Source organism: Carassius auratus, chromosome 14 (assembly GCF_003368295.1).
Source record: "Carassius auratus strain Wakin chromosome 14, ASM336829v1, whole genome shotgun sequence".
Taxonomy (NCBI): Eukaryota; Metazoa; Chordata; class Actinopteri; order Cypriniformes; family Cyprinidae; genus Carassius; species Carassius auratus.
In genome coordinates, this window is record NC_039256.1 from 598671 (window position 1) to 714832 (window position 116162).

At 38.4% G+C, this 116162-nt stretch overlaps 4 protein-coding genes across 8 annotated transcripts in view; 3 read left to right on the forward strand and 1 right to left on the reverse strand.

The window, feature by feature from the left end:
• Positions 1-6350, forward strand: part of LOC113113374 (nuclear factor 7, ovary-like) — a 12573-nt gene extending 6223 nt beyond the window's left edge. For both annotated transcript variants that reach the window (XM_026279516.1, XM_026279514.1), the window contains 3 exons: positions 2339-2358; positions 2666-2772; positions 5317-6350. In XM_026279516.1, the coding sequence (XP_026135301.1) occupies positions 2339-2358; positions 2666-2772; positions 5317-5879 (690 nt within the window). In that variant the 3' untranslated portion in view covers positions 5880-6350. The remainder of the gene's footprint in view (positions 1-2338; positions 2359-2665; positions 2773-5316) is intronic.
• An 11950-nt stretch (positions 6351-18300) lies between these two features.
• LOC113113375 (vascular endothelial growth factor receptor 3-like) lies at positions 18301-90820 on the forward strand. 4 transcript variants are annotated; one of them, XM_026279517.1, is made up of 30 exons: positions 18301-18667; positions 61196-61292; positions 62371-62645; positions 68770-68901; positions 69647-69817; positions 71492-71634; positions 72699-72870; positions 72987-73104; positions 73273-73448; positions 74086-74251; positions 76106-76232; positions 78171-78279; positions 78779-79120; positions 79562-79708; positions 81799-81930; positions 82481-82587; positions 82873-83008; positions 84036-84140; positions 84238-84351; positions 84687-84775; positions 84875-84992; positions 85543-85643; positions 85927-86049; positions 86774-86885; positions 88056-88155; positions 88270-88375; positions 88521-88633; positions 90060-90180; positions 90272-90357; positions 90463-90820. In XM_026279517.1, the coding sequence occupies exons 1-30, from the start codon at positions 18610-18612 to the stop codon at positions 90677-90679; spliced, it is 4113 nt and encodes a 1370-aa protein (XP_026135302.1). In that variant the 5' UTR covers positions 18301-18609; the 3' UTR covers positions 90680-90820. The 4 variants fall into 4 exon arrangements, with proteins under 4 accessions (XP_026135302.1, XP_026135304.1, XP_026135303.1 ...); XM_026279519.1 differs by having other exon boundaries at positions 84875-84989; XM_026279518.1 differs by having other exon boundaries at positions 68770-68897; positions 69643-69817.
• Positions 90821-91297: 477 nt separating this feature from the next.
• On the reverse strand, positions 91298-108436 carry LOC113113376 (endoplasmic reticulum-Golgi intermediate compartment protein 1). The gene is made up of 10 exons (XM_026279521.1): positions 108264-108436; positions 102722-102783; positions 100136-100208; positions 99379-99473; positions 96589-96713; positions 96261-96365; positions 96119-96179; positions 94759-94859; positions 93209-93331; positions 91298-93112 (listed from the first exon to the last, which is right to left on the reverse strand). The coding sequence occupies exons 1-10, from the start codon at positions 108281-108283 to the stop codon at positions 93005-93007; spliced, it is 873 nt and encodes a 290-aa protein (XP_026135306.1). The 5' UTR covers positions 108284-108436; the 3' UTR covers positions 91298-93004.
• Positions 108437-111399: 2963 nt separating this feature from the next.
• LOC113113377 (dual specificity protein phosphatase 1-like) lies at positions 111400-114417 on the forward strand. The gene is made up of 4 exons (XM_026279522.1): positions 111400-111982; positions 112171-112319; positions 112426-112645; positions 113251-114417. The coding sequence occupies exons 1-4, from the start codon at positions 111586-111588 to the stop codon at positions 113592-113594; spliced, it is 1110 nt and encodes a 369-aa protein (XP_026135307.1). The 5' UTR covers positions 111400-111585; the 3' UTR covers positions 113595-114417.
• Positions 114418-116162: the final 1745 nt, after the last annotated feature.

Sequence of the window (116162 nt, forward strand, 5' to 3'; positions counted from 1 at the left end):
TCAAACACAACTATTTAAAAAGATTCAAACATTCACTGATGCTCCAGAAGGAAACACGATGCATTAAAGGGACACTAAGCAGGAATTACTCCCATCTAGTGGTGAAATTGTATTTTGCATTCAAACTAATTTTGCTCTCCAGCGCCTCGCTTTTTCAAATGCGCATTGCATCTACGGTAGGCGATATGTACCAAAAAGCTTTGACAGGATGTCTTCTAATAGCACTTCGTCGAGTTTTCCTTCAGGTGAACGAGTGTGTTATTTCAAACAAACTGCAACATGACAACTAACAAACGAATATTACAGTATGAATTACTGACTGTGGAAAACATGAAATATTGTAATTAGTAGTTATGTCTAATTTATTCGTTATATTTTCTTAATTATATGCATTGTTAGATATAAAAAAATATATTATAATATAGACTTACCTGTCGAGAAGAAAACTGGCCACTTCAGCGTCTCTTTTGAAATCTTTATCCAGCATTAGCTCTTTCCACCTAGAAAAAGCTTCCCCGACATTAACTCTTGTTTTCTGTAATCTATGGTCACGTTTCCTTTTGTTCTATTTTTGACTGTTTTGGCGACGATGTTTTCTTCTCCTGTGGCGCGGCATATGTATGGTCCATAATAAGAATGCAATCCAGACTTTTAAACTTGTCGGTGCAGTTTCAAGCGCCTCTCACTGCTCTGCACCTGTGTTTCTGGCTCTGACCGAAAACGCGCTGTGGAAACGCGTTGGCTTAGTACTTTTTGTCCCTCTCTGCTATTATAGTTTTGCAAGATGGCGGAACTACATGGAAGCCTCCGTGGACCTACCCGTCCCATGTATATAAATATAATAAATTCTTCATTTACAAGGATTAGTTTAAACATTGGCATAGGTATTTGTACACCATTGAGGGCATATTTATGAATAAAAATATTGATTTTAGATAATAAAATACCTAAAAAGTTACTTATTGTCCCTTTAAGAGCCGGGGGTGAAAACTTTTGGAATTTGAAGATCAAGGTAAATTGTACTTAATTTGTGTACCGGGAAACATAAAAAGTATCTTCTGTTGCTTACGAAGGGCAGAACTAAATGGAAAAAAAAAAAAATTTCAACAAAATAAGAAAAATTTGGCCATCTTCATCGTGTTCAAACAAGGGACTCATGCACAACCATCACAAAACAGAAAGACAGTCGAGGATCATCAGGTAACAGAACACAGTATTAAGAACCAAGGGTTCCCAAACTTTTGAGTGGGGTTATTTTAATAATTTCAGCAATTTTTTTGTCTTGTGGACTAAATGTTAAAATCTTTTATGTACAATATCTTACTCAGGAGACTACTAAATAAAAAATAACATGCATTTAGTATGATCTCTCTTATTTTTTGAAAGTTACTCATATTTTCACAGATTCTGCAAGGGGTGCCCAAACTTTTGATCCCCACTGTACATGTTTTTATTTTATTATAATTTTTTCCATGATTCCCAATTATTTAGATTCACAATTTATAATAGTTTTGCAGTCTTTACATTTTTATTTCAATGTAGAAATTATCTTTTATTTCATTTTATATTTGGACAGATTTGTTACGTGACAGCATTAATGAAAGTTTCTAAAGGGTCAATATCATGATATCTGCATCTCCTGCACTCCATCAAGCCACTCTTATAATAGCAGTCATCACTCAAAATAATGCATGACTCTATTATCTGTATAGCATGTGTGTAAGACTCTAATACAATTATGAAGTAATAATATATTTCAGTGAGTAAAACTGGCTGTGTCTGTAGTAGGCTGTTATGGACTACACAGCATTTTTATATTATTTTTCAATAATTTTTTAAATGATTATTATTTTAAATTATTGTCCCTGGATCAGTACGATACTCTTGTAATAAAGTAGCGGTGGTAGCAGACCTATTTTGAGTATCAGTTCTGGTTGAAAAGAAGCGATCTAATCCTGTTTACATCAAATAAGCTGCTCCCGAGCAGGTTTAAGCTTACGGACCTGTTGCTATGACAGCAGCTCCGGGATGAGCTTCGAAGAACCAAATGATCCAAGATCACGCCAAATCGTCAACAATCAAATCCAGCTAACTGAGTTAGCGACGTACGAAGAATGGACCCCTGGTTGTCAGAATGAGTTATTAGTGATGTGTAGCTACAGCCAGAGCCTCATATATATTTCACACAACAGCCAAACTGAAGAAAAATCAATTCTACAGTGATTTGAACATGTGCTGTTAATTATCAGACAGATGGTTTGCTTCCGCTGTGTTCTTTCTAGCTTCTGTGGTTGAGTCAGCAAAATAACCTTTTCTATTCCATTTCCTTCCTCCGCAGCTTCCAGAATTGAATTCCAAGTAAGTAGCAATTAAAAAGCTATCGTTATTATTATTATTTACCACTGTATATATATCTAATAATGTTCCTTGTACGACTCTTTAACTGTAGTCTGTACCACTAAAGTTTCACAGTTTTTGGTACCAGTTTCGGTACCATAGTACAGACTATTGGAACTATTTAACTATTATACTCCAATATCTGATAATAAAAAATGCTAAACTCAGTGTGTTAGTTATTAATGATAAATAAAAGACCATTTGTACTTATCTCTATGAAACATTTAATATCTTTATTATTAAAACCTTGACGTCTTCATGATTCCAGATCTCCTCTGCAAAAGCTGAATATCAACTTGAATACTCTCAGAAGCAAACACATTGCTCCTCTTCAATACACTATATGGCGAAAAATGTTTCACCAGCTGAACCCAGGTAATTTGTCCGTTACACTTTGCCTTGGTACTTCATCTACTACACACCATATATTTAATTAGTGGTCACTATATGATTTTTAATATTTGTATTTTTAATTTTTGTTTAAAAAAAGCAATATAGTCAATAAAAAAAAGGCAATATAGGAGGTATTGAAGTAGAGAAATAGCTAAAAGTATTCTTTTTCCGTTGTAACAGATGGTTGTCTCTGCCTGTATGAATAGCCCCCCTTGGGGCAGCAAAGAATTCAGTGATTTGTCGAATGGCAGAGCAGGCTCATGTTAGACCGTGATTCGGATGTCAGTTTTAGCAGCCTTTACAAATTGTAGTTTACATAAAAATGTAGCGTTACACCCTTATCAGGAAATGGCGAAAAAACTGCAGTCGTCTGTTCTACTGATTTCATTGTATTTCACTTCCATGTTACTCTGTCCGTCAGAGTTTTAAAACTTGCACATCAACACATCAATAAAAACAGTGTTACTGTTGTGTTTCATACTGTCTAGCACATGTCTTAATAGCACACATATCTGTTTTCCAGTTCCACTGGTTCATTTCATTAAAGTTGGATTTGAGGCTTTTAGTCATTATCTGTTAGGTTTTAAGACATATCACAAAAATGAAAGGTTATTGGCTATTAAAAAATCCAAAAGTTCTTTGATATGTCCCCATACAGGTGCTGGTCATATAATTAGAATATAATCAAAAAGTTGGTTTATTTCACAAATTCCATTCAAGAAGTGAAACTTGTATATTATATTCATTCATTACACAAAGGCTGATGTATTTTAAATGTTTATTTCTTTTAATTTTGATGATTATAACTGACAACAAAGGAAAATCCCAAATTCAGTATCTCAGAAAATACGAATATTACTTAAGACCAATACAAAGAAAGGATTTTTTAGAAATCTTGGGCAACTGAAAAGTATGAACATGAAAAGTATGAGCATGTACAGCACTCAATACTTAGTTGGGGCTCATTTTGCCTGAATTACTGCAGCAGTGCGGCGTGGCATGGAGTCGATCAGTCTGTGGCACTGCTCAGGTGTTATGAGAGCCCAGGTTGCTCTGATAGTGGCCTTCAGCTCTTCTGCATTGCTGGGTCTGGCATATCACATCTTCCTCTTCACAATACCCCATAGATTTTCTAGTAGCTTTGGCACTGTGTGCAGGGGCCAAGTCCTGTTGGAAAATGAAATCTGCATCTCCATAAAGTTGGTCAGCAGCAGGAAGCATAAAGTGCTCTAAAACTTCCTGGTATACAGCTGCGTTGACCTTGACCTCAGAAAATACAGTGGACCAACACCGGCAGATGACATGACACCCCAAACCATCACTGACTGTGGAAACTTTACACTGGACCTCAAGCAACGTGGATTGTGTGTCTCTCCTCTCTTCCTCCAGACTCTGGGACCCTGATTTTCAAAGGAAATGCAAAATTTACTTTCATTAGAGAACATAACTTTGGATCACTCAGCAGCAGTCCAGTCCTTTTTGTCTTTATACGCTTCTGACACTGTCTGTTGTTCAAGAGTGGCTTGACACAAGGAATGCGAAGCTGAAACCCATTTCTTGCATACGTCTGTGCTGCAGCTGCAGTCCACTCTTTGTAAGTTTCACCCACATTTTTGAATGGGTTTTGTTTCACAATCCTCTCCAGGGTGTGGTAATCCTTATTGCTTGTACACCATATCTTTTGCTTCCCTTCGCCTTTCTGTTAATGTGCTTGGACACGGAGCTCTGTGAACAGCCAGCATGTTTGCAATGACCTTTTGTGTCTTGCCCTCCTTGTGCAAGGTGTCAATGGTCGTCTTTTGGACAACTGTCAGGTCAGCAGTCTTCCCCATGATTGTGTAGCCTACAGAACTAGACTGAGAGACCATTTAAAGGCCTTTGCAGATGTTTTGAGTTAATTAGCTGATTAGAGCGTGGCACCAGGTGTCTTCAATATTGAACCTTTTCACAATATTCTAATTTTCTGAGATACTGAATTTGGGATTTTCCTTAGTTGTCAGTTATAATAATCAAATTAAAATAAATAAACATTTGAAATATATCAGTCTGTGTGTAATGAATGAATATAATATACAAGTTTCACTTTTTGAATGGAATTAAATAAATCAACTTTTTGATGATATTCTAATTATATGTCCAGCACCTGTATAATATGATGCTCAAATTTCAGTAAGAATTATGTCTTCAGTTATTCCATGCATAAAAAAGTTGGAGTTCATCGAGCTGGGCATGATAACTATTGACTTGTGGTTCAGTTAAAAAAATGAAGAATCCCTACAGTCAATTCAGTGAGTGAGTGGTCAGACAGATTTTAAAAAACAATAAATCAGTACAAGACTGAGTTGTGAGTTCTTTTGACTGGTTCATTAAAAAGATTGGGCTCTAAACTAAACTAAATTGCTGTCACACATTGATTTCTCGCACAAGCAGAACAAAGCAGAATAATGTATCTGAAAATCATGGAAAAACCCTTCCATCGATTCCAGTCAATTCAGTTTATGATATTTATGAATCTTTTATTCCCAGGCCCAGCACCACTGATATTTGATGAGGACACTGCTCATCCCAGTCTACAGCTTTCCAGGAACAAAACCCAAGTCATTGAGAGTGAAAAAATGACCAGTTACACGTGTCATGCCAAACGCTTTCTTCAGTGTGTCAACATTCTTGCAACAGAAGGCTTCCAGTCAGGCAGGCATTACTGGGAGGTGGATGTAAGTAACAATCCTAGATGGGACCTGGGTGTTGCTCTGGAATCTGTCAATCGCCAGGTCCGAGTCAAACTGTGCCCTGAGAATGGATACTGGACCCTCCGGCTGCGCAATGGCAGCCAGTACTCGGCCGGCACGCAGCCCTGGACGCCCCTGACTGTGATGACCCCACCTAGCAGGATTGGGGTTTTCCTGGATTTTGAGGAAAGGAAAGTGTCTTTTTATAATGCAGATACAATGGTGCTGCTGTGTTCCTTCTCCAATGGCCCAAGAGGAAAAGTGTTCCCCTTTTTCAGCACATGCCTCAGAGAACGCGGCCAGAAAGCCCAAGCCATCCGCATCCTCCACTTCCCCTTCGAACGTCCATCAGCGATGTAAAACCAAACTTGTTGAGACTCTAGGAACTTAAACTATGTTCTTGAGTGTTCAAGTTGTAAACAGCCCATGATTTTCAGAGGTTTTCCATATTTAACATTTGCCATCACTTTTGGTGTGTTAGAGCCGTGCAGCTCGCATGACGCTAATCAATCATGAAGTTAATTTATTTTGTTTATTTTTCATCAAACAGACCACAGACCACATAAAATGTTTAATAGATTTTTATACCAGATGTGTGATGATCACAGAGATCTTTTTATTTTACAAAGGATAATCAATATTCATGTCAGCAAGACAGTGTTATGTTACGCTCCGCTAAACTTTTTTTTTTTTCTTCATGTGATTCTGACAAAATTACAACAGCATTCTTTGATATTTATATTGCACACTATTCTTATCTTCATTGCCTTCATACATATGTAAAGTAATTGTAGATATTACTTGGAAATAAATAAAATACTTTTCAGTGGGTTGTCTTGGTTGTTTTCACATTCATCATTGAAAAAATGAGCATGCCTCTAATTCCTGCAACATTGGTAGTCAGCTTTCGTTTTCTCTATAGTCAATAAATGTGATTGTGCATTAGTATGTGCCAGGGCAGGAAGATGTTTAGTTTTAATTTACGTCTAGCTCTTCCTTCCTCTCAAATGGACAACAACAAGCACCCTGTTCTTTTATATATGTGAAATTTTACTTTGAGATGAATGCATATGACTTACACAGCATTTAAAATGTGTATACCACAAAACAGCATATATGCTTAATTACAACTCATATTTCAGTTTAAAGGGTAAACAAAATTCTGTTAGTTTATAAAGTTCAACTTTCCAGGGGGTAGGCATCCCGAATGCTGAAGACAGCAAGGTTGGGGCTGCCATTATCTGTCTGAGCAGGCAAGTGCATCAGCATCCTCTTTCCTCCTGCCTCCTGCAAGGGGTCACACAAACAGAATAAGAGTCCGGGTGCCCTCAGACTACATTATTGCAACCTTGGGACTAGGGTTTAGGAGTGTTTTGGCTGCTGGAAATAAGAGTCGATGCTCAGCCCTCCTCCACAAGGTCAGGTTGCCTTTAAACACACAGAACATCCATGATTTAAACAGCCTATTAACATTCCAGCCTCTCGACCTTTGTCCAGTGTGTTTGACACAGGGCTGCTGCTTCAGCCTTCATTGCCTTCATTTCTAAAGTTGTTTGTCCTAATGTTTTGAAAATATCTGAGTGTATAATAAAATATAGCAAGTTTTAAACCAGGATAAATGTTGCAATATTTAACATACTAATGGCTTAGGTTCAAATACAACCTCTATCCTCACAACATTATCATGGGTTACTGAAAGTTTAATTTTCATTAGTCCAGAAAGTGTGTCTCACAAAAGAAGAAAAGTGCAAAGAAAGCATTTAGCATTAAAAGAATTGTCAAGAATTTACTTGTTTTCTAAAATACTACACTTGAACATTTTACTCATAATTGTTGCAAAATCTGCAAATGCAAGCCATTCATTTAGTTTTATCTTGTTCTTGGCAGTGTTATTAATTCCTGGTGATGAGTGACATGGTCTCCTTTCCTTCTGATGAGCGGGAGAGCGGAGTAATGTGTTTCCTGACCCCAGGATGTGAAAAAAGAAATCATGGCATTTCAAGGTCTAATCCTTGAGCTGGACTCTCGAGAACACAGCAAGAGGAAGTGCTGCACCTTTCATGCTGCGTACCGGAAAAGATCAATAATAATAATAATAATAATTATAATAATAATAACAATATGACAGTACTTTTTATAGTTCGGTTTGGTAGTTTAATCTGTACAAACTACTACTTGTATATAATAATAATGTTCAGACTTTCAGTTATTGGACTGCTACTATTATTATATATAATGTATGTTTATATATTGATAACACTCTCAGGGACACATACGTACAAATGAACAGTCTTACCTATTTATATAAACAGATAAAGATAGAGTCAGTGGTTCAGTCAACTGGTTGTACTTCAGCATACAGATTTTTATTGGACATCAGGTACCAATCTAACACTAACAAACCTGTAACCTATATTTAATGTAGTCTGCATCATTATATTATATACTGTACATCTTGTTCATTGTTTTTAAGCAGCCTAATCAACATCAGCATTTACATATAGCTTCTATGCAGTGACAGATGGATTCATGACAAAACACTGTAGAGTTTAATGGGACACACAGATTTCTATGTCAGTAACAAACAGTTCTGCTGATGGGATTATCAATAATGGAATACAATCTTTATAATATGACATTTTTCACTTTTCAGTAACTATAATTACTGGCATTAGACTTGACAGATTAAGCGAAATCGAGACACCCAGCTGCCAGACATGAATGCTTTCATTTGATTGTTTATTTTATGGCTGTTAAAAATTCAGTGAGTTCATTAGCAAGTGGCGTAGTGTTTGTACATGTGCCAGGTAACATTATGACTTCAGAATCCCACACCCCTTCATAACATTCATACTAATGAATGCTTCAAGAGCCAAATCAAACAAGAAGCATGCCTGGGAAAACACACATGCACACAATGGCAAGCCATTTGAACATTTAATCTTTAAAACATACTAGTAGCTATTTTTTAGATAGTAGAATCTATTCCATTAATTACTAGTACTCATTCATTAGATGATATTGATTAATCTTGCCAGTGCCTTAACTTCTATGAGGATCTGTAATTCAGATATCAGTTATTCAGTTTTCACATGTTGTCACGGTTGGTAAACCGTGATCTCAGGGTTTTGCACTATGTGGGAGAAGTCGTCTCCGGTTACTATCGTAACCTCGGTTCCCTGAGAGGCGGGAACGAGACATTACGTCAGCTAAGATGTATATGGGAACTCTTCCCTTCTCCACTTTCACTGAAATCTTATTGGCTAACGCCAGCTGGGGACAGCTGGCCAATTGACGCGAAGCATGCAAATACTGGCGGGTAAGCGTGCAGTATAAAATGCATGGGCGCGAAAATTACGTCAGAATCACGACTGAACGCTAGCACAGCTGATCAAACAGCGACCACGGCGGCTAACGTAATGTCTCGTTCCCGCCTCTCAGGGAACCGAGGTTACGATAGTAACCGGAGACGTTCCCTCTCGAGGCGGTAACTCAACATTACGTCAGCTAAGACGTATATGGGAACTGTATAAAATCCCGCCGTGAGAGCAGTGAAGATAAGCCCTGAACGGAGTCAATCACCCTCACACAAGCAGTACAGTTCTAGCCAATGGCCGTGTCGCTAAGAGTGCTTGCATCTGATAGGCGGAACTAGGCCAATGAGACATCTGCTCCGACCCTAACAAAATATGCATAACTTCAAGCAATATATCGAAATCTGCACTAACCAGGGCAGACACAATGCAATAAGCACTCAAGCATGAGAGTTAAACAGAGTCGACGGCGTTTGCGGTGACTGCTGCATAAACCATTTAAACCATAACACAGAGTTAGCAGCCATGGTAACTACTGTATAGCTGGTTATAACAGCTTTGATGAATAAAAATTTAACTCACCGAAAAACATGTGACGCTACAGAGGGTACATCCAGCTTGTAAAACCTGGCGATTGTGTTCTGGGAAGACCAGCCAGCAGCAAAACATAAATACTGGACAGACATACCTCTAGACCAGGCCCATCAGGAAGCATTTATAATGTCCTCGCAGAATGAGCTCTGATGTTGAGGGGGTAATCCTTCCCCTGGCATTTGATAGCGTCCACGATCCAGTGAGAAAGTCTCTGTTTAGAAACAGCACGTCCCTTATTACATCCACCAAACACACGAACAGCTGGTCCGACTGACGAAAGGCGGCCGAGCAATTCATATACATCCGTAAAACCCTAACAGGGTCCTGGCGCTCTGAGCATCAGCGTCACGCGAGGCTGACGGCTCAACAGATAAGGCGGGCAGGGAAACAAAACGGTGTATTGAGTGACTTCGAAACGAAACCCGGTCTCGGCCGGAGAGTGACATTACAGTCGCCAGGCCCGAAACCAATGCAATATCGTTCACCAAACACTCACGAAATTCTCCAAGGCACTTCGCTGAGGCGAGAGCAAGAGGCAAGGCAGTCTTCAGGGAAGCTCCTTAACCGCAATCGAAGCTAATGGCTCGAACGGTAATAAGAGATAGAGCCCTCAAAACTAGAGCGAAATCCCACGGCGGCACGGAGGGCGGCCATGAAGTACACAATCGACTTGCTCCCCTGAGAAAACTGAATACCAGAGCGTGCTTACCGATTGTTTACCCGTAACCGGGGAATGAAAGCGGCAATAGCGGTCACATTCACCTTCAGCGTGGAAGGTTTCAAACTCCCGCCATCCAACTGTGCTGTAGAAAGCGCAAAACATCCGACACGGAACAGGTCCCCGGGTCAATATAAATGTTCTCGCACCATTTTGTGAAAACTCACCACTTCTGCGCGTAGCAGCGAATGTTTGATGATGCTCGCGTCTCAGTAAGTATGTTTAGCACTGGTCAGTGCAGAGAGTCCCGCTCATTAGGGTCCCCGCAGCGGCCACACATGAAGGTTCCACAGCTCGGGGCTGGGGTGCTATATTGTGCCATTCGCCTGAGACAGCAGGTCCTGCCTGAGGGGGATTCGCCATGGGGGAGCCATCAGTAACTCTCTCAGGTCCGCGAACCAGGGCTGATTCGGCCAGTTCGGGGCCACGAGTATAACTGATGCTTTGTCCTCCCTGATTTTGCACAACACAGGCAGAATCTTCACAGGAGGGAATGTGTAAGCTTGGCTTCTGGCCAGCGCGATGTCAGAGCATCTCCCAGCAGGGGGAGTGAGATAGCAAACGTGTTCTCGCTCGTGCCAAACAAATCCTCTTCCTCCCTCCCAAATCATTAGATCTGATCTTGGGTGAAGCCAACATCTCCTTGAGGAATCCCGTTCCTCAAAAGCATGCTCACTCCACGGTTCAAAGTACCGGGGATGTGCGACGCTCCTATGGAGATTAAGTGTCGGTCCGCCCACAACAGGAAACTCGCTGCCTGTTTGAATAGAGCTCTGGAGCGCACGCCGTCCTGGCGATTTATGTACGAGACCACAGACGTGTTGTCGGTTTGAATCAGTACATGTTTCCGCTCCAATCTCGACCGAAAGGCTTGCAGGGATATTAGGACACCGCTTCCATTATTCCAAACGGTTTATGTGTCACCTTCTCTGTGACTCCGACCACAGGCCCAGACGCACTGTTCCCCAGCCTAGATCGCGTTCGCAGAGAAAAGAACTCCTGGGCTGAACATATCCGGGCTGTTCCACGGTCTCAGAGTGCTGACGCAACTGTGAATGACCGTAAGTGCTTGTGGACCGAAGACCACGCCCTCGGCGGAACTCGAGTTACAGCCAAAACTGTAGTGGCCGCAATGTAGCAGACCCAGATGGCACACTGAAGAAGCCGCCGCCATCAGTCCCAGAAGCCTCTGAAATTCCCTCAGTGCAAACGACCTGCCCAGTCAGAAACAGCGCAGAGTCGATGAAATGCTCTAGAGAGAGATGGGCTAGTATCGCCATCGAGTCCAAACATATTCACAGATATGTTACAGTCCGACTCGTAAAAACACGCTCTTCTGCATATTCACACGCAGTCCCAGCGTATCCAAACGGCGAAGCATTGTTTCCACGTGACTGATAGCACATCTCTTGAGTGGGCTAAAATCAGCTAATCGTCCAGATAATTCAACATGCGCATTCCGCTCGATCTGAGGGGAAATTTCGCTCTATCGCTCTCTCTCGAGCAGACTGAGAACTTCCTGTCGCAGAACAGGACGGTTTTGGGGCAAAGTCAGTGACGGGACCACGCCATTGAAGCGGGGAGGTCTGCGTTTGAATTGGAGAGAATATCCGTAGTGAATTATTCCCAGTATCCACGGTGAAACGCCCGGGATAGCCCTCTTACCGTCCATGAGATGACACGGCGGACGCGTTACCTCTACAGCCACTGATGGCTTCTTTTAATCAGGGCCCCGCCCCCGCGAGGCTGGAAGCACTGGCGGGAGGGCGGGCCAAGGTGTGACACTCTTGCGCCATCGTGAGGCCATTATAAACATGGACTGTGGCTCTGCGCTGTTTGAGACAGGGCGAGTGACAACAACGTAGGGTGCAAGAATTTGTATAAAAGCTTCTTTAGTACAATTTTTACTCACAAAAACATCATTTAAGCACATATAGCAATCGTCACCCATAGTGATGTGGGGGACATGATGCATGTGTCTTTGTGGTGTTGGCACTCTCGCTCCTTCGCGAGGCCATTATAATAATAGGTTGTGGCTCTGCACTGTTCTGAGACAGGGCGAGTGACACAGAGATGAGTGTAAGAGGAAGTAAAGCTCTTTTGTTGATTGTAACATGCTTTTATTGTGGAACTCACACAAACAGCATTCAAACAGACATATAGCAATCGTCGCCCGAAGAAACATGGGGGACATGATGCATCTGAACATTGAGGGTGACACCGTGTTTATGTGGTGTTGGCACTCTCGCGAGGCCAGTATAATCATGGGTTGTGGCTCTGCACTGTTCTGAGACAGGGCGAGTGACACAGAGATGAGTGTAAGAGGCAGTAAAGCTCTTTCGCTGATTGTATACCTGCTTTTATTGTGGAACTCACACAAACAGCATTCAAACAGACATAGCAATCGTCGCCCGAAGGAAATGGGGGACATGATGCATATGAACATGGCGCTTGGGGGCGGGGCCTCCCGCTCACTCACTCTTTCACCGTCAGGGAGACGGCTCGTATGGCGCGCTGGCTCTCTCGCGGCGCGGGATCCTCAACTGACCCTGACGTTACCTTCCAGGCTCTTACCACTGCTGGTTTTGGCAGGAACGAGCGTCCGATTCAGAGCGGGGTGCCACTGCGGGTTATTTTAGCTGGTTTTAGAGCCTGGCCCGGTGCATAAGAATCTCGCAGAAGAAGACTGGGGTGAGCGACGGGGTATCACATGGCTCATACTTTGGCGCGCTTTCTGCGTCTCTGAGAATAACTCCATGACGTCACCAAAGAGGCCGGAGGGAGGAACTGGAACGTTTAGGAGCGGTCTGCGTCTTTCAGGACAGCTAGGGTAAGCCATAGGTGCTTGTAAAGATGACCATGAGCTCCGTGAAACAGCTGAGCAGAGCGCTTAGTAGCAATCAGCGCGAGATCAGTTGCCGCGTGCAGATCCTGATGACGTCAGCGCTACTGTGCCGCTGTTTGCCTGAAATACCTTGAGTATTGCCCTGGCATGAAGAGCAGAAGCTGCACTCGCTCTTTCTAGACTGTGGTCCGGACCAAAAGCAGAGGGAGACGAGCACAGGTGTGTGGTAACAGTCTCCTAGACGGGGGGAGGGTTTCCGTCCCGTCCCATCCACGTGCGTGATATGGCCTTCGTAGCAGAGTGGGTGCGCGCCGATTGGGGTGCAGCCCACGATTTCACCACGAGCTCTTGCATGCCTAAATGCCATCTGGTAGCAGCTCGACTGGAGGAGCCACGAGTCTAGTTACCTATCACAGGCTCGTCATGTGCGTTGCAAGCGAGACTCAGCTCCGTGACGACCTTTCCGAAGACCCTGACGAGCTCCTCCTGGAGGTCTCAGGGCCCTCTTGGTCGGGGCGGTCCCACTGAGAGGCCCAAACCTTTTTCGACGTCGAAGCGACATGGAGTCGTTCTCCTCGCCAGCTCCGAAGAGGACGAAGTTCGCGGAAGCTATAGTCCACCACGCCGACGTCAAACTCGTCTTCGGGCGGGGGAGGGCCCACCAGCGGCTCGCTGGCGGCAGTGGGCCTCATTCCCGCCGTCCTCCGAGCCACTCTGGCTCTGAGGGCGCGCACTGGCAGCTCGGTACAGTGGGCGCAAGTGTGGTCCGTCTGAGAATCCCAGGCAGGTCACACAGAACTGGTGAAGGTCCGAATCTAGCATTAGCAGCCATCGGATGCGGAGAGGAAAAACAGGGTGAGTAGTCCTCTATTGCAACTTCCACGATGACTTAGATAAGACTTCTAGCGTGAAGAAAGAGATTCTGACGTAATTTTCGCGCCCATGCATTTTATACTGCACGCTTACCCGCCAGTATTTGCATGCTTCGCGTCAATTGGCCAGCTGTCCCCAGCTGGCGTTAGCCAATAAGATTTCAGTGAAAGTGGAGAAGGGAAGAGTTCCCATATACGTCTTAGCTGACGTAATGTTGAGTTACCGCCTCGAGAGGGAACTGTGTGTTACGCGTCAGCACTGATTGGTTTTTTGGGCGTCTCCACTAATTGTCATCAGCAACAGCTGTCGCTCATTACTCATCCCTATATATTGGCCTTTCTAGCGTCTTGTGTTTGTGAGAGAATTGTTTTATGTACTTCGTCTGATGTTTGCTTTCTTGTGTGTTTCTGCATTGGATGTCCGTGTCTCCCCGGAACCCCGTCCACTCTTCACATATCACCAACAGCATCATCACTTACTTTCGGCTCGCTTCCCCGCAGTTCCTGTGTCACCCTCTCCTGCTGCCAACTCATCTTCGCCATTCGGATCCTTCACTCACCTGCATCTTCCTGGACTGGGTATTCTCTTCAGCGTCATCCTTGTCTCCTCTTTATCATCGATTTCATTCAATATTGTTAACTCGCACTTGCTTCATGCCACTCCTTTCACCCAGTCGTTACAGAACGCTCTCACCAAGACATGGAAGCATCGAGCACCACTTCACTCTCAGAATTCATCAGCAGCAGGAGAGCAACGATGTTCACAATAACGACTGGGTGAAAGGAGTGGCAGGAAGCAAGTGCGAGTTAACAATATTTAATGAAATCAGTGATACAGTACATAAAGAGGAGACAAGGATGAAGCTGAAGGGAATACACAGTCCAGGAAGATGCAGGTGAGTGAAGGATCCAAATGGCGCTGGTGACACAGGTGTCCGAGCTCACCCAGCAGATCCATCAACTCACTTCTCCCGCTACGCCCACTGCACCGCCTGCAATGCCCGTCCCCCGGGAGGTCTCCCAGGATGACTTCCGGCCAGAGCCGCGACTTCCGGCACCAGAGAGTTACTCCGGTGAGGCTAACTTTTACAAGACTTTCCTTAACAAATGTTCCATGTATTTTGCATTGCAGCCCCGCACCTTCGCGATGGAGGAGTCCAAGGTTGCATTTGCTCTTACTCTACTCTCTGGCAGGGCCACCTTATGGGGGATGGCGGTGTGGGAGAATCAACATCCATGTTGCACATCGTTCCACGCCCTCTCTGAAGAGATGAAAAGAGTATTTGATCGAGCTGCGGCTGGCAGGGAGGCCGCTCACCAACTCTCGGACCTCCGACAAGGGATATCGCCGGTGGCGGATTACTCCATCCAATTTCGCACCCTGGCGGCCGCATGCCAGTGGAACGAGGTGGCGCAGTGGGATCGATTCCTGCATGGGCTGGCCGACCGTGTTCATAAGGAGATCTACCTCCTCGAGTTGCCCCCAACACGGGTGGACGCCCGGATTAATCGCCTTGGTAAACAAACCAGTCCATCACGCCTCCACGTCTCTCCGGAACGGGGCCACTCGAGTCAAGAGAACATAGTCGGTCCCATCTACGATCACGAACCCATGCAGGTGGGTAGAGCTAGACTTTCCTGGAAGGAGAAAGAGAGGCGGAGGTCCCAAGGACTATGTTTGTATTGCGGTGGCTTGGATCATTCCCTCCATTCATGCCAAGTAAAAGAGCCAGCCCGGTAGTAAGTTTGAGGCTACTATCGGGTGGGATCTCCGCCGGGAAGTCCTCCACTACATCTTCCAATCTCCTACCGGTAAAACTACGGTGGGAGAACCAAACTCACGACTGTCCTGCCTTTCTGGACTCTGGGGCCGAAGGTAATTTCATTGACTCTCTTCTTGCACGTCACCTGAACCTTCCTGTCCTTCCCATGTCTCATCCCATCCATGTCAACCACATCGAAACCATATCCTTTTACCTCATGGACTCTCCTGTCGCTCCCATTGTTTTAGGTCAACCCTGGTTGGTCAAACATAATCCACGAGTGGATTGGGGTTCCAACACAGTCACTTTGTGGAGTGAAAGTTGTCATTGTCGTTGAAAGAGTCTTGTCTGGTTTCTGTGTGTCCTGTTGTCAAGTCAAGTCACCTTTATTTATATAGCGCATTAAACAAAATACATTGCGTCAAAGCAACTGAACAACATTCATTAGGAAAACAGTGTGTCAATAATGCAAAATGATAGTTAAAGGCAGTCATCATTGAATTCAGTGATGTCATCTCTGTTCAGTTAAATAGTGTCTGTGCATTTATTTGCAATCAAGTCAACGATATCACTGTAGATGTCAGCTGTGGGGCCAGTTCTCCTCTGACCAAACAAAACCAGTAATTCCAGGCTGCAGCAAAGTTAGATTGTGCAGAAGAATCATCTGTTTCCTGTGGTCTTGTCCTGGTGGTCCTCTGAGACAAGGTCTTTACAGGGAATCTGTATCTGGGGCACTAGATGTCCTGGTCTCCGCTGTCTTTCAGGGCAGTAGAGGTCCTTTCTAGGTGCTGATCCACCATCTGGTCTGGATACGTACTGGATCCGGGTGACTGCAGTGACCCTCTGATCTGGATACAGACTGGATCTGGTGGCTACGGTGACCTCAGACTAATAGAGAAAGAGACAAATATTAGCATAGATGCCATTCTTCTAATGATGTAGCAAGTACATAGGGTGTTAATGGAAGTGTTTCCGGTTCCGGTTTACCTAATTAATGCAGCCTAAAAATCCTTTAACGGATTTGGATATTAAAAGCATATTAGTATGTTATGTGTAAGCCAGGTTAAAGACATGGGTATTTAATCTAGATTTAAACTGCAAGAGTGTGTCTGCCTCCCGAACAATGTTAGGTAGGTTATTCCAGAGTTTAGGTGCCAAATAGGAAAAGGATCTGCCACCCGCAGTTGATTTTGATAGGTATTATCAAATTGCCTGAGTTTTGAGAATGTAGAGGACGTAGAGGATTATAATGTTAAAGGAGTTCATTCAAATACTGAGGTGCTAAACCATTTAGGGCTTTATAATTAATAAGCAATATTTTAAAATCTATACGATGTTTGATAGGTAGCCAGTGCAGTGTTGACAGGACCGGGCTAATATGGTCATACTTCCTGGTTCTAGTACGAACTCTTGCTGCTGCATTTTGGACTAGCTGTAGTTTGTTTACTAAGTGTGCAGAACAACCACTATCAGAGTGCCTGCTGCATGTAGTAAAATGAAAATCCCAACAACTACATGCATTCGGTTTGTTTCTACCATTTATTAGTAATGATTTACACAGTTTTTTTACAACTTACTATTTACCTGAGCATTCAGCATTGTGCAATATAGCACACAGAAGGTGAGGGACATTTTTTGGGGGAAAGAAGTGCTGCATTTTATTATTTAAACATGTGACTTTTCATGAAATGACGTCATAATATGCAAATTAGATGGGAAAATTAAATCCCTACATAAACATTGGTTCATCCTTAATATTTGTATAATTGACAGAAAGTCTCTATCTTTTATACATTTTAAGATATAGCCTTTTGAAATTAAGATATCAAAATTGAAGGTTTTAGGAAAAAACCTCTGGCGCCTAAAGGGTTAAAAAGACTTTTAAAAAGTATTAGTTTGCCTACCTAAAGAATAAGGAATAGTAGCACATGAATAAGAACTATAGATACTAGTCTTATCTAAAAATAGACTATATTGTCTAAAAATAAGCACTAGTGGCATGAAAATAGTACATTTGACAGATTATATGTTAAAATGGCTTTCCATATGCGCACACAAATACTGACTGCATTTCTCACTTTCTGGAATTTTAGTCCATGCTGTAGGTCTGATTGCTGCCCGTGCCTGGTTATGTTTTACCACACGCCTGCTGCTTCATTTCGTTATTGTTTCAGATGGTGCCTTACTTGTCAAAAAGCTGTAATGTTTTCAAAAGAAATTTAAAACAATCCAGGCGATGCATAATTACACTGTGTAATGCCATGGGGAAAACTGGAAATTATCAGAGTAGGTTTAAATAGTCAGAAGGGATGTAAAGTCCTGTTGGACAATGTCTCATTTATTGTGATAATAACAGCTTTGTCATCATGGTCTGAATGTCTGACAAAGGACGTTATATTACAACTTAGCGTATAGAAGCAATTCACATTTGAGATGTTACCTATTCAGATCACTGCAGATATCCTACTCATGAGACCAACCATTTATATTTAGACACCCTCAATCAATGTCACAAAAAAAAAAAAAACAGTATTTTAAGACTTAGCAGTGGTATAATGCTGTCAGCACATGTCCACTATAGAGTACACAAATGTACTGCTGGTCCTTTGATATGTGCCATGTGCAAATGTATTGTCAGTTTTAAACTTTAAAGCACAGGCTCCAGACACTTTATGTGACACTTCAGACTGGGGGAGCAATAGTATTATCACTGAGGAGGACACGGGCGTTTGGGAACGTAAAGCAGCAGATGAGTGAGTCAGAGGAAAAGGAAATGATTGTAAATCCATTCAGAACTTCAGGATTCTCATTTCAACAGGAAAAGAGCGTTTTATTCCCGTCGTCCTGTGGCACATCCTCTTTCAGAGACGCTTCTTTGGGTTTCACCTGAATCTGAGGTGCTTCTGTTCGCTTTATTAAATTACATCAGAAAACACGCGGGTTTGCTAGAATATCTAAAACCCCGGAGGACTGGAAATCTGGAAATGAAGAGAGATTTTACGTTTTTCTGTAGGATTTGGATTGGGATTGCCTTCTTCTCAGGTGAGAACGCATTTTTGTAAACACTTCGAGCAATTCGAAATCTGTCGTTTTAACAGAACGCAGAAATATGTGAACGCTCGCATTTATAAAAACGCAGGGAATGTAGAACGTTCACATTATGATTAACGAAGCTGTCAAACTTATAGCGCGCGAAAAGTTCCTTTTAAAGTGACGGTTTCAATTTTGTGGCGTTCTAATCGGTACAAACTGTAAGTTTACAAACAGGTTTGTCTAAGTACTTGTTAACATATGTTCATGAGCTCTTTTTTATTATAGTCCATTATCTTTATTAAAATATTCTCTTTATTTAAAACTCTTATTAATGCCAATTATAATCAAATGACACAAATACAAATGTAGGCTACTCAGTAATTTGTATAATTCAAGCATTGACAATTCAATCAATCACATTTTTAATGGTTATACATTGTTACTTTAGTGCAATCTTTATTTCTTAATTGAGCATAAATAGTAGGCTATGCATATTTCATTACAGTTCCAATGCAATTGCTTCTCATGTTCACTTAGACAATCTTTGCAGTGTCTGCAGTTTTTATACATTTTTTATTGTTGAAAGTATATGATATATATATATATATATAAATAGAGGGAGTTTTCTTTATTCTTGCCTGTTCAATTGAGGTTCTTAATTGGTCTTGATGAGTTTATTCCATTAGTTTAAAGCTGCAGGCTGCTCTGTTGGTAGAAGACAACTTTAAAGGAACTTTAAAGGAGCCATACCATCAGATATTTTTTGAACTGTTACTTTTGAGCAATCATTTCTTTCTTTCTTTCTTTCTTTCTTTCTTTCTTTCTTTCTTTCTTTCTTTCTTTCTTTTTTGTGCCTTTTTGCAGATACAAGGTCATGTTTTTATTTTGAGTTTTAATCTTCATTGGCATTTCCTGGTTATGGATATCCTCTATATTATTATTTTTTGCTGTGGTATTTCTTATGTACACAGTTTTATTCCAGCAGAACACCTCTGAAACCAGACCCTCCAGTCAGGGGGTAAGGTATCAGCCAATCATAATAGTGAGCTGTTTGAGACAACAAAAACTGGCTATTCTTTGCACAGGTCCCAAAGATCTGTGTTTCATGGCAGTGGTACATGAGAAGTTACTTTGCTGTGAATCCCCAATAAAGCAATAAGAAGCCTCAGTGAGTGCTGGTGTCATGTAGTCAGGGATGGGCTGTATTTGAAATACATGTATTTGAAATACTATTTTGTATTTATTATTTAAATACCTTTGGAAAAAGTCAAATATATTTTAAATTTAAATACATTTAATACATGTTTTTAGTATTTTTGTATACTTGTTAATACAGGAAATCAGCAGTCTAATAAAGAGGTTGATTGGCATAAAGTATTTTATTTATTTTGAAATTACAAAAATACTATAAATGTATTTAAATATTAAATAGTATTTTGTATTTCAAATACATGTATTTGAAATGCTGCCCATCCCTGCATTTAGTGAGATCAGAAAGGTGGAAAAACTAATTCCTTCAGCATGTTGGCTGGTTACAGCACCTCGGTTGAAGACTTTAGCAGAAAAATGAGCTTTCTCTACAGCTATAAGAGCCCCACTCATAGATGTCTGCATTTAAACATTACACAAATGAAAACCATATGGCAGTTTGATGACCCTGTGTTTGACTGCTTTGTCATAACAAGTGCTGTGTCTGTGCTAAAATCCAAACGGTTAAAATCCTAATAAGCAGCATAGCTTTCCATATTACCTGCGATTTCCTTTTTGTTGACTTCTAGAGCAAAATTGATGTAGCCTATTTTTATTAGTATCAGCTTGAGAGATTTGTTGGCTGCAACATTGACTTCAGAACAGTATCTGTAGTGTTTCATGTAATGGAAACTAATTACTTGAGTCTAGAGATTCCACTTATTAAACTCCAAACACCTGTTAGCTCTCCAGAATGTTCATAATATGAAATGTGACTGAACAGCTCTTTAAAGGTCTAATTGTAAAACCATATTCCATATTTTAGACTTTCAGCAATGTGTTTCACATTAGGTGTGCTAATTGCTAATTTTCTTTGTTGGTCATTAGTCAGTGTTTTCAAAATATTCTGATATTCTTGGCTACAGGAGCAGTGAAATAAAAAAAACTATATAGAATCACTTTTGCTATTATTTAAAATATATATTTTCCTGTTTAGGAGCTGCAGAGATTATTTTCTCTTTTTCATAACTTTTTTCATGCAATCACTTCTGTTATATCACTTACTATACAAGCAGAATATTCTGATAGACTTTCAGTCTGTTTCTTGGTTTGTGTTTAAAGGGCTTGTCGTCAGGTTATATACTGTGTTTTCATTTTATATTGAGACCCTTCTTGAGGGGCCTCAGTGGAGGAAAATCTGAAGCTTATTGGTTTAAGCACAGAGTCACCATAACTGGTGTGAGCTTCATGGCCTATGGCAATATTTCATGGTGCACTATGAGGTGTAACAAGTGTTAGGTTTCTGTGGTCAGCCATTGGAGGTCAGTGAGGGTTCATGGGAAAGAGGACTGCCACTATTTCCTTGGCCTCCACTGACCTATTCCATATTCACATGCTTAATCTCTGATACCCATTTCTGTGTCTGCATCATTGCATCAGCAGATTTAGCTAATGATCTGGCCCACATGGAATCTGAGACAACTCTAAATATCGTGACTAATTTGACTGTACTGTCAGTTGAGCTTTTATTAATTCCAAGGACTCCTACTGTTTAAGGATCGGTAGAAACAGCTCTTCCCATAGATCTAAATGGGGAAAATAATTTCTGAATGACAGTGATGACAGAAAACACAATGATGCAGTGAAAAGAAGACAGTGTCCTGCTGGCAGCCTCCAGGTACAGGAATTACAAGTAAGGGGTGAGAAAGCGACATGTAGGAAACCCACACAGATGTCTCCCCTCCCACAACATCCTGACCTCACCCCAAATCCCAGCCAGGAAATAGGAAGGCCACAAGTAGGCAGATAGACATGCATGAAAGGACATTTTTGGATCTCATCCTTTCCCGATGTGTGACAGTGGAATCCAATCGTGTCCCTGGCCTTGGCTCTAGAGGACAGAGGAACAGCATCCAGCCTTTTCTCCTTCACTCATGTTTTAATGTGCATGCACATCCACTCCCGGGTCTTGACCGATGTCCTCCATGGGGAGCAGTGGGATGCTGACTCCTCAGTCCAGGGAGGAGGTCTGTTCCATGGCCTAGCTGCCCTCCAGTTGTAGGACGGACATACGGTTATTTCAGGTCCTGTGTCCCACTGTCTGACTGGGATGATGTAATCTGACCCCATTGATAGTAGAAAGATATAGATAGATAGATAGATAGATAGATAGATAGATAGATAGATAGATAGATAGAACAAATTAATATTTCACTGTTATGTAAAGGAAATTGTGAAATGAAAAGCCGAGCAGGAAAACAGGAAATTTACTGGATAGGACAAAAAATGCATTTGCCTATCAAAGGCTCCATGTTTCCGTCCTCAGAAAAAAGGGAAAAGACTTTTGCCACGATACTACCTTCAGAGGCTTTATTTTTCACTGTTATATGTCCCCCAGTGAACTACAATCCAGCATGTATGCCCCAATGTGCCAAAATTACTTTTCTTTGCTCCTGAGTGCATGATTTATCTGTTTTCCACAGGCATACTACTGAACGCAGGTGCTGAGGGGGTGCTAGATCATTGACGGGGGAGCTGGGCAATTCAGGGCTCCAGACTCATTCTTCCCAATGGTCGCACTTTTACGACTAACTTTCTCAGTTGGTCACACGAGCATGTTTTTTTTTTTTTTTGCTACAACATGCTATTAATCAATGCATGCTGATGAAATTTTATCATAGTTTATAGTTATATGGAAACGAAAGTGGTAAACATCTTTTTCATCATTATTATTATTTGTGATTAGAATTTTGTGAATTTGAGTTCCTCTTTTGCTATGTTATAAGCTCGGCTTTGTCTTTCACTTTCGATTTAGAAATTTTGTCAGGTTTTACAATAAAAGATAATTGTATGTTATGCTAACATTTATACACATTTTACCAAAACGAAAAAAAAAAGATGAATTCATTGTTATTTTTTTAATAAAAAGCACAGCAACAATAAAACAGTAAGATTCAATGACAAACTAGCTTACAAAACGTCTATTAACAAAAACGAATAAGCGTGCAAACCATCAGTATTCACGTCTAGGCTCTACAGCTGCAGCTCTACAGCTCTCAAAGCACGGCGCAGTTCAAACGAGTTGTCGTTTGATGTTTCTCATCTGCAACAGAAATGGCAGCTTTTATGCCGAACAATAATGGTCACACTGATATCAAGCTCATAAAATTTAGTCGGTCGCAGTCTGGAGACCTTCAATTAATAGTAAATTTGACCAAAACAGGTTATTATTATTTTTTAAATGAATAATAATAAAAAAATATAAGGAAAACTCGCCTACTCAATTTTGTAATATGCTTTAGATTTACATTTACATATAATCATTTTAGCATGATGCTTTTATCCAAAGTGACATACAAATGAGAACAATAGAAGCAATCAGATCAACAAAAGAACAACAACGGTATATAAGTGCCATAACAAGTCTCAGTTAGTCTAGCGCAGTACATGTAGCTATGGTGTTTTTTCGATTTTGTAGTCCTTATGAAAAGGTGCTTTTCTATTGAAGTGCCCCTATTATGCCATTTTTAAGGTTGGTAATATTGTTTTATGAGACTCCTTAAACAAGGTTATATGCATGCAAGGTCAAAAAACATGTTTTCTCAATGTCATCACATGGTGTTTATACTGGATTCCAGAAGATCAATGCTGACTAGACTCTGCTCATGAAGATTATTGGTGACTTGTTTTGGTTCATGAATATCATTGGTGACTTGCATTTGTTCATGAAGATCATTGGTGACTTGCATTTGTTCATGAAGATCAATGGTGACTTGCCTTTGTTAATGAAGATCATTGGTGACTTGCCTTTGTTCATGAAGATCACTGGTTACTTGAATTCTCCCATGAAGAACCGCGGTGACTTGACTCTGTTCTTGAAGATCACCAGTGACTTGACTCTGTCCTTGAAGATCATCAGTGACTTGACTCTGTCCTTGAAGATCACCAGTGACTTGACTTGACTCTGGAAGGTCAACGGTGACAATCCCTGACTCTGGAAGGTCAATGGTGACTAGTCCTGACTCTGGAGGGTCAACGGTGACTAGCCCTGACTCTGGAAGGTCAATGGTGACTAACCCTGACTCTGGAAGGTCGACCGTGACTAACCCTGACTCTGGATGGTCAACTAGCACCTAACTCAATTCTGGAGGGTCCACGAGCACCTGACTCGACTCTGGAGGGTCAACAGGAACCTGACTCAACTCTGGAAGGTCAACGGGCACCTGACTCGACTCTGGAAGGTCAACAAGAACCTGACTTGACTCTGGAAGGTCAACGGGAACCTGACTCGACTCTGGAGGGTCAACGGGAACCTGACTCGACTCTGGAAGGTCAACGGGAACATGACTCGACTCTGGAAGGTCAACGGGAACCTGACTCGACTCTGGAGGGTCAATTGTGACTGTCATCCTGTACAGAGGCGCTGGACAAGCAGCCATCTTGTGCCATGACTCTAGACCGGCGGCCATCTTGGGCAGTGGCATTAGGCCGGCAGCCATCTTGCGTCATGATGCTGGGCTGGCAGCCATCTTGTGCTGTGGCACTGGGCTGGCGGCCATCTTGCATCGTGGCGCTAGGTTGGTGACCACCTTGTGCTGTGGCGCTGGGCTGGCGGCCATCTTGGGCAGTGGCGCTAGACTGATGACCACCTTGTGCTGTGACGCTGGGCTGGCAGACTTTTGTGCAGTGGCGCTGGACTGGCGGCCATCCCACCGGAAGAGACAGGAGTGGTTGGGGCATCCCACGGAAGCCGATGCTGTAAGTAACACACAAATTCCCAGAACCCATATGTGTCTAGCTGAGCCAGTTCCTTTTGAGGAACCGGGTTATCCAGCCTGCTATTAAAATAGTCCTTTAGTGCCAGATCATTATAACCCATGCCCTCAGCCAGGGACAAGAACACCTGTGCCATGGCACCCACATCATTGCCCTCTTGGCGGAAGGTGGTCAATTTCAAATATTTAATTCTCTGCTTCACCAAACTGGCTGGTGAACGGGAAACATCAAACGACATACCGCTGGATCTAATTGATGGAGTCCTTCTGTGACAATCGCGACCCAGTAAGACACAGGAGAGGGAGAGATCCAATTCCAAATCGTCGTGAAAACAAGCCAGGAAACAAGCGACACGAGTGCCTCAAAAAAGGACTTACAATGACTTACAAAGATACATAACAGCTACAACTGTATATGCATTACTGTATATGTATATACTTTATCGACACAAATTGATAGGTCAAACAGCAAACAAACAGCCACCCACAAAAAGCCTGTTTATATATATTTCTTCGCAACTTGTTCTGAGCAGCGCTGCTTATTTTCCCATTAATCCACTCCTCAAACAAGTGCGTGCCAGGTAACTTTTCAGACAGAAGAAGGTTTTTTGCATCCTTAAAAGAGATTCACCCCAGCTTCTTACAGTCTCTCCACTGCTGGCTGTTCCAGTTTCACGGGAGAGAGGACTCGGAGCAAGAGGGGTTAGGATCATGACCGGTATAGCAGTCGATTCTGTTTCCCCTCGGAAAGTCTGTTCCCCTTTACGCAAACATACTACAATTCTTGCGTAGTTGCCAAGTTACTATAATATACGTACAATCAGAACTAGCGTGCGCAAGAAGCATGACCGGATACACGGCAAGTAAAATAGTTCAAAATACCGTCCTAAATCCTAAACTTGAAAATAAATTTAAGACGAGAGGTTTTTCAACTTGAAATGTTAAAACTTAAAACAAAAATAACGAACAACTGCAAGGTGAATAAAAAAATAGAACATAAACGGAGTGTGAGAATCATTTTACTATGTTGCAGTGTAGCAAGAAATTCATCCTTTTTGCTTTCCTTTCATCCAAGTGTGTTCGGTGTGTTTGCACGCGGGAGTGTTGCCAAATCCGCGAAATTTAGGCTACTTTGGGAAATGTTTGATTAACTATTTGGTTGGGTTTATTACACGGACCTGGCAACCCGAGGGGAAACAGAAATAGTGAGGGGAACAGAATCGACTGCTACACCGGCCTCTGACAAGCTATTACCATCTACAGCGAGAGATAACTTTTCTTCAGCTTCTTGGTTGTCACAGTGGGCGCGCGGCGGGAGGTCTAATAAGTGTTTGCAGCAGGTGAATCAGTCGTGCTATTAATGTCATCACTACACAATTTCTTAATAAAACCAAAATTAATTAAACTGCCTTGTTTTCTTTTTACCATTGCTATCATTGCTATGATGCTATAACTGCAGAATGAATTATGGACTTTGCGCGTGATAAATGGCCTCCAACGTTTATTTTTTTCTACGAATATATGACGTACTAATGGGGAATTTGCAGCGCCCCCACACCTTGATGCTCATTATAAGAATAGCATGTATAGTAATCTTTATTGAAGTAAATTAGGTTTTAATCGCCGTCATGCATGAATGAATAATATTTTTGCTATTTTACACTTAATAATCCATCATGATCACATTGCAGAACTGAAATTGCACTTCAAAATATTAATATTGTAGTATTTTTTGAGACTCCCCAAAATTTAAAATGTCTCGTTTACAGGGGAGCCCATGTCTTATTAAGGGGAGCCGAGCTTCCCCTAGCTCCCCCGTAGTTCGCACTATGAGGCTAATGACAATTAAGTAAAGGCACCAGGTGCAATTAGCAGGAGTGCATTTACTGTGACGAAAGGACAAGACTAGTGGAATTCTAGTGCCTAAGGGGAAATGAACCCACTAGTGGACACCCAGGGAAACAGAGACTAGACAGCGTGACAACAAGTTATTCATGTGTAAGGAGTCAAATGTTTTTTGGTATGTTTTTTTAATCAACCTAATTATTTTATAAAGAATTATTTGTTGATCTTGTTTACCCTTTAATGTTTACCTTCCACACAATATTTTTCAATTACTTTCAAAAAGTGGTAGGGACCAAATCGACCCTGGCAAAAAGTAGTGGGGACATGTCTCTTCATAGTGCATGATTTGTAAACTAATACATTTTAATGTTTGCTTTACATAACCAGCTCTATATATAGCCTATGGCTTTTCTGAAATGCTGTGGTACACTTTGTAAACTTCAATTTTTATTAAGTTTTCTCTGTATTTCTTCCCCCCTGCATTAGTTCCTAGTTTGCTTCTTTGGTTGTTAATTAGCGCAGCAACTTTTCTGTTCACATCTTTATTACGTTCCCCGTGTATTTAATTAAGCCCTGTGTTTTCCTCAAGTCCTTGTCTGCTATTGTTTTGTGTCTACTTGGTTGTTCTGTTCTTCCTGCAGATTTATTAAAATTACTTTCTTGGACTCTACTCCTTCATTGTTCCCTTTATACTGGATAGCCCGTGACAGAATAGCAGACCCACAAAATGTGTAGAAAAGTATTATCTTTGCAGTGTTTTTCTTTCTTTTGTTTATTGTTTTTATCCTTTTCCTTTCAAAATGGATTTACCAGCTGTCCATCTTCTGCTGCTGGCCTCTGAAATATTTGACTGTTTACATGAAAAGGATTCTTGGCTTCTCCCATCCAACCCAGCTCTCCTTCATCAGCCAGCTCCTCATCTCCAGCCTCAAGGAGGGTCCAGCCCAGCCTCCCACTCCCTCCTCCTCTGTCTCATCCAGCCAGTCTATAGGCTCTGTGTTCCCTGACCCCTAAAGATACCTCAGCTCACCCTCAGCATGCCAAAACTGGTGTGTCAGATGAGCTTCGGGACCTCCAATTGCTAGCTACCTCGTGGTTGGAGAACCCCCTGTCCCCACCTCCAGCCTCCGAGAACCGGACTCCACATCGGCCCTCAGACCCATCAGCTCCTCCTTGGCTCCTGGCTATCTCATCTCCACTGCGGCCCATCATCCCACCAGCTCAGCCTTGGTCAGTCATCCACCTGCCTATCCTTCGGGACTTCACTTCTACGGCTGTCGCTCTGGCTCCACCGCTGTCTTCTGGGTCCCTGTCTTTGCCTCAGCCATCTGTGCCCTCTGAGCTATCTGCTCCACTTTGGCCCTCCGGAACTTAGGTGTCACCCTGGCTGTGCGCTCTCCATCTCCATCCTATGCTCCTTTTCCACCATGGCTCCTCCTTCCGGTGATTTCTCCATGGGCTGCTGTCCTGGCAGTTATATGGACCTCCATCTGGTTCCTTCTGCTCCGAGCTCCTCCCTGGCTCCATGAACTGTCCCCTTTTCCCAAAACCTGCCTCTTGCCTGCCCACACCCGCCTCCTGAACCCCCACCCTCTCTCCTCAGTTGGACTTGTCGGCGATAGGACTCACCTTCCCTGAAGGATGCAAAATATCAAATTTATGTCCTGTCCTTAGTTGTTAATTGGCTCCACACCTGTTCTGTTTATCTTGATTACCTTCTCCATGTATTTAAGCCCTGTGTTTTCCTCAGATCCTTGTCTGCTATTGTTTTGTGCCTGTTTGGTTGTTCTGTTCTCCTTGTGGATTTTTCAAAATTATTTTATTGGACTCCTTCATTGTGTGCTTTATACTGGACAGCCAGTGACACCCACCTGGTAGAGCATTACACTTGCGACATTAAATTAAAATAAAATAGTCATCGACACTTGATGAAGTCCTAAGACCTGCAGAAGCAAGCAAAAATCACATGGTTGTTTCTGCAAATGTGTTTTTTTTTATGTTGCAAAAAAAAAAAAAAAAAAAGCAACATAATATATTCAATGAATATTGTCATCTGCACATTCTTCCAATGAGCCTAGGTTCCCAATTACCCTGCTGAAAAAAAAATAGCACAACCTGATTTAAAGTGGTTTAGTTGGTTGGCTCAAAGTTGGTCAGGCTCTTTAAGTAATGGATAATGTACATCCAGCTTGTTGTCATCGCAGAATAACCGTAAAGTGAATAAGACAGTAGTTGCTAGCAAGTGGCAAGTAGATGAAAATGTAAGGGATGCCATGCAGTCATACCACTAATTATACAACATTTCACCACATAAATAGTTAAGGCAACAAAAAATATTGATTTAAGAAAAAAAAGTATGCAAAAATTAGATTAGATTAAATTCAACTTTATTGTCATTGCACATGTAAGGTACAAGGCAACGAAATGCAGTTAGCATCTAACCAGAAGTGCAATAAGCAGTAAGTACAGAATATACAAGGTCTACAAAATGTACAATAACTATACAGATAAGTATTATGGACATAATTTACAGATTTAAATACTATCAGCATGATATACAAATAGGTGTTCTATGAACATAGTAAAATGGCAAAAATGGCAGCAGCTGCTTTTGTATGAAACGTGAGAGCAAGTCTGTGATACCAGGATGACATAATTAAATAATTGTACAAATTTTATTGAATTTAGTTTTAATATTCTATTACAAACGCAAAGCTTCCACCAAGAAAAACTGTTCCTAGCAAGAGAATATGCTGAATATGCCAGGATGAGCCTGTGCTATCAGCTTTTACCGAAAGATAACATACCTTGTAACAGACCAGTCCGAATCAAGTATTCCACAGAGCCGTGTAATAAGCTGGTAGTAAGCAGTTTTTCAATTAATAAATATGGTCTAAAATTCAATTTTGGTTGACATGAGCAGGCCACTGTGAAGAATTTGGTGCAATTTTAATACAGGAATGTATTTTGCCTCTGGTTGTTTTTTGTATCCAACACCAAAAAAGATCAGTAAGGAGTTTAAACACTGCACACATCTAGTATCTATTGTGGCATGCTTTAGATTACAAACAAGTGACACAGTATGTGCTCTCATCTGTCTCTGCCTAGTGGTTAACCCCTGATAACTGCTTATGTATTACTCTAGTCATATATCATGCTGACAGGTTAACATTCAGCGCCCCAGACGACTGTTACACACAGCATCCTTGTGAAAGAAATGTGTATCCATATGGAAAAGATCTGGCACACAGATCTCCTATCACCCCATCATGCCAATTAAGCAATGAACCTTTGGGTTATGCTGGATGATTTCAAAGTGTTGCCTTAATATCTCTAAGCCCCATGTAAGTCAGCTATCAGATACTTTCCAAGTGTCTCTGATTAGGCTCATTCCTTGGTGCCATCCAGCTGTGTCTATGGGATGTGTTTTGGCAGAAAATACACTTGCACAGGTCAATCATCCTTCAAATGTTTTGCTGTGTGCAGTGGAGCCAGGTACTGCTAGTTTGGATCTTTTTTTTTTGTCATGTCATCATCACATCTGGGTAGAGTAAATGAGAAGTGCTGTCGATGAGAAGTGTCCACTCACACTGTGAGCTGCTTAATGTTTTACATAAATCTTTTTCAAGTTGGCGTGTAGGCAACTCAATCTTTCTAGTTCAAAGTGAGCTGACCATGTGTCAATAGATCATATTTAAATCACAAGTAAGACAGAACTTCAAATGTTTAGCAAAATGCTTGCTTTTTCTGCATCATTTAGCTTTGATTTCATATTAATGGGGATTAATTGGTGCATGCTAAGAAACATGATATAGGACTTGGTCTATATAAAAGTTCTTGAGGATTAGGTGTCTCTGTGTTCATAATGTGGCTTGGTCACTCTAAAGGGGTCATATAACATGCTAAAAAGAACATTATTCAAGATTCAAGATTTTTATTTGTCACATACAAAATTATATATAGCATATTTAACCAGCAGTGAAATGTGAATCAGGTCCGCTCCATGGATAGTGCAATTATTAAAAAAAAACAACAAAGATGAAAATATACATAAATATAGCTATGTAAGAATAAAATAAAAGTTAAAATAATAAAATATTAAAAAAATATTATATTGTAGAATTAAATATAGAACGCAAAATAATGTGCATGACAATAAACTGTAGTCTTAAATATTACGATACACAGTCAAGTCAAGTCACCTTTATTTATATAGCGCTTTAAACAAAATACATTGCGTCAAAGCAACTGAACAACATTCATTAGGAAAACAGTGTGTCAATAATGCAAAATGATAGTTACAGTTTTTTTATTCGCTTTGGTACTATTTTCACAAATAAGGTGTACATTTTCAAAACTCTTAGTACAAAAATCCAAACTGATCACACTTGTAACAGCTAGTCATTCTTTCAAAACCTGATTTCATGCTTTCATTCAGTTGCACATGTTTTCATTCCATATAATCATTGTTTCAAACACAAGATTATTGTAATATGTAATGAGAACATTTGGTTTAATCACAGAAACACAACAGTATGATCTTCATTCAGTTTAGTACTTTTAACATTCAGTTCATCCAACAGCAAACAATGCAAGATATTGGTTTCAAATCGGCCTTAGAAGTGCTGAAATTAATATGCTACAGTACTATAAAAGACAGATTACACAGTTTTCACATTAGGCAATACACTTTTATATACCAGTATATTTAATACATTACCCAACATTTACATAATCTATCATTTCCAAAATATCCATCCTATGTGTAATCAAGTGAAGGATCAATGAAGACAATAATTTGGGCAAATTAGTTTTTATTTTTCAGATATAATTGTAGCATAGGTATATTTTCTATAATTAAATTTAACTAAATGAGAAGAAAACAAAACATTTAGTGCACACATTACATTAATTTGGATCAAACCTGTCTTGAGCATTTGGCCATAGATTCTCATCCACATCACAATGAATGTTATCATTGTTCAAGCACCTTGGAAAAAACCTTTTGGCGTGCATGCTTGACATTGGTCTACAATAATGTCATCAAATGCATCATCCATGGCCTGAAGGAGGGTAGCACGCTCAAGGGGTTGGCGATCATAGACCTTCCACCTCCATGCTGAAAAAAATTCCTCAATAGGGTTGAGGAAGGGAGAGTATGGAGGCAGGTAGAGGGTCATGAATCGGGGATGGGCCTGAAACCATGCTTGAACTACCTCTGCATGGTGGAACCTGACATTGTCCCACACAGTTACATAGGTGACCCCTTCACCTTGACAGGCTGGCTCAATTTAATTGAGGAACTCAATAAGATGTGCAGCATTATAGGAGCCAAGTAATGGCCTACGTCCTACAACACCATCTTCAGCAAAAGCTGCGCACATGGAGATGTTTCCTCCACGTTGTCCAGGCACTTGGACATAATTTATATGTTCGTACAAACACGCATTCTTATTTTTGTAGTTCAAAAAATCCATATACTGTATATTCCTGACAAACCAATTTAAAATCTATAGGTTTACCAAACGGTTCAGTGATTAACCATTAAGATCAGTTGGATTAAATAATAGACAAATGTATTAAACTGAATGAGAAGAGATGAAAATCAAAAGTTTGATAGTAAGAGATTAATGAAAGGTGGTTAGTGTGAATGAAACATTTATTAAGATGAAACACTTATTTTGTGTAGTGAAAAGGATACTTTGTGGTTTTGTGTATTGTACTAACATTATCGAAAATATGCTGAAATGTTTGAAAAAAGTGCACTTTTGATGATCTGATGTGATATTAGTACTATGAGTTGTGAAAATGTACACCTTGCTTGTGTAAATAGTACCTAAGCGAATAAAAAAAACTGTAAAGGCAGTTCATCATTGAATTCTGTGATGACATCTCTGTTCAGTGTGCATTTATTTGCAATAAAGTCAACGATGAATTGACCCCAACTAAGCAAGCCAGAGGCGACAGCGGCAAGGAACCAAAACTCCATCGATGACAGAATGGAGAAAAAAACCTTGGGAGAAACAGGCTCATTTGGGGGGCCAGTTCCCCTCTGACCAGACGAAACCAGTAGTTCAATTCCAGGCTGCAGCAAAGTCAGATTGTGCAGAAGAATCATCTGTTTCCTGTGGTCTTGTCCTGGTGGTCCTCTGAGACAAGGTCTTTACAGGGGATCTGTATCTGGGGCTCTAGTTGTCCTGGTCTCAGCTGTCTTTCAGGGCAGTAGAGGTCCTTTCTAGGTGCTGATCCACCATCTGGTCTGGATACGTACTGGATCCAGGCGACTGCAGTGACCCTCTGATCTGGAAAAAGACTGGATCTGGTGGCTACAGTGACCTCGGAATAAGAGAGGAACAGACTAATATTAGCGTAGATGCCATTCTTCTAATGATGTAGCAAGTACATCGGGTGTTATGGGAAGTGTTTCCGGTTCCGGTTTACCTAATTAATGGAGCCTAAAAATTCTTTAATGGATTTGGATATTAAAAGCATATTAGTATGTTATGTGGAAGCCAGGTTAAAGAGATGGGTCTTTAATCTAGATTTAAACTGCAAGAGTGTGTCTGCCTCCTGAGTTTAGTTGCCAAATAGGAAAAGGATCTGCCGCCCGCAGTTGATTTTGATATTCTAGCTATTATAACATTTCTCAAGAGTTTTGAGAACGTAGCAGACGTAGAGGATTATAATGTAAAAGGAGCTCATTCAAATAATGAGGTGCTAAACCATTCAGGGCTTTATAATTAATAAGCAATATTTTAAAATCTATACGATGTTTGATAGGGAGCCAGTGCAGTGTGGACAGGACCGGGCAAATATGGTCATACTTCCAGGTTATAGTAAGAACTCTTGCTGCTGCATTTTGGACTAGCTGTTTTACGTAAGACAGAGACAGGACGTAATCGCAAGGCGTGTTTATTGACAAACAGCACAAGAGTCAGATATACTCAACGAATCACAGGAAACACAGGTGGGCGGACACAAGGCTGATAGAATGGTGACGCAGGGACTTCGGTGGACAACAGATGGTGGTGCTCGGTACCCGTGATGATCCCTTGAATCCCGGTGTGTGTAATCCTCGCGACGGTGCTCGGTAATCCAGTGCTGAGTGAAGATCCAGGAACAAACAACGATAACAGGAAGACTCAGGCAGGAACTAAGGACACAGGAACAGGTACGGGAGCACACCGGGGAGAAACAACGATCTGACAACATGAAACACAAGTTACTGAACTTCTATAGGTAACAAACAATTGAAACCAGCTGGCGCTGCTGATCATCGCTGATCAGTGACCACGCCCAGGGCCGTTTGAAGGAATTTGGGGGCCCCAAGCAAAATGGACATAGAGGCCCCCCGACCCCCCGCACACACGCAAAGCCTACAGCAACCACAGCATAGCCATACAGTTTAAGTTCACCCACACTTTATATAAATAAAAAAAGGTTTACAGTGCAAATACTGCTTGAAAAAATAGTTTGGTGGGAATTTAATATTGATTTGGACTGTTTTTTATATCAGCTATAATTATAGAGCTTGTGGTACCTTGGCTATATAGAGGAAACATCAGCACTGAGAAGTGATGCATCTGTTGATGTTGAGGATGAAGTTGATGGTGTAGCTGGGAAAAAAAATCTGAAATTACCCGTGAAGTACGTTTTACCATTTTACTGTTAGCATATTGAAAGAGGTCACTATTAACAGCTCAGGGGTGCGTTTCCCAAAACCATAGTTGCTAACTAAGCTAGAGAAATTCACTTTACCTTCATCAGTGGAGGTATCCTTAGGAAGAGCGTGAGGGCTGAGAAATTTAATTAAAGCACCTTGAGGGAGAAAGAAAAGATGGTAACACTTTATAATAACAATCATTAATAAATGGTAAATTGATAGTTAATTAATCTTTAGTTAATTGTCATTTAACTGTTAGCAAACAGTATTTTTACTTATTATAAAGTTTACTGAAAACTTAAAGATATGTTAGCATTTCCATATTTTGATATTAGAAGGGAAGGGATGCAGGAAGCTGCTTTCACTACCAATGCTTAAAAACATCCCAAGCTAATGTTTGATGCACGGAATTTATTGTGTGGTTTTCCTAACCCCCGTTTGGTAAATAGATTATCACGGTGGAATAGTATAGCATGCTATTTGCTATGCCACTTTCATCAAAACCTATTACAAAGCTACAGCAATATCATGTCATTAAATTCGATAAACAATGATTCTGGAACAGATCTGCGTCTTCCTTATCCCATTAAAAAACATATTACAGTAACCATATTCCTTCCGTTCGGTAAAAAAGTTGCTCTAACGATTAACCAAATAAGTAGGTTCCCCATCTACGAGACGCGGCGGGGGAGGAACCGGGACAGGCGGATTAATAGGTGCCCAAAACATGGGTTTGATCTTTGATACATGGAAGGCGGGGTGAAATCTTCTGTACGTAGGAGGAAGTTTGAGGCGGACAGCCACCGGACTAATGATCTTGGTGACAGGAAATGGGCCAATACATTTGGGAGCAAGCTTATTAGAGACGGAGCAGAGAGGAATGTTCTTAGTTGAAAGCCACACTTTTTGACCAATGACGTAAACGGGAGGCTTCGACCGGTGCCGATCGGCCTTGGCCTTGGTGCGCACCCCCACTTGGAGAAGAGTCTCATGGGCTCTAGTCCAAGTGTGGTGACACCTCTGGACGAAGGCGTGAGCGGAGGGGACCGCGACTTCGGATTCCGTACTGGCAAAAACTGGTGGCTGGTAACCTAAACTACACTCAAACGGAATAAGGCCCGTAGCTGACACTGGTAACAAGTTGTGCGCAGGGTCTCGAACATCTGTTCAGATCGTTCTGTTACGTAAAACGGAGACATGATGTATTCGCAAGGTGTGTTTATTGACAAACAGCACAAGAGTCAGATATACTCGATGAATCACAGGAAACACAGGTGGGCGGACACAAGGCTGATGGAATGGTGACGCAGGGATTTCGGTGGACAACAGATGGTGGTGCTCGGTCCCGTGATTATCCCTTGAATCGGATTGAGTTGGGGAGTTCATTCCACCAGAAGGGAACATTTAATTTAAAAGTCCGTAAAAGTGACTTTGTGCTTCTTTGGGATGGCACAATCAAGCGACGTTCACTTGCAGAACGCAAGCTTCTAGAGGGCACATAAGTCTGAAGTAACGAATTTAGGTAAATGGGTGCAGAGCCAGTGGTAGTTTTGTAGGCAAACATCAATGCCTTGAATTTTATGCGAGCAGCTATTGGAAGCCAGTGCAAATTGATAAACAGAGGTGTGACGTGTATTCTTTTTGGCTCATTAAAAATTAATCTTGCTGCCGCGTTCTGAATTAATTGTAAAGGTTTGATAGAATTGGCTGGAAGACCTGCCAAGAGGGCATTGCAATAGTCCAGCCTGGACAGCACAAGAGCTTGAACAAGGAGTTGTGCAGCATGTTCCGAAAGAAAGGGCTTGATCTTCTTGATGTTGAATAAAGCAAATCTGCAGGATCGGACAGTTTTAGCAATGTGGTCTGAGAAAGTCAGCTGATCATCAATCATAACTCCAAGGCTTCTAGCTGTTTTTGAAGGAGTTATGGTTGATGTGCCTAACTTGATGATGAAATTGTGATGGGTTTGCTGGAATCACAAGCAGTTCTGTCTTGGCAAGGTTGAGCTGAAGGTGATGGTCCATCATCCAGGAAGAAATGTCAGTTAGACAAGCTGAGATGCGAGCAGCTACCTTCGGATCATCAGGATGGAATGAGAGGTAGAGTTGAGTGTCATCAGCATAGCAGTGGTATGAAAAGCCATGTTTTTGAATGACAGAACCTAATGATGCCATGTAGACAGAGAAGAGAAGTGGTCCAAGAACTGAGCCCTGAGGCACCCCAATAGTTAGATGTTGAGACTTGGACACCTCACCTCTCCAAGATACTTTGAAGGACCTATCTGATAGGTAAGACTCAAACCATTGAAGTGTTGTTCCTGAGATGCCTTTCGCCAGTAGCGTTGATAGGAGGATCAGATGGTTAACCGTGTCAAAAGCAGTGGACAGATCAAGCAGGATAAGTACTGAAGATTTGGATTCTGCTCTTGCCAGTCTTAGAGCTTCAACAACTGAGAGCAAGGCCGTCTCAGTTGAATGTCCACTTCTGAAGCCAGATTGGTTGCAGTCAAGGAGATTGTTGTGTGTGAGAAATGTAGAGACTTGTTTGAACACAGCTTGTTCAAGTGTTTTTGCAATGAAAGGAAGAAGGGAAACTGGTCTGTAGTTCTCTAGAGATGGGTTGAGGTTGGGTTTCTTAAGTAGTGGAGTTATACGTGCCTGTCTAAATGATGAGGGAAAAACACCAGCGTGGAGGGAAGTGTTGATGATGTGAGTGAGTGCAGGTACAACTTCAGGAGAAATGGCTTGAAGGAGATGAGATGGAATTGGATCAAGCGGTCAAGTTGTAGGGTGATTAGAAAGGATGACTTTTGACACTTCTGCCTCAGAGAGTGAAGAGAAGGATGTAAATGAGTGTAAGTTTGCTGGTGATATGAGCTTGACTGATTGTGGTGTGGAAAATTGTGCACTAATGTGTTTAATTTTATTAATGAAAAACGTTGCAAAGTCGTCAGCTATTAGAAATGAAGCAGGAGGAGGACAAAGAAGTGAGGAAAATGTTTTAAAAAGCATGCAAGAGTTAGATGAATTGTTAATTTTGTTATGGTAGTATGTCCTTTTAGCAGAGGAGACATTAGCAGAGAAAGAAGATAGAAGTGACTGATACACAGTAAGATCAGTAGTATTTTTGTACTTGCGCCACACCCTTTCAGAAGCTCTAAGCTTAGAACGGTGTTGGCGTAGAACATCAGATAACCAAGGGGCAGAAGGGGTGTTACGGGCTGGCCTGGAAGATAAGGGGCAAACAGTGTCTAAACAAGATGTAAGAGTGGAGCAGAAAGTATCAGTAGCACTGTTAGCATCCAAAGATGCAAACAGTTTAGGGGAAGGAAGTGAAGATGAAACCATTGCAGATAGCCGGGAGGGTGAAAGTGTGCGTAGGTTACGTCGAAAGATGATATGTGGAGGGGTAAGTGATGTGTCAGGGATCATGTTGAGGTTAAGAGTGAGGAGGAAGTGATCCAACGTGTGCAGTGGAGTAACCAGAACATGATCAGTAGAGCAGTTTCGTGTATAAATAAGGTCCATTTGGTTGCCTGATTTGTGAGTAGCAGTAGTTGGCACTCGGTTGAGATCAAAAGAGGCAAGCAGAGTGTGGAAATCGGCAAACAGAGGTTTATCTAGATGAATGTTGAAATCTGCAAGCATAACTAGGGGAGTACCATCCTCAGAAAAGGTTGAGAGCAACACATATAATTCATCCAAAAAGTTACCCAGTGGTACTGGGGGTCGATAGACAACTAAAAAAAATTATTTTAAAAGGGTAGGTAACAGTAACTGAATGAGATTCAAAGGAGCTGTTGACTAAATTTTAAATCATAAAATTTCCAATCATTAGAGATGAGCAGACCAGTACCTCCACCTCTTCCAGTCAAACGGGGAGAGTGGGAAAATGAGAAATTATTGGAGGTAACAAACAATTGAAACCAGCTGGCACTGCTGATCATCGCTGATCAGTGACCATGCCCACAGACACACACAACAGCACGCTAGACGAGAGAGAGAGAGAGTGAATTCATGAACCGTGACAAGCTGTAGTTTGTTTACTAAGCATGCAGAACAACCACCCAATAAAGCATTACAACAATCTAACTTTGAGGTCATAAATGCATGGATTAACATTTCTGCATTTGACATTGAGAGCATAGGCCATAATTTAGATATATTTTTGAGATGGAAAAATGCAGTTTTACAAATGCTAGAAACGTGGCTTTCTAAGGAAAGATTGCGATCAAATAGCACAACTAGGTTCCTAACAGATGACGAAGAATTGACAGAGCAACCATCAAGTCTTAGACAGTGTTCTAGGTTATTACATGCAAAGTTTTTAGGTCCTATAATTAACACCTCTGTTTTTCAGAATTTAGCAGTAAGAAATTACTCGTCATCCAGTTTTTTATATTGACTATGCATTCCATTAGTTTTCAAATTGGTGTGTTTCACCGGGCCGCTAAGAAATATAGAGCTGAGTACCATCAGCATAACAGTGAAAGCTAACACCATGTTTCCTGATGATATCTCCCAAGGGTAACATATAAAGCGTGAAGAGTAGCAGCCCTAGTACTGAGCCTTGAGGTACTCCATACTGCACTTGTGATCGATATGATACATCTTCATTCACTGCTACGAACTGATGGCGATCATATAAGTACGATTTAAACCATGCTAATGCACTTCCATTAATGCCAACAAAGTGTTCAAGTCTATGCAAAAGAATGTTGTGGTCAATTGTGTTAAACGCAGCACTAAGATCCAATAAAACTAATAGAAAGATACAACCACAATATGATGATAAGAGCAGATCATTTGTAACTCTGAGGAGAGCAGTCTCAGTACTATGATACAGTCTAAATCCTGACTGGAAATCCTCACATATACCATTTTTCTATAAGAAGGAATATAATTGTGAGGATACCACCTTTTCAAGTATCTTGGACAGAAAAGGGAGATTTGAGATTGGTCTATAATTAACTAGTTCTTTGGGGTCAAGTTGTGTTTTTTTTTTTTTTTTATGAGAGGCTTAATAACAGCCAGTTTGAAGGTTTTGGGGACATATCCTAATGACAATTAGGAATTAATAATAGTCAGAAGAGGATTTATGACTTCTGGAAGCACCTCTTTTTAGGGGCTTAGATGGTATAGGGTCTAACATACATGTTGTTGGTTTAGATGATTTAACAAGTTTATAAAATTGTTCCTCTCCTATAATAGAGAATGAGTGGAACTGTTCCTCAGGGGGTCTATAGTGCACTGTCTGATGTGATACTGTAGCTGACGGCTGAATGGTTGTAATTTTATCTCTAAAAGTATCGATTTTTTGAAGTAAAGTGGTTCATAAAGTCATTACTGCTGTGATCTTGGGAAATGTCAAGACTTGTTGAGGCTTTATTTTTCATTAATTTAGCCACTGTATTGAATAAATACCTGGGGTTATGTTTGTTTTCTTCTAAAAGAGAAGAAAGGTAATTGGATCTAGCAGTTTTTAATACTTTTCTGTATGATAGGTTACTTTCCCGCCAAGCAATACAAAATACCTCTAGTTTTGTTTTTTCTCCAGCTGCGCTCCATTTTTAGGGCTGCTCTCTTTAGGGTGCGAGTATGCTCATTATACCATGGTGTCATACTGGTTTCCTTAACCTTTCGTAAGCATAAAGGAGCAACTGTATTTAAAATTGGAGAAAAGAGAGAGTCCGTAGTTTCTGTTACATCATCAAGTTGTTCTGAGGTTCTGAAGATAACTTAAAAAGCTGTTTTTTGTGGTAGAAGTGATGGCTCTTCCATACTTGTAACAAGAAGTAGAATTAACAATTTTGGCTATATGAAGTTTGCACAAAACTAAATAATGATCTGAGATATCATCACTTGCATAATTTCAACACTATCAACATCAATTCCATGTGACAGTATTAAATCTAGAGTATGATTTCAACAATGAGTAGGTCCTGAAACGTGTTGTCTAACCCCAACACAGGGATGTACAATGTGCATATGTGCATTATACTGTAGTTTTAAATATAAAGATACACAGGAATGTACAAGAGGCAAATGTGTCATTAAAATGAACTGTAACTCAGCAAATTCTCAACAAAGAGACATGCGAGATATATCTATAGAAAGCTTGACATGTGAACTTGTAAACTAAGTAAGTATTATTGAAAAAAATATTCTGTGATAAAGTAATCCATATGAAAACAATGCAATGTCCAGTCTTTCACGTTTTTATTTTTTATATAAAAAAAATATATAATTTATTATATTTAATGCAACCACGCCCACACGATTAGCGCACTTTTGATATTACAAAAGACAACGTGAAGCACGCAGAGTGTAAACGCCCACATGACATCAAACAAAGCAGCAAGGTTGTTCTTCAAGTTTTTTAAATTTTACTGTTCGCTTCGCGCTGAGAGAAATAAGACATAATTCACCCCAAGAAGACATTCTGAGAGGAATAAGCTTTGGATTACCTCAGAAAAAAGAATGAAGCAGCTTGATCCAGCAGAGGTCATAAACATGAGTAAGTCTTTTTTTTTTATTATTATGAATCTACTTGTATTAGTTTTCACATAACTTGGAACACATTTAATAGTTAGACTTTTTCCAAACTATAATTCATGACCAGATGTATAATCAAGTGAAACATTATGGAGTTACACATCATCTAAATGTTTCATGATGCCAGGATGTTTTTTTAATTTATTTTCTATAAGAAAGAGAACAATACAATATAAAAGTAATAGGAGTTATAATGTTGCTAGCTTAATGTGAGTAAAAATGATGTAAAAAACTTTACTGTGATAGGCTATTCTCTGTTCATTAATATAGTCATACATGTTTATAACTATATATATTGTATAGGCCTACATACAAAGCATGCTTGTGTTTATGAATGTAACTAAGTTTCTGTTCATGAATATCTGCTCTGATGTATTCATTGGTGTTTGCGATCGTCTGAGGTATAAATGTATCAAGTAAGCTGTAAATATCACTGATAATAAATGTGCTATGTGGTAATTGTGTTCTTTTTTTCCTTATAAATTACTACTAGCATCAGTGACCCATCACAATATTATTAATAATGTTGTTTATTTGTGTAAACAGCATGCTTACTTTTTTATTTCAGATGTGAGGATAACATGTAAGGATTTCAAAGTGACCCAATGCAAATAAGCAGCCCACTCAGGAAACTGGAACACAGCAAAGACCTGCGAGTTGCACTTCAGAGCACATAAACAATATACACTTTGGTAATGCTAGGTATGTGATGTTAATTTATATATTTCAACATGACACAATACCAGTCAAAAGCTTTTGAAAAGTAAGATTTTTCATGTTTTTTTAAAGAATTGAACCTCTGCTCACCGAGCCTGAATTTATTTGATCCAAAATACATAGTTGCATTTGCTAAGGCAGTAATATTGTGAAATATTTTTACTATTTAAAATAACTGCTTTCTATTTGAATCTATTTTAAAATGTAATTTATTCCTGTGATCAAAAGCTAAATTTTCAGCATCATTACTCCAGTCTTACTCCAAGTGTAACAATATACACTATACCATTCAAAAGCTTGGAGTCAGTATATATAGAAATTAAAACTTTTATTTAGCACGCACGTAATGATAAATACAATATTCATGTTACAAACGATGCTGCTCAATTTGCTCAGTTCATCAAAAAAAAAACTGAAAATTATCCTCAGCTCTTTTCAACATTATGATTTCTGAGGGATTGTTTGACTGGAGTAATGATGCTAAAAATTCTGTTTTGATTGTTCCTAATAAGCTGTTTAACTGCACTCAAGTGAATCTCAAGCTATTTTGTGGGATAATTAAATATATACAAAATAAACTACAAACATAAAAATATATACATTTATTACTTTCTTGTTACTTTGTCTTGTCCCTTTCTGTCACACACCTAACTGAAAGTCTCATTATGCAGTTCATTATGCGGGCCTTTTTCTTCTCAGGTGTAAATCACACTAATATAATATTCATGGTTAATCACGCCTACTCGCATATGCCCTTTCGAAATAAAAAGGGTCTAGAAAATGTAAATAAATCTATTGTTTTCTGTAAGCGAGTAAACAAGATGATTTTCACATCATTTTGAAGCAAAAATTTTAGGCTACAAGATCCAGGTTTGACAGTCTTGTGAACAAATGTTCTGTATGTGTTTTATTACCTTATTTCAGTGACTTTATTTTCCCTTACCACACATAAACGTTTCCTCAAAAACAAAATCATGTCGCCTTTCCGAAATGCGTTGATTTTTACAAAGCTCATCAGTCTGAAAAGCGAGGTGTGATCTGATTGGCCAGCTATCTAGTCTTTTGTGATTGGCTGAATGCCTCGAGCATGTTACAGAAATGTTATGCTCCTTAACAAACTGTGATGACATCTCCCAGCAGGACGATATTCAGTCCAGTTGCTCTGCTTGTGGACATCCCTTAATCTGTTTTCTTTAAGCGGTTCAGTCAATGTACTGTTAGGAATAACTGAATAACAACTTAGGTAATTGCTGCAAAATTAGCTAGATCAAGGTATTTTTCTGATATAATTGCCAGACATCTTCATACGCCTAAGATTTTATTTACCAAAAATAATTCACTAATTAATCCAAGTTGCCAGTTTCATGGGGAACCCTCGGCTGAACTTTGTAAAAAATTTCTTTAAATTTTTTTCCGATTAAGTGACAGCCATCCGTTCTTCCTTCACTTTACAGTTCCCAGATCTGACTTTGAATTCGTTGGCTACTCCAGTATGCTTTTATAGTTTTCAACATGTTCTGGGTGATCTTGTCAACCAAATGAAAATAACTTCCACCTCACTTGATATCCTTCCCTTAGAGATTATAAAAGCATGTTTCTCTGAAATTGGCCCCAGTATCCAAGTATTGATAAATTCATCTTTGGATGCTGGGTTAGTGCCAAATTGTTTTAAAGCATGCTGTTGTTCAACCTTTGCTTAAGAAACGGGTTGGATGAGGGTTCTTTAAGTAATTATCACCCTGTCTCTAAGTTGTCTTTCTTGTCAAAGTTGTTAGAAAAAGTTGTGCAATCACAATTGATCCTGTTTTTAAATTCAGCAAATCTATTGGAACCTTTCCAATCTGGCTTCATTGCTTATCATAGCACAGAGTCTGCTTTGTTAAAGGTGTCTAAAATGATATTTTACTTGCAGTTGATGCTAGAAAAATGCTGTTTTAATGCTACTAGATCTTACAGCTGCATTTGATACAGTTGATCATGATGTACTTCTTTGACGCTTGGAGCATTTGGTTGGTATCAAGGGTACTGCCTTACATTGGTTCACTTCATATGTTAGAGACAGGTCCTTCTCTGTATCATTGGGCAAATTTTTCTCTTCTTCAGCTCCTATTATTAGTGGTGTCCCTCAGGGTTCCATTTGGGGCCCGCTCCTTTTTAACTTATATATGCTTCCATTAGGGAATATTATTAGAGGGCACAATGTTTCATTTCATCGATATGCTGATGATACCCAGTTGAATAACGTATTGAAAGCTGCTGTATCCCTTCAGCAATTGTTGGACTGTCTTGATGATGTCAAGAAAAGGTAAAAAAATAACTTTCTCCAAATTAATGAAGCCAAAACTGAAATTATTGTTTTTGGTCTCCCGAAATTGAGAAATGGGTTTATTAAAGGGTTAGTTCGCCCAATTTGCTAAATTATGTCATTAATAACTTACCCTCATGTTGTTCCAAACCCGTAAGACCTCCGTTTATTTTAGGAACACAGTTTAAGATATTTTAGATTTTGTCCGAAAGCTCTCAGTCTCTCCATTGAAGCTGTGTGTACGGTATACTGTCCATTTCCAGCATGCACGTGCAGAGGGGGGGGGGGGGGGGGCGATGGGTGCTTGAGCACCTGCCCCTTTGCCCCTTGGTGCCCAAAGTGCCCCTTTGTCAAAGCAAAATTTTCTCAAATTTTTTTTTTTTTGTCATAACGTACCCTTTTGTGAATGCCTGCCTATGCCCAGTCTAAATATTAGTAACATTTCTGAATAATAATTTAACCATCAATAAGATGACCCACATGATGACCTTTCACCTTTGACGACCGGGAAGATTCGTCACACGCGCATTTTTTAATTGCCAGAGGATATTTTCAACACCGCGGAAGCTGGTAAGTGGTGTTTCATTCTCAGCGAAGTGATTTTGATATTTATTTACTTATTATTATTTTACAAGAACGACGAGATGAGAACATGCAGATATGTTGTTTATACTGCAGTGTGTAGCTGGAGTGTAGAAGTAACGTTAGCGTGCTGTTTGAGGGAGAATCGTTTCACAAGCATCGAGGGCAGAGGCGTCATGCCCATTCAAAGATTTGTTAGCAAAGTGGATTTTAAATGCAGCTTCCAAATTCAATGCTAAATTCAAATCTGTGTTTGCTGGCTGGCGCTGAGCCAGAGACAGACGCTTTCGAATAACGCTTCATGATAACCAATCAGAAACGATTCTGTTGCGCAATCAGAGATGTGCAGAAGAGTCGTCACTGAAACGCAGTGTTTTGTTCACTTGCTCGCTGACTGAATTATTTAGCGAATTCTCTCATCAGAAACAGCAAAAGTGAAGATGTGCATAATGTAATGTAAAGTGCTTCAGTGATTTTAATGGGAGTTTTTGAGAGTGCCTGAACTCTGGCTAGACTGAATGAAAATGTTCTTTGATAATGTAAATTTTCTTTACTCTCTGTAAAATGAAAGTGTTAAAATAAGGAACTTACAATATTGTTATTAAAATTTACATTAAATGCAAATTCAGTCATATTGAAAATATTATATGGCACTTAAGTAAAAAGTCGGGGTATTATGTGTAGTTAATAGATTACACTACTTTTCCATATATTGATTAAATAACAATCTATAAAGGTTCAAAACGGGTTTACTTACACATTTGAGAATCGAGATATTTCCTGATATATTAAGCATGTTTAGAATTGTTTTGAATAAAAAGGAAAAATAAATAAAGCATAATCCTATATCAGTTATACAGTGCTTTCGTAGCATGACTTATACCTATGTCTGACAGAAACTGTTCTTGACTCGTGAACGAGTCATTATCTGGCTCGGCTCGGTGTTCATCTTCAGTTCTCCGGGATATTGGTTTGTTTTAACTCAGAGGGAATGTCAGCCACAATAAAAAAGTTAACAGCTTAAGTCATTTGTGGATTAATGCGTATTGGAGACGCGAACCATTTCAAATGATTCAGTTCGATTTGGTGAACTGGTTCAAAAAGATCTGGTTACATCGAATGATTCGTGTGTGAACCGGATATGACAAACTGCTTTGTTTTGAACTGTCTCACAACAGACACGGAAGAGAAGACAATATTGAATAAAGTCGTAGCTTTTGCTATTTTTGGACCAAAATGTATTTTCGATGCTTCAAAAAATTCTAACTGACCCTCTGTCACATGAACTACTTTGAGGATGTTTTTATTACCTTTCTGGACATGGACAGTATACCGTACACACTGACTCGACTCTGGGGGGGGGTCAACATGAACCTGACTCGACTCTGGAGAGTCCACTGGAACCTGACTCGACTCTGGAGAGTTCACTGGAACCTGACTTGACTCTGGGGGGTCAACAGGAACCTGACTAGACTCTGGAGGGTTCACTGGAACCTGACTCGACTCTGGAGAGTCCACTGGAACCTGACTTGACTCTGGGGGGTCAACAGGAACCTGACTAGACTCTGGAGGGTTCACTGGAACCTGACTCGACTCTGGAGACAGTCAGCTGTGACTGTCATCCTGTGCAGCGGCGTTGGGCAAGCAGCCATCTCTCTGGACAGGCGGCCATCTTGTGCTGTGGTGCTAGGCTGGCGACCATCTTGTGCTGTGGCACTGGACCGGTGGCCAATTTTGGCATTGGTGCTGGGTTAGCGGCCATCTTGTGCTGTGGCGCTGGACTGACGGCCATTGTGGGCCATGACTATGGACGGGCGGCCATCTTGGACCGTGGCTCTGGACCAGTGGCCATCTTGGGCATTGGCGCTGGGTTAGCGGCCATCTTGGGTTGTGGCACTGGATCGGTGGCCATTCCACCAGAAGAGACAGGAGTGGCTGGGGCCTCCGACGGAAGCCTATGCTGCACATAAAATACAAACTCCCAGAATTCCAGTTTCTCTAAATGTGCCATCTCCTCCTGAGACACTGGATCATCCAGCCCGCCATTGAAATAGTCCTTTAGGGCCGCAGCGTTGTATCCCATGCCCTCGGCCAGGGCACCCACTTCATTGCCCTCTTGGCGGAGGGTGGTCAACAGAAGATACTTGGTTCTCCACTCCGCCATCTTGGCTGGGCAACGGAAAAACGACATACCGCTGGTTCCTACTGTGACGGAGTCCTTCTGTCACGATCGGTGATACAGAAATACACAGAGAGATTCAAGTGCGGGTATGACATTTATTGAGGGGTAATCCAAAAGAGTAAACAGTCCAGGCAGGGTCAAAACCAGAGTATCCAATAACAAGAACAGACAAAATACAAGGCAGGATCAAGACTACGGATAACATAAGACAAGGACTCTGTGACACATACTCAGACAGACTGGGTATAAATACACAGAAGGTAACGAGGGAACTGGAGACAGGTGGGAAATAATCAATTAACCCAAACAAGGAGGAAGGTGACCAAATAAGGGAACAGACAGTTAATAAAGTGACAGACACCGTGGGAAAGGAGGACATCTAGTGGGAACCCAGGGAACACAAACCAGACACTGTGACAGAGAGCTCTCGGACTAAATCAAAAATATCTTTAACTGTGTTCCGAAGATAAATGGAGGTCTCACTGGTTTGGAACAACATGAGGGTGAGTTATTAATGACATAATTTAGACTTTTGGGTGAACTATCCATTTAAGGAACTTGGCAATCATTTCCCCTCAGTTTCTTATCAGGTCAGGAACCCAGGTGTCATCTTAGACTCTGAATTATGCTTTACCAAGCAAATAAATTTGGTTGTTAAAAATAGTTTTTATCAACTACAGTTTATTTCTAAACTTAAATCATTGTTGTCGTTTCAAGATTTGGAGAAGGTAATTCATGTTTTTATCACATCACATTCAGATTATTGCAACTCGCCTCCAGATGGTTCAAAATGCAGCCTCAAGGATGTTTACCAGAGCAAAGAAATTTGACTATGTCACCACAGTCTTAACATCGCTCCATTGACTCCCAGTCCATTTCAGAATTCAGTTGAAAATTATTTTGTTTGTTTTTAAAGCTCTTAATGATCAAGCCCCCTCTTATTTAAAAGATCTTATTATCCCACATTCATCTAGTAGATCCTTAAAGTCTGCTGATTAGGGGTGTCACGATTTCGATTTTAAATCGAAATCGATCGAAATTAAGTCACAGTCTCAAACTTCGAATAAAAAAATGGAATCGTCGATGCTGCCACACCCCCATGTTGCGTCTGGTTACTTGCCAAGCGGAAAAAAACACGTGTTGAAGTGCTGCGAGTCAACCTCCTCTAACAACAGCCATTCAAAAGATAGCATGGCAACTGCAGATGCAGGATACCCATCGACAGAACTCGAATCCCCTCCTCTTCAACTGAAGTCGCTGGTGTGGAAGTATTTTGGATTTCCAGAGTTATGTTCACAACGTTCGCGTTGTCGACAAAAAAACAACAGTTTGCAAGCTGTGCTATGTGCGTGTACCATATTCTCTCACTGGCAGCACGACTAACATTGCAGGGCATCTCCGCAGGCACCACAAAAACATAGATTTATTTGTTAAACCAACAACTACACAAACTACTCTTCCGTCTTCATTTGGAATTAAACTTCCAAGCAACTCAACTCGTGCAAATGCAATTACACGTGCGGTAGGAGTATTCATAGCCGCGGACATGCGACCTTATTCGGTGGTGGAAAACTCTGGTTTTAGGCATTTAATTAGCATGCTAGAGCCACGCTACGAAATCCCAAGTAGAACGCATCTCACAGCTACGGTGATTCCCTCCATGTACAATAATGTAAAAGAGAAAGTTATTGAAGGTCTGAGCAGCGCACATTTAGTTGCCTTGACTACAGATTGCTGGACATCCAGAGCAACACAGAGCTTCATGACAGTGAAAGTGAAAGTGAAGTGACATTCAGCCAAGTATGGTGACCCATACTCAGAATTTGTGCTCTGCATTTAACCCATCCGAAATGAACACACACACACACACACACACACACTGTGAACACACACCTGGAGCAGTGGGCAGCCATTTATGCTGCGGCGCCCGGGGAACAGTTGGGGGTTCGATGCCTTGCTCAAGGGCACCTAAGTCATGGTATTGAAGGTGGAGAGAGAGCTGATCATGCACTACCCCCACCCACAATTCCTGCCGGCCCGAGACTAGAACTCACAATCCTTCGATTGGGAATCCAACCCTCTAACCATTAGGCCACGAGTGACTGTCTCAATGTAAAAATCGAGAATCGAATTGAACCGTGACCTTAGAATCGAAAATGCAATCGAATCGAGGATTTGGAGAATCGTGACACCCCTACTGCTGATCAGTATCTTATATCACATTTAAAAACCAAGGGCGACAAATCTTTTTCAGTTGTTGCCCCTCACTTATGGAATCAGCTGCCACTGGATATTCGCCTTGCACCTTCTGTTATAATTTTTAAAAAGAGGCTGAAAACATATATTTTTTCCCAGGTGTTTTAATCTAATCTTTGTACTGTGTTTTTAGTATATTGTCTTCCATTATTCTGTTTTATTTTTATTTATTATTATTGTTTTATTAATACTCTGTTCAGCACTTTGGTCAGCTACACTGTGTTTAAATGTGCTTTATAAATAAAATGTACTTACTTTACCTGTTGATTAATGCATTCTGGAGACGCGAACCATTTCAAACAATTCAGTTCATTTTGGTAAACTGGTAAGACCAGTTCACTAAGAAGATCCGTTTAAATAAAATGCTTTGTTCGCGGTCTGGACATCACTAGATGAGACAAAACAAATAAAACCCAAAAAATGAGGCATTTGTTGCATACAGGGGGGACATAATTGTAATTACTCATACTGTCTTTTTTTGCATTGTTGCGAATCGCACTCCATAAACATAAACCCATGTCTGCATTTGTGAACGGAGAAACAACAAACCTACTCTATACTGCTCAAAACTCGCATTTGAATCTATTTTAGCAAATTATTTAAATAAAAAAAAAAAAACTTACTCCATGAGTCAGAAGCACCAGACTGTCCTTGCAAATTTGAAACTGCTTTGCTACTTTATAGAAACAGCTTTTGTGCCACAGATGCATTGTAGGCTACTGGTTCAGGAAACAGTCCTCATCCTCCATAAAATACGCAGCACACATCCGAATACTTGGGTTGAACTGTTTTGGAACAGTGTTGTAAATGTATCTTAACCACTGATTTCTAGCTGTCTTTTTTTTTTTTTGAAGTCCAAACAAAGTATTTTCACTTACACAATGAAACACACAGCGACTCCACAACATAGTGGCAGCGGCAATAGCGAGAATCAAAGCAAAAAATAAACACAGGGAAACAATCAAATATTCTTTAAAAATGAAAATTCTTAGGAATAGAGCAGACTTATAGCAGCAACTGGCTTAGGAAAAACAAAAAACAAGCAAAGATACAAAAGAACTGATGAGCTTAAATACACAGCACAGAATGAGACACGTGTGAAAACAATAGCACTGAATACAAGAGGCACAAGTTTGACATGAGAGTGCTATAGGGACTCTCCATACCAGATGGCGGCGCGTCCACATGCAGCGGCTTCTCTCTGTCCAGACAGAACGGTGTTTTCATGTTTTTTTGTCTTGTAAGTTGCAGTGTTTTTGTATGTCGTCATCGCGTCTACCTGTCTGTAAGCTCGCTTACAGTCGCAAGTTTCCGCTGGATGTCGGCAGAACCACATTTTTACAGTTAAACTCTGCACTGCGGAACAGTTGCGGGATCTCGGTCTGCTACGGCGGCCTATTCCATCACCGACCCCCACTACTGCATCTCGCCCACAAGCGGTGTGAAAGGAAACAGAAGAGGGATTAGCGCGGAGGTATACGGGCTAGGCTAACGGCTAACCCACATAAGCCATCTATCCCCACCATCGTACTGGCTATTAATGCCCGTTGGACAATAAACTGGACTACATTAGACTACTACGTTCAACTCAGAGGACTGTAAGAGACTGTTGTGTTTTTGTGTTCACGGAAACATGGCTCAGCAACAACGTTCCAGACGGCGCTATTCTGCTCGGCGGGGTTTGTGTTTACATCAATGACGCGTGGTGCCGAGATACTGTTGTGATCTGCAAACACTGCTCACCCCTGGTGGAGTTTATGATTATTAAGTGGCGGCCGTTCTATCTGCTGAGGGAATTTACTTCTCATTTTGGTTTACATTCCCCCGATCAACATCATCAGCAACAGGAATGACGCACTTAATGAACTGTACCAGCACATCAGTGAGTATCAGACAGCACACCCCGATGCTTTTCCCATCATAGCTGGGGATTTCAACCATGCTGACTTAAAGAGTTTGTTTCCAAAAATAAACCAACACATTAACTTTCCAACACGAGGTAATAACATTTTGGACTTACATCATATGCAACTATATGAAAAAAACAAACAAAAAAGAAAAACATCACAATGGTAAAACAGTGCATTAAATCACAGAAACATGTTCGGTAGGTAGTAGTAGTATCACAACTATGATTGCCTAGCTGTTGACTCTGGTCCAAGAGATTATCTTAGATGAAAAGGAGTTCCAAGCTTGTACAGTTACTGGTCGCGCCTTATTAAGTCGTGCAGTTGTATGTTCAAGATTGACAATGTTGACAAGACTATGGATCCAGAACGATTTCATACACATATCCGGAAAGAACCAGTTTTTCAAAATTGTTTTCTTTGCAGAGGTAAATCCGGCATATACCATTTTGAGCTGAATTTGCTTTGGATTTATATCAGAATTATCATTAAGGAGACAGAATCCAGGATTGGGAACATAAAAAATGTCAAGTATATCTGCTAAAACTGAATTAACATGCAACCAGAACTTGGAGATAACTGGACACTCCCAAAACATGTGCAAAAATGTTCCAGGTGAAGCAGTGTTACATATATGACAGTTGTGAGTAGATTGTAATTTCATCTGGAATCTCTTATAAGGTGTAATGTAGGCTCTATGTATGATTTTAAAGTGGATCAGCTGGTGAACTAGGTTTTTTGAAGTCATGCTTAGATTACACCATATTCTCTCCCAATCTAGGTTTATATTTAAACTCTCCAATTCCCTGTTCCATATTGATTCAATTGGTAAAACCTTAGCGCTATGCTGAATCAACATACTATATATTAGAGAGACAGAAGGTCTACCCAGTAATGGTGCAATCCATTGTAACATGGCATGTGCGGGGAGAGGAGAATCCCATGGAACTCCATACGTTTTTAAGGCTGATCTTAGTTGAAAATAAACAAAAAAAAAAGACACAGGAAGGGAAAAGCGTGTTCTTAAATCTTGAATGGAGCAAAGACCTTGAGTATCATATATATCACCTAATGTATTCACCCCAAGCGATGACCAAGATGTTTGGTTAAATGGTTTGTTGCCACATAATAAATTCCAATTGTGCCATAGTGACGTGTTCTGTCAGACTTTAGGTGGACCGCCCATCCACCGTTCTGCTTTCTTCCACAATTGAATAGAGTTAGCAATGATGGGCCCAAATTTGTTTTTTATTGTTTTGTTTGCTACACTGGAGAATAGTATTTCAGGAAGCTGCAGGAAGCTGAACTCCCTCCCGGATTTGACTCCCTTCCCCTCTTCTGCCCCAGACTCCATTGAACTATGAATACCACATCCCCAGGTCCTTCCACCCACCACCTCTAATATACGATGACATGCACCAGTCACTTTGTGCAGCATTGGTCTGCTCACTACCTCATTCAGCATGGAAGTGACGTCATTCCACTACCTCATCAGTCAGTTAAATAAAATAACTGCTCTTGAAGACCTTTGTCACTTTAATCAGACTAAATAAGTTTTTTTTTTGCACTAAAATTTTTTTATCTGCACTGTTGTTCACTTCACTTCATTGATCTGCACTCTATCTGTCATGCGCCTTGCGCTGCTTTATTTAACTTTATTTTTATCATATGTCTTTTTTTACATGCCCTTGTTGTATAGTTGTATCTTATATTTTATATTTGATCTAGATTTTTAGGTTCTACTGTTAGTGTTATCTGTATGCACCGGGGGTCTGAGAGTAACACAATTTAGATTCTCTGTATGTATGTACAGTACATGTGGTAGAATTGACAATAAAGCAGACTTGACTTGACTTGAAATCAGTAAAAGTAAATTAAAAAAGAAATGCATCTATTCTGATCGTGAAAAAAGATCACAGAACAACAGATTAATTAATCTGGCCAACTGAGTTTTCAGTACAGAGCTTGCTTTTTCGGGGATTCTACAGCAAACTGTGAGTGTATATTAGCACCATCTGTTGTTTGCTTCTGGAATCTGAGGGAGTGTTTGGACCACTGATCTATAATATAGAACTGGATTGCTCATAACGTCATGAAAGTGGCGCCGCTGCGCCGCCATATTAGTAATCCCTAGTGTGCGTAAAACGTTCTATTGAATTAATAGGAAATTGATTTTAACGAGAAAACATCACCTAACAATACAGCGTTTATAAATCTGAAGTATCTTTGTACATTATTACAATGCAAACACCCTAGCCATGTAAACGTTTTTTTTTTTCATGTCAGTAATTTCCCCTACTACAGTAGTGAACATCATGAACATGATAAACATCAGACGGACACCACCTCAACATATATAACAATCGACAAAGTGCTCAATGTGAAATCAGAATTTATTCAGAGAAATAACTGACTGTATACAGTATGGATTTAAAGACATAAAGATTTATTTCCAAGATAGTAAGTTAAGCTTTTCATTTCGTTATAGAGCAATATTAACAACATAATTGTATTATTCATTGTAATATATTCAAATCCTTTTCTGATACTAATACGTTCATGTTTAATAATTCCTGAATAATTATATGAATATAGAAATAAGCTGTATTTTGTGTTGGATCAGTTACCTGTGTTGTCAGTGCGCAGACACACCCATCTAAATGATTTAAACATATCGCTTATCCCGCCCCAAACGACTGTAAACACTGCAGATAGCATCTGAAGTAAACATTAATTTACATATGCATAATATAACACCTAGTCCCATTTGACTGATTTGCTTCAAATCGGGTGATTTTAGGTCAGTGTTTTAGCTGTGACTCAATGGTGCTCTCTGCAGTAGGGATTAGTAAGATGGCAGATCGAACACTTCCTGTGGCTTCACTGACTGTTGGCAGTTTAGAACGCGATGAGCGATCCAGTCATATATAGATCACAGTGGTTTGGAACCAGAAATGGTGTGACATCAGACTTAACCAAATTAAAGTCAAAGTCAAAGTCACCTTTATTTATATAGTGCTTTAAACAAAATACATTGCGTCAAAGCAACTTTCATTAGGAAAACAGTGTGTCAACAATGCAAAATGATAGTTAAAGGCAGTTCATCATTGAATTCAGTAATGTCATCTCTGTTCAGTTAAATAGTGTATGTGCATTTATTTGCAATCAAGTCAACAATATCACTGTAGATGAAATGACCCCAACAAAGCAAGCCAGAGGCGACAGCGGCAAGGAACCGAAACTCCATCGGTGACAGATGACAAAAAACCTTGGGAGAAACCTGGCTCAGTTGGGGGGCCAGTTCTCCTCTGACCAGACGAAACCAGTAGTTCAATTCCAGGTTCCTGGGTGACTGCAGTGACCCTCTGATCTGGAAACAGACTGGATCTTGTGGCCACGGTGACCTCAGAACAAGAGAGAAACAGACAAATATTAGCGTAGATGCCATTCTTCTAATGATGTAGCAAGTACATTAGGTGTTATGGGAAGTGTTTCTGGTTCCGGTTTACCTAATTAATGCAGCCAAAAAATCCTTTAACGGATTTGGATATTAAAAGCATATTAGTATGTTATGTGTAAACCAGGTTAAAGAGATGGGTCTTTAAAGCTCCAATATGGAGGAATTTTGTAATAAAATTTCCGAAAATAACTTGCACAGTGTGATATATTTCCTCCAGTTGTGTACTTACAATATCTCAAAAGTCTCCAAAGATTTTTTATTTCATAGAAATTCCGATTTTAAATAACTGGCCATCCCGGAAAAGAAATGTCGCCTCTCAGTGATGCAATGTCCGCTCTATACTTTGTTTCCGGTGTAGACCATGTGATGTTCCACCACACCGGAATATCACATGGTCAAATGCGGAAGTGGTGGTTATGTTATAGCCGCGCGTATGGTTTGGTTGTCATTGTAATGGATCACGAATACTCTTTGGCGAGTATTGAAGTGCCAGTAAAACGTAAGCGTCCATATTCGGATACACACAGACTGTGTGACAGGAGCGTCAGAGAGGACCCGGGAGAGAGGGGTATTTGCATAAAATAATACGATCAGATATACAGGTAATACAAAAACAAATAAATTACCTCATCCGTGATCATGATTCGTTTATCCAATTTAGATACATTGCTATGGTGAAAACGCATTAAAAACGACGTCTCCCATCGTCACCTGCTTCATAGCGTCATCAAGCTTCACCTTTGTTATTGTTGGAAATGCGCCCTCTTGTGGTCAGTTACAAAGATCACATATTGCAGCTTTAATCTAAATTTAAACTGCAAGAGTGTGTCTGCCTCCCGAACAATGTTAGGTAGGTTATTCCAGAGTTTAGGCGCCAAATAGGAAAAGGATCTGCCGACCGCAGATATTCTAGGTATTATCAAATTGCCTGAGTTTTGAGAACGTAGCGGACGTAGTGGATTATAATGTAACAGGAGCCCATTCAAATACTGAGGTGCTAAACCATTCAGGGCTTTATAAGTAATAAGCAATATTTTAAAATCTATACAATGTTTGATAGGGAGCCAGTGCAGCATTGACAGGACCGGACTAATATGGCCATACTTCCTGGTTCTAGTAAGAACTCTTGCTGCTGCATTTTGGACTAGCTGTAGTTTGTTTACTAAGCATGCAGAACAACCACCCAATACAGCATTACAATAATCTAACCTTAAGGTCATAAATGCACGGATTAACATTTCTGCATTTGACATTGAGAGCATAGGCCATAATTTAGATATATTTTTGAGATGGAAAAATGCAGTTTTACAAATGCTAGAAACGTGGCTTTCTAAGAAAAGACTGCGATCAAATAGCACACCTATGTTCCTAACTGATGATGAAGAATTGACAGAGCAACCATCAAGTCTTAGACAGTGTCTAGGTTATTACAAGTGGAGTTTTTAGGTCCTATAATTAACACCTCTGTTTTTTCAGAATTTAGCAGTAAGAAATTACTCGTCATCCAGTTTTTTATATCGACTATGCATTCCATTTGTTTTTCAAATTGGTGTGTTTCACCGGGCCGCGAAGAAATATAGAGCTGAGGATCATCAACATAACAGTGAAAGCTAACACCATGTTTCCTGATGATATCTCCCAAGGGTAACATATAAAGCGTGAAGAGTAGCGGCCCTAGTACTGAGCCTTGAGGTACTCCATACTGCACTTGTGATCGATTTGATACATCTTCATTCACTGCTACAAACTGATGGCGGTCATATAAGTACGATTTAAACCATGCTAATGCACTTCCACTGATGCCAACAAAGTGTTCAAGTCTATGCAAAAGAATGTTGTGGTCAATTGTGTCAAATGCAGCACTAAAATCCAATAAAACTAATAGAGAGATACACCCACGATCAGATGATAAGAGAAGCTCATTTGTAACTCTAAAGAGAGCAGTCTCAGTACTATGATACGGTCTAAATCCTGACTGGAAATCCTCACATATACCATTTTTCTCTAAGAAGGAATGTAATTGTGAGGATACCACCTTTTCCAGTATCTTGGACAGAAAAGGGAGATTCGAGATTGGTCTATAATTAACTAGTTCTTTGGGGTCAAGTTGTTGTTTTTTGATGAGAGGCTTAATAACAGCCAGTTTGAAGGTTTTGGGGACATATCCTAATGACAATGAGGAATTAATAATAGTCAGAAGAGGATCTATGACTTCTGGAAGCACCTCTTTTAAGAGCTTAGATGGTATAGGGTCTAACATACATGTTGTTGGTTTAGATGATTTGACAAGTTTATACAATTCTTCCTCTCCTATAGTAGAGAATGAGTGGAACTGTTCCTCAGGGGGTCTATAGTGCACTGTCTGATGTGATACTGTAGCTGACGGCTGAATGGTTGCAATTTTATCTCTAATAGTATCGATTTTTGAAGTAAAGTACTTCATAAAGTCATTACTGCTGTGGTGTTGGGAAATGTCAACACTTGTTGAGGCTTTATTTTTCGTTAATTTAGCCACTTTATTGAATAAATACCTGGGGTTATGTTTGTTTTCTTCTAAAAGAGAAGAAACATAATCGGATCTAGCAGTTTTTAATGCTTTTCTGTAGGATATGTTACTTTCCCGACAAGCAATACGAAATACCTCTAGTTTTGTTTTCCTCCAGCTGCGCTCCATTTTTCGGGCTGCTCTCTTTAGGGTGCGAGTATGCTCACTATACCATGGTGTCAAACATGGTCGTAGGTTTGGTCTCAGCTTTGGTGGGGATTCTAAGTTAAGGTACAGGCTAATTGACATTCAGTTACTTGCTAACGTAGCATTCTATCATCCTGGGTAACACATACTATCAACAGTTAATACTATTTTCCACAGTAGAATCTGCATTTGAAAGCCTGGTCAGTCACTACTGCTAGTTTATTTGTGTGGCTAGCTAGGTAATTTGCTTACTTACACTCTGACTCTGCTTTATGAAAAAGCTTCTTATGTCCCCTTTCTTCTTCTTGGGTGGCATCTACAGTACAAAGTACAATAAGGGGCAAAAAACAGAATATTAAAATGTTTTTACCCTGGCCTTTGTATGTGGCAGAGAGACAGCCCTGGTAACTTACCGTCGGCGTCATCAACATGCGCGCGCATGCACACACACACACACACACCACCCGTTCGCTGCTAGTGCAAGCACAAAAGTAGTCCCGGCCCACGCGTGTAGCCTGTCAGATACCCCGCCGCCAATCAAATTACAGCGTTTCTTATACTATTGTCATCCTGGCCGTTAGAATCGATCCAAATAGCAGTGCAAAGATCCAAATAGCAGTTCAAATGAGCTTGCTAAATATTGGTGGGGACAAATTAGTCATCTCAAAATATTGATAGGGACTAGTAGAGATAGCGTCCCCCCCCTAAACCTACACCCATGGTGTCAAAATGTTTTCCTTAACCTTCCTTAAGCGTAAAGGAGCAACTTTATTTAAACTTTATTTTAAAGAGTCCATAGTTTCTGTTATATCATCAAATTGTTCTGAGGTTTTGGATATGCTAAGGAATTTGGATTCATCAGGAAGATAACTTAAAAAAGCAGTCTTTTGTGGTAGAAGTGATGGTTCTTCTATACTTGTAACAAGAAGTAGAATTTACAATTTTGGCTATATGAAGTTTGCACCGAACTACTGTAAATAATGATCTGAGATATCATAATTAGGATGAATAATTTAAACTCTATCAACATCAATTCCATGTGACAGTATTAAATCTAGAGTATGATTTTGCCAATGAGTAGGTCCTGAAACGTGTTGTCTAACACCAATAGTTCAGAATGTCTATAAATGCTGATCCCAATGCATCTTTCTCATTATCAACATGGATATTAATATCACCATTAACATTTGTTTCTCTGGATAATGTTATATGAAGCGCCATTACTTCAAACGAGTTATACTTGAAGCTTGCCCTCTGAGAAATCCTGAAAACGTTGTTATAAATTGAAGCAACAACTCCACCTTTGCCTTTTAGACGAGGCTCATGTTTATTAAATTACAGCTTCTAAACTTCTTAGAATAGATTTATACAAATTTTAAATAGCATTCTGTGGAATGTCGTCTATCAGAACATCTGCTACTTCAGAGACGCTGAAGAAGAGAACTGACTTCTCACTCTTCTTTCCAAAACTATCCACAGTGGTTTGATTATATTCAAGTGATTGAGCTGCCAGGGCAGATGTTTAAGTTCATCTTGGTGACCCAGCTGTCCAGGTTTTATAATCATGATTTCATTTTCATTTAAGCACTGGTGTCTGTGACTAAAGTTTTAGCATTTACAGCTCTTTCATGGATGTTGGATTTGTGAATTTCTCTGTGGGCGGTTTTTAAGAGAACAATGTGAAAATTGAAGTTCGCTGTCACATTTGCCTTTTTTGCCCACCAAATTTATTTGCAGATAAAGTCTTGTCATGCCTTGTCTGAACAGTCATAGTTGTAAAAGCTGTTTTTCTTAAAACACCAAACAATTGGGCTGTTAAGGTAACAGATGCTTCTGCTAAACAGGGTCCAATGATTTGTGCTTTTTGCATGAAAATTCTGCAAATGTTATAAGAGTGTTGGCTCCGAAATGTACTAATTACTATTACTAAATTACTATTGTGCCTGGGCAGGGCATAATGCAGATTTTCTGTTTTCAAATAGTTCTCTCTACATCAATATTAGAAAATCCCATTAATCATGTAGTTAGAAGCCTCTAATTAATGCTTGCCAAATAGCCAATGTTTGTTTTTCTCCCTTTGCATTTAACCCATCCAGAGTGCACACTCACAGCAGTAAACACACACACACACACACACACACACACCGTGAACACACACCTGGAGCAGTGGGCAGCCATTTATGCTGTGGCTCCCGGGGAGCAGTTGGGGGTTCGGTGCCTTGCTCAAGGAAACATCAGTCGTGGTAATGATGGTGGAGAGAGCACTGTACATGCACTCTCCCCACCTACAATTCCTGCCGGCCCGAAACTCAAACTCACAACCTTTGGATTACGAGTCCAGTTCTCTAACCATTCCCTAACAATAACAAAACGAAAAAACTAATAAATGTGAGCCCTCATATTTCACATTTATCCACAGAAAACCCACCAGGATGTTCATGTTCAACTGTAAACAGGTCATTGACTCGCCATCAAATATTTACAAAATTCTATTGTGGGCTTTTGAAGCCGGATGTGTCTGAAAAAGTTGGATTGTGCACATGAAATGCACTGCTCCAGAAATATTCCTGTTGTGATTGAAATGTGTTCTTATTGACAGGTATGAAAAGCATTTTGCTCTGCTAGTCTGAAGAGAGAGAGGAGATTCCGCTTATATATATATATATATATATATATATATATATATATATAAAATGTATAGAAGTAAAATGGATACAATTTTAAAATGTATTTATATATATCAAAGAAAATTGTCATAGGCAACGTTCTCTGAATTCCTCAGAGGTTTGGCTGTAGATAAGGAGATTATGATTAATAAAGCTTCTCGTGGGATGCTTTAGCTTATTTTTATTATTATTTTCAGACCAACAGAAAAGTTGTTGGGTAAAAAGTGTTTGATTCATTTGGTTTATTTAACTAAGTAATTGCCCCATTTGTTATATGGACAACATTAAAGAAGCAAAAACAAATAAAGAAAAGAATTCATATACAATGTCATATATCAATATATTGTTGCAGTATTGTTTTAGGGAACTGTGGTAAATTAGCCTTTCTAAAATCTTGTCAGCAATTACAAAATATCCTGCTTACTCGGAATGATATCACACAAAGGGAAATAAATTAGAAGCACAAAGTTTGACTCTATATTCAGTTGCATAAATGGTTTTATTTTTCTCTGACAGGATATTGTGTACTCATTTCCACTGTATTTTCCTTCTATAAAGTTGTTGTAGAAAGTAACACTTGTTGATGTGATCTGGAGTCACTTGGTGTTAATTAGATCCAGGTGCATCTCATAACTCCTCTTGGCATATTCATAAGCCTGTGTCCTCTGAGAGCAAAAGCAGACATGTATACCATCAGTACTCATAGACCAATTAACATGTGCACAGTGACCTTTTGACCTTTCTGTCCCACTGTCAGCGAAACACAAACCAGGTTAAGGGCCTTTTAATGTGCTCAAGGAATGTGTTAAGTCCTTTAATAAATGAGGAAGCACATCTGCTGATGGTTGTCTGGGATATCCATTGAAACACCTAATGATGTGAAAGTCAGTCCCAGGTGACAGTACAAAACAAAGAAAAAATATTTGTTAATGTAAAATTAAAATTTAAGTAATACTGCCTAAATACTGCCTCATATTTACTGCTTGTTCAGTGATGTTACATGGGTGAAACCCAGCCATTTCTAAAGGAATCCACATGATCAGGAATTCTTTGTGAAGGTGAAAGATTTCTCCACACAGACTTTGGACCAGGTTGGTCATGCGAATTCATCACACTGAAAGCTGCTTGTTTTGAAAGAGATTTCTGTGTGAGCTGTGTTTTTCGCTCCTGACAATGGACCCCCTTTCCCACAATTTATTTTGTTAATGTTTGCCTTGAGTTCTCCCTGTGCTAATGAAATGTGATATGAATTCCATATGCCTTTAAAAGGAGTAGTTCACTTTCAAATGAAAATTTCCTGATAATTTACTCCTGATAATTTACTCACAAAATTTACTCAGATGATTTTGTCTATCTTTCTTCAGTCTAAAAGAAATTAAGGTTTTTGACAAAAACATCCAAGGATTTTTTCCCGTGTAGTGGACTTCAAAAGTTAACAAACAGTTGAAGGTCCAAATCACAGTTTTAGTGAGTTTCAAAGGGCTTGAAAGTGAACATCTCCTTAAATAGGAAAATTGTGTAAACTTTAAATGGGACCGCAATGTAAATTATATTGGACTAAAACCCCAAAGAACAGACTTGACCTTACTTCCTCCACATGGTGAAATGACATCCAAGGATCTGTCTGGAGTGGTTATAAGTTCCTGGAAGATGAAGGGACTTTGATTGTTTCTTCTGAACTTACTCATGGTAAATGATCTTGTGATGATGATGATGATGACGATGATGCTTTTCTCTTCCTGTAGGTCTGGTGACTGGGTTTTCTATGAGTCCACCCACCCTTGACAACACTAAAGACCAGCTTGTGATTAACGCTAACGACACATTGACCATTACATGCAGGTACTATATAATGATCTAACAATGGGTACTTTAAATACTAAACGTTTTCTGTCTTAAGCTACTTGAAACAGCATTTTTGTAATTATTATGCTTGCAGCTTATATTAAATATGTTGATAAAGATGTTTATTTTTTTATCCAGAGACACATTAAACATTGACTACCCTAATGCATCTAATACAGACAAGTTTAATTATTTGTTGGTGCCAAATGGAATAAAACGTCTAGTTAAATAAACAATCAAGACACAGATTTGCCCATTATTTGCTCACATTGATTGAATAATTGGATAAGCCTGTCAGCTATTACAAAAAAAAGTAAAATATGGAAGGAAAATGTGGAAGTGATTGGATGGTTAAGTTAAAAAATACGGGCGTTATGAACATGCAGGGAGGTGATCCAACATATCTAGCTCTAATACCTTCAAAATTTCTTGCCAAGAATTCCCAGAATAAATGTTTTTTCATCATTTACAAACATATAGCTTTGAGAGGAAAGCATATTTTTGGGCCACCGCACAGTGTGATCGATGAACAGTATTGCGCAAACTCATGGCTGGCTTTCAGAAATCACTGTATTTCTTAATCTAATTGAGGAACACATCAGTTTAAATGTCATTGCCTTTTCCTTTGCCTCAAACCTCAATCACAGGGTTCAAGATATGCATAACTGTATAATGTTTTTCAAGTGAAAACAAACTTTTTTGCAAACGATTAAAGCGAACATTACTATAATTTTTTTCTCAAACCCTAGAATTAAGGAATTAAACAACCACCCTCCTCTAAGTATTACATTATGGCATGCTGTTCCTTTTCTAAAATATTCAGACTTATGAAAAATCTAGATTTACACTGAAGGAGGGGCCGGGAAGAGGAGACTTAAACTTTATATAATCAGCGATAGTCAGTCTTGTCTATAAGGGGAATTGTTATGGTATAAACCAATTTTTGCACTCAGAAACACCCTCAAACTGGTTGTGTATTATGCATATTATGTGGTTGTGTACCATGGGACAATATTTTTGTGAACATTTTTGAATGACACTGACTTTAATGTGAATATCTGACCCATTTCACCAGGGGACAGCGTATTCTGGACTGGAGCTGGCCTGAAGTGTCTTTGAGTAAAGTTGAGTTTACTGATCGCCAGGATCAGGAGTCACCCGTTGACATCCCAGGACACAGAGCAGTCAGGGTGAAGGAGTGTCAAGGAGAGCCTGGGAAACCCTACTGCAAGACCTTAGTACTGACCAACACCCAGGCCAATGACTCAGGATACTACCGCTGCTTCTACCAGGACATCAAAGCCATCATCGATGGGACCACAGCAGTCAGCATGTTTGTCTTTGTGCGAGGTGAGAACTGTAAACAAACAAACTTCTTACTAGAATAAAAAATTAGCTTTATTATTAGAATCAATTCTGGTTGTATCATTCAGTTTTGGTGAGCTGTGATATATATACAGGGATGCACAGGATGCAAATGGTGCACAGGTGTGCATGTGTGACCAAAATAAAAATTGTACTGGGTAAATAAGTTCAGACCGCTCATTTGCATACCGACACGGTTGAGAACTGTTAATGCAAAATCACATTTTAGATTGATTTACTGTAATACTGTGTAAGATTTCCATTTAAACTGAAAACATAAATCTAGGCCATGCGCTGCTGGTTTTAGAGCAAAATGCGAAATATTTATGATGCTTCATTCACTGATGTGAATATAAGTCACACTTTTTTTCATAGTTTGGCTGGTCCTGCGACTTAAAGTCAGGTGCGACTTATTTAACAAAATAAATTTGACATGAACAAAGATAAATGAACTAAGAGAAAACATTACCATCTCCCGCAGCGAGAGGACGCTCTATACTGCTCAGTGCTCCTGTAGTCTACACTGAACACATAGAGCCCCCTCTTGGGCCTGGAGACCACAGGAAACAGATGATTCTTCTGCACAATCTGACTTTGCTGCAGCCTGGAATTGAACTACTGGTTTCGTCTGGTCAGAGGAGAACTGGCCCCCAACTGAGCCTGGTTTCTCCCAAGGTTTTTTTCTCCATTCTGTCACCGATGGAGTTTCGGTTCCTTGCCGCTGTCGCCTCTGGCTTGCTTAGTTGGGGTCACTTCATCTACAGCGATATCATTGACTTGATTGCAAATAAAAACAGACACTATTTCAACTGAACAGAGATGACATAACTGAATTCAATGATGAACTGCCTTTAACTATCATTTTGCATTATTGACACACTGTTTTCCAAATGAATGTTGTTCAGTGCTTTGGCGCAATGTATTTTGTTTAAAGCACTATATAAATAAAGGTGATTGATTGATTGATTAATGTTTTCTCTTGGTTCTTGGTTCTAAATAAATGCGACTTATAGTCCAGTGCGACTTATATATGTTTTTTTCCTCATTATGACGTATTTTTGAACTGATGCGACTTATACTCAGGTGCAACTTATAGTCCGAAAAATATGGTACCTACTTTCCAGCAACCTGACTAAATAAAATCTTGCTGATTTTAGGTTTGAAAATGTTGAAAATTCATAAAATAAATTTAAAAAGTAAACATTTTCTTTTAAATGTAAGAACATTTTATCATTTAATTTTTAAGTACACCATAAAACCACTCACTTTTTATTTCAAATGTAATAGTATTATGACACTTTATGATACTATTATTACTATTATTAATAATTTTATTAATAGTTATATTTTATAGGTCACACTATGTGCAGTGTGAACACCAAACCAAATCTCCAGGTGCTCTCAGGAAAACCAGATTGAAGAACTTATGTGCATCCCTGTATATATAACTGTAATTAATAATATGCTTTATATCAAACTAATGGGTGACACTGTATTTTGATCGTCCACTTTAGTCATTCTACTAACTACAAATAAAGTGTTTCCTATGGATGATTCAGGGTTACATGTTATAGGGTTATAAGGCCAATGGCTAATTAATTACATCCTTAACCCTCATTTCTTCTTTGTTTTATATATATATATATATATATATAGCTCAATCTTTAAAATAATGTAAGTTAAGTAAGTAATACCATTAGGAAGCTATGGAGACTCGAATGGTGCATAAATAGTGTTGTTTATTATGAGCCTGCAGTTAAGGTTAATGTTATTGTTAATGTTAAAGACAAATGGACTTCAGTTCCTCCCTGTTCTTTAGCTTATATGTGTAAATACATACTTGACCTCTGAATGTAGTTCAGTTTAGTTGACTTTGAGTGTCTGGTCCCTTTTGTGTCATTTTCCTGAGCCAAACCAAATCACAAATCCCATTTTTATTTGAATCCCTTCAAAGAATGCTTGGCCGGGCTATCTTTGTCTAAAGTTTCTGTTTTCTTTGGGTAACAGACAAAGACATCATAAACATCTCATTCGAAACATCAGAAGATCAGAGAAGATTATAAATGAACACGTGCAGAACATGTTTGGTTTACCCTGAGACTGCCTGGTATTAGGAAAGAGCTTTTATCTTTAAACTAAAGATAAGAATTCAATTAAGAAATTTACTCAATGCCAAATCTGCTGATATCACCACCAGAGCATGTTAGTGGAGTGGAGTGGGAGCGGAGTGATAATATTTCCTTAAGAGTGCAGAGTGCCTTTCTGAAGAATACGCTCCACTCGATTAATATGCTCAGGACTGCTCGCTCAACCCAGTTCATAATCCAAGCGTTCTTTAAGGACATTTTATCTTGTGTGTGCTTGTCACTGGCTTTATAATCCAGATGTATTTTGTAAAGATCTACACACATTTCATCTCGTACAGTATGTGTACGTTTGAGTTTTAATGAGCCTGTTTTGAATGTTCTATTGCACAACAATGGCAGCTATTCTCACGGAAATAAAAGGAATGAAAATAAAATACCCTTTTTCAGTTTTTGAATTTTAGGTATATTTGCTAAGGTTCGATTAATATATTTAATACATTTTAATTAATAAAATTAAGAAGAATGTAAGAATTTCATTTTGAAACATGATAATTGCTATTTATAAGCATGCATAATTTAAGACAATTATCCAAGAATGTCGGTACAAACAGTAAACAGTTAGGCCTAATAGAGAAATGTTATGTCAGAGCAGGTACTGAACGGGAATTGGTTTATGGCAAAAATAATAATTCAACCACAATGGCAGGTTATGGTGATCAATAGGACAAAAAACAGGACATAAAAGTAGTCCCTACAGTTCAGTGAAGTTCACATTTATATTGTGTTCACATGCCCAAAAAGTCTGCCGACACTCCTGGAATAGCTGGAAAAGCGTGGCGATTGCTTTGATATGGATTAGTTAGTCATCAATGCCAAAATATCATTTGTTCTCCTATAATAATTATTGAAGAACACATTTTTTACTGTGTTTTTGACATGTATAACATAGAACAAAAGCAGATAAACTGGAACTAAACAGACAGGGGGCCCTATCTTGCACCCAGCGCAATTGACTTTGTACACCGACGCATGTGTCATTCCTATTTTGCACCCGCGCAAAGCGCGCTTTTCCCTCCACAGAAGCACGTCGCTAAACTAGTGAATGAACTTGCGCTCCCTGGGCGGTTCAGCGCAAAAAAGGAGGCGTGTTCCGGCGCAAACAATCCCTGGTGCTATTTTGATGTTCCATTAAACAATTGCGCCACTGACCAGAAAAAACCTAGTCTAAAGTCAGTGGCGCGTTGCGCGTTGTTCATTCTGCTATTTTAAGGGCGCATGCTTGACCATAATGCATAGCGTGCACAACGCGCATACACTTTGTTCATGTAATCTACACAGATGCAACAGTTATTTTTGCAAATCATAAATTGTTACACTTAAAAAAAATATTAACACATGAGATGACGGAAATCATTGTGGTGTGCCACGAAGATGTGAAAAAATAGGCATAAATCTAGCTTACAAATTATTCAGGCTAATTGTAGTAATTAAGGATCAGACCTGTTTGAGGTCATATATGTATAAGGACATCTGACAAATTGGTTTGTCCGTCAAGAACCAGGAAAAAAAAAATCGATGAAACAATTGTGGCTATTTCCTCCCACGCCTGTTTAACCGACGCTATTTTGGGTGGGTTTCTCCCATCCCCATACAACACAACTTCTCTGTCTTTCACTGCTCTTACAAGAACATCAGTCTCCTCGGCTGTGAACCGCTCCTGGCGTGCGCCTGGTAAATACGCCATAATAATAGCAATCCATAATGGAACTTGCGCACCTGCTTTTAAAGGGAATGTTGGATGAAGTTCTGATTGGTTTATTTCACGTTACGCCCAAACCACACCTATGTATAATGAAGCTACTTCAGACCAACCCATTTTAGATTTGCGCCGGGCGCAAGAGCCATTTATCCCGCCGGGAAAATAGCAACAGCGCCGAGACCCGCCCACAAACTTACTTGCGCTTCGCGCTTTGACACTTGCGTTTCAGATCGTTAAAATAGGGCCCAGGGTATTTAAACACAAGGAAAGTAACGAGAGGAATGGAACAGGTGGGGAGTAATCAATTAACTAAATTAATTAATTGGGTGTTGTTGGCACTGTGGATAAGACACATGCCTTTGGCGTGAGAGACCCGGGTTTGAATCCAATGTGAGACACCAATGTGTCCCTGAGTAAGACACTTAACCCCTAGTTGCTCCAGAGGCTTGCAACCTCTGACATATATAACAATTGTAAGTCGCTTCGGAAAAAAGGTCAGCTAAATGTATATGTTAACGGAACATGACCAAATAGGGATAACACAAAGGAACAGAAGTCCATGAATGTAACAGGACCAGATTAACTAACAGCTTGTGCCAGTAAAGCTGCTACTCATTTTACTGGTATTTGTGCCATTTTATACAGCCCACAAAAAGCAAATCTTAACTCATTTGCTCCTGTGTTGTTAGTAGATTATTTTTTTCATAGATAACCTTTTTATCATCGGCTCTGCTTGTTTGTGCTGTACTTAGTGGATTGCAATGTTTTCGTAACTAATTGGTTATCAACCAGTTGGTCAGAGAGTCAGCTGACTCACACTCATGTGAAATACTGGGTTATTTCTCCTGACAAGATGCCAAAACGGTTTCCACAGATCTTACCAGGGGGTTGATCAGAGCCAGCTGAAATCGTAAAGCAGGATGGCAATTGGCTGCATATGGCTTCAGTTTAATGCTTATATTTCCTGCTGCTTCTCAGATTTATTAGTTATAGCTACATGTCATGCCCTTCAGTGCCTCCCAGTCTCTTCGAAAGCACCCTTACAAAAGCAATTCACCTCCTGAAGATGATTTATTTTGACACAGTGTAACTGTGAAGATTTGTATATTTTTCCTATTATGTCTGTGTATGCAGACCACCGCGGGGCAGAAACATAAACCTTAAGATACAAACCATTTGTTTGGACTCCGACAGCTTGGAGTGATTGCTTTAAGCCATGTGAGGAAAAATCACACTCTTTAGAATAATGGCGACTCTAGAGATGAAGGCATCTCCAGGTGATGTTCAAATAAAGGCTTAAAAACGACGCTGTGACCTCCTACTGAAGTGGAAGCTGGAAAGGTTTGTTTTAGTGTCCAACACAAATAGATGCTGACCAAGACAAAAGGCTGTTATTAAGTGGTTTAAAGAATGGTGCTGGAGACTATTGATAGAGTTTGGTCATAAAAATGTGCACTGTTAGATATTTGAGGTGGTCCACGGACTAAATCTGGCTAAAACTGTGCATATTCAGTCAAAGAGCTTGAGATGGAATGTTAACCCTTGGCTTTAAAGGAGTATTATGGGTTAAATACTTAAGCTTTATCTACAACGTATGTAACATGCTGTTGATTGGCCCAGAAAATTATTAAGTGTGTACAGTCATACATGTACAGTGGAAGTCTAGGAGGCAAGTGTAAAGTGCCACAAACAAATGTTTAATACATGCACAATATTTTGACAGTATGACCATGATTTAAGATAATTTGAAGTATTACCATTTCCTTTATGTAATTGTGTGAATGCAAAAGTCTGGTGTCCACAGTTCACAAGGTGTTGTGTTGCAACCTAAATAATGTAACACATGGTTTAACGGTACACACATTTGAAGGAAATCTCTGTTGGTCCATTGAGTTATGGATGTTTATCTTGTATTTGCATGCTTGTGTATGTAAGACATGTTAGAATGCAGACCATAACTGGCCACTAAAATTATGTTATGTGTAACATTACATATAACCAGAGCATGATTCACCAATGTTACAGCTCAGATATAAATTCTTTTTTAAATGCATTTAACAAAGGATTCACATTTCTGCTTTTAAATTCTGTAGTAAATCTGTTTGAAGTGTTTTCTGTTATCTTTAAGGTATTATATCATCCGGAGGGAACTATAAGCAATAAGATATACTTCCTGTATGTTTTTTGGCTTGGTTTAAGGTAACACAGGGACAGGTTTTAATGTAGACAACTGTACTAATGTCAGTTTTCTTTGAACAAACAGACCCACAACATCCATTCATCAAGACAAATGAGAACGGCATGGAGGTAATCTTCATAACGGATTCTCAAACCCACATTGAAGTGCCATGCCTGGTTTCAGATCCTGACCTGAAAGTCACTCTGTTCTTGGTAGGTCCTCCAAAACTCTTCCAACAGCAGCTCACCTGATCTCTCTGTTTCTGCAAAATGGATTAGGGGACTTATTTGTTTTCGTATTATTTTAGAGATCAAGCCCAGGATAATTAGCGGTACTGTATGTGCAGCATAAATGTAACTTTAGCCCTTAGCTGACTCAAGTGACAAAGCTTCCCAAGCTAAAGGAAATGAAAACAGTAATTTAAATAAACTTTTTTTTTTTCTAAGAATTTTTGCAACTTGGTTGTTCTCCAGGTAATCATAAGAAATGGGCTGAGTTCACTGGGCAAAGTCTGTAGTGTTGAAATGGGGCAGAAGATCTGGGTCCATGGCTTATACTTAGTTAAAATTAACTTACTGAGACCTCTTTAAATGTGCTTTAACTGATTTCAGCCATGTGTTAACCAAACACCCTAACCCTAATCCTACTCATTCATCCCCAAGGACATTTAGTTAAATATGAAAATGTGTTGACTGTTACCGTCTGGTCTCAAATATACATATACAGTGCCCTGTTTCTATTTGCAGCTGGTATTATATAGATAGCTAGCTATTTGAATAACACCACCTCCAGGCCATATGATGTGTGGGATGAGCAGTAACTCATTATCATTCAAAGAGACATGCACGACCATTGAGGAATTTTAACCAAAGTATGTTACAGACATTTCATGAAGACCCCTAAAGAACTTCAAACCTTCAGATGATGTTTGAACTGAATGCATTGTTGTTCGTACAGTTAGAGCAGCCTCCATTGCTTCTAGAAGGCAATGAGATCACCTGGAATAACAAAAGGGGCTGGTCGGTTCCCAGACACATCATTGAGAACAGTTCCATCTTCTTCGGCTTCTTCTGCTCCACCTCAGTCCACAACAAAGAGCACAGATCATCTGTATATATTGTGCAGGCCATAGGTAAGTATTAATTTGAATAGCTGCCCTTCATATCATAACCGTCTAACATTACGTTGAGCAGATTATTATTATTTTTTTTGACACATTCCTTTTCTTGAGAATCTTTCTTGAAAAAGTTGTTTTAGGTATTAATGCATTCTTTCTAAATCCTTGGCAGTTTTTAACACAGTAATTTAATAGTTAACATTATTAATGGTTATTGCTATAATAGCAAATAAAATATCAAGATGTTATTGAGTAAGTTGAATTCTTTGTTTTGCAAAAAACATTGAAAATAATGGGGGATATTGCCAAGAGGGATCATTTATATTTTCAATTTAAACCATTTGGCAGATACGTATGTGCTGAATGACATGAATAACAAACATCCATCGATCAAAACAATCCATGTCAACAATCACATTCCAGTTTCCATCTTTTGATGTTAAGGTTGTGGTTAGGGATGGGAACAGCTTTCTCCACCAGCCCCGCCCATTGCAGTAGATTTGAGGCTGATTGGTTAATAGGAATGTTGTACCTGAACCAACAAACTTTGTTGATCTAGAAACATGCTTTCCTTGGTTAAACGTCTTGTAGGTTATTGTTTAAGTCACTAAATTGATTGAAGTATAATTTGATGATTTAATGAGTAAAATGATCTGTGATGTAGACTTTACATTTCATCTCATACCGAAAGCAAGATTTGTCCAGATAGTAGATTGTCTTTCCACATCCTGGTTCTGGAGTTGGCTGTGAGCTTCTCCCATCCTGTTCAGGGACCTCTTAGAAATACTTTATCATTAAATTGCAAAATGAGGTCATCATCCTTCTTTTTTAATCTAAAGTGAGGGTCATACAAAACATTCGCCAAGATCAATAGCCTTTTTACTGAAGAGGGGAAAATGTAAACTGTGCTTCACTTGCAGAATTACCGTCCATACCAGCTGAAATCCTGAATAAATATGGCATCAGCATATCTAATCAAATTTACCTAATGGCTTTCTTTGCTTCACTTGCTCTATTTGGGCCTGTTCAAACTTACAAAATACCAACAACTCACAAATTAATAGTTGGGTTTAATCGATTAATGAGGTTATTACACACAAACACACAAAGGGCCACAGTAAAGAATACCTTTCACTGAAACACGTCATTCAATGCAAGATCCTGTAATTTTACAGTATTTTAACATTTGCTGAGAAAGTTTGATTAGTAGTGACGTTAACTTAGGAAGGCATTTGTTAACTCAACACATAACACGTTCCACATTGTTTGTGGTTCATGCCTCAATAATTTGGGTCAAATGATTGTTTAAATAGTAAGACTGGCATTTTCACACAAAAATCTGTAACATTTTATTTTTACAGTGTTCTTGTTACTACAGTAATAACAGTAAAGTATAATTAAATAATGCATAATTACAAGCAAATAACCCTAAACCTAATCCTGCTGTTAATTAATATTACTCAGTATTTATTTGTGTAATTACACTTCATCAAGGACATTGCTTACTTAAGCGATACTGTATATCGGTACATTAAAAAAAGTCCAGTGCATCTAGCAACCACATAACAGCGGCCTGGCAACCCACAACACCCTCGTATCATTGTGGAGACAGCAATGCTACAAATACTACATCCATGGATCCAAGAACTTGAAAAGTGCTGACAAGTCCATGTTTGCAACACCTAACAGGACTGAAGTTTCACGAGCTCAAGCTGTTTCCCGAGGACTCGCCCGTGGAGCTCATGCAGGGCGAGGGTCTGGAGCTGAACTGCACAGCGCTGGTGGAGTTCAAAACTGGTGTGGAATTCCAATGGGACTACCCAGGCCAGAAGGTAATTACCAGGCCACACTTCATATTACAGTTATCAGCTGTTTCTGATTGAAATATAAGAAAGAACATGACCTGTCCAATTCAGAAAAAAATGGCCTTTATCTAATTAATCTGTGATTAAAAAATGTAGCGGCTTTGGTGTTTTTGCTTTTCTATAGTACAAAATCTCTGCTAATATAAGCAAACTGTTATATTAATCATTCTCCCACACTCATGTGCTTATCTGTGGCCACTCATACATCTATCCAGTCTCAGTAGTCCAGGATTTAACTTCTGCATCAGCCTTAGTTATGCATTTCTTGTGTACTTGCAATTCATGTTCAGGTCACATTTTGCCTAAAAAGTATATTTTGCATAAAGAAAATAAAGGCTATTTTTATTTATTGTTTTATTTAATTTTATTTATGTATGCAAGTACTTCTTTAGAATTGTATAAATCATGCATTTCTATGCATTAAAAATACAAATTTAAATTGGCATAAATATAGGCACAATACAAAAAATTTAGAAAAAGTTAGAAAAAATGGGCTCCAATGATCTTATATTTTATATAATCTTGTCTTATATTGCATATATTTATAATATATTTTGGTAACACTTTAGAATAGGGAACACATAATATTTCCCTGAACAAACTCAGAATTTGCTGCTTATTAACTACCTTACTAGTTAGTAAGGTAGTTGTTAAGTTTAGGTATTGGGTAGGATTAAGATATCTAAATTATGATCATGCAGAATAAAACATTAATATGTGCTTTATATATACTAATAAATAGCAAATATGCATGCTAATAAGCATCTAGTTAATAGTAAGGATTGGTCCTTAAAATAAAGTGTAACCTATATTTCTTATATATTGTGTAGACCTCACTGTGCCAGTATGACTGACAGTGATCTATGACTGTGGTATAGTCGTTCTAGTGACCTTTCAAAATGAGGGAAAAGCTAGTTATAGGTGCTAGTATGTAGTATTTTAATTGGTGATGTTTCAAATACCAAGTGTACACAATAAGTACACAAAAGGCAGACCATTAAATCAGATATTTTATGGCACTGTGCGGACAGGAGAACAGGCCGGCGAGTTTTCAGTCTGTGCGTAACATCCTGGACAAAGCCACAGAAGCCTCTAGTATCCTCACAATCCGAAACGTTCACGTGGATGATAGCGGTTACTACACTTGCACGGCCAGAAGTGTGGAGGTGAAACGAGAGCTTACTACTGTAGTCTTAGTTCACGGTAGGTAACAAAATAACTACGCCTGTACTACTATAAATTGAAATATTAGAATATATAGTTAAACACAAACCATAAATTACTGCTAATATAACAGCTCTTCTTCTTTAATTCCACAGAGAAACCTTTCATCAGCTTGGACTTCAGGAATGGATCAGTTATAGAGGCAAAAGAAGGACAAAAATCTGTCTGGCTGCCTGTGAAAGTGTCAGCGTACCCCTTACCAGAAACACAGTGGTAAACCGTCAAGCTACATGTTCAGCATACATCAGCAACTTGTGTAAAGGATTAAATCAAATGCCATCCATACAAAATTTCATGGACACAGGACACGTTTGCTCTTTTAAAAGTAGTCATGAATGTGCATATACTTATCCAAACACTATAACATCTATATGTGTGCAGGTATAAGAATGGCAAGCTGATCACCAGACGGCCAGAGTTCAGCCGGTTTAGGGGCCAGCAGCATGCTCTGGAGATCAGGGAGGTGTGTAAGCAGGATGCTGGAGAATACACTCTGGTCCTGAAAAACACACGTGCAGCACTGGAGAAAAGACTCAACTTTACTCTCATAGTCAATGGTAACTCTTTCAACGATGCTTATTTGAAATATCTGCTGTTTTGTATTAGGTTGATCCATTATTAAATATAAATTAAATAGACCCATGGTGGTTAAAAATCTAAGCTGGAAACAGAAAGATTGTTGGTGCAGTATAATTATGATTCATCAAGTGAATGAAGATAAATAAATAATGCATGAAAAACCTTTTCCTGCACTAGCATAAGGATGGCAGGTGGAAGCTAAAAAGCATGGACTAAAATTTAAGATTTCATAGCTGTGGTCGTGAAATAGATATACTTATTGGCCAAAGGTTTGGAATCATTTACATGATTCCACTTAATTTAGAAAGAAGTCTTGTTGATACAAAACACAGTAAAAATGGTTATAATGCAAAATAATCATGCAATTTAGCAGTTAGTTCACGTTAGCTCAGGTCCATTACATTATAAGTAACAATTACAGCTTTTTAACAATGTATGAGTAATTTAAAAGCATATAGTAAATGTTGAAATTATTTTGAACTCTGATTAATTAGTATGTTTTTATTGCTTGGTCATGTTAACTAATTTAATTCAATAATGTTGACAAATGGAAGCTTATTCTAAAGACTTTTAGTGATATCTGTCTGTCTTACATTTCTTGATTTGCATGGTTAGTTCCTCCTCAGATCCATGAGAAGGAGGCAGCAACACCTTCTAACCCCTACAGGAGGAGCAGTCGACAGACGCTCACCTGCACCGCCACCGGGACCCCTCCTGCCACCATCACCTGGCAGTGGAGGCCGTGGAGCCCCTGCGGTCTCAACAGCACCCGCAGAACCCTGTAAGAAAGCACTGGATCGACACGCCACATCTGACACCTAATCTGAATCATGCTGAAAACCTCTGCCTGTCAAGAATTCATGTGGTAGGGCTGAGAACGAGGTTAAGAGGTACTCTAAACATCTCAGGTCTCAGGATGTTGCTGCTCTGAAGGGATTGTGCTCCCAGTGTCAACACTGGATCAGTGGGACTATTAGTTGATCTGGCGAAGCTGTCGAAATCACCATTGAATCTTAAATGCCGGTGCTTGCGGTTCACTCTGAGTTCAGAGTGGATAGTCTTTGTTCCTTTTGGCGACTTGCCCACAGTCTCTTACTGGTCGGAGATGCTCTTTTCCGTGTTTTCAGAAGCCTTGTTTATTTTTCCTGCAGTAAAGGCTGAGCGGGCGGCGTGGTGGCAGCTTTTCTTCCTTGTTGACTGGAGATAAGGCAGATGGGGAAGGTGGGGAGGTTAGGAGGGCATTAGGGATATTTATAGTGTTCAGCTTGGAGAGAGCAGAGTGTGAAGGACAGAGGCCTGTCGTCTAAACAACAGGAAACACAGAGACAGATTCATTCAAGCATCCTCTGGCCCTGAAAGAGGACGCCTTGGATCTTCTCTGTGGTTTGAGTTCCTTCTAGAGTCCGGGTCGGAGGGATCGCACTACGGGCAGCAGCTGAATCATTCAGACAGGTCCAGAGAGAGCCGGAGGCGAACCACAGTTCTCATCTCACAGCTGAGGCCTAGAGTCCTTGATCACACTCAGACTAGCATTCAGAGTGCATTAAATATTTATCAGCAGTTATTATTTCTGATATCAGTCTGTGCGTTCTACTCTGAGGGTGTAGATATCAGCACTGTTCCAAAACCAAGTGAGCTTCCTACCCAGACAGTTTTTAAAACATTATATGGGGGATTCACAGCTGGCATGATGGGATTTTAATAAAAGTTGTCTATGCAATCTATGTCCTAAGCATTTTTTTTTTTTTTTTGGTGCTTCATGACTCAAGCCAACTTTGCATGAGTGGAAAGTTATCATGCTTGTTGTTAAAAGTTAGGTTTGAAAATGTACAGTATGTGTAAATAACCATTCTTATTCTTTGAGAATAGCAAAGTCCACACCACAACTATAACCTTAATGACACTGAGGAACTGTATTGTTGAAATCGATTACAAAATGATTTTCAAGCATTAACCGTCAATTAGAATTAAAATATTGAACATTTACGGCAGCTGAAGACAAAACTGCAGTGCACACTTACAATGAACAGAACTTTATCATCTGTTGGTGTGACCAGTTATACAGATATGTTTTATCACTTAGGCCCCATTTACACTGCATGGTTCAGGTGACCCAATTCGGATTTTTTCCTCTCATGTGGCACAGATCGGATATGACCGGTGAACATGTAAGCAGGAAAAAACCGCATGGATTCTGATATTCTCAGATCGGATTCAGGCCTCATTCATATGTGGTAATAAATCGGATATGAATCGGATACGTGCATTTGCATGTGCCATGTAAGCAGACAAATCGGATATTCCCCAGTAAATGCGAGTCGTACGTCATTAAAAAAAAGTGACGTCAACTCAGGTGGACACCACCAACTGTTAATTCTTTGAAATGGTTTAAAGGCTAATGCTTGTGTGTGGCCTTCATTTGTCGTTCCTTACTTAGCTCTCATCACACACAGGAAAGCAGACGCATCTAAAAGCTCTTCCTGGTGTGGGAACTGTCAATGTGCACATCCTGCATCTGATATTCCCGCTCTCCCTCCCTTTTTCTCATTCCCGCACACACGTTAGTGATGTTTTGTCCACAGACATTTTATAAACGTGTTCAGTGGTATTCATAGTTGTGTTTATATTTTCACAGGAGTCGAAGGGGTCAACGAGACAAGATCCCCATCTGTCAAAACTGGATAGATCTGGATCCTGAAGACGCTGTCAATCCTATCGAGAGTATTGACGTTTTGACTGAGATGGTGGATGGGAAAGAAAAGGTTTGCTTCCTGTTTGAATTATTCTTATTTCCTGAAGGTTTCCCTTGAGAGTCCGAACCAAATTTATGTGCCCGCAACATGAACCCTGAGTGTTTTATTTGCCACCAGATATCCGAAACTTGACATCTAGGGTTAGGGAGGTGGTGGGGGGCGAATGCGTTACAATTTCCACTTTCGAAATATTTAAACCCATCTTCCAGTTCTTGCTTCCTGGATGGAGAGGGAATAAACACACATTAACACAGCACTCTCTTCCTGTTTTCTGTCACAACTGTGAGGTGATTTCCTGTGTGTGACCCTGGGAATAGGAGTGGAAGGGGAAAGAGAGACCAATACAGTATATAGCTTAAAGGGATAGTTCAGCAAAAAGTAAAAATTCTGTCATTATTTATTTACTCTTACTGTATTTCATTCTGAACCTCTTTCTACTGTTGAGCACAAAAAGAGATTGAACTAGGGGTGGGCGATATCTCGATATTTAAAATATATCGAGATATTTTTTAAACACGATATGGATTTTGACATATCGTATATATCGATATATTGTTTATATTCTGATTCCGGCACTTTGCTTGTTTGCCTTCCCTGTGCTGTGCTCGCCCCCGCTCGCTCGCCCCCCGCCTCCTTGCTTTTGTCCCCTCTCACCGCGCGTGTAGAGAACTAGTCAAAAAAAAAAAAAAAGACAACTGGCTCCATTATATGGAGATACTTCAGTTTTAAGGCGTAGGGCGAACGGCAGGCAGATGTCTACTGTAGGGCCCAATGAAACGCGGACGGAATCGCGGAATCCAGTCATAAAAATGGAATTTACAGTTTAACGCGGAATGTCACGGAATTGGTCAAATTTTAAATGAATTAAAAAAAAGTCGGTCATGCACTTACATCAAATCGCGAAATGGACTAATATCTGCAAATATTAACCCGGAAAAGTCTATTTAAATATGAATCCTGCATGTTCTGCGTGTCTGTGTCAACGAATGGAGCAGAAGCGCGTCTTCATTCATTAAACACGGAAGCTCGCATAACGCTCGCGCTGATTTCATTGTCTTTCCTCTCTCTGAATAAAGACGTGAACACATGAGGAACATCTCCAGAACTGCACTGAGAGTCACTTCATGAGCATCTGACCGTTTGATTTGAGTAAGACTAGCTCATATCACATCATAGACTGTGGTATCACATACACAGAACTGTGAAGGTAAACCCGTCAAAATAAAAGTATTTGACAGAAATCTATTACTATTGTACAGCAGAATGTAGATAGCCCACTACTACTACTATTAAATGAAACGAAAATAATTTTATAAGGAATAATCACAAAACATTTCTCCCATGTTTTATTTTTAATAGTAAATCCCCTTTGTTTACCAAAAAATAAAGTTTGCTTAATTTTAAATAATTAAAAGATAAATTAAATGAATGTTTTATGCCTTCATTTGATAATCAGAAAAATGTAAATACACAGAATTTCTGAAGGGAAAAAAACATTTCACATAAGGCTATTTTAAGAATTGTTTTTAACTAATTAAGTTGTTTTTATGCATTTAAATAATTGCACATGCTAAAACACAGAATTAGGTAACAATAAAACATATGGTGAAGAAAAAAATAAAATGTTTCATAGGCCCCTTAACATGTAATATTTGCCTTATTTGTTTTTGCAGTAGTTTTTTGGGGGTTATTTTTCCTGTAAAGATATCGAGATATATATCGTATATCGAGATATAGCAAAATATATCGAGATATATTTTTTGCTCCATATCGCCCAGCCCTAGATTGAACCCCACTGTGTTATTTTTCAAAACATTTTTTTAGTGTTCCACAGAAGGCAGTCTATACAGGTTTGTAACAACACAACATAAAGAAATACTGAGTTAATTGCCTGTGATCCAAATGAAAACAAGTCAGTCTTTGAAATGGTTTCTGTTGCTTCCACAGACCGTCAGCCGTTTGGTTATTCAGAGCGCCAATGTGTCAGCTATGTACAAGTGCTCGGCAGAGAACAAAGTGGGAAGAGATGAACGGTTGATCTATTTCTACGTGACCAGTGAGTTTCACCAACACTTTTGTGCCAAACAAAGATATGTGGATCTTCACTACACACAGCTTCCTGATGCACCAAACTTGTTTAAGAAGCCATTTCACTTGGTTATATTTCACAATAGGAAAGAAAAGATGATCACAACTTCTGTTTCATGAAAACTTTAACACTGAGTATTAAACATAAACTATATATAAAAAGGCTGTGTTATTTACAGAAAAAAACTGCAACTGTGGTTGCCAGAACTTTACTGTAAAAAAACATGGAAGCAATATTTAATCTTTAATAGATTGATAAATAACAGTAAACAGTAAAAAAAAATAAAAAAATACATATTTTGTGAACTGAAATAATGTTGATATACCAAATTACTAAAATCTGTTTAAAATTGGTAACCAATGTAATTTACAGACAACCACCTTAAAAAACATTAAAACATTCTCAAAAACCTAACCTTTCAATGAAGTAAAACAATCACAATTATTATTTTTCTTATTCTATTCAGCTATTCCAGAAGGTTTTGGGATAGAGATGGAGCCCTCGGAGGACCCGCTTGAGCAGGACCTGGTACGGTTGAAGTGTAATGCAGATAATTACACCTATGAGAACCTGCGCTGGTACCGTCTGGACCCGCAAGCTGTTCCTCCAGAGCTGGACTGCAAGAGTCTGCACCAGTACGCCGAGTCTCTGGGGGGGAAGCTATCGTTCCAGACCGCCAGCAACAACTGGGTGCTGGAGCTCACCATTACCAACATCCAGCTACAGGACGAGGGAAACTACGTGTGTGAGGTGCAGAACCGGCGCAGTGGAGAGAAACACTGCCACCGCAAGTACATCCCAGTCAAAGGTGAAGGTCATTCAGTGATCGCTTTTCTAGACTGGCATTGCTGTAAGCTGACCTACTTTCAAAACCTAGTGAGCGGTCTTGCTATCAGAATGCTGTTTGCTGCTGACAGTATATAGAAAGCTGACTTCCTTAGAATTAAGGATAGAAATAAGTATATTTACAATTTATGAAATAATATATCTTTGGGATTCCTTAAAAAATAAGTTCTCGTTAGGTTTTGAAACAAAGGTTGAATCTGGATTTTGTGTATTTTAGATTTTTTCATTGTCCACTGATATAGCTGTCTGTGCATTTTGAACCAGATACATCTATTTTAATCATGCAGGAATGTTATTGCCCACTGTCAAAATGGCCAGTATATTTATAATGTGTCTGTATGTCACTGTCACTACAAATTATTTAGCTGAAGGCCTGTTCTCTCTCTCGCTGTGTCCGTTCCAGCGTTGGAGGCACCACGCTACCGTAACAACCCCACCAATCAGACGGTGAATGTGAGCGAGTCGCTGCAGATGGAGTGTGATGTCGAGGGCACACCCTCTCCTCAGCTATCCTGGTTTAAAGATAGCCAACCCCTCCATCAGATATCAGGTTACTCGTTCATGGCTGTCCTTCTCCACAGTTATTAAGGGTGTTGGACCAATAATGTGTCTTTTACTTCTATATCCTAACATTTAAATAAATAATTTGATACAGTGTACTTACTATGTACATACATGTTTTTATATTGGTCAATATAAAAAAAAAAACCTGCATGGATGTCTGTGATTAATATCTGTAATAACAGTGTTACCCTGTCCCTGCCACGTAACCCACTGATAAACCTCACCATATACCAGCCAGCAACACATATACTATTTCTTATACAAAACAATCAAATTGCAAAAAAAAGTATTATCAAAAACTCTGAAGTAATTTGTCAAAGTCTGAATATCATAGAGACATCGATGGTGGGTTCTTCTGAACTGTTCCATGAGCAACCACCCAGAAAAAAAAGGCAACCTAAAAATGGTCACATCCATATTAACTGTTTTATTCAAGTTTTTATAAAAAAATTTAATTTAACATGACCGAATCAAACTAAATATTGTACTTACCAATCAGGTATAAATTTCTACAGCTTAGAAAACATTTAGCATCACCGTACTATACCAAACATGTTACAGCTAAACATTCAGAATAACCTAGCAACCGCATATCAATGACCTGGCAACCACTCAGGACACCACCTCGGCAAACTCTCACATTTTCTAGAGAAAATATAAAAACTACTGTAGTTTAATTTGAGGGAACCCCTACTTTTGAGTTTGACAGGATATGTGAAGTAAAAGGTATAGATTTAGGCACGAAGATATTGCATTGTCTGCTTTAAACTTTTTCAGTTTGATTTCCTTTCCATTTTGATTTCCTCTCCATTTCTGTGCATGTTCTTTAGCTTTCTTCAAATTAACATTTAAAGCTTCTCCAAAACAATTAATTAACAGATCACATTACACCCACCACAGCCATTCCCTCTATCTCAGCACATTCAAATAGGAACACCCTTATACATGAGCACATACTAACACACACATACAATGTAATTCTGGTACTGGTAAAGGCACTCCATTCATGCTAATATATTGGAGATCTGTTGGATTGGAAGTTGGATGGGTCACTGGACTGCAGTATAATAGTATATTGTGAATAGTTGGAACAAAACAAAATAATAACCCCAGCTCTGGGGAATGTATGTGGGTTGCTAGTGGGCTGTAAGTGAATTCACATGCAGTGCATGTACTGTGCTGTTTGCTGATAGGTGTTATTGAGGAGCATATTATATTGGAGTTCAAGAGCTATAAGCAGGACGTCTAATGTGCTGCTAATGTGTGACTGGACAATATGTTAAACCTTTTTTTTTTTTTGCTCAGCCATTTCAATTCATAGCAAAACCACAGACATATTTATAGATTGTGAAATCCAATACAGTTCTGATTAAACTTTCAGCACTGTAGCAGAAGCAAGTCTCTGATTATTATGTAATAGAAGAGAGATCAGGCTGCTTTTTCCTGCTAATTGCACTTAGCATGTCATAGAATGGAAAAGAACATAATTCATGTTTCCCATAAATCCTTGTTTAAGGCCATATATCAGATACATTTCAGTTCCACATTTCAGTTTTTCTTGTGTTTTCAACTTTAGATTAGGAATCGCTATTAGATACGTGTTTGCCCTGAACAAACTCCTAATTTGCTGCTTATTAATAATTAGTAAGGTATTTGTTAAGTTTAGGTAGATGTAGGATTAAGGGATCTAAAATATATATAGTCTTGCAGAATTTACAAGCTTTATAAGTACTAATAAACAGCCAATATGTTAGCTATATGTTATATGCATGCTAATAAGCAAGTAGTTAATAGTGAGAATTCTTTCTTAAAATAAAGTGTTAGCAAAGTTTTTTATGGCATCAATGTTATATATATATGGAGCTCACAGGGCTAAAAATTCACATTCTTTCTTATTTTCTGAAAGTATTGATGAATAAAGAATATCAGTGGCTATATACCATGATGGCTTCTTTTTCTTCCAGTTCAGACAACAGATAAATAAGTCAAGAAAGCCGTAACAAAAGAGGATGCTGTGCCATAAAGCCATGGCTGGCTGGCAGATTGTGTGTTTGACAGTTTTGTGGATGTGTTCAGGGATCCTCCTGCAGGACTCCAACCGGACTCTCAGCATTCAGCGAGTGCGAGAGGAAGACGCCGGTCTGTACACCTGCACGGCCTGCAACAAGAGGGGCTGTGTTCAGTCCTCTGCCTCGGTGTCAGTCATCGGTGAGAGCCTCTTGTTTGCGTCCGGTGGTGCTGTAGTTTTTACTTCACTCTCCTGTTTCAGGATGGTGCTTTGCCCTTCAATTCAAATTATTTAGTGGTTCAAGTATTCTTATACATACACAGACTAACACACACCATACACATTCACACACATTTGTTTTATATCATAGTGAGGGCTTCACCCACTGATGTCTATTCTTAGATATTCTTAATCTAATTTTAATTCCTACTTCCTTACGCCATCCTAACTAAATTAAAAGTTTTGATTTGTGATTAATTTTTTTTAGTTCCTTCATGAAGATGTATTTGTTGTGAGGACCCCAAACCCTTACCTCAACTGACATAGCTCCTTTCTAACCTTCATGCATCTCTTCTTTATCATTACATACATAATTATGACAGCTAATGTACAAATTTCCTTTAATCTTAGTACAAAACAGCCGAATCTAATGCATGTTATTAGAATTAAATCAATTTAGAAGATGTGGACTTTCATATTCAGTTCATATTCAAAGTAAGCTTAAATAGAAACATTTATTTTGTCTGCCAGGTTCTGATGACAAGACCAATGTAGAAATAGTGATTCTCATCGGGACGGGAGTCATCGCCATCTTTTTCTGGGTCCTTCTCCTTGTTATCTTCTGCAACGTCAAGCGAGTCAGTACAATGTGTTGCACTTTACATGCAATAATAACATAGTGATTCAAGGAACATTATTTAAATCTGCCCATGATATCAGCAAGAATTTTTTGTAATAATATGTACTTATATCAACAGTGCCTTGCCTTCCAAACCATATCGGCACTTCAGTGTTGAACATGAGTAGTGGAGTCAGCAAGTCCACAACATAATGTGGAGCGCCGCAGCCTCGGGCTCACTGTTTCTGCTTTCCTATAGGCTGCGGTGTCCTCCATCAGTAATTGTTATGGTGTTGTCCTGCAGGTGAACCCAGCAGATATCAAGACAGGCTATCTGTCAATCATCATGGACCCGGGGGAGATGCCGCTCGAGGAGCAGTGTGAATACCTGCCCTACGACTCCAGCCAGTGGGAGATATCCCGAGACAGACTGCGCCTCGGTACTCTCACAGATTGTCCATTTTAAAAACTCTGATATAGGATTTTAATTGGTCCAAATGAAGAACTTTCATGGCTTGGATCCCAGAAGTATATTTATGGTCTAGTCTTTTTCAATGGAATTTTAATTAAGCATTAGGCTCCGGAATCCTTGTATGATGTGATAAAGGATGTCTCGTGAGGAAACTTTTGTGAGTGGATGAAAAGCTGATTTTGTTTAAAACAAATGTAACTTTAAAATTTAGAACTGGGGCTGAATTATTCAAAACAAAACAAAACTGAAGCAGTGATATATCTTATCAAGTCATAATTATCAAATCAGGCTGTTAAGTAAAGAAGTATATAGTCTGTGTCACTGTGCTGATGATAGCATGTTTTCAGAGCGGCTCAGTTCACAGTAAATGTGTTGACTTTTTTTTACATGTACAATTGCATAATTCCCAGCATTTTGGTGGACAGAAGTTTACAGCATTTCACCAAAATAAAAAAGGTTCAAGGATTTGAATGTTTGAAAGTGAAGAATTTAAAACTTAAATATTTGAATTATAATTTGTAGAGTGTGTTAGCTCTTGTGAAGTCAACTCAAATGTGAACATCCTTGAAAGTAGCTATTTTCATTAGCAGCAGAGCCTTTTTGTTTGTGTCTCGATGTCTCAGCATGAGCAATATGAGGCATTCAAGTAAATATTTTATGTTTAAGGGGTTCAATTGACAAATAAGTTTGGGAACCCCTGGACTAATATATCAGCTTTAGCACAATGATGGTATGCATAGCACGAAAGATCACTGCGTTTTCACTGTGTTACAGTTGTTAACCAAGACATTTTGATATCACTTGTTCATTGTATTGCTTTCATTGGCTCAACTATTTAGAAGTGGTTAGATTTATTCAGTCCTATTTGATAATCATTTTGATATGGCACACTATTCAAGCGTACTTTTTGGCAAGCATTCTAGTCTTGAATGCTATGTATGAGGGATAGTAAAACATTTCTTTTACTAAAATTTATTCTTTGTTCATGTTTGCAGGAAAGGTGCTTGGGCATGGAGCTTTTGGGAAAGTGATCGAAGCTTCGATCTTTGGGCATGACAAAAAAACCTGTTCAAGCACAGTGGCTGTCAAGATGTTGAAAGGTTCAGTTTTACCCATAAACTACAGTGAATACAGAAACGTCCATTTATATAAATAGATCCATATAATTAACGGTGTGTGTGTGTGTGTGTATAACAGAGGGAGCCACAGCCAGTGAACACAAAGCTCTAATGTCAGAACTGAAGATCCTCATTCATATTGGAAACCATCTCAATGTCGTCAACCTTCTTGGAGCATGTACCAAACCCAACGGTATGGATGTACCATTGTAAAACGGATACCTTTGTTCCTGGATGCTGATTGGTCAATACAGTGATTAAGTAGTGAACACACACCCGGAGCAGTTCGGTGCATTGCTCAAGGGTCTCGCCTCAGTCGTGTTATTAAAGCTGGAGAGAACAGTGGATTTTCATTTCCCTGCAGGACCTAAGACTCGAACCCACTATCTTTGGGTTACAAATCTGACTCTATCCATTAGGCCATGTGTGATTGTATCCTTGTAACTCAGAATTGACAAATATTGGTTTGTCTTCTGCATTCGTCTTACTTCTTTCTAAACCTCTCTGTTTAACATCTCTGATTGTCAGGTCCTCTCATGGTTATAGTGGAATATTGTAAATATGGAAATCTCTCCAACTTCCTGCGTGCCAAAAGGGAGTTCTTCTTACCATACAGGGTGAGAGAGACGAATAACATGATATTCCACCCTCTCGCAACAGCATTACAACCAATAATAACTGATATTGATCTGGTGTAACATGGGTTGTGTTTGCAGGATCGTTCTCCTAAAACCCAGAGTCAGGTGCGACGGATGATAGAAGCGGGTCAGGTCAGCCAGAATGAATGTCAGCCGTCCACCGCTTCCAGCATCATCCCACCCATGCAGTCTCGTGGTAAGAGCACTCAGAAGGTCAGAGAACAGAATATATAAAGATCTATAAAGATTATATATTAAATATAGGCTGATGTTTACCTGCTGGATACTTAATCTGCTATAACAGTAACATTTCAGGAGGCATTCATATGCAAATTCTGAGTAGAAAACTCATAATTATGATTGGGAAGGATCATTTTGATTCCTGAGTTGGAACGAGGCATTCGTTTTAAACATGGCAGGATACAGTAAACTGCTTCACAAAATGATTCACTGTTTGAAAGCACTTGAAATGCCACACACTGGTGACACCTGCTGGTGCAATGAGAACACAGCCCAAACATGCATACAACACGCCTATGACAAACCAGCTGCAAAGGTTTTGTTGAAAGTTTCGTTTATTAAATGTAATTAATAAATCATCAAATACCATTAAATATAACACCCAAGCAATCACCCAAAACAGCCTAACATTTTTATAAAGGGTCTTTCTGACAATTTTTCAATTTAAATTCTTATATAATGCATTTAAGCTTTTCAGATATTTTCTTTAGTTTTTCTGTCCCCAGTTGCAGTGGATGATCTTTGGAAGACTCCGCTCACAATAGAGGACTTGATATGCTACAGCTTTCAGGTCGCTCGAGGGATGGAGTTTCTGGGATCTCGTAAGGTATAGCAACATGTTTTTAAGCTCATCTTCTCTGATGGATCACTAGTCATATTTAGCAGGTTGTAGATTATTAAAAGGTGAAATTTAGATCTCTCGTAGAGTAGTCTATGCTCATCAGATGGGGGAAAGTTTTACTGGATACAAATGCCTAGAACATGAAAAAATAAAATCTGATAATAAATGTAATTGATGATGAGAAAGTAGCAAATAATTTCAGATCTGCTGATCTATTGGGAAGTAAGGTGTATATATAGATGTAGTGATCTCGTCTGTGGTCTGACAGTGCATTCATCGCGACCTGGCGGCTCGCAACATCCTCCTGTCCGAGAACAACGTGGTGAAGATCTGTGACTTTGGTTTAGCACGGGACATCTACAAGGACCCTGACTACGTGCGCAAAGGCAATGTAAGAGAAACCCTTCAAATAAGAGCATGATCCAGACAGATCTGTAGTGTAGTATAGCAGTATGAATCTCATGAAGACTCTCCAGACAAACTCCAGACAAAGTCCAGGTCAGGGTCACGAGGGTTCGGTTTGTCACTGAAATAATTTGATTCAGTGACAACTTGTCTTGAAAAATACTTGAAAAAGGATACAAAAAAAAAAAAAATATATATATATATATATTTTAATTGTAAAGCATGTATATGTTATGGTAGTATTTATAGTACAGCATTTAATGTAAACATCATTTGGGGGGAAAGTTTCTTTATTGATATTAAAATAACTTTTTATTATTATTATTTACTAATTTTACACAAAATATTACCTGGACATGAAAAATGTGACCCCACTTGAGATTCAATATGAATGTTTTTCAGTAAAGGCCAGTGGTCAAAAATGACTTGTCTGGCCTTTGCATCATGAAATATCAGCAATCCAGTGAAATTGACAGAAACGGTGAGGCAACTTTACTACATAATATAATAAAAAAAAAAAAAAACAGAAGCAAAAGATGAGCATGTAACAATACTAATGTTACTGCATGACATAAACATAATGCAGCAGAAAGGGTAAATTTATGAGATGCACTGATGAATAGTTGACCCACTGCAAATCATATGAGCTCCAGGATCATGATAAGAGTGTATTCTCACTATTATAGGTCAAATGTGATCTGTGTTTGCAGGCTAGACTGCCGCTGAAGTGGATGGCTCCAGAGAGCATCTTTGATAAGGTTTACACCAGTCAGAGTGATGTATGGTCATTTGGAGTGCTGCTCTGGGAGATCTTCTCACTAGGTAAGAGTCTAGCTGATATCTCTCTCTCTCTCTCTCTCTCTCTCTATATATCTATATATATATATATATATATATATATATATATATATATATATATATATATATATATATATATATATATATATATATATGTTTATTGTTTTTATTGGTCCTTAAGATAAAGTATCCTAAAGTATTAGTATCCTCCTAATTAATTCTGCTCTGTTTTAATTTTCTTAACCCTTGTGGATTGTTCAAATTCACTACCCTTTCGGTATGTTCGGGATGAAAACATCCACTCAATTAAACTGCTGTAAAAATGTATCAGATTCATTTTTTTTTATTCTTTTTTGCATAAATCTGTTAATCATCTTCAGGCCTGATCAAAACTACCAAATGTTTAAAAAAAATCCAAGATTTTAACTCTTTAATTGCCATGTACATAAACGATGTCGCTGATTTGGGGGAAAAAACACAAAATGACTTATTTTCAATATAAAAGTAATTGTGGCTGCATTTTTTTTTTTTTACTTTTTATAACAGTCCTGGGCATGTCAAAGATTAGTAGCAACATTGGCTTTGATGCATTGTTAGTTTGTTGTTGGTGGCTGTTTTTGCCCCATTGACTTCCATTATAACCACATTTTTTGATGCAAAGCCATGACACCATATAATCATGCACTCTTGATTGTTTGTGGTTTTCCCTTTTGGGAAGAGGTAAAATTTGTTATATTTACAGTTGATCACTAGGTGGGACCATTAACCCTTTAGATAGGCCTGTGCAAAAAAAAAGGCTTAGTTTCTGGCTTGTATATAGAGTTATATGGACTATAACAGCAAATTATAGTGTTTGTCTGTGTGTAAGATTCTTGATTGTTGGTGGTTTTCCCTGTTGGGAAGAGGTAACATTTGTTATTTTTTACAGTTGATCACTAGGTGGGACCATTAACCCTTTAGATAGGAATGTGCAAAAAAAGGCTTAGTTTTTGACTAGTATATGAAGCTATATCAAAATAAGATTTGTCACCAAAAATCATTCCATTAGCTCAAACACAGAGAAAGTTGTGGCCAAAATAAGACTCAACTTTAACCCCTAGTGGACGAAAACGTCCCCAACAACGCATAAGTGTTAAACTTGTACAGAGTCTATGTTCATAGACTTACAGTCTTGATTGTATCACGTCCCATTAGGAGCGTCTCCATACCCCGGCATCCAGATTGATGAAGACTTCTGCAATCGACTTAAAGACGGTACCAGGATGAGGGCACCAGACAACGCGTCCCCTGAAATGTGAGCATTTTTAAGTGCAGCCTGAAGACTGTCTGTGTGTGTTTGATCTACTTAAGGCTGCTAATCAGACTGATGACATCAAACAGAGCTCTGATGTGTGATGTGTTCTGCTAGATATGGCATCATGCTGGCCTGCTGGCAGGGCGAGCCCAGGGAGAGACCCACATTTCCAGCACTGGTGGAGATACTTGGAGATCTACTTCAGGAAAACAGTCTGCCCGTGAGAAAAAAAAAAAAAAAACTTCTTATGAAATTCTGTACATTCAATAACAACATCTGAGCATTACTCACTACCTTCTTTATTATTCAAGTCAGCTGGTTATTATAAAACTGGTGTATGTTTGAATGATTATGTGATTTTTCAGGAAATCCCTTTCAATGCGTCTCAGAGCTCCGATGATGATGGCTTCTCACAAGCTTCCTCTCGACAACCATCACAAGAGGAGATCAGACTCGCCAGCAACACTATGTCCACTCGGTACATACACAGTTTATATCAGTGCTGGGGGCTTTATTTTTATTCAGAAATCCAAAAAACGAAAATATTGGAATTTGGGGAACTTGTTGTTATTTATTAAATTCTTGCTGATATTTATGAAATTCTGATTCTGGTGTCCTGAAAGCTTTTAATATTAATCAATGAGATCTTTATAGTTCTATTGCAAACTTCTTACATAAAATGCATACAAATATCAAATGTCACACTATATCTCCTATCTCCAAATAATAAATCTTAGTAAGATGATTTAAATGTTCAGTTTAATTATCAAAGCTCTTTATTTTTTATTGTGGGGGAAAAATCACATTACTTTTTGTGTATCATGAACAGTGTTCATGAAAAAAAAATGTATACAAGTTGTATATATTCTGTTATTACTCAAACATAAAAAAACATGTTACATGATTAACAGTGAGCTAACAACAACAGTTAAAAATAAAGAGTGAGTCATCCAAAACTTCTCAAGTGTAGACTTGATACTTGTCTTTTATGACTAGTCCCACAATGTTCTGGAATGTTCCAGAAAGCACTAGAATATTACAGAATGTTACAGAAACTTCTGGAATGTTCCCATCCTTGCAAAAGCAAAATTTATAAAAAAAACTTGTCTGTACTATACCAACATTTCATAACTAATAATAGAAGTTCTAAAATTTACCTGACCTAAATATTTACCAAAATATTGATGCCACGTTAAAATAAATAGCACAATAATAATCAACACCACAGAATCACAGAAGAACCGTAACAAATTTAAGTGAAACACATTTTTGTGACATTGACATCACTTCTTGAAATATGACTTACTTTATAAAAGCGGTTCTTACATATACTTTATGGAAATCAGTAAAGATTTCACAGTGAAAAGATGTGTACTACGACCTGAAGGGGGATGTTTTTGTGTTCTGCAAGCTTTTATTTGCTCAGTACAACCTATCAGCGACAGAAGGCATGTAGTAGATTGCGTACAACAGATTTTTCAAAGTTTTGATCATGTTAATAATTAAAGGCCTTAGAAATTAATGTACGTCAAATATGATCCGGTAGGTTTAATAGGGTTAAATAAATATTTGTAGTGTTAGCTAATGCTTGTAAGTGTGCTGTTTTAGGGATTTATATAATATAATTAGTATGAAAAATATCTGATGTCTATGATAAATCATGTGTCTTATCAAGGAGAGGTGTACTAGTGTCTTTCTAAACAATCAGACTTAGATTTTTACATGGTGGACAATAAGACCAAAAAAACAAACAAACACGTATTTAAATTGATTGATATCTTCATCTGTCAAGACTAAAATATTATAGTCACAACAACTCAGAACACCTGAGGAACCACATGTACTTTCCACTTTCCACTCTACATATGCCCCTTTGTTGAATATATATGCTTCTCTCTGCCCAGATATTACAACTGCGTGCCTTTCGCTGGGTGCATCATGGTCGGCCCCTCCAGCACGTGTCACTCACGAGTCAAGACCTTTGAGGAACTTCCTCTGGAAATGACATCACAGAAGACACATCATGTATGACCCAGACCTCCAGTATGTGTAAAGTCTTTGTAAGCCAAAGGATGTTAACATGTATATTGTGTCATGCATTTGTGTGTCCCTTTAGGACAGCCAGACAGACAGTGGGATGGTTTTGGCATCGGATGAGCTCGAGAGGTTTGAACACAAGCACAGAGGGGCCATGTTAAAAAAGTAGGTGAATCATTAGAAACATGATGATGGCTGTGGCTCACTTCATTTATAATTAATGAGTTTTCATACTCTGGAGTTGCATTAAGCATTGTGTAAACTCTGTAGTCCATCAGCGGGCCGCAGCACAGAGCACCTCATGAGTTCTCCGGTCATGAGCAGCGGCAGCACACTCCGTCCACCCTTCTTCAGCCAACTCTCAGGCCAAACCTTCTACAACAACGAGTACGGCCAGCTGTTGGAGGAGGAGGGCGTCAGCGACTTCTTCTCCTCTTCAGATCAGGCTGTATATGAGGGAGCCTGCCCAGCAACCTCCAACCTGTAACAGCACTGATTGGCCAATCGTAACCAGGCCCCGCCCCCTCACAGCTAACTGTATTGAGGTCTAGCTTTGTGAAGTTCTCTTAGCAGCCACTGAGTGGCACCATTATGTCCATTTCAAACCAAAAAAAAAAAAAAAAAAAAAGTATTTTATCGCCTTAGTTACGTATATCTTTATATAAAGAGTAAACTTTTTTTTATTTGTACAAAAAAAGAGAAAAGAACCAGGGTGGAGGAAAAAAAAATGAAGGACTATCATCTTTTGACAGATTTTTTTTTTTTTATTGTGGCATTTGATGTTAAATATTTTTTTTAAATTGACAAATTTTTACAGTACTGCATATAATAATATAACTATATCATATAACTATATCATTACATTTTAATAATATTTTATGGAAACGTACTATATATTTTTATAAGTAGAAATGATCATTAAAGACAATAAACTCAAAGGACTCATTTAATAACCTAATTAAGATCAAGTCTTGTGTTAAATGGCTCCGTAATGTTTATTTTGACTTTTTTTTTAACATTATGGTACACCTAAAAAAAAATAAAAAAAATAAAACTAATCAGAATTTTGAAAAGACAAACAAACACAAACAAACAAACAAACAGCCGGCTGTTGCTGTGGTTTATTCTTACCATGGTAAACGAAGACAGAAAAAAGTGGCACAGCCCAGATGATCACATTCATGTGAGTAAATAATCAAGGAGGGCTAAATTATACGTTCGGAAATGAGTATGGAACCTCAACAATCATGGTTCGTTTTGATTAACGTTTGACAAAAAAAAAAAAAATTAACTTTAAATTTCTTAAAGACTTGACATATCCAAGTAGTTTGTGCCGCATAGCTGACATGTAGGCTGTGGTTTCCGTTCTGAAGTGAAAATACACTTCTGTTGTCATGTCAACTTGTGGCAAGGACGCGTCACACATTAGACACGTAGTTGTTTTCATGTTGAACAGTCCTGTGTAACCAGTACAGCCAGATCTTAGAACACGGTCAAAACACTGACAGGAAGTGTTGTGAGGGAACACTTGACAAGACACAAACAACACGTTTCCAGCCTAGTCTTCACAAAAATAAAAGGTTAATAAACATTATGGACTGAGGGAAAAAAAAGTATCATTAAACCATTTAGAGTACCTTTACAGGCATGAATATAAATAAAAAGCATTCCTTCAGCAGTCTTTCAGGTAAAAAAGATGACATTCATACTTTCCCTTCAATCAAACAAACTAAAATACAGGTCTACAATCAGAATGCCACCAGAGTGCAAGATATATCATGAAAAGTCAATCTGGGAATCCACATTACTTAACTTAACCCAAATAAGACCAGCATGCACTTCCTTAAAAACCTACAGGTTTATCTCATGAAATACATACAGCTCATAGCTCACCCTAAAACATCTAATCAAATGAATCAAAAGAAATAAGAAAATCAATCCAATTTAAGGAACATTAAAATAGATTTCATGATAATTAAATACATTTAACCCCAAATTCTCATTACCAGAATTCATATGGACATTTTTCTCAATGATAATTCCCATTAGTGTAATAAGTTACTGTATAAATACAGTAAAATAATTAAAATCTGCACATATTAAAAGCAAAAAAAAAAAAAAAAAAAAAAAAATTACACAGTATACTACCATGATGTGCATTATACATAATACATAATACATAATTATCCATGTAGTGTAATGAGAATTGGGGTAAATGGGTTTAATCGTCATGCAAATAAATCACAATGTAAAAATGTTTTTATAATATTTTTTATTTATTAATAAAAATGTTTTTAAATAATTTTAATTTCACTATGAGGTGCAATAAGACCCCAAAACTCCAATAAGACATGCTCTTTGACAGGTTTCATGAGATAAACCCAACAGATCAGTTCATAAGTACACATTGAATAGAGTTATGATTTATTGTGGAATTCTATTTAAACCAATCAAAGTATGTAACACTATAGACTTAAACTTATCTCAGTAACGTCTATCTGAATGAGGAAACCCTGGCTTCCTTCCAAAGAGTGAGACCGGTTCTTTCCACATTAGTTTAACTATTAACATTTTGGCTGAATGAATATGGCAGTGAAGTAAGGAAACCACCTACATCCTCCAAATGAAATCCCTGTAATACACTCTATTAAATGTTTAGAGATGAAAACCAGTCTATCCAAATGAGCACACCGAGAAATGAACTGGAGTGACGATGTTTTCCACTTGTGGCTAGTGTGGGTCAGGTTGTACTGACAGGTGTGCAGAGGTTTGGCTCGCATAAATAAAAGGCATGATGCATAGATACGAATACTCATGACATTTTCCCAATCTGGATTTTCTTCCAGGCTTCAGAGGCTGTGAATATGCAGGAGTCAATGATGCCGGCCACTGTGAATGTCCCGCCGATGATAGCGCAAATCTGACGGAGACAGAGTCAATATATACATATAAATATATATAGAGAGAGAGAGAGAGAGAGAAAGAGAGAGAGCTATACACATAGAGAGTAACTCACAGTAGTGATGAAGCGGTAGAAGGGCTGTCTCTTCTCTGTGTATTTCACTGTGATTGGACTCAGGTCATACCGAAACCATATCGCAGGGATGATGCGTCCCGTATGGCTATACGCCACATACTCCTAGAAAAAAAAAAAAAGTACAATTAAAAATACTTTTTTTTACTAAAAACTTTTGGTCGTACTTTAGTTCGGGAACCAATTCCTCACTATTAATTAACTGTTAATTAATATGAATAAACTCCTAATTTGCTGCTTATTAATAGTTAGTAAGTTAGTTGTTAAGTTTAGGTACTGAAGAGGATTAATGGATCTAGAATATGTTCATGCAGAACAAGGCATTAATATGTGCTTTAGAAGTACTAATAAACAGCCAGCATTGGTCCCTGAACTAAAGTGTTACCAAACTTTTTCCATTTTCATGCGTAATCAAAGATCAACTCTTTGACGTTACAATGATATAAATTATAAATAAATTAGTAAATAATCCCACAGTAATTGATAACTGCATTAGTATACTGGACTGTCAGTGCTCTATACTCCAGTACTGAACACATGTGTTCTTCATATTCAGTTTCTTTAGAAGGAAATGATTTCTAACCATATATAAACAAGTGTGTACTCTCAAAATGTAAGTACTGTTGCACTACGCCTAACCTCAAACCACTCCTAAAACAAAAATACACATTTTAGATTTTGTATTTATACTTTCTTTTGTAGGCTCGTTATATATTGTAAGTAGCAGCCATGAAAGTTTTAAAAAACAATTACACATGCAAAGGGGGAAAATGGTGTATTATTGCTTGGACAACATAAATGCATATAGGTTTGGGTTGGTTTTACTTCATATTACTTATTATAAATATTATATTTTTTTTTTTTTAGTTTAAAATAAAACCTAACATTTTTTTCTTAAAATACAGAAACAATAAAATGTATGTAAAACCCACATGAAAAAAAGAGTAAAATTTAAAGTAGCCTAATTGAGTGAGGATAAAACACTGATTTGTCTATTTTTAAATCGCCAGTTTAGCACAACCAATGGAAGCCATTTAAAAGCAACACATATAATAAGAATGAGTTTGAACACTGCTGACAATTACTCAAACAATTATACGTTTATGAACATCAAATCAGATACTGCTGAACACTCTTTTAAGTAATGACTTTATTTCACATCTGAAGTTTCCCAGAGCCTCGCAGGGTCATGTTTTGACACTACACTCATACTTTAAGTACTTTTACACCCTCTGAATAAGAACATAAGAACAACCTGACTACACATTAACTCACAGCACATGGCTCTCTGGTCACACACACACACACACACACACACACACACACACACACACACAACGCCGCCAGCTGTCACTGCAAATGTCCCCTGAAGGGTCTTTAGAGGTTATAAATGGTGGATGGCACTTAATAATAGAGAGACAGAATTCATTTAGCATCTGTGGTAAACAGGCCGATTTAGAAGCCATCATCTAATCACATTCATAAATTTAGACCAGCTTCTCAGTAACGTGGATGTGTGTGGCTCAGATTACCTTGTTTGCCACAGTGTACTGGTAGGAAAATCTCTGCTTCCCTCCCAGGTCCTCGTAAACTGTAGGGACGATCTTCAGAATGTAATCGTGAGAAGCTAAAGCTGAAGAAAAAGAAACACTTGGCTTCATTTCTCCAGAAATTACATTCAGATTCAGAAGAACAGACAGGATGGTAGCTCATTTCATTCGAGTGACGTTGTTCTTTCTCTCGTTACTGTGATCTATTTATGTGTAATACAATCTGTGACATGTGTTCGTCTGGATGCTCATGAGCACTGCACTTTGAGTCGACAAACAGACAAGAGCAAGCAGTGTGTGCAGCAATTACAGTCTTGCTCATACAAACTCCTACAGTAACTCAAAGTATTACATTTTGTTACATGTTACTTCTCTCGTACTACGGACACGTGATTCTTAGGACCACCTTGTGCAAGGGATTTGATATGTTTTGGCACTACAATTAAGCTCTTCTCACTCCAAGGATAAAGTTATAATCATGGTTCTAGTTCTATGAGAATATTAAAGTAAACACAGAGGAACAATACAGTCTGAATGACTTCCAGAGCATACTTTTTCCCAGCTGATGAATAATAAAAACCTCATTAGCCAATTAGAATCCACTTGACTTTAAAAAAGATGAGCATTCAGAGTCTCTCTAAACTTTTTTCATTTATACAAAGTCATGGGGGTCTGCAGGGGTCCTCTATGTGATGTCATTTCCTTTAGGTTTATTCTGCATATTGGTTGCACCACATGACTTTTATTTGGCAGATAAAAATATTTCAAATATCACCAAGCAGAGAAGTTGTTCTGTTACAGTATTTTTCATAAACAATAATAATAAAACGAGTATGGTGACGCTTTATAATTAAGGTTTTATTTGTTAACATTAGTTAACTACATTAGTTGACAAACTAACAATGGCAATACTTCTAAAGCATTTAATATTCTTAGGAAATGTTAAGCTCCAAAATATCTGTATCTGTTAATATTATTTAATAGACCTGGCCTAACATGAACTAATGAACAGTTGTATTTTTATAATTATATATCGCATATTTAATGTTACCAATTATTAATAAGTACTTTAATGAATGTATTGTGAGATGCTGTTGTGGGAATGTAATGCACTGTTAGTTATGGTTATTAAATGCATTAACTAACATAATTTTTTAACAAATGTTTAAATATCTATATCTATCTATCTATATATATATATAAATATACATATATCTATCTATCTATCTATATATATATATATATATATATATATATATATACACAAAAATGCCTTTGCTTTGCTTATGCACGCTATATTTCTATAGAGTAATCATCTAAAAAGCTCACAAAAAAGACATACCGTTGGACTGAAGTCTGTTGGCTCCACCTAATGCATTAAAAGCCCCCTGGACATGCTGCACCTGAAATTGAATCATATGATATGATTTTTACATGTTTCTTTTACATTGTAATTCTTATTGACTGCATGTGGACGACCCAACCTGAAGCTTCTCCCCAAAGGCGAGTTTGTGGATGATGTGGGTCATATCAGGGCTCTGAGGCTGAGCAGTCGCACTGTGTGTTGACACGTGAAAGTTTCCTGGAACCTACAGAAAACCAAGTCAACACCATTATCATACAGGCAAACACATCAGATGGTACAAGTCCATTCATTTGAGAGAAGGCCTTTCATATGATGACAGTAATAGTTAGCCCTTCAGGTAGCACACTAATCACACTCCTTATAGCTTCTAGTTTTATAATGAGAAGTTCCACAAGAAACATTCAGCAAGTAGAAAAAGTATCCCACTGATGTGAAGCATCTCTTACTTTATTAATACTGAACTCCCCTTCAAAGCGGCACCCGTGACCGTTGTTTAGAGGCACTTTCATTGAATTCTCTATGTGGCCCACTTCATGCCGCCCCATCTCATCCTGGATGTCCAAACCCACCACTGTGTACATACAAACATATACACAACTGAAAGTTACAGACCTGGCTTAAACACTTTCATTTATATTGTACAAAAGGACACTTTTACAATAACAATTGCAATAACAAAATAAAAACCTCTCTCAACTATTCTTGGTGTTTTCGGAGCTTGATAGAGTAACAGGCCAAGTCATTTTTGGTGAACTTGAACATCTTCATACATATGCAGCAAGTTCAAGAGTTCAGTAGAATCATTATACACAACTGTTTATTTGACCTTTCACAGCTAAGAAATAAAAAACCTGAGTAACAGATCTTCTGACAGCGGTGTATCCTAACAGCATGCTGTCACGTTGCCCAATGCTATTTTAAGACTGCATTCCTAAATGGACGAGAGCGCAACACTGACTCTTTACCCCTTTAATGACTATAATTTCTATTCATGATCTCAAATGTACAAAAATAAAAGGCCAGCCAGAAAATGAAAGACCGAATGATTCCATTAAACACTTTCCAGAGTGTTTGACTGTTTCCACTGAGCTAAACTGCTCACGTTGCTCTGGTCTCTCATTACTGACTGGACAAATAAAGCCTTAAACCACAACATTTTTTAGTTGTTGTTCTTTTTGGAGATTAGATTCCAGTAAACTTTGAACACGAAAGCTCCACTCATTAAATAGCAAATGTGTGAATGGACACATTTAATTGGCTTTTTAAGTGCAGTCTGATGTGTGCCCAGAATACTAAAGTTCTTGCAACATTTTCTTAGCACAAAAAGAAAAAAACATCCACATTTTCCACAACGTGTCAGAAGGTTATGTTGCAACTTAAATGTGGAACAATGTGTACAGTATGCTTACAAAAATTACAACTAATTTAGCATTGTAAGAGTAAAATCATGGAAAGACCATGTTCTTTTGTATAAAAAAAAGTTAAAAGTATATAACAAATAAATAAATCAAATAATAATAATAATAATTTTCCAAGGATAACATGATATGGCATGTTAAAAGCCATTTATCAATTATCAGTTATTATGGACCAAATTTAAGTCTTCTGATCCATTCATAACATGTGCTTTTATTGCTTTTATCATTCTAGACATTTCATCTGGTATACAATAAAATAAGCAAAAACAATTAAAAAAAAAAAAAAAAAATATATATATATATATATATATATATATATATAAATTAACACATGTGGAATTAAATAAATAACAAACTTCAACTTCTTGGTCAAATAGCCCTTGATGCCTTTAGTGTTAAAAATAAAGAAAACTCTTTGAATGAGAAGGTGTGTCCAAACTTTTGGTCTGTACTGTATATATATATATATATATATATATATATATACATACATACACATACACACATACACACACACACACACACACACTAAAAAGCCCATTGACTTGCATTGAAGTAATGACTTAAGTCATATTTAGAGGTCAGAATTTCAGAGAGGCTTATATTGGACTTCAGAAGGCCAGCATTAACCACCTAGAAACCAATCATAACACCTTAGAAACCACTCAAGGATGCATTATGTGCATATAAATCCCCTACAAAACCACTCTAAACACCTTAGCATCACGGGAGCAAATTCTTATGCGAAACTTGTTATCTTCCAAAAAGGTGAAACGACGTCTTCTTGTGCTTCCAATCTTTGTTTGAGAACAGTACATTAAATGAGGTCACTATCGAGATCACAGCGAGGCTTGTCTCCATGACTCATAACAAAATCAGAAAATCTTGGGTTTCAGTCAGAAGTGGCTCGTTTAAAAGAAAACACGTGTTCCATAACAGGCATAACCTCTATTAGACGTTATAGACGTTTCTCAGAACACAGCCTGGGCTCTGTGTAATGTGTGTGAGACAGACAGATGCACATGTCTTTGGAAACATTTGAGGATCTGCCCGAAAACAACATCAGAGGTGACCACAATTCCTCAGAGGGTACTGACATTTATAAACACAATCTTTGAGTCACTTTCCAAACAAATGTCAACATAGTCGTTCTATGATCCTAATTAGTGCTTGGTGATGCATCTAAAAATCTCAATATTTGTAGGACACCCCCCCCCATTTATTGAGATTCACATTCAAAATATTTAATAGCTATTTACCTATTCATCTACTTACAATACAGTAAAAATCTGCATATTATCAATAAACACTCTTCACCAAATACATAAGGAAGACTATTTAACCATTTTTCAGTCAAATTTTCCTGATTTTATCTGACACGTTGCCCAGCCTTAATCTAAATAACCAGTGATCACAATTGTGGCTTAATAGTTAAATAGAGCATGTGACTGAATCACTTATGCAAAGATGACATATCAGGTATTATTTGGCAAAATGATATGCAAAGCATCACCAAATATGAAACAGTATTTCCTCATACACTTGCTCACGTATGACTATTAATTTCCCGTTTGACTGACGAATAGATCTATCCTGATCCTTCTGTGAGGAAGCCAACACAATATTTCTCAATCGAAGTCTTTCAGTGATGTTAAACTGTGCGGGAGTTCTCATCACAATGTACGTCAGGAGCTCTGCTAAATGAATGAAGACCCCATACTAACAGTAATGTCACTGCTAACACACACAGCATGTCAACAATTCATGATGTGATACACAAGTGGTAAGAGTGTTGTTGTGTTTAATGCATATACTCACAATCACAGTGTAAGTTTGGCAAACTGATGTTTACACTCACATCTATCTTCCCCCCACTGTCCTTATCGGGGTCATCCACATACAATTCATTTACTCTGTAAACACACAAATACATTAAATATAGTACCTACAAACATAAGTCACCTGTAAAGGTAACTATGCAAGCCTGACAGTGAAATAACTAAACTGCAGTGAGGGCAATGTTGGTTTCCTCACTTCCCCTGGTGAACACTTGAAAGCAGTTGACAAACAGGCAGCAATGTCTACGACCTGTGTGAAACTGATCGGTCACTGAAGTTACAACAGTGTGATTGCATTCAGGTCATAAAGTCATGCATCTAAAGGTGCTGATAAAAATACCTTAAATAACCATTTTCAAAAAAACATACTAACTCTAAAAAATGTCATGTTCTAACCATTGCACTAAAGGTAATGCACACTAATATTTTACTTATCACTAATATAATTTTGGATTAAAAAAAAACATTCTGACTTCTGACCTGTTCTTGAGGTTTTGTGATACCATCGTCAGATTTTAAACTAGACTTTTTTTATTAATACCCCCCCCCAAAAAAATTAAAATACAATAAAAAATAAATGAATAAAATACAATTATTTTTAATTCGGAAATTAAAAACCATTCATTATAACATCTGTCTGTGTAAATTGTATTTATATATCTGGACCCCCCAAAAAATAAAATGATGTAATTTTGATTTTTCATTGGTGTCTTTATGGGAACAACATTCATACATACATTTCTGTAGCGATGAATCCCGTCAGCTCTGAGAGAAAGAGGAACAACATGAAGAAGCAGCAGCATACGGAAACTGAGGGGACAAGAAAAGGCCAAGAAAACAGTGAGCGGTTTGTATAACTAGACGAGTTACGTGAAGATGTTTTTAAAGGAACATTTTAAGTCAGTGTTTGCTGAAAGTAACATGTTTTCAGAAATGTTCTTTGTTGTTAGCATTGATGTCATTTCTCAAAATGATGTATCCCCATAATAATAATTACAACGTCAAGTGTATATAAGAGTCAAAGCGGCATTACATAAGGGTGCTCAACAGGCGAATAAATGTGCATGGCTTTATTGCTCTGGGAAGTGTAATCATTAACAAGTTCAACATGTGACCAAATGAGTCAAACTTCTGACTGCAGAAGTAAGTGCATATTTACATGGAGACAATCTCCAGTGATCTGTGGTCACATGACTTTGTGGCTGACACGTCATACTCTGACTCTGGTTTGTTCCAGCTTACTCAAGCTAATGTTTAGCTACAACACAAACAATAAGGCATGTCGCTATGACACATAGCTCACTGATTCTGGTCACACTTTAATGAAGATAATACTGGGAAAGAAATTATTAACACTTTGATGATATTATTATTACTTGAGTTGATTCGATCAGACTGATGACGTTATCTTCTTTAAAAACAGGATGGATTAAATCATACAAATGATGCTAAATTCACTGATTTAGCTTATTGTCATTTTACCCTTCCCTTTTTTTATATCTATGTTTTTGTCAACTCTACAGAATGGCAGAAAAGTTGATTAAATGAAAAGTTTCATTAGCTATACGGAAAAGCTTTAAAAGTCCATAAAATCAAACAGATCCTGTCTTATTTTAGTAGATGATCATTTTGAAAAGATCTTAAAGGGATGGTTCACCTAAAAATGAAAATAATGTCATCATTTATTTAAGCTCATGTTGTTCCAAACCTGTATGAGTTTCTTTCTTCTTCTGAACACACAGAAAAATAATATTTGAAAGAATGTGGGTAACCAATCAGTTTTGGGTCCTCAATTAATAGTTTGTATATAGAAACATATACATACACAAACACGTGTGTGTGTGTGTGTGTGTGTGTGTGTGTGTGTGTGTGTATGTGTATGTGTATGTGTATGTGTATGTGTATATATATATATATATATATATATATATATATATATATATATATATATACACACATATATATATATACACATATATATATATACACACACACACACACATATATACATGAATATATATATATACACATACATATATAAGAGTTTTCTTTATTTTAATGACTATGAAAATTGTAGATTCACACTGAAGGCATCAAGGGCTATTTGAGCAAGAAGGAGAGTGATGGGGTGCTGTGCCAGATGACCTGGCCTCCACAGTCACCGGACCTGAACCCAATCCAGATGGTTTAGGGGTGAGCTGGACCGCAGACAGAAGGCAGAAGGGCCAACAAGTGCTAAGCATCTCTCGGGGAACTCCTTCAAGACTGTTGGAAGAACATTTCAGGTGACTTGAAGCTCATCAAGAGAATGCCGAGAGTGTGAAAAGCAGTAATCAAAGCAAAAAGTGGCTACTTTGAAGAACCAAGAATATTACATATTTTCGGTTGTTTCACACTTTTTTGTTATGTATATAATTCCACATGTGTTAATTCACAGTTTTGATGCCTTCAGTGTGAATCTACAATTCTCATAGTCATGAAAATAAAGAAAACTCTTTGAATGAGAAGGTGTGTCCAAACTTTTGCTCTGTACTGTATATATATATATATATATATATATATATACACATACATACATCTATACATACATCTATACATATATGTATAGATGTATATATATATATATATATATATATATATATATATGCATAAATAAATAAATAAATAAATATGAATTTATTTTTTCTTCTATGGAAGTCAATGTCTACTGTTCATTACCAGTATTCTTCAAAATATTGTCTTTTGCATTCAAGAGAAGAAAGAAAACTCATACAGGTTTGGAACAACTTGAGTAAATGATGACCAAATTTTCATTTTTGGGTGAACTATTCCTTTAACACAAGTAACACAACTACCCTTCCTACAAAAAGCCACCAAACAAACTATAGATATTTACATTGGGTACTTGAGAGCTTCATCACAGAACCGGTTAAGGGGCTAAATATTTAGGTTGAGTTTAGGGTTGGTCTACACAGGTTTCAGCAAACATGACTAAACGTTAAGTAATTCCCTTGAGAGCAAAACAACAATGTACAGAGCCACAGGAACGAGCGTGTCTCATATTATCATGAGTCAAACGTTAACATCTAGTGTTACAAACATCCATCCTTCCAAATCATGAGGATACGATGAGCCATACTCAGTTGGGAAACTAAAACTGACTCTGCAAATTAGTTTGGAAAAACTACAACTGTGGATCAAAGGAGGAATGTTGATGTAATCACACAAAAAGCAGCAGAGTAGCAACAGGCTGTAAAAGCCAGTGCCAGATTGGATCGGATGAGGGTCTATGATGGCAAATTAACAAAAACACTGGCACTCACTGAAAGCTCCAGTATACGTGGGCTGGGTAAGATCTTTGGGCACTTTCCTGTAGATATCGAACCTGGAAGGAAAATAGAGAGAAGAATAAGAGAGAAAAAAAGAAAGGTAAACATTGCAGACCCCTGGGAAGAGTTCATGTGAAAGCACATTGTGTTCCCAGTGTAGTGAAAGGCATTACAGAGGACTTCAGGAATGTGCATGAAACACCGGCCCAGATGCAACAGTCTAGAGCACCCCCCGCTTCTTGAGTTACACCTCTTCCTCTGCATTCCTGCTTTATAATCACAACCTTCTTAACCAACACATTTCTTCACACAACAGTGTGGCTGAGGTCAGAGCAAAGGCTGTCAGCACTGAATAAACACACATCAATCTCTGTGTCCAGAGTGAATATCAGGAAAGGCAAACAATAAACATTTCAAAACTACATACCCAAAAAATCCTGGCTTAAAAAGGGCCCTTCAGGCTACACTTCATGTCAAAATAGATATACATTTTTAAAATGAGATACATTCATTTGTTTTTCACTGCATGACTGCCACTTGATTTTTTCCCCCTTTAACTTGTTTAGCCTGAAACATGTGAAATACACTACCGCTCAAAAAGTTGGGATCATTGTCACATGATTCTCCAGAAATCATTCTAATCTGCTAATTTATTATTAGAATTATCAATGTTGGAAACAGTTGTGCTGGCTAATATTTTCTGGGAACCGATTATACTTTTTTCAGGATTCTTTGATGAATAAAGTTAAAAATAGCAGCATTTATTCAAAGTATAAATCTTTTCTAACAATGATAAATCTTTGCCATCACTTCTTAAATATTTAACACATCCTTACTGAGTAAAAGTTAGAATTTCTTTTACTGACCCCAAACTTTTGAACTTTAGTGTATTTTGTTAGAAAAGCTTTCTATTTTAAATAAATGCTCTTCTTTTTGTCTTTTTATTCATCAAAGAATCCTGAAAAAAAATGTATCCAAAAAAATAAAGCAGTACAGCAGTTTTCAACACTAATAATAAATCAGCATATTAGAATGATTTCTGAAGATCATGTGACACTGAAGACTTGAATAAATAAATGGAATACATTACATTATACAGTAGATTTTTTCCCCTTTATTTTTGATCAAATAAATGTAGCCTTGATGACCAGAAGAAACTTCTTTAAAAACTTTTTTTTTAAATCAATTTTTTTTATTTTTTACATATTTTATTTAGGAAAACAAGACAAAGATGATTGTTGAGTCTCACTAAGAAACAAATCAAGGGGAAACTTCAGGGATTATAAGGGAAACAATAATGTTTTTTTTTGGGGGGGGGGGTCATATTTGAGATTTTTTGCAATTGAGCAATTAACTGCACCCTACAGTGTTTAACTGCACAATACTTAATTCGTACTGCACCGAAAAACATCTGCATTTGCCGTCAAACGTAGAATCCCTTAAAAACGAATGGCCCTCCTTTAAATAAAACACAGTAGATAACAAGAACATTGAAGCAATACATGGTATATGCAATTATATTAAATAACAAAGACTGTTACTTCACAACAAACTGTCAAAGTTATGCTTGTTTATTAACAGAAAAGAAACTACAATCCTCGGTTTGTTTAAGACGACACCAAGAAAGAAGTAAACTCTTCACAAAGTTCAAGCCTAACATCACACCCTTTAGGAATGTGTCCAATCCTTGACTTTTTAAGGAGCAAAACAACCCAGCTCGGAGTCTTGTGCCCTTTTTGGGCTTTGAAACCTTGACTACATCAGCACTCTGGTCCAACCCTTCACACCGCCTGCCCTCAAAAACACTTTTTCTTGCAGTGAAATGACCCAATGCTGGAGGGGGAGTCAGCCTGGCGCTTCTCTCCTATATCCCCCCCCTCCCACAACAGGAACCACATAGTTCACCGTGTTCTGACAGAAGAGATCACAGTATGTAGAAGGGAACCCCATTGTGTGAAACTCAGGAGAGGACATGCTGTTCCTAAACCTCTGACATCCCTCGTCGATGTCTTCATACTGTGTAAGACCCGATTTGGTAATGGAGACTGAAGAATATACAGTGGCCCCAAACTAGATTTGATGGTAACACTTTAGAATAGGTAACACCTATAAGTTGCTTATTAGAATACATATTACTAGAATATTAGACATGTATTAGTGCTAATTAAAAACATATTAATGCCTTTTTCTACATCCCTAATCTTACCCAATACAACCTAACAACTACCTTACGAACTATTAATAATCAGCAAATTAAGAATTTATTGAGAGAAATCTCGTAGTTAATAGTTGACAAGTGTTACCTACTATTTTTGTGCCGAAAACTGAAGAGCACTTTCATTAACTGTAGTTTAATATAAATCTGTCTGTATTCACTCGTTCATTTAATTAACTTTCTGGACCAAATACCAATACAAATACCATGCACTATCATGAACATAATTGTATGAATTTATACAAATTCAGCACTGTGTAAAAGAGTTACATTTTCTCATGAGATCAGGTTGGATCAACTCAAGAACAGATATCAGCACAACTGAAAACAGGGATTTTGAAAATGCAGAGAATTGTCTAAACTCAAACTGAAGCTAATGTCTAGTAAACCTTTCAGTCTATAGGTTTATGTCTTTACTTGTTAAGCAGAGAATATGGAAACAAAATGTGTTTTCAGTACACACACACAAAAACGTGGATTAGGCAAAACAGACCACTTTCAATGTGTTGCACAACAGGTGTACCATTTAGACGTTCCCCCGGGCTGTTGAGGAGGATCTCTCAGATATTTCTTATTTCCTGAATTACCACTGCAACAGTCACGGCCGCTCTGAGTCAAACATCAGCACACACTCAAGGGCTCGTATATTAACAGATACAACACTGCACCACAGTGACAAGGGAATGGTTTTATCTAATTATACTGTGCAACTGTTAGTTTGTTAAGAATAGTCAAATCTTTGAAAAAACACATGGCTGAATTTACCAAATATAAATCGTGCCAACGTATGAATAAAAACTAAAACCGATAAAATTATGAAGAATTCTTAAAGGGATAGTTCACCCAAAAATGTAAATTATGTAATTAATAACTCACCCTCATGTTATTTGGGTGAACTTTCCCTTTAAATGGATGATGACGTTAGAGTGGAAAGTTAATTGCAGCAAATGTACAAATCTTACAATAAATATACAATAAAATATATCTGAATTCAATTCCCCACATTAAACTGTAATGTTTTTCTCCATAACAGCAACATCAGATGTAGTATTATGATTCGTTTGTTATTAAGCAATATCACAGTGATGTACACCATGTGATGTGGTGAGCTTTTTTCATTATTTTTGTTGTCTATGAAAACAATTCCAAAGCAGGATCAATTATGGCCTTTACAGTAAACACAAACCAGTAAACATTCAAGTTCTGTTAAAATTTAATAGAGCAAACTAACTTTTATTTTTCCTTCTTTCTTTTATTAAATGATGAAAAGCCACAATGAATAACTGTTAAAATGATTTGTTATTCTGTTGTCAGCCAAACATTAATCAATGCAATTTAAAGCCTATGAAAACAAATATAGTGAATGCATCTATGCTTTAAGTGCAAAAAAAAAGTTTAAAATATAAACATTACTTTCTAAAGCCAATAACAACAAACTGATTGCTTTTTTTACAGTACAATTTAAAGTCAGGAAGTTCAAAATGATAATAAATACAAAAGCACAGACTATATGTTAACTGGCACAATGAAAACACACATTCACCCATCTGAATACAGAAATTATATTCAAATTATACTCATATGTCAACAGAGGGTTTATGAGTCTATTCTCAGGCAAACCACCATTCTCAGTGTGTTTTTAAAGAGGAAGTGATGTCTACTATATAAAGAGCAGATGGTTTTATTTCAGGCCTCTCTGGCACTTTCATTGGGCAATCAGATTAGTCTACAGATGAGCTAAAAGGAAGCTGGATTGGAAACAAGGAAACAAGCTTGTGTTGTCGCCTTAGCATTAGCAACCAACAATTGAGTATTATGATGCAATAGCACAATGCCCACAGACCTATATTTGCACATTCTGTGTGTGACTTTCACTGTTAAAGCAAGTCAAAGACAAAAATGCTGGACATTAAACACCTAAACAGATGGGGAATTTTTTTTTTTAAGCATTACCCTGACCAGAACAGCCTCAGAACTTTCAGAGCAAACAAGATAGGAAACATCCTGGCGCCTGCTCCTTCCGATGTATTCAGAATCTGTCTACAGTCATCTGACACATTAAAGTCTCCAGACTAACAAGATCTTTATAGTGACGTTCTGTTTTTATAATTACTTTTGTAACTTTTTTGGGAAGACATATGAATAATGAATTTCACACGTAAATACACATTAATGACTCAAAATTAACATCAATACCTTTATGCCATTCAATTTGGAATGCATTAAAGCTTTTGACAATAATACTATTAAACTAACAATAGGAATAAACTACAATTCAGATTTAATTATTTTTCCTCATATCTCGATAGGAAAAAATGTGACGTCAACAATTAGAGACAAATTGAAGTAAAACCGTTCATTTGGTTGGGGTCAGTAAGATTTTTTTTTTTTTTTTTACAAATTAACACTTTTATTCTGCAAGGATGCATTAACTGCTTTGGTCAGCAAAACATGATCAGTAAATTACAGCTTAAAATATATCACTTAGAAAACAGTTCTTTTAAATTGTAATATTATTTCACAAAACTAGTTTTTACTATTTTTCTGGATTGCGTCTGGATAACACCAGTCAATGCCTAATGTGTCTTAGCAAATGTACAACTGTATTAAAATTCTACAAGCCACCAACCTATTCAGTTACAGATTCAATGTAAATGACTATTCTTTCAATGTCTCTTCCTCCATATAAAATTTTTTGGTTTCCATGTAGCAGCAGAACACATGATGAGATATATACACACTAGTTGCCAACATATGATGTCATTTGCACATGCTGTGGGCCCTATTTTGTATTTGCATAACTATGCAGTGTGACCAGTATGTGCAGGAATTTAGCACACAAAAGCAACTGTTCAAACATGTGGACGACTACGCAACATCAATATTAAATGTAATGTCATGTGCAACACTGTCAGAATTCTTGCTTAGAACACATCTTGTGATTTGTCTGATTTGTGTAAATGCTGCATGTAGTTGCCAAAAGTTTGCTGACAGCATCCAGCTCAGTTTTTCATATATATATATATATATATATATATATATATATATATATATATATATATATATAACAGAACATTAAAAAAAAAGAAATGGTTGTAGAAGTATTTTCACAATACAAGGTGGGCATTCTACTGTAGTTTACGGAATTACTAGTTAGTGCATGACAGACGCATTCCACGCGTTCGTTAAAAATACTAGGTAGGTAGCTCACTAGGTTTTGAAACACTACCACTGTCTCTATGATTAGTGATGGACGTGTTTGAGTCATGCACTAAAGAAAAACACAAGCTCACGAGCAACTCGCTTCAAACATCAACTCACCTCCGCACATCGAAAGTCATTGTGTCTGCACGAATAAACTCAAGTCAAGCGTGTTTAAAGTTAAACGACACAACTAGTGGAATACTCCAGATTTTTCCTTCAATCCTGCCGGCTGTTCAGACCGGATGTGACATCCGCTTAGGACGCTTTGCACAATCCTATTGGTCGGAGGGCAGCGAGCATCGTGATTCTGTTTCCGGTTAATAAATAGGATGTGGCATACAAACTTAACGGTCCAAGTTCATTTTAGCTGCTTTTACTTCCGTTTATGTGGTACAACAGTTTAAAGCTGTTTCTACAACAACTAACACGTATGTTGTGTTGTGTTCTTCCTGTATCATAACAATAACCTATTGGACTTCTGCTTAACTCGAATGAAATCTGATTTTCATTTAATAATAATAGTCTTAGCCTTAGATAATTAGTCAGTTTGCATTGCCATGTCTACATAAAACAAGTTATTTTCACAATTCATGTGTAACTTACAGCCTTGTTCTGTTACAACAGACCGTCTGTGAGCTGAGACTCCACACAAGTTGTGCCATACAATACAGTGATTCATGAATCAACAGCAACTGATCAAAAAAGAACAGTAATGTGGGGTTAGGGTTCTCCCAGAATTTACACATTAAAGTGTTTCATTTATTTATTGGAAATAAACTCTAGTGTTCGAGTGATATATCTTACCTAAATTCTGAGGATTCAAATTTAGGGTTTTTTACAGCGTTCTCACATAATGATTTTTTTTTTCTTTGTGTATTTTCTAAATATGTTATAGAAATCATTGAATATTGAAGAGCTGAACAAGTAAAAAGCAAACACACACACACACACACACACACACAAGATATTAAAAGTTCCTTAGAGTTAACAATTACTATGATAAAAGTAATCTTAAAAATCTTACTATTTTGTTAGACATTCTACATATTTTCCCACCAATATAGTAGTTGCGACTGAATGTTGTTGTGCATCATGGAGTGTGTTTCACTATGTCATATCTGGGTGCATTCTAGAAATTTCTGCTGCCAGACAACAATACAGAATCTGCAAAAATTACTATAAATGATTCACGGAAAAGAGGCAAAGGGACACACAAAGTATTTTCCCAGGCCTAACAAATGTTACCCAGAAGCACCTCTGTCCGTAAATGGTTTGTGATGACACTGTTATATTCTACTTGCTACACCAAGGAAATGCCTAATTTGTCATACTATTTCGCTTCCCTTTCTAACAAACAGAACATGCAAGTGTGAGTAATCCCTGAGATATATGTTTTAAATGATTATACATGGTTCACCATAAGCCTGTTATTGAGATTTGATTCACAGAATTTGAAGTGCCTAATTTATTTTATTTTATTTTGTAGCAGAGAGCAGACCGATCTTAAATTTCAATATAAATTCTTTGAATGTGCATTTACATTTTTTAGATAGTAGATATAAATGTTTTACAAACAATTGTTTTTGTAAAGCATAAGTCAGAGAGAACATTTCCATATTTAAATGTTAGCATGAACAATGCTGTGCCATGCATGCAACAGTTTGTAACTCATGGATGTAGTACACAATGTTCTTCCTGGGGTATTACAGGCACATCTTGTGGCTTGCATTTTTCTGATGACTCATCTGTGTTTTTAACCGTAAAACTGTTTGCTTTTTCTGTCTGACAAATTATTTGTACAGAAATCCTCCACAAATCCTCATTTCAGTATTAGAAATGCAGTGATGTCATGCCTTGCATGTAATTTTGCCACATTAAAAATTTATATTTTTTAATTTTTTGTTGAATATTATTTATGGAGAATGTCTAAACTGATCCACTGAACAAACTTGCAAACACTGCACTCCAATTCCCCCTCATTGCTATGAGGAGTGTGGTAATATTATAGCAAGTTAACAAAAAAAAAAAAAAAAAACACATCACATTACAGAAAAAAATGTAAATAAAAAAAAAACTACTTGCCAATTACATGTAATAGATGTACCTTGTAAAATATTCAAACTCTGACAAACTAGTTGCCAAGCACACTGGCTTTTTGGCCAAAACATGTTGATTACAGTATGTTAAAAATATAGATCTCCTGCACCACGGCCTAATACCTGCTTGGTCTGTGTTTCAAGCTGATGGAAATTTACTAGACCTCAAGTTTCTATACAGTGATTAACTTTTATGGTTTCCCTTTGGTCTCGAGGCATTGCACACTATGTGCTCCTGTACAATAAAAACAAAGTATAAACTTTTATGAGTACAATGACAGGTTCACTAATTGTCTTGTTATTTATCTGAAGAAAGTTTTTAAGAAATCACTTAACAATAATATCGTGGGAATAATAAATACATTCTTTCATGTTTGACAACTATAATTGGATTGTTTTGGAATTTCATGAGATTATAATACAGGAAGCGTGTCTAACATCACATAAATAAATGAGTAAAACAAAAGAGATCTAGTTATAGAGATCTTGATTGTTTCCTTATAGCCAACAATGAAATTAAATGAAGAGATTAAAAAAGTTACTTTAGACTCATACTTCTCAGATCTTTCTCCTGAGAAAAACTCACCTGTAATCTGAGATTTCAGTATTATCTCAAACATTGTTCATCAAATTCTGTTTGCTGAATACCTGAAAAGTGGGACACTTATGCTTATTCTTTATTATTATATATGTGCGCATATCCGTCCTCTGTATTTTAAAATGATATTCTTATATCTTAACCATTTGCAACATATTTTAAAACAAATGTATATTTACATAAATGATCAGAAAGTGTCCCAATGTATGCACTGAGAGGGAACCACCAAATGTGTTAATCTTCCACAACTGCAACATTATTGGCCAATACTGATCAACTCTAAATGGCAAACATCGACCTGGCTGATAAATGGGTCTAAAATCTATTTATGAGGAAACTTTGTCAATTAAAACCCCTTAACCAACAACATTAATACTAACACTCAAATTCAGTGACAACACTCGAACCAGATTATCATTATTTTGGTCTAGAGGTCGACTGGTTTAGACAGGATCAGATAACTGACGTACGTGTGATTTCACGCGGGCCACGGGCCAAAAAAGGCGGAGCATTTGACACCATGTACCCGAAAGCAGGGAAGGTCTGATATATAAGCGTCGCTTAGAACCTTTCAGATCAGAACAAGAACAAGAACGAGAAGGAACAAAGTAAGTTAGCGAACATTGAAACAAACGAATTCAAACTTCAGCAACGCTCAACGGACTATCTTTGAATCCCACTCTCGAACAAAGGACTTTAGAGAGAACTTTTCAAGCGCGCGGACTCGTATCGTTTATCTCGCTGTATGTGTTTAGATCTGTCATTCTCTACTATGGTCATCATGGAAGTGCCCACCATCGACTCTGCCTCGCTTCGCGGTCTGCTGGAGGGAGATGACCCGGACTGTCTGGTTCTGGACTGTCGCTCGTTTTTCTCCTTCAGCTCGTCTCATATTTCGGGCTCTAGTAATGTGCGCTTCAGTACTATAGTACGCCGGAGGGCCAGAGGGGGACTGGGACTGGAGCACATTGTACCCAACGAGGACACCAGGAACAGGCTTCTGTCTGGGGAATACCAGAGTGTTGTGTTCCTGGATGACCGCAGTCTGGAGATGGGAGAAGTGAAGAAAGACGGGACTTTAATGCTCGCCGTGAACGCTTTGTGTCGCAATCCGTGTGGAGCAAGAGTATTCTTTCTTAAAGGTTCGTACCGATAACGATTATTCTTGAACTATATTTTGGTCTATTTTCTTATATTACTTGTTTACTGTGGATGTTTGTGTACTTAAAACAAAGTGCTACCACATGTTTTTTTTTTAAGATGTTGGCAATTATACACTTGTAAATTCCAATTTTGTTGAAAATAATGGTTTGTATTTTACTGTTTTTAGGTGGATTCGAGACGTTTTCATCTGAGTTTCCTGAAATGTGTACAAAGCCAGTTCCCCCACAAGGCTTGAGTTTACCTCTGAGCTCTAGCTGCCATTCAGACACTACTGATTCCTCCTGTAACTCATGTGCAACCCCTCTGTATGATCAGGTAACCTATACATATCCTTTAAATAATACTCTGTGCTGTAAATGAGACTTGTTTTGGATCATTATGAGTGAACTTGTCCACAAAATTTCTTTATTTTGTTCTTTAGGGTGGCCCTGTAGAAATTTTGCCGTTCCTATATTTAGGCAGTGCCTATCATGCCTCCAGAAAAGACATGCTGGACATGTTGGGAATCACAGCACTCATTAACGTCTCTTCCAACTGCCCCAACCACTTTGAAGACCACTTTCAGTACAAGAGTATTCCTGTTGAGGACAACCACAAAGCCAACATCAGTTCCTGGTTCAATGAAGCTATCGAATTTATCGGTGAGTGTAATTTTTCGCTGGTATTATTCAAAGCCCTTGTTAAGAAATAGGGAACAGATGTCATCGTATGAGGAGCTTTGGCAGACTCCTAGCCCAACCCCCATTCAACCGAAGTCTGAATTGAATTTTTCAAAAGTTCCCTCCATTTCTACCAGCTGTACGTCCCAGGCCTGACAGCCACTAAGGCTTACATCATCCTCTCATCCTGTTTAAAGAGGTGCCCCCTTTTCAAATAACACCAGGCTGTGACTTGATCTTTTCATGGGGCAACTGGCTCTGTCTGAATGCTTTGCATCCTTTGTTTAGCCTGAACAAAAGGTGGTGTCTCTGGTTCTCTGTTGCCCTCCTGTATGATCACTGCACTTAGCAGGGATGCTGCAACCCCCCTATTGTGTATTCAGGCCTGTCGGGGGTGTTTCCCCTCTTACTCGAACCCCTTTTTTTATGAGATTGCTTCCTTGATTAGCAAACCTGCAGAGTATAATTTGCAGTTAAATGTGTGATTAGAGAATTACACACATTGGGTTTTGGGTTTCTGATAAGGTTGAGATGGTTTAATTGAGTTTTAACCAACACACTCTTTATTTTATTTTTTTTTTTCACAGATTCTGTACGGAATAAAGGTGGACGTGTCTTCGTTCACTGCCAAGCGGGTATTTCACGCTCCGCTACCATCTGCTTGGCTTATCTGATGCGCACCAACCGGGTCAAGCTTGAAGAGGCCTTTGAGTTTGTCAAACAGCGGCGCAGCATCATCTCACCCAACTTCAGCTTCATGGGGCAGCTTCTGCAATTTGAATCCCAAGTGCTTGCCTCCTCTACGTGTTCGTCAGTGGCAGGAAGCCCCGCCATTAGCAAAAGCAGCACAGTTTTCAATTTCGCCATCCACACGGTGGCCAGCCCTCTTTCCTTCCTGCAGAGTCCCATCACTACCTCACCCTCCTGCTGAGACGGACTCACCTCTTGACTGGCTTATTTATATGATGAGTGGATGATCCCTGAGGTGATCATACCAGTATTAAGGCTCAGGAACTTTTATTTCCTGTTTTGCCACCGATATTCCATGATTGCTCACTGTTGTGTGTGTAAGGGGATGTCTGATGAAGCCTAGCTCCCCCAGACAGTTTTAGCATTTTAACACTTTGGTCCATACTTAAACCAATCTGATGTGACAAACCAATTTGGAACACTCCATTTCACCTCCAATGAGAATCTCTCCTTTTTTAAATTTGTTTTAATTTGTTGATTGACTAATGGTAATCAGGTTTTTGGTTATCTCTTAGCATCGAAAAAAGCCCCGTCTCTTAAAGGTTGCTCAGGGATTGTTTTCGTTTTTTATGTTGATGGTGTTACTATTATTATGTTTTTTATTATTATTGGGAGAGTAGTCCAGGGAGATGGGCATTTGTTAGACATGAAGGTGCTAGTCTTTTTTTTTTTTTTTTTACCGTGAATGTATTTCTGTGTAGGCTCTGCCTTAAGACAGTGGAAGTTGAAACAATGAGCCTGTCATGCCTTTTTAGAATGCAATCCGATTCTTCAAGATGTTTGTTTGTTTGTTTGTTTGTGAACAATCACAAGAATACCTCATGTGTCTGTACTGTTGTCAGTCTGGTAAGAGTCCTCCAATAAGCACTACCAACAGGAATGACTCTTGCAAGGCTGTTTTGATATGTGACTATTTATTAACTAAATTAATATATTTCTTATGCTATATTTTTTCATATATTTGTGATACTTGTTGTTGACAATAAACATTTTTTTTTTCCATACATGCAGTCTTATGTGCATTAATTCTGTGATGGTATTGCAAATTTAGGCTGTATTACATTTACGTTATATAGATGTTTAATTTGCAATAATGTAACACTTCTCAGTAGTGCATCCAGGTGAGGTTGTCCAAACATTTCAGTATTTGATCGCATACCAGTGATATTTGAGGATCCCAATATCAATTTGAAACATACTCCTTTATTTCAAAAGTAAATTGTTATAAGAAATAAAGAACCTTTTCCTGGAGTGTGTGTTCCAGGTCATTTCAGTTTATATGAGGCAAACCAAACAACTCCTGCACATAACGTTCAGGCTTTTTATAATATTTTAAAGTGACAAAGTTAAAAACCCATGTTTTGGTGTAATGGATAAAATTACAAAAGCTTTCAGAATCAGAACTCCATTGACATTTATACTTGGTGCTGTCCACTGATCATACCACCTGAGACAATGTTAACATGACATAAAAACAAGGATGCCTTGCCATTGATATTTTAGAACAGATCTGATTGAGAAAGAATTTAGACTTGAACATAAGTAAGCCCATATTAAGTCCATATTGATCATACAAACGATAAAATACAGATACATGTGTAGTAGTGATCGACCGATGTATCGGTTTACCGATATTTTTCCCGATATTTAAGCATTTTTCCATAATCGGGTATCGGTTTTGTAATATCGGATTCGCCGATTTACGGCGCCATCTTGTGGCCGTTTTGAGATTTCCGCCATTGCAGCCCGGGCGTCTGAGGTGATCAGTCAACAACAACTCAGTGCACAGGTAAAGTATATGTTCTACTTGGTTTGCTTTAATTAATCAACTTTATTTAACATAACAGACATGCACAAATGAGATCTGAGACATAAATTCCTGATATAGTTAATTTATGCAGCTTGTTTCTAAACAATTGAGACGAACTCATCGATCAGTTACGTAGTGTTCGTCATGTCCTGCTCCAATAAAGACGTATCTTTAAATGAATTAAATAAAACAGACATGAATGAGTGCATGTTGAAAATAAAAAAAATGTTTTTTTTATTCTTTTATTATGTGTTTTATGTTCTGTCGCTGTTATTCTGTTGTACTGCGGAGCTTCTGTCACGAAAACAAATTCCTCGTACGCTATGTGTAAACATACCTGGCAATAAAGCTCATTCTGATTCTGATTCTGATTCTGAAAAGCGTTGAATTTAATTCTCTATCTGTTGTATTTGCTCACCATTAGTCTAGAAGAGAAAGTTCGTTCATATTGCTTAGCAACTGACGGATGATCTGGAGGCTTAAGCACGGCCACTGAATGAAACTTTTGACAAGATTATCTTGTTTAAACACCCTAGATTATATTTTAATTTACTACATAACAATTATTTCGCTAATACACATATAAATATAGCCTACCGCTTTGTGGAAATTAATTATTTATTATCTCCATGCGCGATCGCGGTTGATTAAGTTATAATCAAACAGCACTTTGTCAGCTGGCATTTCATGATTAAACATTAGATTAAATTTAGATCATAAAATGCCAACTGACAAGTGCTGTTTAACTTTATATAGTCTCGGGAAAAAAAGTTTGTTCATATTGCTCAGCACCTGACTGGGTTGATGATCAGGAAGCCTCAAGCAATGCCACTGAATGAAACTTTTGACAAGATTATCTTGTTTAAACACACTAGATTATATTATCATTTACTACATAACAATTATTTCGCTAATACACATATACATATACCGCTTTGT

Bases quoted from the DNA above. Each gene is read 5' to 3' on its own strand.
- LOC113113375 (XM_026279517.1), top strand. From the start codon at position 18,610: ATGAAGAGAGATTTTACGTTTTTCTGTAGGATTTGGATTGGGATTGCC. The intron at 72,871-72,986 runs GTAGGTAACAAA...TTAATTCCACAG, and splicing joins TACTGTAGTCTTAGTTCACG to AGAAACCTTTCATCAGCTTG. The intron at 79,709-81,798 runs GTTACTCGTTCA...GGATGTGTTCAG, and splicing joins ACCCCTCCATCAGATATCAG to GGATCCTCCTGCAGGACTCC.
- LOC113113376 (XM_026279521.1), bottom strand. From the start codon at position 108,283: ATGACTTTCGATGTGCGGAG. The intron at 99,474-100,135 runs GTATGTATGAAT...GTGTGTTTACAG, and splicing joins GGATTCATCGCTACAGAAAT to AGTAAATGAATTGTATGTGG. The intron at 93,332-94,758 runs GTAATCTGAGCC...TTTTTTTTCTAG, and splicing joins AGTACACTGTGGCAAACAAG to GAGTATGTGGCGTATAGCCA.
- LOC113113377 (XM_026279522.1), top strand. From the start codon at position 111,586: ATGTGTTTAGATCTGTCATTCTCTACTATGGTCATCATGGAAGTGCCC. The intron at 112,320-112,425 runs GTAACCTATACA...TTTGTTCTTTAG, and splicing joins CAACCCCTCTGTATGATCAG to GGTGGCCCTGTAGAAATTTT. The intron at 112,646-113,250 runs GTGAGTGTAATT...TTTTTTTCACAG, and splicing joins TGAAGCTATCGAATTTATCG to ATTCTGTACGGAATAAAGGT.